Raw genomic sequence first — 144179 nt, forward strand, 5'->3', positions numbered from 1 at the left:
TCTTCATCTCCCTTTCCTGAGTGTTTACTCTAACAATCATCCATGTCTGGATCTTGTTTCTATGTGTGGTCCTGTAGTGTATAGTGTGCTCTGCACAGCCAGATTGTTTAACGTCTTCTCTGATGCTCTCAAATCATGTGGTGTGTCCATTGTTCAGACGACTTTCTCGTAGCACATCAACATCAACTCAACAACTAAACACCTGCCCTCATAACAGGAACATCTACACCCTTCCCGAATACACCATCAAACTGTACAACCACTCCTTCACGGGAGGCGCAACTCGGGTCTCGAACTCGACACCGATCGAGTTACGAAGCCTGACCTATGGCTCCTCGTTCAAAAACTAGCATGAGACGTATTTACTATGTGTTTAGTTGGGACAGTTATTACTGCTGAAATTACAGTAGAAATCGGTTTTAACGACAGCCAAGGGACCTGAAAAACTGTGTCGTTTTAAACGATTGTTTTAGTAACCGAGATTCTTATTATCAGTCTAGTGAGGTAGAAAAGAAAAAAAATACAGTAACATAGACTGAATTAGGCTTCATCCACGTTGCTCCGTTGAGGTTTTCGTAGCCACTCAATTTTCAAACCATTCTGTTCAAACGCCAACGATCGTAGCCGTGTTGAAACACCGGATCCAGTGAGATCTCCGAAGTTAAGCAGCATTGGGCGTGGTCAAGATTTGGATGGGTTGCCACGCGCTGTTGGTGGGGGAAGGGGAATGGAGTAGCAGAAAGGAACTGGCCAACCTATCGTACGTAAACCCCGGCTCAGGCACACCTCTGTGGAGGTTCGGACTTGCCTTCGGGCAGAATACAACCTTACCTTACCTGTTCAAATGCAACAACAATCTTATCCTTGCTCTTCCAAATCGTTTGGACTGTGGAATTAACAAGGCCAAACTCACGACACGCGTCAGCTTCTTTCAATCCCATTCTCAATATTGTCAATAAATTTTACTTCCAGCGTTAAAAAATTTCTTTTAGTAGTCATACTGCGTTAAAACGCGTGCACTTACAGGAATCTTCCAGTCGAAACTGACAACCCAAATTTATATAACGCACGAAAAGGAAAATTCTTGAAAATCCCCTTTAAATCGGTATGAGTAAGGTTTCTGTGTAAAAATCTATACAGTTTTAAGGAAAATAAGGAATCTAAAACATTGATTCAGTGATTCTAAATGAAATTCATCATCATCATCTGTTTACCCTCCAGGTTCGGTTTTTCCCTCGGACTTAGCGAGGGATCCTACCTCTACCGCCTCAAGGGCAGTGTCCTGGAGCTTCAGACTCTTGGTCGGGGGATACAACTGGGGAGTATGACCAGTATCTCGCCCAGGCGGCCTCACCTGCTATGCTGAACAGGGGCCTTGTGGAGGGATGGGAAGATTGGAAGGGATAGGCAAGGAAGAGGGAAGGAAGCGGCCGTGGCCTTAAATTAGGTACCATCCCGGCATTCGCCTGGAGGAGAAGTGGGAAACCACGGAAAACCACTTCCAGGATGGCTGAGGTGGGAATCGAACTCACCTCTACTCAGTTGACCTCCGGAGGCTGAGTGGAGTCCGTTCCAGCCCTCGTACCACTTTTCAAATTTCGTGGCAGAGCCGGGAATCGAACTCGGGCCTCCGGGGGTGGCAGCTAATCACGCTAACCACTACACCACAGAGGCGGACCTAAATGAAAGTATTGGGGAATAATACCTGCCTCTGTGGATCAGTAGTAGAGTGTCGGCCTCCGGATCCCAACATAACGGGTTCAAAACCGGCAGAGGTGGTCAGTTTTTTGAAGGGCAGGAAAAAGTCCATTCGACACTCCATGTCGTACGATATCGGCATGTAAAAGATTTCTGGTGACACATTTGGTGTTTCATCATCATCATCATCATCTGTTTACCCTCCAGGGTCGGCTTTTCCCTCGGACACAGCGAGGGATCCCACCTCTACCGCCTCAAGGGCAGTGTCCTGGAGCTTCAGACTCTTGGTCGGGGATACAACTGGGGAGAATGACCAGTACCTCGCCCAGGCGGCCTCACCTGCTATGTTGAACAGGGGCCTTGTGGAGGGATGGGAAGATTGGAAGGGATAGGCAAGGAAGAGGGAAGGAAGCGGCCGTGGCCTTATGTTAGGTACCATCCCGGCATTCGCCTGGAGGAGAAGTGGGAAACCACGGAAAACCACTTCCAGGATGGCTGAGGTGGGAATCGAACCCACCTCTACTCAGTTGACCTCCCGAGGCTGAGTGGACCCCGTTCCAGCCCTCATCCCACTTTTCAAATTTTCGTGGCAGAGCCGGGAATCGAACCCGGGCCTCCGGGGGTGGCAGCTAATCACGCTAACCACTACACCACAGAGGCGGGCCATTTGGTGTTTACCCGACAAAATTAATTAAATCTCAGCCATAGACGCCCAAGAGAGTTTCGGTTTACTCGGTCTGCCATCTAGTGGGCCTAGAGTAAAACGGAACGTCGAAATTGACGAACAGACAGCCAGATGGCGTCAAATTGGAATGTATACACACGGTAGCTGAGGCCGTACGATTATTATTATTATTATTATTATTATTATTATTATTATTATTATTATTATTATTATTATTATTATTATTATTGAGGAATAATTAGCAAACACACAGTCCCGCCCCACGGTGTAAGGGGCAACGCGTCCGCCTATCACCCGGTGGCACCGGGTTCGATTCCCGGCCTGATCGTTTTTTTTAAATGTAATGATTAATATCCCTGACCTGGGGACTGGGTGTTTGTGATGTCCTTAATCTTCCTTTCCTCACACACAACATTCCACAATACCGCCATTCCAATTACACCCAGCTGCGTACAATATGGTGCCAGTAGGGGCAAAAGATCCACATTGGTCGACGCCCCGAACAAATAGCATTAAACAAACTCACATAAAACCTGAAAGTTATGTACCCTTGGAAACTAAGGCAAATAGGGCACAGTTAGTAGTAGTAGTATCAAATTCTGATTGCAGTTGCAATTACAGTATGTACCAATTCTATTCGTACGGGCTGTTTGCTTTAGTACTTCAACGCACTGCCAGAAAATGATAAACTGAAAGGGATTTTATTCACTGAACACATATTCAACAAAGCCTTCATAAAACATATATCTACTGTATTTGTTTGCAACCATGTTAACAAAACATACAGTTTCTAATTAAGAATAGCGCGCCCATAATCTTGTATCTTTTCTATTCGTACAAGCAATTTGAACACTTGAAATAAACAAAAAATGAAAGGTTCCTGGAACATGTTAATATCTAGTAGAATGTCCCCTAGCATTTATAACTGCCTGACATCGTCGCCGCATAGAATACACTAATTTTTTGCACGTGTCCGGGCTGATTTTCTGCCATTCCTGAAGAATCACACTTTCAAGTTCCTCCTTCGTACGCACACGTTGCCTACGTAGATTCCTCTTCAACGTAGTCAAATGATGTTCGATAGGATTTAAATCCGGAGACTGGGGAGGTGTTCTAAGCTGCTTAGGAATGTTCCAGATCAACCATGTCTTCTTAATATCAGCAGTGTGTTTTGGGTCATTATCATGCTGGAACATGTAAGCAAGTGGCATCCCCATTTTTTCCGCACACATCTTCACGTTTTCCCCCAGGATTGCATTATAGCCCTCCTTGTTCATAATTCCGTCAATGAAATGTATGTTACCCACACCTCTGGCCGACATACAGCCCCAAAGCATTACATACAGGCCACTGTATTTTACAGTTGGGAGTGTATTCGCCACATCATTCTCCGTACCAATTTTTCTCCATATTCTGTGGGTGCCATCTGACTCAAATAGGTTTTTTTTTGTCTCATAAGACCAGATAACATCATTCCAGAATTCGTTTTCCTTATTTATATGCTCCTTTGCGAATGCCAGTCTAAGACGTCTGTTTTTTCTACTTACATATGGCCTTTTCCGAGGGATTCTTTCATAGTACCCATGCCGATACAGGATCCGATGGATAGTGGAGTTGTTGATATTCTTTCCAGTTCGTTCCTCCGTGAATTGTGGCATTAATAGTGCACTTAATTTGGAATCTGTCTTTATCAGCCGAACAACAAATCGTTCTTCCCTTTCGATTTAACACTTTCTCCTGGGTTTCCTTGGCTTGTTCTTAACAGTGCCTTTGTATGTAAGTTTATCAACCACATATTGCACCGTAGAATGTGTTCTATTGACTAGCTGCCTAATCTTTCGTAATGAAAAACCTTTAGGTGCCGGTTTATGTACTGTGTTCTTAAGCTCCGTACTTAACTCTGCACTCGTACCCATGTCCACCACAGATACACTAGGAAGGAGAGAAACGCACTTCAGCAGACGTATGCCGTCACTGAGACTTTTCCGTGCATCGCAAACAAACAGTGGGCATCATCCTCTCCATGTGTACGAATACAACTGGTACGCGCATTTGTCGATGCCGGCACATTCATATAAAATATTCTTGCCTGTATGGAAATAAGTATGGTTTTCACTAACGAATTATCATTGACAAACTATGTTTTTGCCCGTAAAGTACGTTTTATTTCAATTTTTCAGTCGATAATGTGAAAATACGAGTCTTCATAAGAAACTGAAGCCTGTACGAATAACAGAGACACATACTGTATTTTATACGATAGGTTTTTTAGCTGTAAATGTATTAGTTCCAGGTATTGTTTAAACCTTGGATTAATGTAAGAGCAGGCATCTTAGCCTTAACCCTTTACTGCATAGAGTTGCCATGAGGCAACATATCACCTTTCAACCTGTAAGTGAATACAGATTGTGGACATAGGTAGATTATGACATCAGTGTGGGGTTGTGCCTTCATACACAACCATCAACCAGGCTCAAGGGAAATAGGGTCAATTTTCGTATCCTCCACTTGAGCAATTGTTGTCATGCACGTCCTCTGTGCGGTAATGGGCATTCTCCACTCCAGTAGGTCGGAGTAACAGGCTGAGTTTGGGTAGAGACTCATCAATCCGACAGGGTATACAGCTGCTTTACGTTGCACCGACACAGATAGCTCTTATAGCGAGGATGGATTAAGAATAGGCTGGGAGTGGGAAGAAAGCGGCCGTGGCCTTAATTAAGGTGCAGTCCCAGCATTTGCCTGGCGTGAGAACTGGAAACCGCGGAAATCCATCTGCAAGACTGCTGACAGTGGGGATCGAACTCACTATCTCCCAAATGCAAGCTCACAACTCCATGTCCCTAACCGCATATGCAACTCGACTGGTACGTCAAAATTGACGCGCAGGCAGTCTAAATTGATATCTCTGCACACGTTAGCTCTGGTCATATTATTATTATTATTATTATTATTATTATTATTATTATTATTATTATTATTATTATTATTATTATTATTATTATTATACTTGTAATCCGTTTGACCTTCGGGATTGCCAACGGCCGTAGCCGTGTTGAAACACCGGATTACGTGAGATCTCCGAAGTTAAGCAACATTGGGCGTGGTCAAGATATGGAATGGGTGCCACGCGCTGTTGGTAGGGGGTAAGGGAATGGAGGAGCGGAAAGGAACTGGCTCCCCTACCGTACGTAAACTCCGGCTCAGGCACGCCTCTGCGGAGGCTCGGACCTGCTTCGGGCAGAATACACTCGTACCTTACCTTCGGGATTGTTTTTTCCCTCGGACCCAGCGAGAGATCCTACATCTACCGCCTCAAGGACAGTGTCCTGTAGCGTGAGACTATGGGTCGAGGGGGATACATGTGGAGAGAAAGACCAGGACCTCACCCAGGCGGCCTCAACTGCTATGCTGAGCATGGGCTTTGTGGGGGGGATGAGAAGAATGGAAGGGATAGAAATGCAAGAGGGAAGGAAGCAGCTGTGGCCTTAAGTTAGGATCCGTCCCGGCATTTGCCTGGAGGGGAAGTGGGAAAACACGGAAAACCACTTCGAGGATGGCTGAGGTGGCAATCAAACCCTCCTCTAATCAGTTCATCTCCCGTGGCTGAGTGGACTCCGTTCCAGCCCTCGTACCACTTTTCAAATTTCGTGGCAGAGCCGGGAATCGAACCCGGGCGTCCAGAAGCGGCAGCTAATCACACGGACCATTACACCACAGGGGCGGATATTATTAGCCTATCTAATGTGCGCAAATTAATAAATGCTATTATTATTATTATTATTATTATTATTATTATTATTATTATTATTATTATTATTATTATTATTATTATTATCCAATGTGCGAAAATTAATAAATGCCAGGATTTCATTTCGATTTAAGGACTTATGTTTAGGAACTGAGAGTAGTCTGCTAAAGTTATCTCACAACACATCGAAATGTAAGAATAAATTGAATTTCATTTGACACATTTTACATTCCATGTTCAGGTCTTGTAGATGCATAAGTGTGCATGCGTGAAAGGCATTGCCCCCTTGCTGAGAATGTCTATGAAGTTAGAAAGTTCTTCTCGCCGTTAATGCTCCGTTTAAGTGGGGATGATAGAGATTAATAGGCCTACATGATGCGGATATTGGGAATGTGGAGCTAGGGGAATTCCCGCGTCGGCGAGGGATCTGCACAAATGGGGGTAATATCTCACCCAGTGGAGCAGACGCCATCACAATCTGGTTCACAATTTGATAGTTGGGCTTTGCATCACCGTCTCTCCTGCTTTACTGATTGAATAATCTCAGGTGAGGAAGCTTCCTGAATTAACCGGCGTTCCAAGGGAGACGATTTCTAAGAGAGATTGGAAACGATTTCAGCATTATTTGTAAGGTGATCGTTTAATGAAGATATCGAGCGAAATTGAGAATATCTTCCCCAGAAGTGGATGCCAACAAGCAATATTGGGGACAATGATTCTTTTACACTGAGCTCGATAGCTGCAGTCGCTTAAGTGCGGCCAGTATCCAGTAATCGGGTGATAGTTGGTTCGAGCCACACTGTCGGCAGCCCTGAAAATGGTTTTCCGTGGTTTTCCATTTTCACACCAGGCAAATGCCGGGGCTGTACCTTAATTAAAGCCACGGCCGCTTCCTTCCAATTCCTAGGCCTTTCCTATCCCATCGTCGCCGTAAGACATATCTGTGTCGGTGCGACGTAAAGCAAATAACGATTCTTTTACATCTTTTTTGATAACTCCGAGAAAGAGTTGTCCAATATTCTGAATGCTTTGCCTTCATCGTTGTCCGTTCCACGCTTAAACATTAATGTTTAGAAGACCAAGGTTTTTGTTGCGAGTAAACATCCTGAACGAATTCACACCAACATGAAGTTCAAGCTTACTGACAAGAGAGTTGAACAAGACACCAGATTCTCTTATCTAGGAAGCCTGATCCACCAATGACAACAGATTTGACAAAGATAATAATAGGCGAAAAGCAATTGCCAAACAGGCGTTTAGTATTAAGAGAAATCTTTTAATCATTGCAAATTTAGATTTTGGAATTAGGAAGAAATGCGATTTCTTTTGTATGGAGTGTGCTATTGTATGGCTGTAAATCTTGGACAATCAGAGATCAGGATTGGAAACGGCTGGAAGCGTTTGAGATGTGGGTCTGGAGACGAATGCTACGGTTAAAATGGATTGAAAAGAACGGAAAAAGAAAGCGTTCTCCAGGAAATTCAAGGAAAGACAGAACTGATGCTAACGATAAAGGGGAGAAGAGCTAAATTCACTGACCACATCTTGGGAAATAATAGCTTTTTTTTACCAATCGGCTGGGAGGGAAAATCATGAGGAAGAAAGGCCCAGGACGACCGAGGACAAAATCCCTTCAAGACTTGGCACAAAGTCTTCATCATTGTTCCTATTATGAAGTGAAACGATGAGCTGAGGACAGAGAACACTGGTTACATGGACAAGGCATTGCCTTTAGACACTGATAATTACGATTAATGACAAGATTTTACCGGCGAATTCGTATGCGTGAAAATTTATTTTTCAGACATTTATTAAACTGGTGAACTCTGGAAACTAAACTTATATTTTTCATTGACCGGGCTGGATGGCTCAGACGCATGAAGCTGGTCCTCTGACTCCAACTTGCCAGGTTCGACCCTGGTTCAGTCTGGTGGTATTTGAAGGTGCTCAAATAAATCAGTCCCGTGTCGGTAGCTTTACTGGCTCATAAAAGAGCTCATGCGCTACCAAATTGCGGGACGTAGGCATCTTCAAAGTAGTCAATGGGACGTAAAGCCAATTAAATTATTATTATTATTATTATTATTATTATTATTATTATTATTATTATTATTATTATTATTATTATTATTATTATTATTATTATTATTATTATATTATTATTATTTCTTCGTTTTGGCCAACTAGGGACCACGTCAGTTCAACTGTTTCGTTTTTCGAGCTTTAACTGCCACCCAGTGCTCCTGCATTCTTCTCCGGTGTTCTTATTTTCTCTCTTGGGTCCACGCCTTCCCTGTCTTCAGCTTAGGCTTTTCCTGGAAACCTTTGTGTGTACGTAGTTTTTCCTTAAGCAGAATACGCTCCCGAATATCTGTAGGAGAAATTTCCATTTCTCTTAGATCTTTCTCAACTTCTGTGAACCATGCTCCTTTGGTTTCCTTATCTTGAAAGTACGTTAATATTCGTTTAGATATCCTACCCGTTGTCATTCTTGTCACGTGGCTATAAAAGGCAATCCTTCTTTTTCGAATTGTGTCACTTATCTTCCCCACGTGCTTGTATAATTCATGGTTGTGACGCCTTCTTTACTCGCTGTTTTCTTTGATGGGACCCAGGATTATTATTATTATTATTATTATTATTATTATTATTATTATTATTATTTTATTATTATTATTATTATTAATTTGTTGGGGTTTAAATGCAAAAGAAATCCTTAAGACAATTCCCCAAATTCGTGTCATCGTCCCGAGGTGGTGCAGCTTCCTTCAATCACACCCCGAATGGCGGTATTTCATTATTTCATGTCAGATTGTTGATACAACAAGAAAGTACAAATATGGGTTAGTTTGTGTTCCCCTCAATCAAAATGTTAGATCTGATTTCCTAACTACCGCCACATCTTGAGCTTGACCCTAGATCTTCCAGTAGCACCGCTCAAATGACTAAGTGACCTCCAAGTAGCCCAGCTGAGCTGATGTCCAGGAGGTGGAAATTCATGAGGTACCATCCACGCCGAAAGGTGTTGTGTTCTACTTCGCCACAGGTGTCGGCGCGCTGTTGCTGATGATTTGTTTAAAGTGGTAGAGACGATAGGGAAGCTCTTTCTTGATTTCAGTCTTCTAGGAGATGGTCATGCCTTTGCTGGCAGGACCTAGTGTTTACAGTGCACTGTGTCTTCTGGTATAGGCTAGAGCAATTTTGTTACTTTCATATATCTGTCTCTCTCTTATCCTTGGCTTTGACAATATGAAAGTGACTGAGGTATGAACGATGCTAGTAATGCCAATCCTTATGTAGCCAGTCCCTGCTATGAATGGTGTGAAAATGTTGCTGATAGGGTCGGTTGGTGTAAGCATTTCAGTGGGATTGGCAGACTGATATGAATTTTTTTTTTTTTTTTACAATTGGTTTTACGTCGCACCGACACAGATAGGTCTTACGGCGACAATGGGACAGGAAAGAGCTAGGAGTGGGTAGGAAGCGGCCGTGGCCTTAAGTAAGGTACAGCCCCAGCATTTGCCTGGTGTGAAAATGGGAAACCACGGAAAACCATCTTCAGGGCTGCCGACAGTGGGGTTCGAACCCACTATCTCCCGAATACTGGATACTGGCCGCAATTAAGCGACTGCAGCTATCGAGCTCTGTCTGATATGTAATAGCAACTCTGGCTCGGTGAGGAAAGCAACGGGAAACTACCTCACTCCTCATTTCCCTAGTACGCCTCTTCAGTGATGCCTAGGCCATCTATGGCAGCTGATGGCAGAGCTGTTGAGGATCCCACCAGCGGCATCATTGACGGACTGAACATACATACATAGGAGGTGGTCGAGGTCCAAATGGCGGGTGACTCCTGTTATTTTCCACCTATGTCCTCTCATATATTGTCACCACTTTCCTCCGTATATCAATGGAGTAAAGATGGGCGAAGTGTCACTGCTGACTGTTCGAAACATTCAATACGCCACAGTGAATTGCTTCGAAGCAGTGTGTCGACACACGGCGAATTCCCGCCTCGGACTGCAAGAGAAACGATGTTCCCCAGGACCTGGACTGTGTTTCGCGATGGCACGGTAAAGCATTGTGTTGAAACACAGCACACTTTCACCTCGGACTGGAAGAGAAGCAGTGTTAGGCGATGGTGTCGTGAAACATGAACCACTCTTCATAAATTAGTTCAATACACTGAACTGTTCGACGTTCGGATAACGATAAAATGTGAGGTTCATGAAATGTTTAATGAGCAAATGTACAAAGTACAGTATGATAAATAGATGATGTACAGTATCATCGTACCAGTATATAGAAATAAACTGCGTTTGCTTCTTAACTGAGCACTTAAAATGATACTAAAAGATAAATTTTGCCTTAAAAACACACTAAACAGTAATTAATTTGAATAATTATAAAATGGCTAGTGACATTTAAGAAGGTATTGTATGTAGAACAATAAACTTAACGTAATCCAGTTACAAATGCATACCTAGTAAATAAGAAATTGAACTAACTTTAGTAATTATGAAATGAGTAATGAAATCTAAGAAGAGTCCTAAACCAGAATTTTACGTACAGAGACATTTATTTTATCTATTCAGGGGATTGCCGCTCACCCGGTCACCTGCGCTGCGAGCCTATATCCCGCCAAGCATTCTGCCGCAATGCGGGCAACACTCGTCCGGCACTCAGTCAGAGAGTGTTTTCTCACGAGCTTTCCAATACTTTATGAAGGTATTGAGTTCAAAAAAATTAGGAGAACACGTTTTTTAACGTCTGATATGTGAACGTTAATTTGGTATATGGGGTTCCAATGGTCGTAAATCATACCTTGAGACTTTAGCTACTCGGGGTATGTCAAATCGAAGTTATACTCCATCTGTTGGCGTAGCCATGCATTAAAATGTTAGGTAAAACATGAAATGGCGTATGGCTTTTAATTCCGGGAGATCCCAGGACGTGTTTGACTCCCCAGGTACAGGTCATTTGATTTGACTCCGTAGGCGACCTGCGCGTCGTGATGAGGATGAAATGATAATGAAGACGACACATACATCCATCCCCCGTGATAGGCAGATTAACCAATGATGGTTAAAATTCCCGACACTGCCGGGAATCGAACCCGGGACCCCTGTGTCCAAAGGCCAGCACTCTAACCATTTAGCCAATGAGCCGGACTAAAATGTTAGGTGACCCCTTGAAACAAAGTCAATAGCGGTGCGTGCGTGTGTCGTTGTGAGGTACAGACTACTGCGGTCATTTGAGCACGTTGTACGTAAACCAGCACATCCCATGTGACATCGTAACGAGGTTCAAGTCGCAAGGGCCGTCACTTTGATCCAGGAAGGATGGACTTTTCGTCGTGTTGCTGTGGATTTCAATGTCTCTCCGTCAGTAATTCAGCGCTTGTGGAATCGCTACTATGAGACAGGCCAGTTCACAAGGAGGGTTGGATAATGTCGTGGACGCATGACAACCTCACAGGATAACCGATATCTGACCATCTATGCGTTGCAGCGTCGTTCAGCAACTGACAGAGAACTGCAACAAGAACTCAGAAAAGGTCACTGGTGTCACGATGTCTGATCAGACAGTAAGGAACAGGTTAAGAGAAGTGTCCTTTCAACCCAGACGTCCTGTTTGAGTGCCCCGTTTAACGCAGCAACATCGCGCAGCTCGCCTTCTGTTTGCCCGTACCCACGTCAACTGTCACAGATGAATCCAGATTTCCCCTGACACATCGTGTATGGATGTGGTCTATGGAGACGCCGTGGTGTGTAGTACATGCCAAATGTTGTCCAGGAAGACGACCGATTCGGACAAGGTTCTGTGATGCTGTGGGGTGTCATCAGTATTGATGGCCGTACGGATCTTGTCGTCGTTCGTGGTAATCGTACCGCTGCGGGGAGCATCGAGCAGATACTGCTACAGCAGGTGTTGGTTGCTGCATACGGTGTTTGCCCTAACTTCGTACTCATACACGACAATGCCAGAGCTCATGTAACGCGCATCACAAGTGCTGCCTTGCGAGAGCTGGACATTCTAAGATGGAATGGCCAGCAGTGAGTTCCGACCTTGATCCCCTCGAGCATATGTGGGATGGGCTTGACAGAAGTGTTCGCGGGCGTCCTGTTCCACCACAGGCTCTCATTGATGAATAGGACCTGATAACGCAACGTGACCTCCGTCGGCTTATACGGAGCATCCCACCTAGGTGCCAAGCTGTGATAAATACTCGTGGAGGACATAAAGCATGCTGAAGCTCTCCAACTGTGATAAAAATCCACTCTGGAGGGGAGTTATCACTTGGTTTTCGCCCCTATTTGGTAATTTCCTTATGTGTTCTGAACATGAACGCGAATCCTTCGATGTTCTTTTGTGTACTTCAACGGAAAATAATAAAGGTTTAGTTGGTCATATACTTGGGTGTGAGGTATTGCTTTGTGGAGCACGGCATACGTTCAAATAGATGTTCCCCTAATTTTTTTGAACTGTGTATTATGCATACACACACGCTAGCTTAATGAAAATGGCAATGGAACAACACACTGAGCAGTAAAGTGAACCTTACGCTGATAAAGCTCTCAGCATACTGCAAAGGAGTGGAACTTGTGGTGCCGAGAAACGCATTAAGGCAAAGTGTTTGACGGGAGACAGGCTCGCAGCGCGAGTGACCAGGCGAGCGACAATACCCTGAATAGATAAAAATGTCCCTGTTTTTTAACAAACAAAATAAACTAGTTCGGAAAGCATAGTAAAATAGATAACAGATTAAGTGAACTGATTTGAAAGAATCTTGAATGAATATAAAATGAGTAATTCAATCTAGGAAGAGTCCAAGATCTGTATTATATGTGCAGTAACAAATTTGACCTAACTCCGTTTAAAATATTCACTAATTTAAGTTCAAAACCATAATTTTCGAAACTTTTGCACTTGAGAAACGGGAGCCTCTTTCTCTTATAGTATGACCATGCTTTGAGAACAATAATGTCCTTTTAATGTGTAAAACAAAGACCTTTCATTGCGGACTACATTGTTCATTTACCAACTTGGTTCGTGATTCGAATAATGAAGCATCTATTAACGAATGTCGGCCTATCTTCAGAGCAATGTCACGCGAAGTGTTTTTGTTAATTCGAGGGAATAAACAAAGCAGTATCATTGTTTCAAAGCATTGCTGTTTCCAAGCATCGATGTAGCTGACATGTACTGAACGACTGGACTTCTTATTCACGGACGCGACACACGAAGCAATCTCACTGCTTCGAAACAGTGAACGTTGATGTGTCGAGATATCGAGACAGCTGATTGAGCTGGCTCATTGTATTGAAGCACACACACACTAGCCAACTCTACAATGAAGGCGAGCTATATGCAAAAATTTAACGATATACAAGTCCACCTGTCTTTTTTAATATTAATAGTACCTACCAGCAATCAAACCCAGACCTGCAAGGACGGCAGTCATAGCTGTGGACACTAAAAGTGTTCATATAACACCTGGATTGGCAAATATCTCTAGTACTGGCACCTCCAAATATTTTTTCTTTCTTTCTTTCTTTCTTAATCTATTTACCCTCCAGGGTTGGGTTTTTCCCTCGGACTCAGCGAGGGATACCACATCTACCGCCTCAAGGGCAGTGTCCTGGAGCGTGAGACATTGGGTCGGGGAATACAACTGGGGAGAATGACCAGTTACTCGTCCAGGTGGCTTCACCTGCTATGCTGAACAGGGGCCTTGGTGGGGGATGAGAAGATTGGAAGGGATAGACAAGGAAGAAGGAAGGAAGCGGCCGTAGCATTAAGTTAGGTACCATCCCGTCATTTGCCTGGAGGAGAGGTTGGAAACCACGGAAAACCACTTCCAGGATGACTGAGGGGGGAATCGAACACACCTCTACTCAGTTGACCTCCCAAGGCTGAGTGGGCCCCGTTCCAGCCCTCGTACCACTTAGCAAATTTCGTAGCAGAGCCGGGAATTGAACCCGGACCTCCGGGGGTGGCAGCTAACCACACTAACCACTGCCCCACAGAGGCGGACGCCTCCAAATATTACACGACTAAAATTGAAGATACAGAACAAGATGTACGTGCTAGAAGTAGATATTTCTGACGTCTTTGGTTTTAGAATTTTCTCAGTTTCTACTTAACGGATTGAGATAAAAATAACTGGAGGTAAATTCTGGATAAGTAGGTTCTGCGTTTACGCAATTTAATCAGAATGTCCGACAGACAAAACATTCATTAATGATAGGTATTGTATACCATCAACTCTTTCGAAAAGACAAAAAAAAAAATGAATGCACAGACACAACTTCCTTACTATATCAGTGAGATGATATCTGATTTGCGGCCTAATTTAAAATGGCTTAACAGACTCTCGAGTACTGGAATATTGTTAGCCATAGTCTTTTAACATGCTAGAATCGAACGATACAGAGTTGTCACACTTTCAAATAACACCAATATAGACAACGTCTGAAACAGAATGTCGATGACCAATCTCATGAGTACCGGGCGAGTTGGCCGTGCGGTTAGGGGCGCGCGGCTGTGAGCTTGCATCCGGGAGATAGTGGGCTCGAATCCCACTATCGGCAGCCCTGGAGATGGTTTACAGTGGTTTCTCATTTTGACACCAAGAAAATGCTGGGGCTGTACCTTAATTCCTAGGCCTTTCCTATCCCATCGTCGCCATAAGACCTATCTGTGTCGGTGCGACATAAAGCCACTAGCAAAAAAAAAGATCGCATGAGTGTCTGAACTGGTATTTTTTCTCGTCCACATTATTTTCGTTGGCATAACACACATTTAAAAAATACGGCCTTATTTATGGCAATTTAATATGTTCCAATAGAGTTCATTACGTTTACGTGGCTCTTGATATCAAAGGGAATTTTAACTGCAGTAAATGAATTATTTCCGTATAAACATTACTTTTATAATTGCGTTTATATGTGCAAGTGTATAGTATTGTTATTCATACCTCCTCCTCCTCCTTCTTCTTAATCTGGTTACCTTTTTTTTTTTTGTTACTTAATTTACGTCGCACCGACACGGATAGGTCTTATGGCGACGATGGGACAGGAAATGGTTAGGAGTGGGAAGGAAGCGGCCGTGGCCTTAATTAAGGTACAGCCCCAGCATTTGCCTGGTGTGGAAATGGGAAACCACGGAAAACCATTTTCAGGGCTGCCGACAGTGGGGTTCGAACCTACTATACCGGGTGAGTTGGCCGTGCGCGTAGAGGCGCGCGGCTGTGAGCTTGCATCCGGGAGATAGTAGGTTCGAATCCCACTATCGGCAGCCCTGGAGATGGTTTTCCGTGGTTTCCCATTTTCACACCAGGCAAATGCTGGGGCTGTACCTTAATTAAGGCCACGGCCGCTTCCTTCCAACTCCTAGGCCTTTCCTATCCCATCGTCGCCATAAGACCTATCTGTGTCGGTGCGACGTAAAGCCCCTAGCAAAAAAAAAAAGAACGAACCTACTATCTCCCGAATACTGGATACTGGCCGCACTTAAGCGACTGCATCTATCGAGCTCGGTTTTGATTACCTTCTAGTGTTGGTTTTTCCCTCGGACTCAGCGAGGGGTCCCACCTCTACCGCCCCAAGGGCATTGCCCTGGAGCGTGAAACATGGGGTCGGGCGTTACAACTGGGGAGAATGACCAGTACCTCGCCCATGCGGCCTCACCTGCTATGCTGAACAGGGGCCTTGGTGGGGGATGGGAAGATTGGAAGGGAGAGACAAGGAAAAGGGAAGGAAGCGTTCGTGATCGTAAGTTAGGTACCATCCCGGCATTTGCCTTGATGAGAAGTGGGAAACGACGGAAAACCACTTTCAGGACGGCTGAGGTGAGAATCGAACCCTTCTCTTCAGTTGACTTCCCGAGGCTGAGTGGACCACGTTCCAGCCCTCGTGCCACTTTTTAAATTTCGTGGCAGAGCCGGGAATCGAACCCAGCCTTCCGGGGGTGGCAGCTAATAACACTAACCACTACACCACAGAGGCGGACTCTTCATACCTTTGCATGTAAAAGTTAACAACTTTGTTTCGGCGCTCTGAGGTAAACAGACACATTCTTGAAGAATTGCTCTTGCGCATTATTGGTGGTAATAAAATCAATCAATCAATCAATCAATCAATCAATCAATCAATCAATCAATCAATCAATCAATCAATCAATCAATCAATCAATCAATCAATCAATCAATCAATCAATCAATCAATCAATCAGTTCGTCACCACTGATCTGCATTTAGGGAAGTCGACCAGGTGGCAGATTTCCTATCTGTTGTTTACTTCAAGGCTCCACACTGTTGGCTGCGCAGAAGCGTGTGGCTAAGGAATATATGTCCATGCACGTGCCGCCATGTTGTGGGCGCTCCTCAGCTTGACGAGGAGATCCTAGTATGGAATTCATGCATTGACTTACATGACCCACACGTGAAAACACCCCTCGACAGGTAATTTTTATTCCCACTACACGGGGTAACACAGTATGAAATAATAATAATAATAATAATAATGACGTGTGGCCTCCGTGCAGTCCTGGTGCAGGTCTTACGAGTTGACGTCGTAGAGGTGAGCGTGTCTACGAGGAAGGGGCACTACATAATTATGATGATTTCCCATCACGAAGAAAGCATTCACCCCTAGCTCCACAGCCGTCAGAACTAATCATTGAAAGTAAAAATCCTAGACCCGGCCGGTAATCGAACCCGGGGCCTCTGGACCAAACGCCTGCACGCGAATCATTTAGCTATGGAGCTGGATAGTAAGAACAGATGTTAATTAGGTACATCGAAAATAAAATTATAAAAAAAGGTGCGGCAATAGGAAGCAGAAAATCCGTACGGAAATTCTCGTCATTTCACAAACCGAAGCTACTGCGTGACTAATTTTTAATTAAATACTACGTAGAAGTCGTTCAGGATAATAATCCCGAGGCCTGAAGTGGTAAAAGTGGACCGTAAATTAATTCTCGGAAAGTGTCCAATAATGTCTCATGTCAAGCCTCAGGGCAACTTAGCTATTTCAAGAGCCTAGTAATTTAATGACAGCCTACTTCAATTAATGTGCACACACAATATCATACGCATATATCAAGACTGTGGTAATGTTAAAATATACTTATGTATAAAATTGAACACATTTTGCATCGTTGTTGGACAATGTAGCCAAATCCTTTGATAGCCTACAGTTGGCGCATATAAAAAATTAAGAAATACCTTTAGCAGAGTGAATAAGAAGACTGAAAAATACAATACTACTACTTATAAATAAACATATATTTGAGATTCAGTCTCCGAAAACGGAATAAAACAGTATATAGGCCTACTGTATGACTAGCGGTACCTTAAAAATTACTATTTCGCTCCCTTTAGTATAAGGGTCATATTTGTAACTGATTTGTTCGAACCTTCGGATCAGTTACATGAAATTGAAACCCAGGCTCCACGCTGGAAGAATTGGCATAGTCACCAAACACCAGAAAATTGGAGTAACTTCATAGAAATACAGAAGCGAACAGCCAAAACTATTAGACGAGTTAAACGTGCCTACCACCTCAATAGATTGTCGGAAATCGATTACGATTTCAAAAGGAACAACACTCGAAATTTCTATAGAACTTTTAGAGAAGAACTGACTAACTACAAACCCCCTAGTATTTGTTTTCGTCGCATCGATGGAACACTTGAGCCGAATACAAAAGCCAACTGTGACATCTTAAAGCAGTACTTTGAGGCGTTACATAACTGTGAACCTCCTGCCGAAAAACTGCAATTCAGCATATCCACCCCAAACCATGACTCACTTCCACCAACACATGACGAGATACAGAATATTGTATTAAATCTGAAAAACAACAAAGCACCAGGGGAAGATGGTGTAACTGCCGAGATGCTCAGGATCGGAGGTGAGGTCATCATTGACCGATTACAAGCCATCATTGCGGATATATGGGAGAGCGAAATCATACCTGCAGAGTGGACAGCTGCTTTGATTCATCCTCTACACAAAAAGGGTGACAAGACAGATCCGAACAATTACCGAGGTATCTCTCTCCTCTCAATTGCTTACAAAGTATTATCTCGTGCTCTCCGTACCAGATTAGAACAACAGATAGAATGGACGATTGGAGAATACCAGGTGGGCTTCAGACCTCACCGATCGTGTGCAGAACAGATCTGGAACCTCAAGATGATTCTCCAACATCGCCAATCAATTCGAACAGTGGTCACTTTTGTTGACTTTAAAAAAGCTTACGACTCGATTGGAAGAACAGGCGTGAGGAAGGGTGATGGATTATCTCCACTGCTGTTGAATCTTGTACTAGATAAGATCGTTAGAACATGGGAGAAAGAAGTACACGGGATAAATATGGGAACGAGAGATAAGCGAATCAATATTAAGTGTCTTGCCTTTGCTGACGACCTAGCAATAATCACCCGCACTCCCGAGGAAGCCAGAACCGCTCTTGAGAATCTGCATGAGATTGCTATTAAGACTGGCCTCGAAATATCATATGAGAAAACACAATACATGGACTCCAAGAACACCAGTGTGGAATCACTTGGGACCAAATATGGCAATATCACACGAGTTAAACATTTCAAGTACTTAGGTGAAATTATTGGAAGCACTGGTAACGACAGGATAGCCAACAAAACCCGTGCCGAAAAATTACGTAAAGCCTACACAGTCACCTGGAATATCTACAATAAGAAATCCCTTTCCATCCAAGCCAAGCTGCGTCACTACCACACAGTAGTTCTTCCTGAAGCACTCTACGCGATTGAAACATCAACACTGACCATCAATATCAATGACATCGAGAAAATGGAACGGCAAATACTTAGGAAAATATTTGGACCAAAGTTCCAAGATGGAATATGGATGCGAAAAAGCTCAGAACTCTACTCGCTTAGCGAAAGATTCACTTCAATCGCCCGGAAAAGACGTATGCAATTCTACGGACATCTAGCACGAATGGACGACTCGCGACTGACCAAGAAAATCTTCCTCATTATCAGCGGAACCCGACAAAATAAAGTACGGTGGCTTGCTGACACCCAAAAAGTTCTCGCAGGAGTCGGCGTTGACCCACTGACAACTACACGGGCTACATTTAGACACAAAGTTAACTTGCACAGCTTTGCAGCCAGACAATGTACAAGAAACTTGAAACTCCAGGAGGCATGGACTCAAGAAAGACGACAGACTCACAGTGCGAGGATGAAGAAGTTTTGAGAGGATAAGAGAAACAAGAAGAATAATGCTAACTAATGGTTCTACGTGCTCCTTAGAGGGCCTAACGCATATATATATAATAATGTTATTGTATTTACGTGTCAGTAAATCTACCGACACGAGGCTGACATACTTTAGCACTTTCAAATACCACCGGACTGAGCCAGCATTTAACGTGGCAAGCTAGGGTCAGAAAGCCAGAGCCTCAACCGTCTCAGCCACTTAGCCTGACACTTCGCACATTAGCTTTATTTGACATACGAAGACATGTTCAAATAACAGCAGTCTACAACTTACCTATGATAACAGATCGTGATGTAAAAGTACCTGTATCTCAGCGGACTGGACAGCACAATATTTACAAACTCCTGTACCGAGAGCAAGAATCTTCAATATAAAAAAAAATACAATAAAATGATTCTTTTTTTGGCTAGTTGCTTTACGTCGCACCGACACAGATGTCTTATGGCGACGATGGGAGAGGAAATGTCTAGGAATGGGAAGGAAGCGGCCGTGGCCTTAATTAAGGTACTGCCCCAGCACTTGCCTGGTGTGAAATTGGGAAACCACGGAAAACCATCTTCAGGGCAGCCGACAGTGGGGTTCGAACCCACTATCCCCCGATTACTGGATACTGGCCGCACTTAAGCGACTGCAGCTATCGAGCTCGGTAAAATGTTTCTATGAAAGGTACATAGCTTATCGTTCTTCACTAATAAGTAATTGCAGCAAGTTTTACTCAATTCTGTGAAAAGGTTGTTTAAAAGCTATATGACTGCAGAAATGTTCAGCTCCACGGCTAAATGGTTAGCATGCTGGCCTTTGGTCACAGGGGTCCCGCGTTCAATTCCTGGCAATGTCGGGAATGTTCACTCGCATTGGTTAATTTTGCTGGCACTGAGGTTGGGTGTGTCGTCTTCATAATAATTTCATCTTCATCATGACGCGCAGGTCGCCTACGGGAGTCAAATCGAAAGACCTGCACCTGGCAAGCCGAACCTGTCCTCGGACACTCCGGGCACTAAAAGCCATCCGCCATTTCATTTCGTTGCCGAAATCTTTCTACAAAACATCAGGTATACTTTTTATCATTTTCTGGATACGAAATGCCAGCCCCGCGGTGTAGGGGTATTGTGCCCGCCTCTTACCCAGAGGCCCCGGTTTCGATTTCTGGGCAGGTCAGGGAATTTTACCTAATCTGAGTGCTTGTTCGAGGTCCACCCAGCTTATGAGATTACAGTTGAGGAGCTATCTGACGGTGAGCTAGTGGCCCCGGTCTAGAAAGCCAAGAATAACGGCCGAGATGATTATCGTGCTGACTACACGACACCTTGCATAGCCTTTGTGATGAACAACAGTCGCCATGGACTTTCGTGGCTGTTGCGCTATGGAATAATGTAACTGGATGAGTAGAACTTAGAATCCTCCATGGATCAGGTGGCAGCGCTTCGGCCTCTCACCGCTGGGTTCCGTGGTTCAAATCCCGGTTACTTCATGTGAGATTTGTGCTGGACATAGCTGAGGCGGGACAGGATTTTCTACGGGTACTCAGGTTTTCCCTGTCATCTTTCATTCCAGCAACACTCTCCAATATCATTTCATTTCATTTCATCTGTCATTCATTAATCATTGTCCCAGAGGAGTGCGACAGGCTTCGGCAGCCGGCACAATTCTTATCCTCGCTGCTAGATGGGGGCTTCATTCACTCCATTCCTGACCCGGTCGAATGACTGGAAACAGGCTGTGTATTTTCATGAGTAGAACTTAAATGATCATTTCTGTATGATTTGGATTTATTGAAATGCTGCCTCACACTGGCGCTTGTCTGGCTCTAGTTTCTTAAAATGGAATGAATATCTAACTTTGTTTAATTTTCTCTTAAGTACGATTGGTATAAACTAAGATGTAATAACACTCCTCATAATATTATCTTCTTAAATACCAATATTACTGCTTTTAAAAACCTCACACTGAATTAACAATATCTGAGCACAAATAAGAATTGAAAGTGAGTTTCTATAATATGAGCGCCGTGATTTGAGTAAGAAATAAATTAAATGAAGTTGAATGTAAAGCACTTGCAAAAAATATGATCATTATAGTTAAACAGGTATTTTGATAAGCGTTTTCTATTGCAGAGTAGGATTCATAGGATTGTAATGAGCTTTATATAGACTGATCCTAGTCAGATTTTTCTTGGATAGCGTATTTACAATGGTATTTGATTATTATAAACCAAGTGTGAACAAAATGGTGAACGTAAGGCATACGGTACCAAAAAAATCATTTTTCAGATATTTGATAATAATTATAATATTAGAAGGGTTTTATCAAGCTTTATCAATAATATTTTACGGCTTCTAGGCATAAGTTTATCTAATTTGTCATACAGGTACACAGTCTGTGCGAACTTACCAAGGGAAATGTTCAATAATTTTCCAATTTCTTTGCAATCATTTAAGAAAAGGCTAGGAAAAAAACGGATAGGGAATCTGCCACCTGGGCGACTGCCCTAAATGCAGATCAGTAGTGACTGAAATTGTGAAAAATATGTAGGCCTATGCTTTTTCAGAACAGCTCTTTAGATTCAAAGAATTATCTCCGATGAATTGGAAGGCCAAGAAGTGGAATAAGAAGGATAAGAAGCATTAAAATTCTAAATCTTATGTCCACACGTTCTCTGATTCAACCACCCAATGACCTGTTTAGTTCTCGATTATTGTAATTGAATAGCACTTTATAACGGTTCAGTTTCTACTCACATGTGCAAAAAAGTACCGGATCCCTTCTTATAGCAATCTGTACAAATAAAGGCTGCACACGAATTCACCTTCTTGAATACACACGTAAGGACTAACTTCCCTTTAATACTGCCGAGCATTTTAACTACCGTTATGTATACGAGTATGGTTCCACATTTCTTGAAAATATTTGGCAATATGTTATCACTCCGCTACATGTAATACTATAACAGATCCAATAACAGACATGATTCAGTTTGGAAACATGCAAGGGACTGTAGACATTGCCACGTGCTAGCCATCCATTAGAAGCTGAAGCGCCCACAACATGGCGATGCGCGAAAGTGTTCAATATTCCGCGTAGCATCAGCGCGCTCTGTGAGTCTACATAAGTAATATTAACGTCTTTGGTTTACCTAGTCCTTTCTTAAACAATTGCAAATAATTTGGAATTTAATGAACATCTCCTTTGTTCAAACTCTAACTTCCCTTTCAAAGCAAAGTCAAAAGCAAAGTCATCTCCGTACAGGCCATGAAGGGCCTGGGAGTAACCTTCGCACTTGGTAGGTTAGGGTGTTTAAGCTCTACGACCGGCCGCCTTTGCCCCCAGTAGTACTCATTTTGGTGTAGGCTGAGTGAACCTCACGGCCATATGCATGTACGGAAGTGGAAATCTCATTTCTTAAATTTTACGACTTCCTGACGGTGATTCGAACCCGCGTCCTTCCGTGCGAACTGAGTACGTCTTTACCACCTCGGCCAGACAGCCCCTCCTAACTTCCCTTTGGATAAATTAATATTTTTCCCAATTCGTCCTCTTAAAATGAAACTTGATCTTCATATTGTGACCTTTTCTACTTTTAAAAACACCACTCATACTTATTCGTTTACTAATGTCATTCCACGCCATCTCTCCCCCCACCCCTGTCCCGTCGTCGCCATAAGACCTATCTGTGTCGGTGTGACGTAAAGCAACTTGTATATATGTAATCTGTTAGCATCAGGCATCGTCAATCGAGAGCAAAATGCCTTCGGAGCCAGTTTGCTTCCCGCTCTCGAGAGACGAGAGCAGTAGGGGAAGAAGTAGGAGAAGTGCATGACGTAGTATGTACTGAAGGCCAGTGGCGCAAGTACAGTATGGCCACGGTATGCAACCCGCCTGACTACTGCTCTCTTGTCACGTGACAAACACCCGTCCCGAGCGGAGCAAGTAACACCGGCTCCCTAGAGCAACTACGTGATGACGTCTGTGTTAGCTGACGAAAGGGTCAGTTTTATTTTTTTAAACACCAAATGTGTCACAAAATATCTTGTACAGGCTGATATTATATGACAAGGAGTACCAAATAAGCTATTTTTACCCTCGATACTGGGATCCGTAGACGAGCACACTACCACTGACCCAAACAGAGTTGTATTATTTGCCTTATAATTTATTCCTCGAGTTATATTTAGCGGCGAATCGAATGGCGGAAATTTATTTTTTACTGCCGATGATAGTGAGGGATCGTGTTGCGGGACAGGATCAATGTTTCATTACCTGGTGTGGTGTATGAACTGTGCGTGGTTATATGGAGTGTAAGTTAATGTATTATTCATCGTTCTGTAGCGAGTTTATTATTATAGCCAGTAGGGTGGGGAAATTGTTGTTGCTGATTTATTATAAGGTAAATTGTCTCATACACTTGGTGTGTACGCAGTCTGTCCGATATCTGTCTTGCTGAGTAGTTCTACTTAGCTGGGTTAAAGAACCGCACGTGCATATAAACTAGCTGCCCGAGACGTTAAGACTTGGCAAGATAAGTAGATATCCACGAAGTTAGTGTCTTGGCGGATATATTTGCTGATCATTTGTAAATAATGATGTTTATTGATTTTCACTCGGGTATACTCTTACTTTCCGGTCTAGAAAGCCAAGAATAACGGCCGAGAGGATTCGTCGTGCTGACCACACGACATCTCGTAATCTTCAGGCCTTCGGGTTGAGCAGCGGTCGCTTGGTAGGCCAAGGTCCTTCAAAGGCTGTAGTGCCATGGGGTAATACTCTTATTTTTGTTGGTAGTTAGGTGACCCTTGACATTGGTATGGGAGAATGGTGATATATACAGAGCCTTGAGACCATAAAGCCGTAAATCTAACCTAAACCTAACTGGCTTCTGTCCGCAATTAATGACATGGCGTATGGCTTTTAGCGCCGGGAGATCCCAGAACGGGTTCGGCTCGCCAGGTGCTGGTCTTTTGATTTGACTCCCATAGGCGACCTGCGCGTCGTGATGAGGATGAAATGATGATGAAGACAACACATACACCCAGCCCCCGTGCCAGTGAAAGTAACCAATGACGTTTAAAATTCCCGACGCTGCCGGGAATCGAACCTGGGACCCCTGTGACCAAAGGCCAGCATGCTAACCATTTAGCCGTTCAGCCGGACTCCGCAATTAATGGAAGGAAGGAACAAGTATCAATACGTCGGTAGTTGTCGCAAGAGAAAATCCGGCATAAGCCTGGTTATCCTCCCCAGTTGTATCCCCAGACCCAGAGTCTGAAGCTTCAAGACACTGCACTTGAGGCGGTGGAGGTGGGATCCCTCGCTGAGTCCGAAGGAAAAACCGATCTTGGAAGATAAACAGATAAAGAAGAAGAAGAATTCTCAATATGACGGAATTTGTTTCTCGAAATATCGCTGCTGGCTACGGTATGTCGGTATACCCTTCGTTGTTAACACATTCTCTGCTACCTGATGAATAATAAAATTTTCTAAGTGGCGCAGGACAGGCAACAGTGGAAGAGGTTCATCCCATGACAAGACCTGCCATTAGGCAGAACACCTAGATAGATAGATGGTAGAAGCACATGTGCTTCATCGGTGATTTGTCATGTGCATGATTAAAAACGTCACTTGTAATATTAAAACTACCATCTACTACATTCTAACTAATAGAAAGAAAACAAAAACTTACCGGCTCCCGGGGCATGTTATGATGTTCTAGATTCAGATCTTTCCAAGAACTGAGGGTTATTAGACTGCAGTGTTGAGTGGCAAGTTGAAACAATGCTGAGCTATCACTGCGCACACTGCAATTCATCATCTCTAGCCGCGTGCCAACTTTTGTCTCTGTAGGGTCATTCATTCTGGGTGTGGATTTTTTAAATGGCAAGGAGTGTATAATTGATTTATTACGCTGTTATCATTTTGTGAAATATTTCAAAGTTAATACTTGTTTAATCTCACAATAGAGCATGTCATGCCGGTAATCTAAGGTATGAAATTCCATTCTATATAGCTCATTGCAGTTTTGAAAGTTGGCAGTAAGATCAAGGTTTCGACTGATTTCTGAGCCCACCTTCTGTGTTAACTGCAGTGTCTCAATAGAAACACCTCCCGTGAATCATACTAGAGTCGCTATGCAGTGTAGAAGACAGCGTAGAACTATCAAAGAAAGAGAACACAATTTATTGTAAATGGCTATAAATTTAGAACTTAAAGGGAGACCTTCAACGATATAATTTCTGCTCTTTATCGTGTAAGTGTTTCAATTAAATCAATTCAAAGAAACGGAGAGTGGAAAATTTTCAAAAACATAATCATTAAGAAAACCTGACCCAAGGTTTAATGGGAAAAAATTCAGTAACTCATTGAAGAGAAAAGAAGAGAAGGACGTTTCTAACCGTCCATTATCCACGATCCAGTTCTAAGTCAGAAAGAAGTAGGAGGGAAGGTTTTGTCGTGGCGGATTTTAGCCGCAACCACCTCTGTGGTGTAGTGGTAAACGTGATTAGCTGCCACCCCCAGAGGCCCGGGTTCGATTCCCGGCTCTGCCACGAAATTTGAAAAGTGGCACGAGGACTGGAACGGGGTCAACTAAGCCTCAGGAGGTCAACTGAGTAGAGGAAGGTTCGTTTCTCACCTCAGCCATTCTCGAAGTGGTTTTCTGTGGTTTCCCACTTCTCCTCCAGGCAAATGCCGGGATGATACCTAATATAAGGCCACGGCCGCTTCCTTCCCTCTTCCTTGTTTACCCCTTCCAATCTTTGCACCCCCTGCTCCCGCCCCCCCCCCCACCAAGGCCCCTGTTTAGCACAGCAGATGAGGCCGCCTGGGCGAGGTACTGGTCATTCTACCCAGTTGTATCCCCTGACCGAAAGTCTCACGCTCCAGGATACTGCCCTTGAGGCGGTAAAGGTGGGTTCCCTGCCTGAGTTCGATGAAGAAACCAAATCTGGAGGGTAAAGAGATTAAGAAAGAATGAAGGAAAGATGGATTTTAGCCGTGACTCAGTTCATCGCTTTTCCACAATAGGAACCGAATTTACTAAAATCGATTATCGTTGCTTTTCCTCAAAAGTCCATAAGTCTGGATGTTGTCGATAATGAAGTTATGCGTTATTTGTTTTCATTATGGATGTATGATCCGAGAGACTGAAACTTTATGGATTTCTAAAAAATTGACGAAGATGAAGAAAGACTCGTGTTACTCGGGTTTACTAATCCTTTCCTAGGAACTCTCAAGTCTGTATGAAATGCTCGCTGGCAGACACTGTTGATTCTCGTATGTTTTGTTGTCGATAAATTTAAACTATATAGGTGAAGCTGAAAGTTGTACGTACTTGATATACGTACCAGCAGAGTATGCCGCCATATTCAGAACAGCAAGACTGTCCCCTAGACCGTATGATATGATGTGCATCAACCAGTCATTCTTTAAGGATTAACAGGATACAGTCCGGCTCCTTGGCTAAATGGTTAGAGTGCTAGCTTTTGGTCACACGGGTAACGGGTTCGATTCCCGGCAGGGTCGGGAATTTTAACCATAATTAGTTAAATCCACTGGCACGGGGGCTGGGTACATGTGTCGTCTTTACCATCGTCTCATCCTCATCATGATGCGCAGGTCACCTACGGGGGTCAAATCGGAAGACCGGCACTTGGCGAGCCGAACATGTCCTCGGACACTCCCGGCACTAAAAGTCATCCGCCATTTTATTTCAACAGCATACAGCCGCTTCTGAAGAATTGCTACGTCTATTTGACCATTAAACATTATTTATGGTTAATCATAAATTATACTTCCAGGTTAATGGCACGAACTAAGAGTGAGAAATACGAAGAAAGTACACATTTGTCCAAATGAAAAAGTGAAAACTCTATATCAGACAGGAGAGATATTTCTTTCATGACAATTTATCACATGTGTAAAGGCTTTTTTCTTTGTGTTCTGTTTAATATTGTTTATATGATCTAATCAATAACAGTGTTGTGAAGCCTTCATTCTTTATTCGTACTCCCAAATGAATTTGCATAAGAACTCGTGTGCCGGAATAAATTGGTAAGTATTGCAACATAATACGTTACAAGTTGCTCTACGTCGCACCGACAAAGGTAAGTAAATGTTTTGTTCATTTTTAATCTACACGTCAAACCCTGCCACGTAAACCACTACTTACTTGTAACGGGGACTGTAACTTACATTAACTCCCTCGTAAGTAACTGTATGGTAATTCCCTTTGTCCCTGTGCACAATTCCATAGCCTAAAGAGAGAATACAGAACAACACCGAACTTCATTGGAAAACCTCAGTACACGGTTTAAATTAAGGTTTAGTCTGGAAACTCATCTTGCACCTGAGGTAAATCAACTTGAATTTGAAGTGGATTTAAACTATTTACCAACTCGGAGTTTCCTGAAGTGAGAGTCATCACTATAAGTGGCTCGTAATTCATGTTCACCATTATAGTGGATTACCCACTACATAGTTCAGGCCCCAATCTAACTTAGTGAATGGATATAAATTGGAAGGCTTTAATTATTACCGGGCTACTAACTGCTGGCTGTGCGCTAGCTTTGTAATTATCACACTCATTCTGTATACAAACACGAATAATATACAGTGTCTTCCAACAAAGTGTAACTTGTGCATTACCGTTACTTGTGTGGCCAATCAGCGAAACATCTTAGAGAAATTCAAGACATGACCTAAACCTCACTAAGCAAGACCGTGGATTTGTCACTGACGGTTTAGCTTGTAAATAACCACAAATTGGGTGATAAACTACCGTACACGACGAAACTACTCCACTGCCGTTTCACTGTTATTAAAGGAACGTTTAAGATCTGAAACAGGACCAACATAATAATAATAATAACTGTTACCGTGTTTTTGCGGTAGTTATGCGTGAAAGAAGGTGCGGGGTGGTGAATAGGTCTCAAGCTACGAAAGTGAAATTAATTTAAAATTTAACAAGGTTATATTTTTCTTTCAAAATAAAGAAATAACAAGCATGGCAGGTACAGAGTAGCAAGTCAAAAGGTAGTTACAATATTTACAGGATTTGGGCTTCGAGCCCCGAATTCACATTTCTAGGGCAATTAGCCCAACCTTACTCCAAAATAAGTTTTACCAGAGGGGCCGAAAACCCCATTCATGTCCCAGAGCACTTGCTCCAAATTACACAGAAAAGCCTCCTCGAGGCATACAACACTCAATTTTCGAAAAGAGCCACTCGCTCTCAACTTTAAGCCTCTCAAAGGCCACACCAAACTCCACCTTCAAGTTGTCCTCTCGGGACATAGACACAGGTGTAAAATACTCAACCTACTGAGGTCTATTAAATGAAAAAGGGTAATTACATGACCTCTAAAATAACAATTTGAGAGGAGGCGATCTTGCGCTCCTAATACGCTTTGTTTAAAACCTACTTGGCACTAGGCCGTTAATACAAGGGCTAATCCCATACTAAAGAGGTGACTTAATAAGGAAATAATTTACATTAAGTCGAAGAAGAATAGGTTGAGAAAAATATAAGTTCACCTCAAAAAATATGAGTGGGAGCTCGAGAGGGTTAAGCACTCTCTATCCCAATATGTAGTTTAAAAGATAGAATAGATAGAAGTTTCTTTACATTTTAAGGAAAATTACATAATGGAAAAACTTCGGACCCGCCCCGAGAGTTAAACTGCTGAGCAAGCAAGAAAAGAAGTAATTAGTCGGCCATTACCTGGTTGTTGACTGTCGCCGAAGAAAGAGGCGCTTCCCGCCCCCTGCTATGTACTTTACACACTGAAAGATGGAACAGAAGTGGCCCGGAGACCCAAAAATCAGCAGTTTATATCCTCTCGCGGAAGGTTCGAGGCGTTAGGGGAATGAGAATACCCTCCCACAAAAACTTTTATTGGGTAGGATACCGTAACATATTCCAGTTGGGGGAAGCTACATTCAATTGGTCAGAAATAAATTAAAGAAATTCGGGATAGGCTAAATACAAAACAAGGGGAAAGAGAGGGGTATACAGCCAACTTAAGCAATAACAGAAATAAATTTAACAAGAAACAAACTTTTGAAATAAAAATTTCTCCAAAAAAACAAAAAAAAAACAGTTCTTTCACTCCGCACTAGGGTGCACTATTGTTGATCTTCAGTAGTGTCCTCTAGAAGAGAAAGTTCACACTTCTTACTACAAGCAAAACAAAAATACGTCGAAAATGACATAGTTCAAAAACTCCAAATTTTCCACGTAGTGACATCTTCTGAGAAACTTGAAAATTAATACCATCAATAAAGTTCAGACTTCCTCCAGCAGTGGAGTTTCAATTGGCGCACATTTTAAATTAGCGGCGTGGAGGTGTACCGCCCGGTACAGACCTCCCCCCCCCAAAAGTTCCTCCAGGGGTGACACATGAAATTTGTTTGCAAACAAGGTCCAAGTTTTGATGTAGATATGGAGATTAATTGCCGAAGAATTTATATGATTTTCTTAATGTGGTTCGATTCAGTTTCAAAATTTTTGTTGTAACAGGAGAAGTAAAGTTTTTATGGTTATAGAAGTTGAATTCAGAAGATAAACTTTTAATACTTGAAAGTGAAGAAAAATTTTGCAAGGTCCACCAAATATTGCTGTTGAATTCCCAAGTGCAGTAATTGCTGATAGTAATAGTTCATGTAGTTAATGTTGATTAAGTTGGATGGCCAGACCGGCCGTTGCAGCTTGCGTCCAGAGGAGGCCGCTCGGACCCCTCAAGTACCCTGAGATACCGCTCGCCCGCACTATGAGGGGAGCAGTGCTGTTGAAGCACGCCGCGCCCGCGGTGAACATATACAGGCTGCGGTCCAGTAGCAGGTCGTGCGCCGCACATCAGCCTTAGCCGGGAGGAGAGCTCCGGCTCGCCGTGCCCATGTGGTCCTCGCTGGGGAAGAGGGGGCCCTTCCTCTGACCCAGTCGCAGCACGGCGCCGCGCGGCTGCGGGGGCACTGAAACATTAAAGCTAGGCGGCAGAATTGTTGGACCATCATTTTTTTTTGAGGGCACAGGCTTGGTGGAGAGGTTGAGGGGCCAGCGGCGTGCAGAAATCCATGGCCTTAATTAAGCCACTGTGTAGAGTGGAGCAGGAGGCGGGAGCGTGGTAATGGCCGTGGCAAGGACAGGATGGCAGTTTAACCGTGCGGGAGGGGTTTACAAAAACTTACATATGAAACAAAATATTATAGAAGGGGCAGAATGCCTTAAAAGTGAAAACTCAAAAAAAAATATAACCTTCATATTCCTTTCACGATTATAGGAAGCAAGTTAACCCAGAAATTACACCGGTTTCACATGTGACAGGTGAACCCTAAATATCCTCTCGATAGCTGGATTACTTAATAATAACGTAACCGGCGTCAGGAAATCGAGAATGACACATGGCCCATGAAATCTGGGGGCAAGCTTGCCCGCGGGAACAAAATTCTTGACCATCACTTGGTCGCCTACCTTCAAATTGGTGGGTCTCCGTCCACGATCATACCTTTCCCTAACCTTTTCATGAGACACTATAAGATTGGCTTTAGCCTTCTTCCAAAGATCTTTAATGTTGTCCGGATCTATTGTCTCAGGTAGAATGTCACTCACAGACCAGAGGTTAGAGAGCGGGGTGTTGGGAACAAACTTGAACATCAAAGAGGCTGGAGTAAATTTATGTGATTCATGAACCGCCGAATTCAAAGCAAAAGCTAACCACTGCAGGGACGTGTCCCACCTGGAATGATCTTCATGGTGATAGGCAATAAGCGTGGACCTGAGATTACGGTTAACCCGTTCAGCCAGAGATGGTTGAGGGTAATAAGCAGAAGTTGTCACATGAGAGATAGACAGGTCAAAGCAGAACTTACGAAATAGATTAGATGTAAAAGCCTTAGCATTATCAGATACAATATATTGGCACGGACCGAAAGAAGCAAAAATAGAATTTAGGCAAGTAATGGTGGACTGAGCGGTAGCCAGCTTAGTCGGAAATAACCAGGAAAATCTAGTAAAGCCATCTACGCATACAAAGATGAACTTGTTGGCATTTCCCTTTGACTGGGGGAAGGGTCCTACATAATCGATATACAGGCGTTCCATGGGACGCGACGCTTGATGCGAAGACAAAAGGCCTACCTTGGTGGACATGGTGGGTTTACTGAGCAAACAAGATTTACAAGCTTTTACTTGTTCACGGATTTCACCGTCCATACCCTTCCAGATGAACATTTCACGAATCTTCTCACGAGTTTTAAAGATTCCAAGATGCCCTCCTAATGGGGTCTCATGATAGTATTTGAAGATCATAGGCACAAGAACAGCTGGAACGACAACCTTCATCATCTTATCATGCCTCGAAGGGCAACATAGAACACCATTCCTCAGAACATAAGGGACAACATGTTCCCCAGAAGAAAGGGTTTCCATTATCGGAGCCAGCGTCGGATCTTCACGTTGGTATTTCTCGATATCCCTAAAGAGCATGGGAGCATCAGTTAAGATGGCATTGACACCAGATAGTATGGACTCGGGAGGTGATGAACTGTCGGCCGGTTTGTGGGTCTCGACGTCGTTGGAAAACATACGGCTGAGTCCATCAGCGACAACATTTTCGGTACCTCTGATATGACGGACATCGAATTGGAAGGCAGAAATACGGATGGCCCAACGGGCTATACGACCAGTACGACGCGGCCTACCTAAGACCCAGCTTAAGGCTTGATTATCTGTCTCCAGGTCGAATTTGACATGTTCCAGATAGAGACGGAACTTCTCTAAGGCAAATAAGACTGCCAACCCTTCGAGCTCATAGATAGAATACTTGGCTTCTTGAGCCGATAGAGTCCTAGATGCATAGGCGATGGGTCGCCTCCCTAGTTCAGTCTCTTGAAGAAGGACTGCAGCTACTGCTGACGACGACGCATCGGTTTGGACGATGAATTTCTTCGAGAAATCAGGCATAGCAAGTACAGGGGCATTACAGAGAGCTAATTTAAGATCTTCAAAAGCGGCTCGTTGAGAAGGTCCCCACTCGAATTTGATGCCTTTCCTACGAAGAAGGTTCAAGGGCGCCGCTCTATTAGCAAAGTTAGGAATGAACTTCCTGAAGAAATTCACCATACCAATAAACCTGGCGATACCTTTAATGTCATTGGGAGGTTTAAAATCACGGATGGCCTGTGTTCTAGAATGATCGACCGCTACACCATCAGGTGACACAATATGCCCTAGGAACGACATAGAGGGCTTAGCAAAGGCAACCTTGGACAACTTGACAGTTAACCCAGCCTTACGAAGGCGATCGAGAACTTCTCGCAGATGATCTAGATGTTCTTCAAAAGTCTCTGAAAATACGACGACATCATCCAAGTAATGATATAAGTACTCAAATTTGATGTCGGAGAAGACCCTATCTAGTAGCCTAGTGAGTACAGCTGCTCCCGTGGGGAGCCCGAAAGGCACGCGGTTGTATTCGTATAAGTTCCAGTCCGTGGCAAACGCTGTAAGATGTTTAGACTCTTCGGCAAGGGGAATCTGATTATAGGCCTGATTCAAGTCCAAGATAGTTAAGAACTTGGCCTTACGGAACCATGAAAAACAAGAATGAAGGTCGGGAAGGGGCACAGATTGTAACACCACCTTCCGATTGAGAGCCCTATAATCAATGACAGGCCTGAAGCCTCCTTGGGGTTTCGGGATTAGAAAAATAGGTGACGAATACGCCGACTTAGAGGGCCTAATAATACCATCCTTCAACATCTGATCAATGATTTCTTTCAAAGCCTTCATTTTAGGTGGAGATAGCCTATATGGTGGAAAACGGACAGGAATCGAATCCGTGACCTCAATTTTGTATTCAATAAGGTCAGTAACACCAAGAGTATCAGAGAACACCTCTGGAAATGACTGACATAATTTACGAAAACTATCAGCCTGCTCCTCAGGTAGGTGTCTAAGGTCTAACAACATCTCATCCTGGGTAGGCGAAATAGATGAACATGATACAGAATTACACTTTAGCAAGGGAATTTTACAATTGGACGCAAATTTGAACGTGCACGACTTACTCTGAAGATCGAGCACAAGACCAGTGCGAGAAATGAAGTCCGCTCCCAGTATGATGGGGCAAGACAAGTGCTTAGCCACAAACAGTTTGGTTTTCCATGTGAATTTAAAAATACGAATTTTGACCTGTACAGAACCTAAAATTTCTAATGGAGATGAATTAGCCGAAACATATTGAACGGTAGATGAGCCATAGTCATGTAATTTACAAACAGACTTCAATTTTGAATACCATTGGTCCGAAATAATTGAACAAACACTGCCTGAATCTAATAGAGCTGTTATAGGCTCGTTATTTAACTCAATCTTAAGAAAAGGAACAGGTGCGGGGGTATCCGCCGCAATCCTAAGACACTCTTTGGGGCATTCGAAAGATGGATTTGCAAATTGAACGTTCCCTGAATTCACGACCTTTTTGCCAGGGGCTGAGCCTTGAGAAGCCGATTGAGTCGAATCAGCCGAAGCCGCTAGTCACATTTTATTATTGGTATTGGTGGAATTTGCACCAGAAGTTGAGCAGGAGGGGATGCTATTTGAGTTTGGGCAATTCTTGACGATATGTGAGAAAGCCCCACATTTAAAACAGCCTTGTGATGAACCAGCTCCATTATTTGCCCTACTAGACTTGATCAGTGGACACTTATTGCGAAGATGGTCAGGCGACCCGCAAGCATAACATTTATGAGGTGTGACTGATCGGCGAGGTGGAGGCCGAGTATTACTAAAAGAAGGCGGGGGTTCTTTCGCGACACGCAAGGAATCAGCGTATCTCACTCCTTCCGCTGAGACGGCCAACGCTTCAAGTTCGGAGAAAGTTTGCGGGCACGCCGCGAAACACAAATATGACCTATAGGGAGGTGAAATTCCTTCTACAATAGCCTGTACAATTTGATCTTCAGGAAAATGAAGGGCAAACACCCTAGTATAGAATTTAATATCTTGGATAAAGTCAGCCAAGTTTTCATCCAAACGCTGTACACGATAATAGTACTTTTGAATAAGGGAGGACCTGGCCCTAGCCGGGATGAAGTTAGCTAGCAAGTGGGCGTGGAAATCCTCAATAGATGATTGCTCGGCAATGGCTCTTACTATTTTATCAGAGAGAATACCAATTGCATAGGGATAGATAATTTGCAAAATTTGACATGGAGAAAGAGAAAACACAAGGGCATGATCATGAAATTCAACTAAAAATCTTAAAAAGGAAATTACTTCACTAGAGGTATTAACGGAAAACTTAGAAATACCTCTGAGCAACATTGCCAATGGATGAGGCAAACTGCTGAACCCGGGTGACATAGTAGGTAAAGGTTTCAATGGCAAGGAAGTTAATTCCGAACGTATATTATTCAACGATGCACGGCGTCCAGACTCGTTGTCTAATGGGGCAGAGATAGTTTGAGCAGCAACGGTTATCCTATTAACTTCTCCCTTAGGAGGCTCTTCCTCGGAACCTGCATTCATCGTGGTGGGTTGATCAATTTTGGGAGGAATTTCCCCAGTTAACAATTGAGTGACCTTGCTAGATAACTCAGAAATATTTTCAAGTAGCGTTCTAGCTTCCGTCTTCTGAACGTCATTCAACTTCAGAGACAACAGATCGTTAACTCTATTTGAAAAATGAAACAGCCTGGCTTGCCCACGCTTAATTTGATTAGGAGAAGGATCATTTTCATAAAAAAAACTAACTACAGAGGCTTACCCAGTAATATTCTCGACGATCGTGGAAAGAGAGTCGTCAATTTCTTTCTCTCCCAAGGTGGGGATGGAAATTGGTAATTCAAGGGACTCTCTAAGCTTGTTTGTGTCTACCGCAACCGTGCCTCCAGATTGCACATTTCTAATAGTCAATTCATAGATCAACTCCTCCTTGCGCAAGTAGTTAAGATGGAGAACATCGCGAGGGCCGGGCATGATGAGAGAACAATTTTGAAAAACTCAAAAAATTCCAGCAACTGAGAAAATGGTTAGAGTTCTGATCAAAACAATGTTTAGCCGTCAAAAGGGGCTAAAATGAGACCCATTCAACCACGCTCTGCTACCACTTGTTACCGTGTTTTTGCGGTAGTTATGCGTGAAAGAAGGTGCGGGGTGGTGAATAGGTCTCAAGCTACGAAAGTAAAATTAATTTAAAATTTAACAAGGTTATATTTTTCTTTCAAAATAACGAAATAACAAGCATGGCAGGTACAGAGTAGCAAGTCAAAAGGTAGTTACAATATTTACAGGATTTGGGCTTCGAGCCCCGAATTCACATTTCTAGGGCAATTAGCCCAACCTTACTCCAAAATAAGTTTTACCAGAGGGGCCGAAAACCCCATTCATGTCCCAGAGCACTTGCTCCAAATTACACAGAAAAGCCTCCTCGAGGCATACAACACTCAATTTTCGAAAAGAGCCACTCGCTCTCAACTTTAAGCCTCTCAAAGGCCACACCAAACTCCACCTTCAAGTTGTCCTCTCGGGACATAGACACAGGTGTAAAATACCCAACCTACTGAGGTCTATTAAATGAAAAAGGGTAATTACATGACCTCTAAAATAACAATTTGAGAGGAGGCGATCTTGCGCTCCTAATACGCTTTGTTTAAAACCTACTTGGCACTAGGCCGTTAATACAAGGGCTAATCCCATACTAAAGAGGTGACTTAATAAGGAAATAATTTACATTAAGTCGAAGAAGAATAGGTTGAGAAAAATATAAGTTCACCTCAAAAAATATGAGTGGGAGCTCGAGAGGGTTAAGCACTCTCTATCCCAATATGTAGTTTAAAAGATAGAATAGATAGAAGTTTCTTTACATTTTAAGGAAGGTTACATAATGGAAAAACTTCGGACCCGCCCCGAGAGTTAAACTGCTGAGCAAGCAAGAAAAGAAGTAATTAGTCGGCCATTACCTGGTTGTTGACTGTCGCCGAAGAAAGAGGCGCTTCCCGCCCCCTGCTATGTACTTTACACACTGAAAGATGGAACAGAAGTGGCCCGGAGACCCAAAAATCAGCAGTTTATATCCTCTCGCGGAAGGTTCGAGGCGTTAGGGGAATGAGAACACCCTCCCACAAAAACTTTTATTGGGTAGGATACCGCAACATATTCCAGTTGGGGGAAGCTACATTCAATTGGTCAGAAATAAATTAAAGAAATTCGGGATAGGCTAAATACAAAACAAGGGGAAAGAGAGGGGTATACAGCCAACTTAAGCAATAACAGAAAGAAATTTAACAAGAAACAAACTTTTGAAATAAAAATTTCTCCAAAAAAAAACAGTTCTTTCACTCCGCACTAGGGTGCACTATTGTTGATCTTCAGTAGGGTCCTCTAGAAGAGAAAGTTCACACTTCTTACTACAAGCAAAACAAAAATACGTCGAAAATGACATAGTTCAAAAACTCCAAATTTTCCACGTAGTGACATCTTCTGAGAAACTTGAAAATTAATACCATCAATAAAGTTCAGACTTCCTCCAGCAGAGGAGTTTCAATTGGCGCACATTTTAAATTAGCGGCGTGGAGGTGTACCGCCCGGTACAATAACAATAATATTATTAATAATAATAATAAATACAAGAATAATAATAGGCTAATAATAATAATGTTAATAATTAGGGGCCGACGACTTAGATGTTAGGCCCCTTTAAACAACAAGCATCATCATCATCATCATCAAACTCTTCAACAGTAGAGGCCCGGTGCAAATCTTTGTAGTTGACCCCCAAGATTGACCTACGCATTTGGATGTGTGATAATTATCATGATGTAGGGAGAGGTTCAAACCGGTGCCGGCATTTAGCTTACTCCTAAGGAATTGTCACCATACTACGGACGAATCACTTTTTTGTTTTTGTTTTGCTAGTTGCTTTACGTCGCATCGACACAGATAGGTCTTATGGCGACGATGTACAGGGAAGGGCTAGGAGTGGGAAGGAAGCGGACGTGGCCTTAATTAAGGCCCAGCCCCAGCATTTGCCTGGTGTGAAAATGGGAAACCTCGGAAAACCATTTTCAGGGCTGCCGACAGTGGGGTTCGAACCTACTATCTCCCGAATACTGCATACTGGCCGCACTTAAGCGACTGCAGCTATCGAGCTCGGTAAGACGAATCACTATCAACGGCGTGAAACGAATACAGGATTATGGAGTTCTTTCATTCAACCTCAGAACCCTGCAAGGCAAAAGAAAGCTATAACAAAGAATTGTCTCTTGTATTTATAATGTTTATTAGTGTTAACAAATTCAGGTTTTGATAATGTATGGCTTATAATGTGCTGTTTTAATAAATGTAAGGACATTTGCACTAATATTGGAAGTCGGAGTTGCCAGGCTATTTCTCCTCCACTATAAATATAGCAAATGAATTAATTTGCCAAGCATATCTTTCATGTTGCATCCGGAGTGTCCAGAAAAACACAGGCAGACCAAATATTTTCTGTCTCAGGAGTCTAAGTTCGAGGTCATTGGCTTCTGCAAAAATATAAAGCGTGATCAAAAAGTTTCCGTTTGAGGGTGTTGCTGCAGCGGACTTGCAACATAGCGCGACTCCGATGTGGGTATATAAGCACGGACATGTAAGCAAAGGGATTCGTGTGGCACTCGTGTAGTTCCGAGGTGCGTGCAATAAATGCGACCACGTGAACTATGGCGACGTTATTACCAAATGCGTCCAAACAGGACCAACGTGCTGTTATTCTGTTCTAGACTGCCGAAGAACAATCACCGGTGGACATCCATCGGAGAATAAAGACTGTGTATGGGGCAGGATGTCTGTCGATAACCACCGTTGTGGAATGGTGCACCAAGTTCTCTGCTGGTAGGGTTTCGACACAATACGCCGGTAGCTCTGGGAGGTCAGCCTCATCCATTACGGACAAGAACTCAAGTGGGAGACACTCGAGCAAACTCCCTATAGTCCTGATATCTCCCCATGCTATTATCTCGCCTTCGGTTCCCTCAGAAAAGTCTTGCAGTGTCGACGCATTGTATCGGGCGAGGATGTGCAGCAGGCGGTTGCGGACTTCCTCACGCAGCAGGACTCGGTGTTTTTCTACACGGGGATCTTCAACCTGGTGCTCTGGTGGGATGAGTGCCTCAATGCTCACGCCCACTTTTCCTGATTGGCCTCCCGATTCAGGACTGTACGGCCATTGAATAGAAACTTTTTGATCGCCCATTATACATTCAGCCAACTCCATTTTTGAAGCTGAACATTGTATTGCTTTTCGATGAGATAGGGTTTATTAACTGATGGACAGGCGGTGAAATGTGGTCGAAACTTGCTGGATTCTTTTATGAATTCAATTACGGGATTCATGCCTGACAGCTGGAGAGCTGGTAGCAGAGACTAAGCTCATATACTATTTATCAAACTCTGGAAGTCTGACACTCATTGGTCATATAAACTGGGAGGGTATTCATAAGAGATGGAGTCATTTAATCCCTGAGACTCCCTAAGGTGATGTTTGAGAAGGCACCACTTGAATTTCTGCCAAAGGTCCGTTGTACAGGTACTCAAATGCATGGTGGAACACACTTATGGCAAGCTGACTCTAACAGAACACATAACTTACAGTACAAGCCTGGAAGCTGAGGGCAGATGACTCAGCGAGTAGAGAGAAAATATGCCTGGCTGAAAGGCTCAGACGGTTGAGGCGCTGGCCTTCTGACTCCACCATGGTAGTTTCGATCCTGTCTCAGTCCGGTTGTATTTGAAGGTGTTCTAATATGTCAGCCTCGTGTCGGTATATTGATTGGCATGTAAAATACCTCCTGCGAGACAAAATTCCGATATCTCAGAGACTCCGAAAGCCGTCAAAGTAATTATTGGGGCGTAAAACCAATAACATTGATTAAGAGACGAAGTACCCTATGGCGAGTTATAGCCCTGATAGGCTTTGGCCTACTAAGCGAACGCTGCACACCCCGGAGGCCTGTAGAAGTGACGCATTGCCAGGTGAGACGAATCCTCCAGGCCATTATTCTTGGTTATCTAAACAACGGTCGCCATCTCACTGTCACATAGCTCATGAACTGTAATCACTTAGGCTGGAAGGATCTCGAATCAACCCTCAGATCAAGGTATAAATCCCTGACTTCGCCGGCAATAGAACCCCAGACCTCCAGAGGAGATGCTTGCACGGTGCCCTTAATTCATGGTGCCGGCAAGGGAATTGAAGGCAACGGCAAGTGTTTTTTCCCAAGAGGTCATCTATCCAAATGCTGATCGCGCCCAATGTTGCCTAAATGCGGTGATCAGACGAGAACAGGTGGATTCGACATAGTATGGCTGTTGGCATTACTATCTTTCTTTTTAATAAATGTAATCATAGGATAACGAGATGATGGACGAAAGCTAGCATATGACACGCCGTACTTAAACACATGCTGCATTTTTTCTTCTTTCGTTTTAGTGGACTATGGACCACGTTCATTCGAATTCAGCTTCATCTGTTTCTGGGCTTTAATCCTTGTCAAAAACTCCTTCATCCATTCACCCTGCAATCTCCTCCTTTCTTCTGTCTATGGGTACGGGATCTAACCTTTCCTTGAAACCTCTTGGTGGCCTTAATCCTCGACTTGTAAGCATCCCTGTTGCTGACTTCCGTTCCTGGCATTCCCTTGTCTTCCAGGTCATTCTTCACCTCCTGATACTAACGCACCGTAGTTTTCCTGATTTCAAAAAGTATTTTTTATCTGATTGATAAATCTTCCCGGTGTTCATTCTGTAGATATGTCCGAAGAACATGGCTCTCCTCTTCCGGATGGTATTTAAGATCTTTTCCACCTTGAGATATAATTCCTTGTTTCTTTTCTTTCTGTATGATCCATCCTCTGCTTTTTGAGTTCCCATAATCTTGTTCAGAATCTTTCTCTCCATTAGTTCCTACTTCTTGCCCAAGCCTGTTTTTTTTATCAAATTCAAACATTCAGCCACATATAAAGCCTCCGGGCGGATGACTGTCTGGTAGTATTTAAAGTTTTTATTGACCGAGATCTTCTTGTAATTGAAAGTGTTCATAGTTTATATGCCAGGCTCATCTTCTTGATTCTTAAGAGTGCCTCTCCTTCTGACGGGTTATTGTCTATCCACTCTGCAAATAATAATAATAATAATAATAATAATAATAATAATAATAATAATAATAATAATAATAATAATAATAATAATAATTTCACGTGTGTGTACCTAACCTGTTCGGTCCTTGCAAGAAGCGTGGGGGCATGAAGAGATTTGAGCCTATGGTATTGTATACTATTCGGTTACCACAATTTAGCCATTATTTTTTGTCTTTATTTATTCGTAAGTTATCAAATTTAATGGCTAGTGTTCTCAAAATTAGAAAATAAACAATATTAATAAATAATTACATCTTGCACTAGAAGTTGAAGTCGTCAATATATATATTTACAGGTTGCTCTACATCCTATCGACAAATATAAGTCTTATGTTGGCGACAGGACGCGAAAGGACTAGGTGCGCGAAGGAAGTGGCCGTGGCCTTAATTAAGGTACAGCCCCAGCATTGCCTGATGTGAAAATGGGAAACCACGAAACACCATCTTCAAGGCTGCTGACAGTGAGGCTAGAACCCACTATCTCCCGAATACTGGATACTGGCCGCACTTAAGCGACTGCAGCTACCGACCTCGGTCTCAATAATTCTTCTTGTTGTAATTTATCTGTTTACCCTCCAGGGTCTGATTTTCCCTCGGACTCAGCGAGGGATTCCACCTCTACCACATCTAGTGCAGTGTCCTGGAGCTTCAGACTCTGTGTCTACGGATACAACTGGGGAGGATGACCAGTACCTCGCCCAGGCGTCCTCACTTGCTATGTTGGACAGGGGCCTTGTGGAGGGATGGGAAGATTGGAAGGGGTAGACAAGGAAGAGGGAAGGAAGCGGCCGTGGCTTTAAGTTAGGTACCATCCCGGCATTTGCCTGGAGAACAAGTGGGAAACCACGGAAAACCACTTCCAGGATGGCTGAGGTGGGAATCGAACCCACCTCTACTCAGTTGACTTCCCGAGGCACATTTGACCCGGTTTCTGCCCTCGTATCACTTTTCAAATTTCGTGACAGAGCCGGTAATCGAACCCGGGCCTCCGGGGTTGACAGCTAATTACACTAACCACTACACCACTGAGGCGGACGGTCTCAATAATTTTAGAGCTTTAGATGAAAATTTTACTGCAACCTCGCTCTTCCTATCGCGTCAATGACTTTTTCAAATACCGGTAATTTAGAGCTTAATGAACTTTATGTTGAATTAGTCCATGAGTAATACGTGCTTAAAGTTTATTGTGAATAAATGATTGTAAAATCTTACATGAATTCATATGAATTGAAAACGAGGACTGTCAAATAATGTGTGAACTATTAGTTTCTTACTTAGGTTTTTTTAACAATAATATTTAATATGCTGTCAAATTTATTAAAATCTACACCCTGTTTCCAGTCACTTCAGTGAGTCAAGAATGGTATGAAGGAAGTCCACATCTAGCTGCGAGGATAGAAATTGTACCGGCTGCCGAAACCTGCCGCACTCCTCTGGGGCAATGATTAATGAATGACGGATGTAATGAAATGATACTGGAGAGCGTTGTTGGAATGAAAGATGACAGGGAAAACCGGAGTACCAGAAGAAAAACCTATCCCGCCTCCGCTTTGTCCAGAAAAAATCTCATGTGGAGTGACAGGAATTTGAAGCAAGGAACCTAGCGGTGAGAAGCCGGTGCGCTGCCACCTGAGCCACGGAGGCTCCAATATACTGCCAAATATTCACTGATACTTTCGGGGGGAATATCTCTGATTTCTTCTAAGGAACAAGGAGTTTAATATCCCTTCATACGCTCATGAATTTTAAGGGATGTCAGCGTTCCTGAATTTCGGAGATATGAGATTTTATGTTTCAGTTCTCTTGAAGGCCACCTAACTGCACCAGGATTCCATCTCGTAAAACTGAGTATAACAGGCCCTGCACAGTTAGTCTCCAACAATAGTTCACTGACAAGAAATATATGAATTCATCATCATCATCATCATCTGTTTACCCTCCAGGTTCGGCTTTTCCCTCGGACTCAGCGAGGGATCCCACCTCTACCACCTCAAGGGCAGTGTCCTGGAGCTTAAGACTCTTGGTCGGGGGATACAACTTGGGAGTATGACCAGTACCTCGCCCAGGCGGCCTCACCTGCTATGGTGAACAGGGGCCTTGTAGGGGGATGGGAAGATTGGAAGGGATAGGCAAGGATGAGGGAAGGAAGCGGCCGTGGCCTGAAGTTAGGTACCATCTCGGCATTCGCCTGGAGGAGAAGTGGGAAACCACGGAAAATCACTTCCAGGATGGCTGAGGTGGGAATCGAACCCACCTCTACTCAGTTGACCTCCCGAGGCTGAGTGGACCCCGTTCCAGCCCTCGTACCACTTTTCAAATTTTCGTGTCAGAGCCGGCAATCGAACCCGGACCTCCGAGGGTGGCAGCTAATCACGCTAACCACTACATCACAGAGGCGGACAATATATAAATTATGAAGTTAAAAGTATAGTGCTAGGTATTTGTAGTGATTTTAAGAATCTGAATGTCACGAAATACTGGTTATTCGCTTCTTAATAATACGTATAATTCCTCTTCTACATGTTCAAATTGCACTCTTACGGTATGACGTCAAACGACGGAATAATTCCTCACGAGAGTAATACGCCCAACTCCTCGAAATTCAGAATCAAGGTGATCAGTACAAAAGATCTGTTTGCACTCTAGCTCAAGATGTACGTACCGCATTTTCCCATCTGCATTGCCGTACAAGAGGAGTGTTGCGAACAAGAGAAAAGCATTTTCTAAAGAGGATTATGTACGCTTCGGCAGGTCAACAGTCGTAACCTCAGTGCGAAGATTTAGGGACAGTTGCTGTGACACAGGACATTGTAAGAGACAGGACTCAATATCTTTCAAACATCGCATTTAACGTCGAATTCAGGTGATTTCTCAAATTTGGTTGCACATAAGTGAAATTCATACTTGCGTTCCGTTGTAAATATGTGTATAATTGTTTATTATTTTGGAATCATAGTACATTACACGCGAAAAATTACGGTAATGCTGCTGTATTCGAGCCTTGTACTTTCTAAGACGGAATATGCTAATCTTTACTGAAACAGAAGATGTGGTAGGCATAACGAGATGAAAATCCGTCCAGAGACGAATTTGAATATTTTAAGATACATGGTAATTACCTATACAGAATTGTATTACTTCTAGATTTCACTACCGAGCTCGATAGCTGCAGTTGCTTAAGAGCGGCCAGTATCCAGTAATCGGGAGATAGTGAGTTCGAGCCACAGTGTCGGCAGCCATAAAGATGATTTTCCGTGGTTTCCCATTTTCACACCAGGCAAATGGTAGGGCTGTACATTAATTAAGGCCACGGCCGCTTCCTTCCACTTCCTAGACCTTTCGTATACCATCGTCGCCATAAGACATATCTGTGTCGGTGCGACGTAAGGCCAAATAGAAAAAAATTTTTGAAAAAATCTAGATTACACATTTAGCTCACTGGAAAACATACGATAAAGTAATGATATATATTTTAATAGTGGACGAGTCAAGGAACAATTTTCTTCTTCATAATCTGTTTATTCTCCAGGGTTGGTTTTTCCATTCGACTTAGCGAGGGATCCCACCTCTACCGCCTCAAGGGCAGTGTCCTGGAGCATGAGACATTGGGTAGGGGGATACAACTGGGGAGGATGACCAGTACCTCGCGCAGGCGGCCTCACCTGCTATACTGAACAGGGGCCTTGGTGGGGGACGGGAAGACTGGAAGTGGTAGGCAAGGAAGAGGGAAAGAAGCGACCGTGGCCTTAAGTTAGGTACCATCCAGGCTTATGCCTGGAGGAGAAGTGGGAAACCACGGAAAACCACTTCCAGGATGGCTGACGTGGGAATCGAACCCACCTGTACTCAGTTGACCTCCCGAGGCTGAGTGTACCCCGTTCCAGACCTCGTGCCACTTTTCAAATTTCGCGGCAGAGCCGGGAATTGAATCCGGGCCTCCAGAGGTGGCAGCTAATCACACTAACCACTACACCACAGAGGCGGACAAAGAATAATATTACTTGTTCTATTGTTCAGAAACAAAGGGATATATCCCATTCCGACTTACATTTCCTATCCTGCAGTTTGTAGTCACACTGACATATTTCGCATAGGTACACAAGTACCGAGCATATGGCCATGTGGTTAGGGTTACGCAGCTGTGAGCTTGATTCTGGAAGATAGTGGGTTCGAACCCCATTCTTGGCAGTCCTGAAGATAGTTTTCAGTGGTTTCCCATTTTCACACCAGGCAAATTCTGAGGCTGTACCTTAATTAAGGCCAGGGCCGTTTCCTTCCCACTCTGTCCTTTTCCTATCCCATCGTCGCCATAAGAATTATATGTGTCGGTGCGACGTAAATCAAGTTGCAAAAAAGAAAACCAGCGCACAATACTTTAAATAAGAATCTTGTCACAGAAGCAGTTACAAAGCAGTGAATTTATTGAACTAGTGGTCACTGGCGGAGCTCCCTCACTCTGATCCTCTTTGTGCGGGCAAAATTCATGGGATTTTGTTTATATATTGTTCCCTTATTCTACTATTAAACTAGTCAGAGGATCCCAGGCGTGCTCAATCCGAACTCCGCTAAAATATACCTATCATAAAATTACGCCCTGGATTTTTGATGTAGAACAAGACAAGGTACACTATCTCTATAAATGATATTGACAGTAGCATGACGCCAGTTTTGGGAACGATATTTATTCATAAAAGCAAAGGAATGAAATAGACCTTCAATAAAACAGGTGACAAAACTTTACAAATCCTTACGTTGACTCGATTTTGTAGAGTACGTCTTGGGGTAATCTTTACAATTAAACATAGCAATCGTACGCCGACACACGCACTTAGCGTTACACTGACCACAGAAAATATGTTAACACTTTAAAGAAATTGGGCTCATGTGCTCACACCACGCACCCGCTTGTTTCGTTAATTCATTCAGCTATAGATAAGTACTTTCCTTGTCTGCACATTTGGCAATGCAGTAGGGTCCCTGACTTTAGTTGTCATGTAATGCACTTTGGGGGTAAAATACCTAATGTAACTATACACATAAAATATCTGAGTCGTAAAGCACATCCTACTATAACAAAAGTCGCAACACAAATATATATATATCAAACCGTCGATCGGAACCACACACAAACAAATCACAAGAACAGAAACAAATATGTACAAAAATTACAGAGCATAACACGTTGTCATACTTTCCATTCCAAAATAATAAGTATGCTTCATTCAGGCTATTCCACATACACAATCAGGATGGAAAAGGTATCAAAATAAACAAATAACACTTTGTAGAATTCACTCCCTAATCAAAGTTGGTTCTTGGAAAAGATTACATAACACTAATTCTGATAAATACCGATATAACCACATCAGGATGACTTAGAAATGAAAACAACGCTCTATTTAAATATCTCATCTACAACAATCCAGAAATGTCATGGACAAAATACAAAGATTGGCCGCTTCCAAAAATCCTTCTCGGTAGACGCAAATAAATTACCCTCGCCTATCACACGGCGGAATAACACAAAATAACGGAGATTCAGACTTCCAAAAACAGCGAAATCCTCGCGGGATCTTAGCCTGAGCAAAATTTTGAAACAAATCTACCCGAGTTAAGTCACTCAATAATCATCAATAAATCAGGCCAAACTGAGGAACGCGTCCCTTTATATTCAACAAAATATACTCCCAAGTGAAAAAAGATTGATAAAATCTGACATCAGAAATAGATGATGCTGTACTATTCCTCAACTCTCTTCACAAGTCCGCGCTCGTTAAGGTAAATTCAAATAAATGACCAACTCTGCTCTAATCTAAATTTGAAAACTGAAATAATACCAAACTATAGGTAAATTTATTCCTACATTTTAAAAAAAAGGACACGCAGCACTGGTAATTTTTACCTCAAGATGACCGTAACTGCATTATTGGTTGATGTCATCCTGAGGGTTGTCTGTTCACTATTTCCGCCCTAAGAAAGTTGTGGAGAAACACAAGGTAATGCATAATAAAGGAACATGGAACGTCCTATGTTCGGGTGTGGTACTACTTTTAAAGAATTAGATCTTCCTGACTTGGACTTCTCATGGCAATCGTTATTATTCAAGTACTGCAATATCCGTCTCCATGGCTAAATGGTTAGCATGCTGGCCTTACTATCACTGGGGTACCGGCTTCGATTCCCAGCAGGGTCGAGAATTTTAACCATTATTGGTTCATTCCGCTCGCACGGGAGCTGGATGTATAGGTCGTCTTCATTATCATTTCATCCTCATCAGGACGCGCAGGATGCCTACGGGTGTCAATTCAAAAGACCTGCACCTGGAAAGGCGAACTTGTCCTCGGACACTCCCGGCAATAAAAGCTGTACGCCATTTCATTTAACTACTGCAATACATAAGAACGATAAAAAAAAATGAAAATAGTACATTTTGAACACACACTCCACATACTGAACACTGTCGTCGCCCGGTGATTTTATAACTTTCATGCCGTTTTTAACGCTCACCGGCCCAAGTACGGTTTCGAAACTGTCCAAAATTATGTGTGTCCAAAGTATCTCTTTCTAGAAAACGTGGAAATGGGTTCGTGAATTTGCAGAGGGTTTGACGACTGCAGAAGACTAAAGACAGGATGGTCATCGATCATCAGCAGATGCGCTTGTTAATTCCACTGATGAAATTATATCAAAGAACAGACGTGTAACACTGAGTCAGTTGGGGGTGTTGTACGAACAGAACACCACTTTCTATCGGCAAGCAAAGTACAATTCATTTTCCGCACGACCAATTTCCTAACGACTGTGGTGAACGTATCGAAATATACGGAGCGTTTCAGAAATGATCAGTGTTTTATATCTTGACCTGTATTAGCCTATTCATCTATAAACGGCTAGAGAATGGTACTCATAATTATCAACTTGGCAGATAATTCTGAGGCTCTAACCAAAGTTTCAGGTATAGTGAATTCTGTAAAAACTGTTTCGCATAGGCTGTATTAATTATCTGGCTATTTGGTTGAATAGTCAGCGCCAAGGTCATCGGGCCACAGGGTTCCCGGTTTGATTCCTGGATGGAGCAGATATTCTGAATGGGGCTGCTTCCTATGACTCGAAGACAGGGTATTTGAGTTTGCGTCAATACGCTCCTCTTCATATATACACAACAACCACATGCAATAGTGAGTAGATTCCTCCGCAAAGGGTCAAGTCCAAATGTGCGACACATATCGCAGCCGTGACCACCCCATCCCCTCAGGGTGTGCGAAAATCAGCCGAAGATGAAGAACGAGTCGAAACAGCAATTTACATCTTGTCGAAATACGTGAAAATTACAACAGACATAGAGAAAAAAATTCTTAGATATGTCACTACCTCCTAATGATCATTCGTTCACTAATAATACCTTACCCACAATTAAAATGAGTGAGTTTGTTCGTTGCTGCTCTGTCATGGGTTAAAAAAAATATATTTGTGTAATAAACTTGTATAGGTATCGTGCTATTGGGTCAAAAAATATTAATAAGGAAGTTTGAGGTGCAGAGGTTAGTGTGATTAGCTGTCACACCCGGAGGCCTCTGGAGGTCAATTGAGTAGAAGGGAGTTCGATTCCCACCTCAACCATCCTCGAAGTGGTCTTCCGTGGTTTCCCACTTCCATTCAAAGCAAATACCGGGATGGTACCTAACTTAAGGCCATGGGCGCTTCCTTCCCTCTTCCTTGTCTATCCCTTCTGTGCATCATAGGGGGTGAGGCTGTCTGGGTGAGGTACTGGCTCTCCTACCCACTTTCATCCCCAGACCAAAAGTCTCACGCTCCAGGATACTACCCTAGAGGCAGAGTTGTCATTCCCCGCTGAGTCCGAGGGAAAAACCAACCCTGGAGGGTAAACGGATTAAGAAAGGAAGTTTATGAGTTTGTTTGTGGAGAATAACTTTGAGAACCACTCAACCGATTTCGGTAATTCTTTAATGGAGATGAGACATCAGGTTCGCTTCAGTATCAATGTGCGGGCAGGAATTGTGGGTGACGGACTCATAGGGCCGTACACGTTACCAAACAGATAAACAGTTTGTCTGTATCACTGATTACTACGCGATGAATTACCAGTGCTACTAAGGAACGTTGCCCTTGCATATAGACAACGAAAGTAGTTTATGCTCACCGGGGAACCACCCCATTTACTACACCTCGTGCGACAGTACTTATCCCAAAAATTTCCTGGGCGATGGATTGGTCGAAGAGCTCCGGTAGCATGACCTCCCCATTCACCTGACTTCAATCCTATGGATTTCTAGCTATCGGGACATTTGAATGCATTAGTTTATGCCCAACCAATCGAAAATGTTCACACGTTACGAGTGTATGTGACCAAATCTGAGCACAGCCAGTGTGATCTCAAGAGTTCGTGATTCGTTCATCAATCAATCAATACTGATCTGCATTTAGGGCAGTCGCCCAGGTGGCAGATTCCCTATCTGTTGCTTTCCTAGCCTTTTCCGAAATGATTTCAAAGAAATTGGAAATTTATTGAACATCTCCCTTGGTAAGTTATTCCAATCCCTAACTCCCCTTCCTATAAATGAATATTTTCCCCAGTTTGTCCTCTTCAATTCCAACTTTATCTTCATACTAGCGAATGTACCCGTGCTTCGCTACGGTATTCTACATTGTATTCGAATATCGAAGTAAATAGTGTACATGCAGTAAATAAGATAGTTTTAAAATTGCATGTCTCTTAGCGTTATCCGAGAAAGAGCATGGGGAGGTCCCCGTACGTTTCCAATGTAAAGTGTTTGTTACGGATTTGTGATATAACGGCAGGCTCACTTGCCTACTGGCATTCACAATCAGGTTGGGAAGTTTACATTATAATTGCAGGCCCCATTGCCTACTATGCGGACAGAATCGATTTGGGGAGTTTTCGTTAAAATGGCAGCCCCCCTTTCCTACCTCCAGACAGATTACAGTTTTTATTATAATGGCAGGCAATTACCCTACTATCACTCGAAATTGAGTTGTGCAGTTATCATTATAATGACAGGCCCCTTTTCCTACTGCCAGCCAGCGTACTGCCAGTCACACCAAGTTGGTGAGTTTCCATCAAAATAGCAGGCCACTATGCCTAATGCCAGTCACATTTTAGATGAGTACATTTCTTTATAATGGCGGGCACCCTTGCCTACTGCCAAACACAATCGGGTAGGGGAGTTTTAAACAAAACTGCATGCTCACTTACCTTCTGCAAGTCAAATCGAGAAGGGAACTATTCATTACAATTGTAGGCCTTCCTTACTAATGACAGTTACACAGGAGTTGGAGAAGGAACCCTTTCCTACTGCCAGTCAAAGTCGGTGTGGGGAGTACTGATTACAATAGCAGACCGACCCTTTCTCGATCGCTAAATCGACATCAGTGAATATATATAGATCGACATACGAAAGTATATGCGTGTTTACAATATTGAAGACCTTCATTTACAGATTAACTGCTACTAAACGTACGTCATATCGACAAAGGATTATACCATAAGACACGCCGGATTTAGTGGCCTAAATGGCTGGTCCAATGATATGTCATCTATTCTTGGGTCAGATTTAGAAACGTGGAACAGGGTAAAGGTTTTGTAAGATCATCTCACATTACGCTACTTTTCGGATAATAATGTGACAGCTACATACGTAGCATTTGGCTCACATATGGCTACTGAGTGGGCCAATTTTCGTGAAGAGTTTGATGATTCTGTATTTCATATAAGTAATTGAAAGTATGAATAATGCATGTGAAAATTCCAAATTGACTTAACATCGATTAATAGAGAAAAATCAAACGTAAAAGGGATACAGATACGGCATAAAGTCATAAGACCAAGGTTGTAGATCATTCCAAATTGAACGGAGATTGTGCAATCCGTTACGTGATAGGAATTTCCGAAGGTCTGCACCATCATTAAAATTGCCTGCATATTTCGATATTCTTCGGGGATAAAAAATGAAAAATTTAATGATATAGGATTTTTCATTCGTTACAGGCTAAAACGTATAATTTTGTCAAATTTCAATTATCTTCTTATTCTTCTGGCAGATTATGCCACAATGTGGATTTTGGGCGAGGCGGGTAAAAATTAGGACTTTCAGGAAATCAAAAATTATGGAGATTGTTATTATTACCCCTTAAACGGAAAGCTGTACGAAAATTTCGCCAAAATAGTCAGTGTAGAGGTACACAGTCGTTACGATTTGATTTATATAGATAAGGAATCTGCTCCATGTAAAACACCTTTTGGGCTATGTCCGCTGGACTTAACCTGCAAAAGTGACCATTCATGATATCTCCCTTATTAATCCTCCTGACGAAAAAATGCACATGAAAAAAAAGGTTTAGAGGTGGAATTCCATCAGGTTTGGTCGATTTCCAGTCAGGTTGGTCTTGTTCTGTATATATTGTGGAAGAGTAAAATCACCATTTCGGTTCCTTATAAACCGCCAGTCCATTCCGGAACATGAAATGTGATTTACGTTTAAAACCTACCTTTGGACAGGTGGATGCTAAATATAAATTTTGTTTCGAATGTCTTCAGTAGTTTTCAAGTTGTAAGGAATACGCTTTACACGCACCCGCTCGTGAGTTAAGTCCGATGGGACTTGTACAGAAAAACGGTCCTTTAATGATATCTCCCTTATTGATCCTCGTATCGAAATGATGCACATGAGAAAAAAAGGTTTAGACATTAATTTCTACCAAGGTAGGTAGACTTCCATAAACTTTTGTTGTGTATATTTTTTGGAAGTGCAAAATCACTGTTTCGGTTTCGTATAAACCCCCAGTTAGTTCAGGGATTTAGAAACAATATTTGCCCTGAAACCTATCAAGGACAGGTGTATTCTAAATACGAATCTTGGTGGAAATGCATCCAATAGTTTCTAGCATTCACGTACATACGGCGTAATTAAGGAAGAAAATAATACAGTTAAGAATGTTGAAACTAATAGAAAATGGATTATAACTGAGGACAGCCGGATAACGACAAATAAATAAATGCCGTGAGTTATGGATATAATAAAGCGCTAACAGAGGAGAAATTTAGGTTCAGTGATTCTTAGGTAAACAAATATGAAGATGACTAATGGTGTTATTACTTAATCTATTCGAGGGCGGTTATAACCTCCAACGATATTCCGCCAATATCCCGCAGATGAGCCGATTGATGCCTCTCTTGCCATCTACCCAAGGAACAACCACGAATTTAAAAGCATGATGAGGAAAATGGCAATACGTTACTTCCCTACTGGCATGCAGTCAGAGACGTTGCCATGGTAACCTGTAGGTTCGTTGTCGGTCTGTCGGTCACTAAATGCAGAGCATGATACCAGCAGAAAATTGTAAATTTCTCCGTCATGTGAAGAGTAAGGTAAATTATGAACATAACGAAAGTTGTTTATAATGAAGAGACGTTTCACGTACGGTAAACGAAGTTTACAGAAAATCAATAGTATAAGAGAAAATAGAGGAAAACCACTGTGGTTTTCCTATAAACACCCCGTCTATTCAAAGATTTTAAAATTATATGCATATCGGAACCTTTCGTGGGATGAGTATACTCTAAATATGAAGTTTGGCTGAGATCTATCCAGCCGTTTCGACGTGATGGTGGGAAAACCACTCTGGTTTTCCTATAAACCCCCCGTCTATTCAAGGATTTTAAAATGATATGCATATCTAAACCTTCCCCGGGATTAGTATACTCTAAATACAATGTTTGGTTGAGATCCATCCAGCCGTTTCGACGTGATGGTGGAAAAACCATTCTGATTTTCCTATAAACCCCCCATATATTCAAATATTTTAAAATGATATGCATATTGAAAACTTCCCCGCGATGAGTATCCTCTAAATATGAAGTTTGGTTGAGATCTATCCAGCCGTTTCGACGTGATGGTGGAAAAACCATTCTGGTTTTCCTATAAACCCCCTGTCTATTCAAGGATTTTAAAATGATATGCATATCAAAACCTTCTCCGGGATGAGTATACCCTAAATATGAAGTTTGGTTGAGATCTATCCAGCCGTTTCGACGTGATGGTGGAACAGACAAACAGACAGACAAACAGAAACAATTTTATTTATATAGATTTTTACACTCGTTCTTCACCCCCTTTCCATCCCCGCCCAAAGGAGTCCTATGAGTCCCTTACACAACAGTATATTTTTTTCCCAGATATTAAGTCTTATTTGTACCTATTTTGGTTGACAGCTATGCCCAAACGTACATGCATAATCTCACTGCTCTAGAATCCTGGAGCTGACGTTGCCATGGTTACGGCAGTTCATTTCTTTATCCGATTCCTAGAGCAGGGGTAGTGTGGTGCCAATATCTCCGTAACGGTTGGTTTTAGGGCCTTAAAACATGGTTTTCGGGCCCGTAGGGCTTACCGAGTTTTGTTCTTTGCGTCAAGAGGATTAAATTGAGCTTTGTCTCGTCCTTATACGACAAATTCGATATTTTGCCTATAATAGTATAAGAGAAAATGGAGGAAAACTGTTTTTCCTATAAAACCCCCGTCTTTTCAAAGATTTTAAGATGATATGCATATCGAAACCTTCCCCGGGGTCAGTATACTCTAAATATGAAGTTTGGTTGAGATCTATCCAGCCGTTTCGACGTGATGGTGGAACAGACAAACAGACAGACAAACAGACAAACAGAAACAATTTTATTTATATAGATTGTGATCTTTCCTACTTTTATAGACGCCATTCAAACCTATTCGTCTACTAATGTCATTCCACGCCATCTCTTCGCTGACAGCTCGGAACATACCACTTAGTCGAGCAGCTCTTCTTCTTTCTCTCAATTCTTCCCAACCCAAACATTGCAACATTTTTGTAACGCTACTCTTTTGTCGGAAATCACCCAGAACAAATCGAGCTGCTTTTCTTTGGATTTTTTCAACTTCTTGAATCAGGTAATCCTGGTGAGGGCCCCATACACTGGAACCATACTCTAGTTGGGGTCTTACCAGAGACTTATATGCACTCTCCTTTACATCCTTACTACAACCCCTAAACACCCTCATAAGCATGTGCAGAGATCGGTACCCTTTATTTACAATCCCATTTATGTGATTACCCCAGTGAAGAGCTTTCCTTATATTAACACCTAGATACTTACAAAGATCCCCAAAAGGAACTTTCACCCCATCAACGCAGTAATTAAAACTGAGAGGACTTTTCCTATTTGTAAAACTCACAACCTGACTTTTAGCCCCGTTTATCAACATACCATTGCCTGCTGTCCATCTCACAATATTTTCGAGGTCACGTTGCAGTTGCTCACAATCTTGTAACTTATTTATCGCTCTATAGAGAATAACATCATCCGCAAAAAGCCTTACCTCCGATTCCACTCCTTTACTCATATCATTTATATATATAAGAAAACAAAAAGGTCCGATAACACTGCCCTGAGGAACTCCCCTCTCAACTATTACAGGGTCAGACAAAGCTTCACCTACTCTAACTCTCTGAGATCTATTTTCTAGAAATGGGAAGATATAAATAAGGCTGGAATGATGCATGGTAACCCCATCTAAAGTGTATACGTGTATGCAACGGACAGATGGGTATCAGAGGACGGATTGTCCCACATCTCAACAAGTATTGACATATTTATTGGAGTTTTGTTCAATCGACCTGTACAATTAAGGGACACGTTTTTAAACAACCTACATATATCATCATACTGATGGCCACCCCAAACAGGGGTTCCCAATTGATTGGCCCCCTAATCAATTCATCACAGCAATGCGTTGTTAGAAACACCTCTGGATTATACCTTTAAATATGTTCGGTTCGTGGTTACCAGTAGAAGAATATATATTTTTTTATTTTATCGCAAAAAGTTCATTATCGAGTGCAATATTAAATCAATCAATCAATCAATCAATCAATCAATCAATCAATCAATCAATCAATCAATCAATCAATCAATCAATCAATCAATCAATCAATCAATCAATCAATCAATCAATCAATCAATCAATCAGTCACTACTGATGTGCATTTAGGGCAGTCGCCCAGGTGGCAGACTCCCTATCTGTTGTTTTCCTAGCCTTTTCTTAAATGATTGCAAAGAAATTGGAAATTTATTGAACATCTCTCTTGGTAAGAACACTGACTGACAGAGCAAATGCAACACCAAGAAGGAGTGGTCAGAACTTTATGCCAATTGCAGGGTAGACTGACGTCACTGAGGTATGCTCATGATGTGAAATGCGCCGCTGTGCTGCGCACGTAGCGAACGATAAATGGGACAGGGCGTTGGCGACTTGCCCACTTCGTACCGTGATTTCTCAGCCGACAGTCATTGTAGAACGTGTTGTCGTGTGCCACTGGACACGTGTATAGCTAAGAATGCCAGGCCACCGTCAACGGAGGCATTTCCAGCAGACAGACGACTTTACGAGGGGTATGGTGATCGGGCTGAGAAGGGCAGGTTGGTCGCTTCGTCAAATCGCAGCCGATACCCATAGGGATGTGTCCACAGTGCAGCGCCTGTGGCGAAGATGGTTGGCGCAGGGACATGTGGCACGTGCGAGGGGTCCAGGCGCAGCCCGAGTGACGTCAGCACGCGAGGATTGGCGCATCCGCCGAAAAACGGTGGCAGCCCCGCACGCCACGTCAACCGCCATTCTTCAGCATGTGCAAGACACCCTGGCTGTTCCAATATCGACCAGAACAATTTCCCGTCGATTGGTTGAAGGAGGCCTGCACTCCCGGCGTCCGCTCAGAAGACTACCATTGACTTCACAGCATAGACGTGCACGCCTGGCATGGTGCCGGGCTAGAGCGACTTGGATGAGGGAATGGCGGAACGTCGTGTTCTCCGATGAGTCACGCTTCTGTTCTGTCAGTGATAGTCACCCCAGACGAGTGTGGCGTCGGCGTGGAGAAAGGTCAAATCCGGCAGTAACTGTGGAGCGCCCTACCGCTAGACATCGCGGCATCATGGTTTGGGGCGCTATTGCGTATGATTCCACGTCACCTCTAGTGCGTATTCAAGGCACGTTAAATGCCCACCGCTACGTGCAGCATGTGCTGCGGCCGGTGGCACTCCCGTACCTTCAGGGGCTGCCCAATGCTCTGTTTCAGCAGGATAATGCCCGCCCACACACTGCTCGCATCTCCCAACAGGCTCTACGAGGTGTACAGATGCTTCCGTGGCCAGCGTACTCTCCGGATCTCTCACCAATCGAACACGTGTGGGATCTCATTGGACGCCGTTTGCAAACTCTGCCCCAGCCTCGTACGGACGACCAATTGTGGCAAATGGTTGACAGAGAATGGAGAACCATCCCTCAGGACACCATCCGCACTCTTATTGACTCTGTACCTCGACGTGTTTCTGCGTGCATCGCCACTCGCGGTGGTCCTACATCCTACTGAGTCGATGCCGTGCGCATTGTGTAACCTGCATATCGGTTTGAAATAAACATCAATTATTCGTCCGTGCCGTCTCTGTTTTTCCCCAACTTTCATCCCTTTCGAACCACTCCTTCTTGGTGTTGCATTTGCTCTGTCTGTCAGTCAGTGTATTTACAATCCCTAATTCCCCTTCCGATAAACGAATACTTGCCCCAGTTTGTCCTCTTGAATTCCAGCTTTATCTTCAAACTAGCTGATGTACCCGTGCCTCGCTACGGAATTCTGCATTCTATGCAGCATTTTATTTTAAGTAATGTACACGTTGTGAGCAAGATTGTATTAAAATGCATAGCTCTTAACGTAACCTAGAAACGCGACGGGGAAGTCACCAAACGTCTTTTCTCATACGGGGACTGGGTTAGGGTATTGTCTTTGTAATGGTAGGCCCGCTTGCCTACCATCAGTCACAATCAGGTTGGGGAGTTTTCATTATATTGGTAGACACTCACTCTCCCCGTGCCGTTTTAGATCCTTAGAAAGACTCTCTTAGTGGTTTTTCCAACTGAAATGAACAGAGATCATTACAATGACGTCAGTAGGAGTGGCGCAATTAAAAGCAATGCTTTCATATGAAATACTCAATCAAATGAAAAACCAAACATTTCCTCACTTTTAACGAACAATACAACGCTGCCGATCTAACAGTCCAAAGTTCCAGAGCTGGAATGACCAGGCCGCAGACAGCCGTGATCCGTGAATACTCTTCGTTTTTTATCGGCGGGGGGTTAGGGGTGGGGGGTATGTGTTGAATAGTGGAGAGTCCCGGGGCAAAAACTATGCCAGTTCATTTATCTGTTTGCTGGGAGCATCCGATGAATCGGAAAATCTCAATTCACTACACTGGTGGGGGAAAACTATCTGACTTGGAGGCAATTTTTTCTCCAAGCCAGACAAGAAACGCCATCTTCGCTGGTAATTTGAAATAAAATGAATACAGATTTAATAAAAGTGAAGAGAAAGAAGCTTTTCTTAGGAAACGGCTCAGGGTTGAAATTTGAGTTATTTACTGAATTGTGGTGCTATGATTTGGAATAGGCCCAAACTGTAATTCTAGACCAATTCATACTACTACTACTACTACTACTACTACTACTACTACTACTACTACTACTACTACTACTACTACTACTACTACTAAGAGAGCTTCTACCTTAAGTGTGCACTCTGCTCATTCAAAACAGTGCTTCAGAGTAGGGATTAAATACGGTAGCTGGAATACTACGATGAACCAGTGTGTTACGTACCAGCACTATCAGAAAATGTATGAACCTGAGGAATGGCATGCTAAAGAAGAAAGTTATCTAGCTCCCCAGCTATTTCCCTCCAATATTCAGTCAGGCTGTTATAGGTCCTACTCGGTACGCAACAGTAATCGCATGTATCGGAGTTGAGTTGCAGCATACGAGACAAAGAACATCACAACAAACAATGGTCAATGTAATATTATTGTTGATCAATGTTATGCGCTTTCGATATTCTAGGCCTTTACATTTAAATTTCTTCCGACTCTGAAATACCACTCTTAGCATAGACGCAAATTTAAAATCGAATAATACATGAATGATCGAAAATTGTATTCTCTATAACTTTTATTATGTAGTACTTTTCGATATGACCAATAACAAAGGTGATTAAACATTAAATTTTAGGTGCCTACCCCTAAACTACCATTTCGTCCAGGGTGAATAAAATTGTTTACACCTTAAATGTAGTTTCTGAATCCCCGACTCTATATACCGATTTTCATTAAATTATGTTTATCCATTTTCTCGCGGCTCGGCACTTATATGGACTTAGCAACAAAAATACAAATTCATGAATATCTGTGTTCTCGTAGCCGGTACGGTAAAATGTATAAGACATAAATGATCGGAAATTTATTTCAATACAACTTTAGTTGCGTAGTATTTATCGACAGGACCACTAACGATTAAAATATTTAAGAATTAAATTTTAGGCCTTCCCCTAAACTACAATTTCAGTCAGCGTGAATAAAACGATTTATAGCCTAGATTGTAGTGGCTCATCACCCGACTTTATATACCGATTTTCATTAAATTCTCTTCAGCCGTTTCCTCGTGATGCGTGTACATACATACATACATAGCCTAAAGACAGACAGACAGACAGACAGACAGACAGACAGACAGACAGACAGACAGACAGACAGACAGACAGACAGACAGACAGACAGACAGACAGACAGACAGACAGACAGACAGACAGACAGACAGACAGACAGAAATTACGGAAAAGTAAAAAGTGCATTTTCTTGTTACTGTGGACGTGACTGAACAGAAATACCATTCTTTTCAAATTCTGAGCAATGTACAGACAAAACTCTTATTTTATGTATATATGTATATTGTGATATTTTCTACCTTTAAAGATACTACTCAAAACTTACTCGTCTACTGATGTAATTCCACTCCACCTCTCCGCTGATAGCTTGGAACATATCAGTTAGTCGAGCAGCTCGTCTCCTTTCTCCCAAATCTTCCCAGCCCAAACTTTGCAATATTTTTGGAACGCTTGTTTTCTATATGGACACTAATAAGAATACTGTGTTTATTTTTTAACAGTAAGTAATATAAAGGACCGCAATATTCTAGTGTAAATCCAACCTGCTACGCTCTTCATTATTTTATTTTAAACATATTATGTTACGTATGTATAAAGTGATTGTATTTGGTATTTAGACTTGTGTTAATAAATCCTTGTACATTTATTTTGTAACACCACATTGTGGTAGCCAAATGGAGGGATACGAGAAGGCTAATACAATAAATTAAAATTAAAATAATCTTTATACTCGATGATCTTATACAGACTGGTATTCAGATGTTTATACCGAGCTACTTGGCCTAGCTGTTCGTGTCACACAGCTGTGAGCTCTCCGTGGTTTTCCATTTTCACTCTAGGCAAATGCTGTCCCATCGTCACCAAAAGATCTGTGTATGTCGCTGCGACGTAAAGTGAATTGTCTGTTGCCTCGGGTGTTGCTCATGGCTGAAGACAAAAATTAATTTTAATCTATTTAAAGTCATCTTGATCCCGCCTGGTGTCCATGAAGGTTAAGTTGTCAAGTCTATATGGCATGACATCATGGTTAGCGGGTTCGAGTCCCGGTAGTTAAAAAATTCACCATCAGAAAGTTATCCAGCAGGCTAGCAGAAGTGGTGGTATACAATGTCTAATTGCGTGCCAAATGCCTGTATTCAATTACAATAACAATAATAATAATAATGATAATACTACTACTAATAATAATAATATTGAATTTACATCCAACTATTTTTACGTTTTTCGGTGACGTCGAGGTGCCGGAATTTAGTACCGCAGAAGTTCTTTTATGTGCCAATAATTTGACCAGCACGAGGCTGACGTATTTAAGCACTTTCAAATAGTCCCGGACTGTGCCAGGATCGAATCTTAAAAATTGGGGTCAGAAGGGCAGCACCTGAATCATCTGAGCCAATCCGCCCGGTGAATCAATTACAAACATCTCCGCAGTGTCCAGACGGTGAGGGCATATGATTCGTACGACGGATGGAGACGTTAAGCCTTGTGTAAATCCTTTGTCACTATTGTACAGGAGTTTTTTGCTAGTGGCTTTACTTCGCACCGACACAGGTAGGTCTTATGGCGATGATGCGATAGGAAAGGCCTAGGAGTTGGAAGGAAGCAGCCGTGGCCTTAATTAAGGTACAGCCCCAGCATTTGCCTGGTGTGCAAATGTGAAACCACGCAAAACCATCTTCAGGGTTGCCGAACCCACTATCTCCCGGATGCAAGCTCACAGCCGCGCGCCTCTACCCACACGGCCAACTCGCCCAGTATTCTACAGGAGTGTGCTATTTGCCGGGACATAGTTTCACCCTATCCCTTCCTACTACCAAATATCACGTAATTAATTTCACCTCATTAACTCCTCTGAGGATGCTGACGTCAGGAAGCGCGTCAGGTCAGGCTGCGAAGATTCATCTCACTTCATTCCCGGCTCCGTAGAGAATTGGGTCAAGGATTGGACACACAATGTTGAAAGACATTTTCGATTCTTTAACCTGAAATAATTTAAATCATTCTAACTTCTCTATGAGAGAATGTCACTGTGCGATAGTAACAACAGCAACATAAACGTAAGCCTATAAATAATTCTAAAGTCGTGGTATTCCCTGCGGACAGGATTCCTCTGAACTGTTGAAAACTCTGGAAGCCAAACTTGTTTGCAAGTTGTTCCACGCATCTTATCCGTTACGCTCCTTTGTGTGTGTGTGTGTATGTGTGGTTCCACTTCTAGTAATGTCTTCAAAAGTTTCAAAGAGAAAAAGACGAAAGAGGGAAGAGAGGAGGAGGAGGAGGAGGTCTGGTAGAAGTTTACACTTGACTTCTCACAGGAACTGCGGACGTACGGCGACCTACTTGCTTTAAATCCACTCACTCCTTTGCATTTCTGTCCCACACACACAGATATGTATTCTTTGTGAAGCTCTGGTTAAAAGACCTTTACGTCCAGCATTTGGTATAACGTTAAGAGTTCCTTAAATACTTCTTGCACGTTTTCTGAATTCTACCCACAGCAGTATCAGCAATATATTTTACCGAGCGAGTTGGCCGTGCGGACGGCTGTGAGTTTGCATCCGGGAGATAGTGGGTTCGAACCCCACTCTCGGCAGCCCTGAAGATGGTTTTCCGTCGTTTCCCATTTTCACACCAAGCAAATGCTGGGGCTGTACCTTAATTAAGGCCAAGGCTGCTTCCTTCCAACTCCTAGGTCCTCCCTATCCCATCGACGCCATCAGACCTATCTGTGTCGGTACGACGTAAAGCCACTAGCAATATTTTTACAAAAGGATATGTTCGTACTCTTAGTTTTGACGTGACAATGCCTGTACAATCAGGCGACAATCTTGAGAACCTTAATGTAAGGAAATCTTGAGCCCACATTCCGGCTTATAGTCAATAAATCAATACTGATCTGCATTTAGGGCAGTCGCCCAGGTGGCAGATTCCCTATCTGTTGCTTTCCTAGCCTTTTCCGAAATGATTTCAAAGAAATTGGAAATTTATTGAACATCTCCCTTGGTAAGTTATTCCAATCCCTAACTCCCCTTCCTATAAATGAATATTTGCCCCAGTTTGTCCTCTTGAATTCCAACTTTATCTTCATATTGTGATCTTTCCTACTTTTATAGACGCCATTCAAACCTATTCGTCTACTAATGTCATTCCACGCCATCTCTCCGCTGACAGCTCGGAACATACCACTTAGTCGAGCAGCTCTTCTTCTTTCTTTCAATTCTTCCCAACCCAAACATTGCAACATTTTTGTAACGCTACTCTTTTGTCGGAAATCACCCAGAACAAATCGAGCTGTTTTCTTTGGATTTTTTCCAGTTCTTGAATCAGATAATCCTGGTGAGGGTCCAATACACTGGAACCATACTCTAGTTGGGGTCTTACCAGAGACTTATATGCACTCTCCTTTACATCCTTACTACAACCCCTAAACACCCTCATAAGCATGTGCAGAGATCGGTACCCTTTATTTACAATCCCATTTATGTGATTACCCCAGTGAAGATCTTTCCTTATATTAACACCTAGATACTTACAATGATCCCCAAAAGGAACTTTCACCCCTTCAACGCAGTAATTAAAACTGAGAGGACTTTTCCTATTTGTAAAACTCACAACCCGACTTTTAGCCCCGTTTATCAACATACCATTGCCTGCTGTCCATCTCACAATATTTTCGAGGTCACGTTGCAGTTGCTCACAATCTTGTAACTTATTTATCACTCTATAGAGAATAACATCATCCGCAAAAAGCCTTACCTCCGATTCCACTCCTTTACTCATATCATTTATATATATAAAAAACATAAAGGTCCGATAACACTGCCCTGAGGAACTCCCCTCTCAACTATTACAGGGTCAGACAAAGCTTCACCTACTCTAACTCTCTGAGATCTATTTTCTAGAAATATAGCAACCCATTCAGTCACTCTTTTGTCTAGTCCAATTGCACTCATTTTTGCCAGTAGTCTCCCATGATCCACCCTAGCAAATGCTTTAGACATGTCAATCGCGATACAGTCCATTTGACCTCCAGAATCCAAGATATCTGCTATATCTTGCTGGAATCCTACAAGTTGAGCTTCAGTGGAATAACCTTTCCTAAAACCGAATTGCCTTCTATCGAACCAGTTATTAATTTCACAAACATGTCTAATATAATCAGAAAAAATGCCTTCCCAAAGCTTACATACAATGCATGTCAAACTTACTGGCCTGTGATTTTCAGCTTTATGTCTATCACCCTTTCCTTTATACACAGGGGCTACTATAGCAACTCTCCATTCATCTGGTATAGCTCCTTCGGCCAAACAATAATCAAATAAGTACTTCAAATATGGTACTATAGGCCTATCCCAACCCATTGTCTTTAGTATATCCCCAGAAATCTGATCAATTCCAGCCGCTTTTCTAGTTTTCAACTTTTGTATCTTATTGTAAATGTCATTGTTATCATACGTAAATTTTATTACTTCTTTGGCCTTAGTCTCTTCCTCTATCTCGACATTATCCTTGTAACCAACAATCTTTACATACTGCTGACTGAATACTTCTGCCTTTTGAAGATCCTCACATACACACTCCCCTTGTTCATTAATTATTCCTGGAATGTCCTTCTTGGAACCTGTTTCTGCCTTAAAATACCTATACATACCCTTCCATTTTTCACTAAAATTTGTATGACTGCCAATTATGCTTGCCATCATGTTATCCTTAGCTGCCTTCTTTGCTAGATTCAATTTTCTAGTAAGTTCCTTCAATTTCTCCTTACTTCCACAGCCATTTCTAACTCTATTTCTTTCCAGTCTGCACCTCCTTCTTAGTCTCTTTATTTCTCCATTATAATAAGGTGGGTCTTTACCATTCCTTACCACCCTTAAAGGTACAAACCTGTTTTCGCATTCCTCAACAATTTCCTTAAACCCATCCCAGAGTCTGTTTACATTTTTATTTACCGTTTTCCACCGATCATAGTTACTTTTTAGAAACTGCCTCATACCTGCTTTATCAGCCATATGGTACTGCCTAACAGTCCTACTTTTAAGACCTTCCTTTCTATCACATTTATTTTTAACTACCACAAAAACAGCTTCATGATCACTAACACCATCGATTACTTCAGTTTCCCTATAGAGCTCATCTGGTTTTATCAGCACCACATCCAGGATATTTTTCCCTCTGGTTGGCTCCATCACTTTCTGAATCAGTTGTCCTTCCCATATTAACTTATTTGCCATTTGTTGGTCATGCTTCCTGTCGTTCGCATTTCCTTCCCAATTGACATCTGGCAAATTCAGATCTCCCGCTACAATCACATTTCTTTCCATGTCGTTTCCCACATAGCTGACTATCCTATCAAATAATTCCGAATCCGCGTCAGTGCTACCCTTTCCCGATCTGTACACTCCAAATATATCAAGTTGCCTATTATCTTTAGAAATGCGCCTTACACCTAGAATTTCATGTGTCTCATCTTTAACTTTTTTCGTAGCTTACAAATTCTTCTTTCACCAGAATGAAAACTCCCCCTCCCACCTTTCCTATCCTATCTCTACGATACACACTCCAGTGCCGTGAGAAAATTTCTGCATCCATTATATCATTTCTCAGCCATGATTCAACTCCTATTACAATATCTTGTGAATATATATCTATTAAATTACTTAATTCTATTCCTTTCTTTACAATACTTCTACAGTTCAACACTAACAATTTTATGTCATCCCTACTTGATTTCCAGTTCCCTGTTCCCTTATCACCGCTCCCTAGGCCATCCCGTTTCCCTGAATGTACCTCCCTATTACCCTTCCAAACAAATTTCCTAACTTATACGTACCACTGCGGTTTAAATGAAGGCCATCCGAGCGCAGATCCCTTTCTCCTACCCACCCATTAGGATCTAGAAATTTCACTTCCATTTTCCCACATACCCACTCCATAGTCTCATTTAAATCCCCAATCACCCTCCAGTCAGTATCCCTCCTACACAGTATTCCACTAATAACAATCTCCGCTTTCTTAAACTTCACCCGTGCTGCATTTACCAGATCCCACACATCTCCAACTATGTTGGTACTTATATCAGCTTGCCTTGCGTTGTTGGTACCAACGTGAAACACTACCACCTTCTCCTTCCCATCCTCCCTCTCTTCTACTTTCCTCAACATCTGCCTCAACCTAATTCCTGGATAACATTCTACCCTGGTTCTCTTTCCTCCACACACTTTCCCCACGTGTCTAACGATGGAATCCCCCATGACCAGAGCCTCAACCCTACCCACCTCATCTGATCCCCTCCCCTCCTGGTCAGCCCTATCTTCTCTCACTGCTGCAGAAGCTACTTCCTCCTCCCTTTTCTCCTTCCCATGACCCTGTTCCACCTGTCTTTTCCTATCCTCTACTCTACATTTCCCTTTCCTACCTTTTCCCTTCCTCCTACTTCCACGCATCTCAGCAAAAGTTCCCTGTCCCTCATCTTCCCTCTGTTGTTCTACCTGGAGTGACTCGTACCGATTTCGCACAGACACCTGTCCTGAATTCTGATCCTGAATAGAGCCCTTGGCCTGCAATCTCCTTTCCCTTAGAGCATTAGACCACCTGTCTTCTACAACTCCTCCCTTTCCTTCCCCTCCCTCTTGTCCGGATTTAAAGATCCGGTCCGAAAGATTGAGGTACTTTTTAATTAATCAAGTCACACCTAGGGAAGAAGAGAGTGATAAGTGACGAAATGATAATTCTAACTGCAATGTAGGCATGAAAACGTTATTAAAAATATCAAAATATATAAATTATATAAATATATAAAATATATAAAAATCCATTAATAGACCTTTATAAATTGCAATTATCTCAGAGACATCATTTTTGTACTTGTCACCCTCTTATTCACAAGGTGCGATGTGAGACATGAAAGAAAATATGACTGTCAGCGAGGCTCTGCTAAATTTTAGGGACGGGAAGGTATGATTACGGAAATCGATTTCGAGATATGAGATTAGATTTGCGATTAATAATTTCTCACTTCTACAATTCGAACGCCTTTAACTCAAATTTTCTATATCCCGAAGTAACTATAATACGTATGTTATATGGTGCATTTTCAACAACTCAAAGTTCTATTACTGGAATCCTTCGATATCTCGACCGATATTCCAAGCCTAGGTGTATAATACTTTTCTGTAACTCGACGTACATCCAGAATATTACGCTCATGTGTATTTGATAATCCTCAGATACACTTAGTTCCTGTAGGAGAAAGCTAAAGTTAAATCGGCTCCTTATACAAAATTAAGCACTTTTTACATTTTAGTCAATAGTGTATTGTTTGATTAGCCACTAGGACTTCCAGTGATCCCCTTGAGATATACTTTCGCCCTATCAAGACAGATTGATTGATTGATTAATTGATAAAGCTTTCGACACTGTGGACAGAGACATACTTATATCCGAATTAAATAGTTAAAATTTCTTCGCGAATCCACTCCAGTGGATCCGTTCCTATTTCACCGGTCGCCGGCGGGGTGTACTTAATAACAACAATGCATATTCAAGTTGACGTACGGTTGACGTAGGAATACAACAAAGATCTGTACTGAAGCTAACACCCCCCATTTTTCTCTTTGTAATTAAATGGCATAGCGCTTCCAGATTAAAACCCTGTAAATACCACTTATACGCAGATTACTTCCAGATATATACACAACAAACCTGAAAACCTACACTCATAAACACTTTACCTAAATGAAGACCTGGTGATCATAGATATATCGGCCAGAAATCATGTATTAAAATTAAATCCATCAAAATCCCAGGCAATAATTATTGGTTTCCCTAAAGTACTTTGCAAACTCAATCGAACAGCGTTACCATAGTTGTCCATAAGTGGTACTCCCATACAGCATAGCCCAAATGTAAGATATATTGTTATAATATTTGACTAACATCTGTCGCTACACTGTCTCAGTAAATTCAAATTCACTTTCTCTTTAAATCTAACGAAAATTCTTGGTGAATCACTCGCAAAACCTCATTTCGATTATTGCGATATAGTTTATAACAACCTGGGAGTAGAATGGAGAAGGAAATTACAGTGTGCTCAGAATGCTTGTGTAAGATTTGTCTGTGGACTTCGTTACGCTGACAATTTCACACCGTCCTAAACACGGCTCGGGTGGCTTCGCCTACAAGAACGACGGACACTTCATACTCTTTGACTTTTGCATACCGTAACATTCTTAAAACTTCTCAACCAGCCTATCTCCGTGATCGCGTCAAACTCCTCTCCACAGACCATAAGAAAAATACCCGAACCTGCAGCACCATGTATTTATCCCTTCGTATACACAGAACAGCAATCTACACTGACTTAGCAAATGCCATGGGATAGTCACCTAATAGCGTGTTGGGCCTATTCTGGCCTTGCGAACTGCAGTGAGACGCCGTGAAAGTGAGTCGACAAGTCCCTGGTAGTCCTCTGGACCCAGCTGACACCAAATCTTTTGCAGAGCAGCCGCCAATGCTGGTCTGTTCGTGGGTGCAGGATCCATGGCACGCAGCCTGCGTTTCAGGACAACAAAGATATGCTCGATAGGGTTCATATCGGGGCTCCTGGGTGGCCATGGCAGTCGTTGGACCTCCGCTGCATGCTGCTGGAACCATTCCCGGGCGACGTGGGAGCGATGTGGCGGCGCATTATCATCTTGAAACACCGCAGAACCGTCTGGGCGCTGGAAGGCCTAAATTGGTTGGAGATGGTCTCTTCCAGAACAAGTAGGGGGCCCATTCCATACCAGGAAAATGAACCCCAGACCATAACACACTTTCGAGGCAGGCGGGATCCATCTCTTCACGTGGTCTGCGCCATACACGGCGCCTCCCATCGGCATGGTGCAGTTGAAATCGTGATTCGTCCGACCATATCACGTTACGCCATTGTTCCAGTGTCCATCCCTGGTGACTGGAGACAAATGCGCGTCGTTGTACCCGACGACGTTGGATTAACAGTGGCACCCGTGTGCGGCGCCGGCTCTCATACCCCATAGAACCCATGTTCCTACGGATTGTCCACTGGGAGACGTCTCTAGCACGGCCTGCGTTGAATTAAGCCATGATTTGTTGCACGGTAGCCCGTCTGTCACTATTGACAATCCGTCTCAGATGTCGCCGGTCACGGTCATCGAGGGTGGCTGGACGGCCGGAAGTTCGTCTGTTGTGGAAGGTGACACCCGCATTCAACCATTCACGATACACCCTGGACACTGTTGATCGTATGAAGCTGAATTCCCGCACCAGTTCCGAAATCGCACTTCCCATCCGTCGGGCACCGACCACCATACCCCGTTCGAACGGTGTCAGCTCACGACGACGTTCCATATTACACCTGTCAATACACAGCCACTGCTCACAAGGTCCCCTATACAACTGCCGCTGGCACAGGGGGCGTGAGGTGTGCAGACAACACATCTGCGCATCAGTGCTTCGCTATCCCATGACATTTGCTCAGTCAGTGTACAAGAAATCATTCACCGTTACCGCAGCCCGGCAACGGAATCCCTTACCAGTGGATGTCAGAAGAATATCCAGCAGCTCAGCTTTTAAACATGCCTGTCTCCAAATACTAGGCAAGCATGCGTGAATCATCAAGTTATGACCTGAAATAACTTCCTCCTGCCGCCTCTTCATCATTATTTTTCACTTCCTTTCACATATCTTCTTCTTCATACTAATCCTTCTCTTCTCCTCTCAATTGAAGGCGGTATCTCGGTATACTGTAGAAATGTATATTTCCTAAACTTTCACTTACAGTAATTAGTACTGTAGTTATAGCACTCATTATTCATATATTTTTATGTACTCTACGTTCGATGTGTATTATGTAGATCATATGATTTGTTTTTCTAAGTGCTATTACCTTTATTTTTACTATTACTGTTTTTGTTATTATTATTATTATTATTATTATTATTATTATTATTATTATTAATATTTTCGTCATAATATTGTCAACAGTAGTTATTATTAACAGTGTTCTAGGTTAAGACTGGTTAAGTGTAAGAAAGGGAGTAAATCCTTTCTTTGCCAGAATAAATAAAACATTTTATTATTTCTTGCTATTTGGTTTACGTCGCACCGACACAGATAGGTCTTATGGCGGCTATGGGATAGGAAAGGCCTAGGAACGGGAAAGATGCGGCCGTGTCCTTAATTAACGAACAGCCCCACCATTTGTCTGGTGTGAAAATGGGAAACCACGGAAAACCATCTTCAGTGGAGTTCGAACCCACTATCTCCCAGATGCAAGCTCACAGCTGCGCACCCCTTACCACACGGCCAACTCGCCCGGTCATATTATTATTAGTATTATTAGTATTATTATTATTATCATTACGTCTGAACAAAATACGCGCGCGAGTATTTCTTTTTCATTTATTTTTATTTTATTTTTACAAGTTGCTTTCTTCCGCTATTTTGCTTTACGTCCCACCGACACAGACAGGTCTCATGGCGACGATGGGATAGGAAAGGCCTAAGAGTAGGAAGAAAGCAGCAGTGACATTCTTTACGTTACAGCCCCAGCTTTTCTTTGGTGTGAAAATGGGAAATCACGGAAAAATCAGCTTCAGGGCTGGCGGCAGTGGGTTTCGAACCCATTATCTCTCGAATGCAAATTCACAATTGTGCGACCAAAACAGCAAGGCCAACTATAGCTCGGCGAGTATTTTGTTTTCACTCACGAAACTTGCAATGTTCAAATCAATCAATTCACTGTCAGATCACAACCTAACATGCAGTTTCCGATTAAATATTTCCCAGTCTGTGCTTGCTATAGGAGAGAGAAACAGAAATTCCAGAAAAGGATTACTACAATCATCCAAGCTGATCAGCCTGAACGTTATGACCACCTACCTAATAGCCGGTATGTCCTCTTTTGGCGCGGATAACAGCGGCGACGCGTCTTGGAATGGTAGCAATGTGGCCTTAGTAGGTCGCTGGAAAGAGTTGACACCACATCTGCACACACAAGTCACCTAATTCCTGTAAATTCCGGGGAGAGTTGCGATGAGCTCTGACGCCACGTTCAATCCCAGATCTGTTCTAACGGGTTACGATCTGGCGAGTTGGGGGCAAACACATCTATTGCAACTCGCCACTGTGTTCGTCGAACCACTCCGTCACACTCCTGATCTTGTGACTTTGCACATTACCTTGTTGAAAAATGCCACTGCCATGGGGAAACATGATCGTCATGTGGTCTGCAACCAGTGTGCGAAAATTCTCGGCCGTCATGGTGCCTTGCTCAAGCACCACTGGACCCATGGATGCCCACGTGAATGGTCCCCAGACCATAATTCAGCCGCTGCCAGCTTGTCTACGTCCCGCAGGACAGGTGTCAAGGATCTGTTCCCCTGGAAGACGACGGATTCACACTCTCCCATCGGCGTGATGAAGAAGGTATCGGGATTCATCAGACCATAGAACGCTCTGCCAGTGCGCCATCGTCCAGTGACGATGGTCACGTGCCCATTTCCGTCGTAGTTGCCGATGTCGTGGTGTTAACATTGGCACATGCACGGGTCGTCGGTTGCGGAGGTTCATCCTTGGGGGTGTGTTCAGAAACACTTGTACCCTGCCCAGTATTAAAGTCTGATGTTAGTTTCGCCACAGTTCGTCGCCTGTTCTGGTTTACCGGTCTGCTCAGCCTACGACGTCCGACATCTGTAGTGAAGGGTGGCCGTCCGACCCCTCGAGGTTTGGCCGTGGTTACCCCTTGGTTTCGCCACTTGGTGAAGACACTCACCACAGCCATTCCTCGAACACCCGACAAGTCGTGCGGCTTTCCAAAATGCTCTTGCCTAGCCTCTAGGCCATCACAATCTGCCCTCGGTCAAACTGAGGTAGATCGTGTGCCTTCCGCATTCTACACACAGACAGCACCCTCACTCATTGATGCACCGTGCGTGTGTCTGACTAGCAGACACTCCTCGTCAGGTGACGCTTTTATCACCCGGACGGGTTTATGTCGATAGCAGGTAGGTGGTCAGAATGTTCTGGCTGATCAGGTACATGCGTTGTACCAATGAGGTGCAGTCAAATTTTAAGTACACATTCCTCACACGTAGAAGAAGAAAATCTGTTATATGGACATGGATGCAGAAACGCTTTATTTCCATGTTACAACAGGAACAGCACGGAGCAGCATACTACATGAAACACTTTCTCATATCAAAATTAGAGGTGTGACAAGTGATTATTTTTGTGTAACTACTACATCTATCACAGTAACTGTGAAAAGTAACAGTTAAGAATATCTTCCAACGTTACTCACCTTTTATTGGCCACAGCCTGGTCACGGCTTCAAGCTTCTCTCCTTACAGCTGTGTTGCGAAATTCCATTCATTCACTCGCACATGCGCGCACGCACACTCTTGAAAGTCGGTGCGGCAAAACACGCATTCCCATTTGATATAAAGTTAACGAGAGACAGACAACGGATGAAATGAGAAGACAACGTAGCGTCCTTTCTGAAATGTAAAGGAGTGAGTTTGACAATGCCCCGATCAAGGATTGAAGACAAGGAAACATGATCTGTCCGCGAAACCTCGACACAAACCGGTACAAGGGGATCGAGTAACTAAAATGAAATGAAATGAAATGGCGTATGGCTTTCTTAGTGCCGGGAGTGTCCGAAGACAATTTCGGCTCGCCAGGTGTAGGTCTTTCTATTCGACACCCGTAGGTGACCTGCGCGTCGTGATGAGGATGAAATGATGATGAAGACAGCACATACACCCAGCCCCCGTGCCATTGGAATTAACCAATTAAGGTTAAAATCCCCGACCCGGCCTGGAATCGAACCCGGGACCCTCTGAACCGAAGGCCAGTACGCTGACCGTTCAGCCAACGAGTCGGACAGTAACTAAAATGAAGTACTGTTATGTTATCTATAATATCAATACGGAAAGTTAGCATACTAATTTATTTATGGTTCAAGAAAAATTATACGGGTGAAACGTATAATAATATTATAATTTAGGCAGCCCTGAGCATTGTCTGAGTCAACGATTACCCATGAGCAGTTGAATATGTCATAAGAGTTTACACTTTAGTTACCAGATGACAAAAGCAACTTAAACAAATACACTATAAAACATATTATACACTATAGTGCATTTGACTTAAAGCCATCTTGTACGAAAGCGCTCTCACTTGGCATACATGCGTACTATCTGAACTCTGAAGGTCACATTCTGTGTCTGTAACCTGCTGCTACTGACAGTTCCCACTTCCCAGTTACTGTTGTCACTAGTACGTTATTCTGCTGTCGTTACTCGGTAACCTGTTATTTTTGTCCCCGTTACATTTGTAACGGCGACAGTCATGTAACTGTGACAAATAACTGCTACGTTATTTTCAGCTATCTCTATATCAAATGTTCAAAATGCCCTCCGTTAAGACTGATACATGCGCCAACCCGCCATCTGTCATCAACCTTACTGTTACACACTTTATTATTTACATTATTTTACCTTATCTTGCCAAATAAATGAAATAATTACATGGACACAAGCTACTTTAAATTTCAATCCGGATATTTTTTCTATACTACTTTGTTTTCATAATAGCAAAGCACGAAATATTTATAACTTGTGAACAAATTTTGTAATTGGTATAGTTAAGGAAGAGAATGTCCAGAATATAAATTATATAATTACTCCAAGGCATGGTGTTATTTTACTCCATGAACTTCCCCTATCCGCACGTCCTTCTTCACCCTAATAAACATCACCCTGCATTTTACAAACTCCTCGAACAAGTCTACTGCGAGGAGGCCGAGTGGAGTGAGGTGACGTCCTGTGTTCTGGATCTATGCACAACTGCCTCCTTTGATATACAAACCCTTGAGGAACTTTGGATTATCAAGGCGATTGCTGCGCAACCAGATAGACTGCAAGATAGTGGAATATCCCGCAGTCTCTTTGACGATATCCTCAGCCATATTGTTTGGCTTTCATGTCCAGGATCACTGTCTCTCTTATAGAAAATCCTCTGTTAAGACTGACGAGGCTGAGGGAGCCATGTATCACCACAGTGTCAAGGATTGAAATGCTTGGACTGGTTGGGATCGAACGTGCGACCTCTGGGTAAGAGGCTGATACCTGCCCCTATACTAATGACTGACAACTAAAACCAGGCTGAGTAGTTCAGACAGTAGAACACAAGTTGTCGGGTTCGATCCTGGCTTATTCTGATGGTATTTCAAGGTGTCCAAATATGCCACTCTCACATCGATAGTTTTACTGGCTCGTTAAAAACTCCTGCGGAACATAATTCCGGCACGTCTGCAAAAATCGTAAATGCAGTTAAGAGGACGTAAGACCATTCTTTCTTTCTTTCTTTCTTTCTTTCTTTCTTTCTTTCTTTCTTAATCCATTTACCTTCCACGGATGGTTTTTCTCTCGGAATCTGCGAGTGATCCCACCTCTACCGCCTTAAGGGTAGTGTCCTGGAGCGCGAGATTTTGGGTCGGAGGTATACAACTGGGGACAACGACCAGTACCTCGCCCAGGCAGCCTCATCTGCTATGCTGTGGGAGAACGGGAAAATCGGAAGGGACAGACAAGGAAAAGGGAAGGAAGAGGTAGTTTCGTTAAGTTAGGTACTATCCCGGCATTTGCCTGGAGGAGAAGTAGGAAGCCACGGAAAACCACTTCGAAGACAGCTGACGTGGGAATTGATCCCGCTCTACTCAGCTGACTTCCCAAGGCTGAGTGGACCCTGTTCCATCCCACGTACCCCTTTTCAAATTTCGTGACAGAGTCGAGAATCGAACCCGGGCCTCCAGGGGTGGCAGGTAATTACACTAAATACTACACCACAGAGGTTGACCATTGATTTAATTTTTTTTGTTCTACATCTCACCAACACAGATAGGCCTTATAGCGATCTCTCTGCACTTCTTCGTCGACTACCCATCCCTGCCTTTCCTCAGTTACCTACGGACAGTATTTCGAATAGATTTAGCCTAGTTTTACGGTCAGATGACTTTCCTGGCACCAATCCTCTGTGGGGGATGTGTTCACTACTGCGCGCTCCTGTCGTGGGTTTTTCGTGTGATGTGTATGAAGATGTGTATTAAGACGAACGCTAACACTCAGCTAACGAGCTAAAGGAGACACTAATAAAATCCTTGAGCCTGACGGGAATCGAAATCGGGGTCCTTTAAACCGAAGGCCAGTATTCTGACCATTCAGCCAAAGCACTGGATGCAGTAAAGAGGAAGTGGTTTGTTTTTCATTACTTCTGTAATAATAATAATAATAATAATAATAATAATAATAATAATAATAATAATAATAATAATAGTCTTTCTTAATCCGTTTACCTTCCAGATTTGGTTTCTAGTTTTTCCCTTTTTCCCTCCCACTAAGTGAGGGATACCACCTCTTCCGCCTCAACGGCAGTATCCTGGAGTGTCAGACTTTGGTTCCGGTGGATACAACTGGGTAGAAGGACCAGTACCTTGTCCAGGAGGCCTCACCTGCTTTGTTGAATACGAGTTTGGTTTCTTAATGTTCTGATTCTGTATTCAACCCGCATGTGCCAAAGACATCTTCCGCTTGAATGTATTATCCTGGTTTAAATTAACCGTGTTACACATCTCTTTACTAGGAAACCTTCTAACCTGAAAATATATTTCTCTGAATGTGCTTCGATAAATGATGAAAGATACGCTGCATTACCCTGTGGGAGATAATATACTGATGTATTCCGGCTCAGCTGTACTTGGGTTTCCGATCATCGACCTTTGTAAATTTTGGTAGCATTTGTGCTTGCCGTAACTTGGGGGAATGCTCTAAAATTTTGAGATAGTTTTCAGATGACCGATGGTAAAATTGTACATGTAATGACCTTTAATTTTCACTGACCTACTATATCCCTCCACGTGCCATTCCAAACATTGAAATCGCTGTCATTGGCTCAAAAAAGAACAAGGATAATTTTAAACGCAGAAGGTGACGCGATACGGATGAACAAACGTTTTACACTTTATTGCTTTAATTTGGTGTTATGTTCTAAATCTGTTTACTTGAACTCTAAGCGAAAATAACGTCATTCTTATTTATTTATTTCGCACACTAGAGATCATTAGATACAAGACTGAATCGGAAATTCTGTCTCCTTCCTTTCTCCGCTTGAAACTTGGTAATTGGATCTGATAATTAAAGACAAGCTAGACGGTGACAGACCTTATAATTAAGAGCGCAACTCTGGGAATGGAGCAGGAACGAGAAACCCAGAACTTCTGTTATTATCGTTGATCTGTAAACTGTGTGGAGGTATCTTACGACTTTTCAATATTCCCCAGTAGAAACCCATTTGAAAACATCATCATCATCATCATCATCATCATCACCTGTTTACCCTCCAGGGTCGGCTTTTCCCTCGGACTCAGCGAGGGATCCCACCTCTACCGCCTCAAGGGCAGTGTCCTGGAGCTTCAGACTCTTGGTCGGGGATACAACTGGGGAGAATGACCAGTACCTCGCCCAGGCGGCCTCACCTGCTATGCTGAACAGGGGCCTTGTGGAGGGATGGGAAGATTGGAAGGGATAGGCAAGGAAGAGGGAAGGAAGCGGCCGTGGCCTTATGTCAGGTACCATCCCGGCATTCGCCTGGAGGAGAAGTGGGAAACCACGGTAAACCACTTCCAGGATGGCTGAGGTGGGAATCGAACCCACCTCTACTCAGTTGACCTCCCGAGGCTGAGTGGACCTCGTTCCAGCCCTCATGCCACTTTTCAAATTTCGTGGCAGAGCCGGGAATCGAACCCGGGCCTCCGGGGGTGGCAGCTAATCACACTAAACCACTACACCACAGAGGCGGACCTATTTGAAAACATTTTTTTAAAAATATGCTCCGCAGCATCGTCAAGAATATCAAGATATGAGGAAAGACGTGAATTCCGATTTCATATATAGCCTAATAATCTATTCTTTCTTAGAAGCTTATGATCATTAAGGTTTCCGCACGTCTAGTGATTGTACTGTCAGGGTTAATATAACTTTAACCGTGGGAACGCAGTGCGAAATAAATCCGGTAGCCTCGGGTTCCATTCCCGGCCGGGTCAGGAGATTTTAATTGCAAATGATTAATATCCCTGGCCTGAGGACTGTGTGTTTATGTTGTCCTTAACGTTTTTTTCCTCACATTCAACACTTTACACTTCCTCCATTTACAAAATACACGCAGGTTTATTACATATGGTGCAAGTAGAGGCAAAAGATCATTCTAGGTCGACGCCCCGAACAAATAACATATAGTTTATACGAAATAAACGCTGCAGGCGATAACATAAAAAACGTAAAGTTTTTGGAATTCTGGTTGCAAATCGCAAATTTGTGGAAAAAGCTAAAAAGACCACTGGGAAACAGTGACCAGAAGAAGGGTAAACACACCACGGCGTATTCATGAAGAGGTTTTGGGAGAGGAAGCAGGAGAAAAAGAAGAAGCAATCAGAAAACATCTAACAAATTCAAACGTGCTCTTTAATTGGACATAACGAAGGAATTTTACGAAGAAGAAGAAGAAGAAGAAGAAGAATGGGATAGAAGTGATGCCGAGGAAAAGAGAAGAAATTGCTGAACACAACGGTCCTTGGCCTTCGTCAACATTCTGAGATTAAATATCACCTGAGGTCTAACGCAGAGTTGTACTCAGAGTTTAAAATGTTCCCAATTTCTATGAGGAAGCACCGTATAGTATTTTATTCATCTATCGCAAATGTCGAATATAAAAATATCACGTTGAATTTCCTAACCTTCATACGACGTGGAATTGTACTTTAGTTTTACAATTTGCTTTGCGTCACACCGATATAGACACTGTGTTATGATGACGATGGTATAGGAAAGGGCCAGAAGTGGGAAGGAAGCAACCGTGACTTTAATCAAGGTCAAGCCACAATATTTGCCTGGTGTAAAAATGGAAAACCAAAGGAAAACATTTGCAGGGCGGCTGACAGTGTGATTCGAACGCACCATCTCCCAGTGCAAGCTGATCAGTTTTAGGTGACCTAGACCAAGGAGCCACTTTGGCGGTGGAAATGTACAACTCCGTGAGCAATTGCATTGAAGGAGAATCTGACCGGTGGTTCTGAGGCACTGTTTCATGAAAGAAGTAAGTTCAAAACCTGGGTACCTGGGATAAACGATCTTCTACGAAGAGTGAGGAGAAGGAAAACTGATGCAAAGTGGTTTGAAAAGCGAAGAACTGCAATTTCTACCGAGATGAAGGAGCACTAGAAGTCCTGAAAGACTGAAAAGTGTTTACCATGGCCATAAGTGGTCAAAACGTTATGTTAAATATTCGTATATATTCTTTTACTGACCAGGTCCCAGTTTTAATAATAATGCCCTAAGTGTAGGATTTGCTGGAAGCACTGAGAGATGATCCGTCATGGAATTGCTTGTTGTACTCTTGTTGTTGTTATTGTTGTTGTTGTTGTAAGACGCAGTGTACAATTTTGACATACTTAAGGTTCGTGTGAATTTGTATACGACGATGCTGGATTTAGAAGGTTGTATTATTTCTTGTAATATTTTCTTTCCATAGAATTACTTGTTCTACTCTTGTAGTAGTAGTAGTAGTAGTAGTAGTAGTAGTAGTAGTAGTTGGGTAATTATGTTTTAACTTTACTTTGTTATCACTCTACTGTAAGTGATCAATGCCACCGGTATATTTCCAAACTGCGATGTTTTGTTGTTGTTGTTGTTGTTAATGATAATAAAATTTTAAATAATAATAATAATAATGAAAATAATAAAAAAATAATAACGTAAAGCATTTGTCGAGTCCTAGTGGTTGTACCTAATCGGCATCGCAGTGACCCTCAAGGCTAAATTATGAGCCATTCATCCTCCTCAATTATCCAGGATGGAGACTGTCATTAAAAGGAACCGTGGTGACTTCTAAAAGTGAATTAGAACCCATAAATCCAAGCAGATAATCCAAAATTGAATATTTGTGTAGCCCTTCTAATCAGACAGGCGTAATACGACTAAAAAGGGAAATATCAATGAGTTAATATCGAAACTCGCCTTGAGTTTTTCAAAACATATAGGACGCTCAGTTGCCAAAGTTAGCAGCAAATTTTAGCTGAAAGGTTCCGAATTACTTTTTTATTGCTAGTGGCTTTACGTCTCATCTACTCAGATAGGTCTTTTTTTTTTGCTAGTTTCTTTACGTCGCACCGACACAGATAGGTCTTATGACTACGTTGGGATAGGAAAGGCCTAGGAGTTGGGAGGCAGCGGCCGTGACCCTAATTAATGTACAGCCACAGCATTTGCCTGGTGTGAAAATGGGAAACCACGGAAAACCAAATTCAGGGCTGCCGACAGTAAGATTCGAGCCCACTATCTCCCGGGTGCAAGCTCACAGCCGTGCTCCACTAACCGCACGGCCAACTTGCCCCATGGTTCCGAATTAGAACCTTGAGTATATCGCATGAAAGCTGTAAGTTAGCAGCAGTGGGACTTCCCCGAAGAGTTGTAGATACTCGAGCGAGTGGTGCTGTGGGCGCTTGACCGCAACATACGTTCATCTGTTCCGTCGGTAATTAATTAGGGCTTCAAAAACATAACTCCACCCCATCAATTATAATGCAATGATTCTCTGGATTCTTGTTTCGATTTAGGAACTTTCTAATTAAAACTCCGAACTAATTTTGGTAAGTGAGCTTTTTATATGATTTGGATGATTTTAGCAAATTTTCAAGGTAGGTTTCGCTATGAGCCCATTGATAAATAATTCCCTTGTATTTAAATGATAGATTGAAGAAAAATAAGCAGAAGAAGATACAATAAAGACCCGACTATCCGCGAGCGGATGCTCTGCTATGCTACAATATTTTAAAATCACGAACCACAAAAGGCCCTATTTTAATCCAACCCAACGACATGGAAAATGCAATAAGCGTAGAACAATCATTGACAGGTTTATCGTTCATCGTTATCCTGTAGGCCTTCTCGGAATTTGTGGAAGAGTGTTAGGCTCTGGCTTTTTTTTCTTTGCTACTTGCTTTACGTCGCACCGACACAGATAGGTCTTATAGCGACGATGGGACAGGAAAGGGCTAGGAGTTGGAAGGAAGCGGCCATGGCCCTAATTAATGTGCAGCCACAGCATTTGCCTGGTGTGAAAATGGGAAACCACGGGAAACCATTTTCAGGGCTGCCGGCAGTGAGGTTCGAACCTACTATCTCCCGAATACTGGATACTGGCCGCACTTAAGCGACTGCAGCTATCGAGCTCGGTCTCTTTTGTTTTGGTCACTGCACCACGTAGACGGATTACTTCAATATTTAGAGGAACGAGACGACGACGCACATCTGGCAGAAAAACTCATGTTACGGAAAGTTCAATCTAGAATAAGGAAGACGTGTATCCGAAACAAGAAGCAAAAAACGAGTGATTTTTAAGGAATAACGTAATACCTTTTGTTTTCTGTTTACTATTCTGTATTTTAGTGATTTAGACGTAGAGCGAAGGTTTCTGCTATAGGGTCTACTGTACATATTTTGAAAGTTTTACGTATCATGTTTTTGTACAATAAAAACAGTTTATGCTGAAATATTTTTTCGTGTTTACATATTATTTTTAGCCTTTTTCGGGTTATCCGCGATTTTCGCTATCCGTGGAGCCCATGCTAACCAATTCTCCGGATAATAGGGAATTTACTGTATAATGATAGCGTCCGGCTTCAAGGCTAAATGGTTAGTGTGCTGGCCTTTGGTCCAGGGTGTTCCGGATTAGATTCCCGGCCGGGTCGGAGATTTTAACCTTCATTGGTTAATTCCTATGGCTGGGGGCTGAGTGTGTGTAACCATTTCATCATTAGAATTTATCATAGATAAGGCCCCATTTTCGCAGACGCACAGGTCACCTATAGGGCGTCAACTCGAAAGATTTGCACCAGGCATCTTCCACAGCCACACGCCATTATTATTATTATTATTATTATTATTATTATTATTATTATTATTATTATTATTATTATTATTATTATTATTATTATTTTTACCTGCTATAGACATGGATAAATAGGTATTTCCACACGAAAGAGATTATAAATCTAGACCATCACAAGTAGGTGTTGAAAGAGGAAGCAGTGACAAGAGAAATTCGGATACTGAATTTGCTAATAAAAAATGTAATGCCTTAACGAGTACGAAACATATGGAGCGGAAGACACAGGCAAATAAGAAACTAAGGAATAAAACAGAAACGGAGGAAAAGTGCAGGCTTCGTGCTCAGTAATATTTACAGAAGAAATAACAGTGGCGTCTCGTGGCCTAAAATGTTACCGGAGCTACGTATTTTGCACATACAAGATTTGTGTTAATAAGAAAAAGCCTGGTAGATAATCTATATATAAGTTTAAAAAATCTGTAGGCCTAGAACATGTAAAAAGTAAACTAGTAAACTTTGTAACGAACCTGCTACAAATTATGGGAATTATTTGTACAAGAATTCTGCTCTCCTATTCTTCAGACCAGTGAACTTCGTTCTTACTTTTTCGTTAAATTAGTACTGTATTCTCTCTCTATTTTAAGCACATCTAAAACGCTGGGTCTGGCTTGTCCTGTTTTATTTCCGAAACATCGTTCGGACTTCTGAAAAGTATTCTCTAAAAATTTTCAACGAGAAAATAGTACAGTACACCGACAGAGTTAATGTTCTTTCATTCTTCATTAGAAAAAACAATAGAGAGTTCATTCCTGAACTTTCGTGTTTCTATGAAATGGTAATATTTGCTACAACTGTCGTACAAATCATCACTAAACATACACGTCACGTCACTGAATTTTTCTCACGGCAACAAAATTGAAGCACTCCGGACCTTCAGTTTTACCAAATCTTTCTTCGGATTGCTGAGTAATTACATCGCAGTGTTCAAAGCACATGCATTTTTATTAACACTTATTTTCTTCTTTTTCGAAAGATAACATGTAACGGAGTTCTAAGCTGGTGAATTGCTTATTTCATTTCTAATATTACTTATGTTGTCAACAAATTTACGAAGATGTTCATGCACGAGTACTACAGTCGTGACTTACTTCTGCAGAATGTTGTAATTCTGCTAACAAAGTTCAAAGGAAAAACTGAACTCCTCATATTCAAGAAAATTATTTAATCCAGTTGCTTCTCTCGTTGATGAAGACTCAAATGAGCCATTCTCTTGAATAATTTTGTAGCATGCTCTCAGGGTTTCCTTGCATTAAATATAGATTATTGTTTTAAGAGCAAATGCAATAAGGCAAGAATCCACATCAGACCGAGCGTGTGGCTACGCGGTTTGAGATCTCGTATCTGTCAAATTGAATTTGGAAGATATCGGACACCACTGTCGGCACCCCTGTAGATGTTTCTCCATGGTTTCCCATTTTCACACCTGTACCTTAATCAAGGCACAGGCCACTTAATTCCCACTCCTAGCCGTTTCCTATCCCATCGTCGTTATAAGACCTATGTGTCTCGGTGAGAGGTTAAGCAAATAGTAAAATAAAAGACAAATCAGAGGTAATAAAAAAGTGGGACCTTTCGAAAAACTAAGGGTATCGGCTAAAGAAAGGAAACGACTGAGGAAGTGTGGATAAACTATGAAGGCTCTCCAGGCCTCACAAATCCTAAAATCGTTGGGATTGTGAGAGAACAAGCGTTGACCAAGGAAGTTCAGATAAAAAATTTGAAAACGAGGAGGCGGGCACTAGGCAGTGGAAACAATCTTAGACTCAGCTAGGGGCCCTGGCTTCACAAACAGAAGATGAGAGCCCTAGGCGGTTACCCCTTCTACGACAGACAGGGGATACCGTGGGGTTATTCCAGCCACATGGAGGATTTTTCATTAGTAGTAGTAGTAGTTTAAGCCTCCTTGGCTCAGGCGGCAGCACGCCGGACTCTCACCGCTGGGTTCCGTGGTTCAAATCCCGGTCAATCTATGTGAGATTTGTGCTGGACAAAGCGGAGGTACGACAGGGTTTTCTCCGAGTTCTCCCGTTTTCTCTGTCATCTTTCATTCCAGCAACACTCTCCAATATTATTTCATTTCATCGGCCATTCATTAATCACTGTCCCAGAAGAGTGCGAGAGGTTTCGGCAGCCGGCATAATTCCTATCCTCGCCGCTGGGATTCATTCATTCCATTCCTGACCCGGTCGAATGACTGGAAACAGGCTGTGGATTTTCATTTTCAATCACAATCCAAGGAGAGGAAATCAAAACGCTGGGATTTGCCGATGGTATTGTTATTTTAGCTGAGACTGCAAAAGATCCAGAGAAGTTGCTGAATGGTATGGACTGAGTCTTGGATAAGAAGTACAAGATACAAGATGAAATGGCGTGTGGCTTTTAGTCCCGGGAGTGTCCAAGGACATGTTCGGCTCGCCAGGAGCAGGTCTTTTGATGAGGATGAAATGATGATGTAGACGACACATACATCCAGCCCTCGTGGAAGCGAAATTAACCAATCATGGTTAAAATTGCCGACCCAGTGACCAAAGGCTAGCACACTAAGCATTTAGCCATGGAGTCGGACAGAAGTACAAGATGATAATAAATAAGTCCAAAACAAACTAATGGAGTGCAGTCGAACGAAGTCAGGTGATGCAGGTAATAATAGATTATTAATGGTTATGAATTTCATGTTTTTGGTCCGTACTGAACTGAGAATAATATATAAGTAATAATAATAACAACGTCAACGTTTCCACCTTTTCAATACTAAAATATATTCACAAAATTTTAAATTACACGGTACTAGTTTCGACCCATCTAGGGGTCATCATCAGCCGTATTGGAGCAAAGATCACTTTTGGCGAAATCGTAAGAAAATGTTATTTTAAAGAATAACAAGTGAAATGAGATGTTATTATGGTAATAGTTAATAATACAAGGAATATACATACTAAGAGGTTTTTAACAAAGAATAAAGTATAAATGGGGTGTTGTAAAATTTATAATCATGGAAATCAGTAAATTCTTGTATTGAAATGAACAAGACATGGACATCCTCGTATTAGCAAACAAGGGCCCTTTACTCAACATAATGGAAAATTACTACATACACCTAGACCAATACTTTAATGCCAGTCACAATCTCAATGAAATCTCAGAGAAACCCATCATACTCTTCGATCTATTTATCACTTTCCTCAGAAACAATAATACAGCCAACCTAAACTCAATCCTAAATTTAATCAAAGGTACTCTTCCAAGACAATTACACTTTCTCCCGCACCCTTCAGCCCCACCTTAAGCCCTCTTCCTAAGCCATATATAATTTTATATATGTCATTTCAATACAAGAACTTACTGATTTCCATGACAATGGCAGCAGAGTTGGTTAGTTGTAGGTATGTTCCTTTCCAGGATCCAGAAACTGTATTATATTGTCTCCTCCCGTAACCGAGCCGAGCGGGGAAGATAAAGCGGACAGCTGTGTAAAGTGCAAGGAAGGATGACGGTATTTGGGTAGTGCTGACAAGAACGACCGTGGGGACTCTCCATACTGGTCCGTAAAGAAGGAAGCTGGTTTGCGGCAGCTGGATATATTGGCTAAGAGGGAAGTGAAGTGGAATTTCTTTCAACGGCACCCTTGTTCTAAGACGCTAGTAGGGGAATCATGCAGTTAATACATCCAGGCTTAAAGCGTTAAAGGGCATGATTAGCGGGGTGATACCGTCTTAGTTGGCTTTTCTCCAACTCGACCGTGGTTTGATCCTGAATGTGAGGATTAAAGAAAATCACATCACTACTGTGAGGAAGCCAACCACACTTTGGAGATTCCGTAGCTATGGACATGTTATCAGCTGTCACGCAAACCTACAAACTTAGTTTTGGCTTCAGGAATTCAGAAAGAAGAAATACCCCGACTCCACATGATAGAAAAGATGTAAAAGAAAGTAAGTAATAAATAATAATGATATTTGCTTTATGTCCCACTAACTACTTTTACGGTTTTCGGAGACGCCGAGGTGCCGGAATTTTGTCCCGTAGGAGTTCTTCTACGTGCCAGTAAATCTACCGACACGAGGCTGACGTATTTGAACGCCTTCAAATACCACTGGCCTGAGCCAGGATCGAACCTGCCAAGCTGGGGTCAGAAGGTCATTGCCTCCACCGTCTAATCCGCTCAGCACTGCAAGTAAGTACGAGTAAGTAAGTAAGCAAGTAATAATATATATATATATATTTATATATAGATTTTTTGCTATTTGCTTTACGTCGCACCGACACAGACATGTTTTTGAAGGAAGCGGCCGTGGCCTTAATTAAGGTACAGCCCCGGAATTTGCCCCGTGTGAAAATGGGAAACCACGGAAAACCATCTTCAGGGCTGCCGACAGTGGGGCTCAAACCCACTATCTCCCGATTACTGGATACTGGCCGCACTTAAGCGACTGCAGCTATCGAGCTCGGTAATAATATTCTTGGCTTGAAGACCCATTAACTACTTTTACGGTTTTCGGACACTTTGAGGTGCCAGAATTTAGTCCCGCAGGAGTTCATTTAGGCCTACGTGCCATTAAATTTACCGGCACTGGGATGACGCGTTTGAGCACCTTCAAATAGTAAGTAAGCAAATAATTAAGATTAAGATATCCGTCAGAAATGACAAAAACTTAAAAGCGAAATATTACATATGAGGTGGATCAATACCTGAACATTTTTGAAGTAGAGTTGTGGTGCGTACTCTCATTTTGTGTATCTATTGTATGGCTCGTTGTTCAATGTACAAAATTAATGAGAGGAATGACGAATGGTTTGTGACGCAATTTTGTATCGCTCAGAAGTTCAATTTTCAAGTGTTCAACCATTTTTCTTCCTTTAGTGCCTTGTACTTACAAAAGGTTGATAGTCATATTGGAGTATATTTTGTTCTTTAATTTTTCCTATTCTTTGCTTCCGTTATTAGGATTATTGTTGTTTTAAGGATGTCGACGCACTGTCGGAGGTCTTCTTCACCCATATCAATGTATACCTTGTACCTTGCCTTCTACAATGTTGTAGAAGGCTTCCTCGCGAACAGTCGAGATTTTCTTTAGAAGACGCAAAGCAAATTTCTCTGCGAAACGTAGAGTTTCGCCTTGATTTCTTGACACGACATCAGCTTGAAAGTCCATAGTGATGTCTACAAAATATCTTCTTGTTTGTAAACCCTTTAATCGATTTCAGGGGTCGCCTGCACAACGCATAGTAGCCCACATGACAGATTGGCCATGGAATTCAAAACCAATAATACCTCAATTTGTGTTCAAGAAATATTGACGGAGTATAGAAGTAACAAGTCCCTTCCTATATTACTAACGTTCAATTTCTGAAAATTTTCGTCATATATTGGAGGCACTATAAGCTCACTAAGGGTACGAACATACCGAAGATGCATCGCAGCGGTTTACATCGCGGTCGATGCCTCGCTGTCACCTCCTGGTAACACAAACACACAGTTTTAAATGGAACAGTTCATGTCAAAGATGCTCGCTTCCATTCACCATCGCGATTTACCAGGAGGTCTAGCGCGATGACAAGAAAGTTTGTGTTCCCATCGCTGTAGAACGGGAGGTATCGATGTAGCTTGCTCGTGATTTGCTTATCCGGATTGAGATCACGTGATATATCCCCCCGTTCTACTGTGCCGTTGATCCGGGTGTTCACAGAGCCCGCGTGTGTATTCGTGTGGTAGTTATTGTACTTTACAGTATCAATTTTTGATTCCACGTTGTTGTATATGTATTGGAACGTCTCAAGGGACATTCTCATGTATGAATGGAATCTGTCCGCGCGGTATTTCAGTTCTTCAAATAAGTTATAATATTCCCCCAGCGCCTGCCTTCTTTTATTTATAGGATGAGCATTCCACTGGCGGGTTTACTGATTTGAAAGTAGCTACCATCGTGTGCTTATGCACAATGAATCACTATCTCCACTGTCACTTGAATATGCACTCTATACTTGTAAAAGCTCACTAGTAGAGGATGAATTATCTTTAACTTGAACGCGGAGATATAAACATAACGTCCACTCACTGTAAACACATCTCAGAACACTGGAAAGGTAAACCTCCCCGGTATGTTCAGCCTCCATCGACCGCGACGTAAACCTCGACCGCGACCGCGAGCTGCGATGCATCTTCGGTATGTTCGTACCCTAAGGAATTAAAAACAACATATTAATTAGCATCATAATGCACCCATAAGCGAATTTACGTAATTAATTTACAAATTAAAAGTTGAATATTTCGCATATGGGATACTACAGTAGGCTGGCAATCTAGCAGTCACAAAGGAACTTTCTGGCGCCAGTCAGGCGGCGAGTAGAATCCACAAAACTCTCCTTAGAGCACGTCCAACTTGTAAGCCACCCTGAGTACTCCTTCCAATAAAATTTATGACACCGCCTAGGAGTGGCGACTTTCTTCTGGTTCTCACGAGAAAATCACGCGTTGAGGCCTGACCTACTTAGCTAGGACAAAAGGGACAACGACAATACCCGCCAATCCTTGGGAGGAAATGGAAGTATCCACTTTACGAAGAGCGCGAAAGTCTCAGCCAATCACAAAATTCTAAATTTGAATGAACTGTCATAAGCGGGAATCTACAATCAGTATTTCACGATCTGAAGCCCGGTGTGGTGGTGAAAAACAGTGTCCTGATTTCTTTATAATATATGGAAAATTATCAGTGCGAATCTGTGGTTAATTAGTGCCTAATTAATAAAATTTAACTTCACACGGAGGAGTAAGAGGACCCAGAAGAACGAACTGTCATGGCGGGATGGAGCCATTCACCGGAAGAAAATAACACCAGTGACGCGCGCCGTCGTGTGGATTATCCTGTGATCATTTCCCACGGCGCAATATTACATGTAAGTCAGACAAAAATTAGGGAGATTTGTACATAAATTTTGAAAACCTTAACCTACGGATGTACGATAAAGCGCTCCTGAGGGCTAGATCATTACGCCACATCCCTTCCACGGAACTATTTTCTAGGTGGGGGGAGAACCCTTTACAAAACCCAGCGACCAGGGGGTTGATTTCTCAGTGTTTCTTGAGTTTCTCAGTGTGTCTTGAGTTTTCGCAGTGGTTCTTGAGTATTCTCAGTGAAACTTCAGTTTGACAGTGCGAATCAGAGCGACAGTGAGACAGAGTGCGACAGCTAAGTTAGTTAGTCAGCTTTATTTTTTGCTGGTAAGAAAGTGATTAGAGACACTTGTAGGCATTTAGAGAAAGCCTTGTATTATTTCACTCGGGAGAGTAACATTTCAGAAATGAACACTTTAACAAACTTTTGCTATTTATGCAGAAACAACAGACAAGAGCTACACTTTCAACACTTGGCTTAAATAAACTCACATTACGAGTCGAGAGGAACAAATCCATGTTTGCAGCATAATTACATAAAACCTCTCTAACCCACGGGTAGTTTCACATTTGTTATAAGCATAAATTTCTCCACAACATTGGAACTGTATTTAGCTTGCTTTACCATTTAATAAACTGTTTGGCAAGCGAGATGTTTACGGGGAGAAACTTGTAAAGGCAGACGGGGAGGAGAATGACTTTTCTTTAATGAAGGCCGCAGTGGCAGACCTTGAACAAACAGTTATGTCCCGTTGGGGTTAATGTTCGATAAGCTGTGTGTGTAAACAAAAGCTGAGAGACCGGTGGCAGACCAACAGGTGATTTCCAGGCAGGTAGCAAGACGACCGTCTAACTTCAGGACAGGAGTCTGCAGGGGAGTGCGAGAAATACGAGTGTTTTCTGTCAACGTAAGCGTGTGTTACGCCATGGCAAATATGTGTCAAATTTGCGTGTGTAAAAATTTGGAATACCACATCAGCTTGAAGATGGAATTCTAAATTCACCATGACCGAGGCTGGAGGGTGAGCCAACATGCTGCCATCACACAGGTATGAGCATCAATAAATAATGTAAATAAATAATGTAGGACCGTGACTAATCGATGATCAATGTAGCTTAAAGTATTAGGTAGGATTGTAAATAGTTCACATCTTTTAAATAATCATAATTGTAACTATAATAATAATAATAATAATAATAATAATAATAATAATAATAATAATAATAATAATAATAATAATAATAATAATAATCGAGTTATGTGTGCACTTCGTTTAGGTAGATGTTGTTTGCGTGTTGTTATGGATTGTTTCTGTAGTATGTCACTTTGACAGTTTAGGCAGCTATGATATTTGATCTATGAGTGTAATGCCGATTTATAAGTAATTTTTATATTTCATCATGTTATTATATCGATGGTTTTGAGTCATATTTTTGTTGGAGTTTTGATCTTGTAGACGCCGCCTCGATGATTTTAATGTTTATTTTTGCTTTTATGCGCTTTCAGCTTGTTTTATGTTGTCGGATCATTCTTCAGATGACCGCGTCTGATAGTACTTATCCCGTGTCTTTTGCGACGATTTTTGGTAGACGCGAGTATTTATTTCTGTGTAGTTGCGGTTACACGTCTTTCAACATCTGTGTTTTGAGAGGCAATCTCGCCACCTTTTTTTTATATAGAAACAGTGAGTGCCAGGAAACCATTGATGAGTCAGCTCTGATTTTTTGTGAGATGCGAAGCAGAGAATGATCAAGAGATCGAGCTAGATGATTAATATCCCTGATGATCTACGTTGATAATGGAAATATGATATTTGGACCATGTCATGAACTGTCGTAAGAAGTCGTAATGTGCACGACAGGTATTTTGCCCGCCGGATACGAGCGAGGCCGTGTTGTGAGAATAATGAATAATAAAGACGTCGAGAATTAATGTGCAAAGAGAATTGTGAAATGAATAATTTAACCAAGAGTGTTAAATGTGTTACGACATGGGTTATGATTGTAGGCAGAAGCCTGTATTTGTTTAAATAATTCCTGGGAAAGTAGATGCTCGACAAATATGCTAGCCATTGTACAATGTGAGCAGAGCGACGAGTCAATGTGTTTTCTTTTTATAATCATGTAGAGTCATGGATGACATGAAATAACAGTCATTGTCCACAAAGGTTAAATAGTATCATGGCCAGACATTTATCGTCTGAGGTTAGAGATTGCCGTCAAAGTCACAATATTTATATTTATTACATTTGCTACTCGCAGCGGGGTATATTTTTATGGAGACTCCGAGATTATTTTGCGCATTCCATCCTTATTAATTTCCAGTAGGCCGCGATGGTGGGATCTAGTTTTGCTTATCTTATTTCTTTCTGAGTGTACTTTATTACCGTTTATTTGTAGGACGTAGGCGTATGTGAATTATTTATATTTGATTTGATGTAAATAGATAGGTGTAGATAGGCTAGTTTTGATTTTTGTATTTTCTTTGTCGGAGCAGTGTTTCTCCATTTAACAGATTTAATGATGTAAATGAGATTTCAGATGTTAGGTTAATGGATCGTCGATTAAGTCATAGTCGAAACGATAGTAGTGGTATGCTCATACCAGGCATTTAAGTAATTACCAAACTTTTAAAAAAATCCACTACATTTTATTTAGAAATGAAGCGATCTTTAATAAACCAATTGTATAAACTGCCGCAATGAATGAGGTAAACAAGATGGCATCTGCATCCATCTAGTGGTGGTACCACAAACAATGAGTTGATAATGAAATGCAGTTAGCGGCAAATTCAATAGAAAATTTAATGTACAAGGATCGCTGTCATTTGAAATGCTAACATCAGGCACTTGGCCTAATCTTTTGGATTATTTTTAAGCAGTCCAGTCTATCACAGATATGCAAGTGAAGTGTAAAAATTAGATGAGTGGTTGTAACACTCAGATTGATGTTTCAATAATTTATTTGTTTAATCATGAGGTGTTTGAATAAGACAATGGTTATGTAGGAAATGAAGGGTGATGTTCACGGCTGTTTTGTTGTCTTCGATTTATTCTTGATGTGATACACTTGGTTAGTGCAGTCCATGATTATTTTAAAGTTGGGTATTTTTACCAAATGAGCCACATGTGTGAAATATTTGATAACTCCTATGAGTCAGTGGATTGATGACGTAACTAATTATTTTATCGTGATTCAACTATTTTAATTTATTTTGAGAGATATTTTTCTACGTAATACCATTCTGTAGTTCAAGAAGGTGGTCTTTCTGACCAGAGTTTTAAATTGAGTCATGTTATTAACTTGAAGACAGTGTCAACATAGTCTGCAATATTTTAATTAATGTATTTGACCCTCAGTCAGTTTGTTAGGCAGATAACTTAATGGTGTTTTGTAAGGCAGATCTTCAATCTTTAATTTTTCTTAGTCTCATTTATTTCATTTGTTTACATTTTTTTCACCAGTCTAGTTCACTTACATTCCTTTTGGCATTTTGCATTTTTTCAATAAATTAGTCTTTTATTTAAATTTTAATTCAGTCTTTGGGTACCGTCAATTTTAGTTAGTTTACCCCTCTTTTCATTCCCTCACTCCTTGATCGTCGGGTGGCCTCTCTTCGGGGATAGCGGACGGTCACGACTGAGGAAGAAGAGTCTACATGCAGCGGTGAGTATGATTTACATGTCATTTATTACAGGAGCAGCCGGCGCACAGAAGAAGGAAGAGTTCACCGCAGTTGTTGCCTTGAAAAGGGCACAATAAATCATCAGTTGTTACTTTAAGAAATTAGATGCTTGACATCTAAGGTATATAAAACGCCCGTGTTTGAAGCGCAAGCCGCTTTACGGTCATGCTGAAAAGTAAGTACACTAAGGCTTTTAATTCTCTCCACAAACCACGAGGCATCACGTGTTTTGTACCTCTCGTATCACAATATATGTAAATACTATTAATTGACTTCAATCCTTGTTCAGACGTGATGCTTCATATACAGTACAGTATATAAAGAATTGGAAGGCAACAATAAATAATGTAATCATGTAGGATGCCTTTCAATAACAAATTTAGCAAAGAAGCCGCATGTTTCGTCTAAAGTTTCTAGTGATTAAATGTACGCAACATACTGCGCTTCCTTTGAACGTTTTTTATAAACCCAGACCCGGCTCACGATGTTTCTACTCTGCGCTACAGCCGCTGCCTCGGCCCATCTTTCGTCGCGCGCGGACGCCCTGCTTTAAGCGTGTATGCAGTCTTAATTTAATCTTACCTTATTAAAGATGCTGGAAGAGCCGTCCTTCATAATGAGGGACTGCAAGAAAACAATGAGGATTTTCTGCACAACAATAGCGGTAGTTATGACTATTCACACGACCATTAAGGTGAAACCGGGCCTTATCTGAAAAGAGCACAAGTTGTGCGTCGAATAAACGATATTCAATGACACAAGAAGATACTACGCACAATATCTAACTCTTGAGGCTGGATCAAAAGGTCTTAAACAATGGGCCCGTGTACTGACTGTACGGTTTGATGTGTAACAGCTTTGTAGCTCTGTGTGGAGAAAAACTGAAACCTCTACTTGTGTTAATTTTGTGAGTGAATTATCCGGTGACCGTTCAAGATTCGCATCCGGCTTTTCCTCTGTTAAAACTGCTCGTGTTTTTTTTTTTTTTTATTGAGCACTGAGCCAACAGATTCAAATGTACTTACAATTACGTGAATCTGTGCTCACGAAGACGGCACTTCACCAGGAAATTGCTGAACAAATGCATCGCGTACGCGTCGAGCCGACTCGTACTTAAAATAACTTTTACATACTAAAATACGGTGTTGCAAAGATGACTGTCTCACCGTGTTAACAGCTGAGATTCAGAGTGGCGACTGATGCTAGGTTAAACACGAGCCCGCTTCTTTCAAGGTCAAGCACTACGCGCGCGCCTCCCGTACAGCTGTTTAGGTCTCGGAGTGTAGAAACGCCGCTGGAAGGTCTGGGTTTATGAGAGAGAATACGTAGTTCCCACAAGCTTGTTTGACAGGTTGGGCACTTAGGTGTTTCTAAATACAATAGAGACAAAACGCGATACTTCCGGATTTAGCCTTGTTAAAATGGGAGACAAGTCGCAAGTGGCGCTCCTAGTGGCTTGACCTGAAAATTCGCGCTCAATTCAAATATCAATGGAAATGCATATACGGGAATGGATAAATAAATTACGTCTAGAAAGAAAGTGTTACTAAGATATTAACTTCAAAGTTGCACAAGCAATTCTACACTGACTGACAGTGACAATGCAACACCAAGGAGGAGTGGTTCGAAAGGGATGAAAGTTGGGGAAAAAACAGAGACGGCACGGATGAATAATTGATGTTTATTTCAAACCGATATCGACTCAGTAGGATGTAGGACCACCGCGAGCGGCGATGCACGCAGAAACACGTCGAGGTACAGAGTCAATAAGAGTGCGGATGGTGTCCTGAGGGATGGTTCTCCATTCTCTGTCAACCATTTGCCACAGTTGGTCGTCCGTACGAGGCTGGGGCAGAGTTTGAAAACGGCGTCCAATGAGATCCCACACGTGTTCGATTGGTGAGAGATCCGGAGAGTACGCTGACAACGGAAGCATCTGTACACCTCGTAGAGCCTGTTGGGAGATGCGTGCAGTGTGTGGGCGGGCATTATCCTGCTGAAACAGAGCACTGGGCAGCCCCTGAAGGTACGGGAGTGCCACCGGCCGCAGCACATGCTGCACGTAGCGGTGGGCATTTAACGTGCCTTGAATACGCACTAGAGGTGACGTGGAATCATACGCAATAGCGCCCCAAACCATGATGCCGCGTTGTCTAGCGGTAGGGCGCTCCACAGTTACTGCCGGATTTGACCTTTCTCCACGCCGACGCCACACTCGTCTGCGGTGACTATCAGTGACAGAACAGAAGCGTGACTCATCGGAGAACACGACGTTCCGCCATTCCCTCATCCAAGTCGCTCTAGCCCGGCACCATGCCAGGCGTGCACGTCTATGCTGTGGAGTCAATGGTAGTCTTCTCAGCGGACGCCGGGAGTGCAGGCCTCCTTCAACCAATCGACGGGAAATTGTTCTGGTCGATATTGGAACAGCCAGGGTGTCTTGCACATGCTGAAGAATGGCGGTTGACGTGGCGTGCGGGGCTGCCACCGCTTGGCGGCGGATGCGCCGATCCTCGCGTGCTGACGTCACTCGGGCTGCACCTGGACCCCTCGCACGTGCCACATGTCCCTGCGCCAACCATCTTCGCCACAGGCGCTGCACCGTGGACACATCCCTATGGGTATCGGCTCGATTTGACGAAGCGACCAACCTGCCCTTCTCAGCCCGATCACCATACCCCTCGTAAAGTCGTCTGTCTGCTGGAAATGCCTCCGTTGACGGCAGCCTGGCATTCTTAGCTATACACGTGTCCTGTGCCACACGACAACACGTTCTACAATGACTGTCGGCTGAGAAATCACGGTACGAAGTGGGCCATTCGCCAACGCCGTGTCCCATTTATCGTTCGCTACGTGCGCAGCACAGCGGCGCATTTCACATCATGAGCATACCTCAGTGACGTCAGTCTACCCTGCAATTGGCATAAAGTTATGACCACTGCTTCTTGGTGTTGCATTTGCTCTGTCAGTCAGTGTAGATAAATGAATGAAGAATTATTTAACAGGTTAGACTGAAGTTGGACATATAATCAAGATGTGAAATGGACTGCTGTGAAAGGACTTGATCTTTCATTTATGCATTACCTTTTTAGCTTTAGATTCCTGCCTGAACATTCACGACTAGATTTTTCTTTTTTCTCATTTAAAAGCATTGTATCATCATATTAAAATACTTGTCAATAAAAATATCGGCACATTCCTTACACGCATGATTCAATAAATTTGCATTTAAGAGGTGGTCAATTTTCCTTTTAACTTGAAGCCTACTAACAGAAAGAAAATCTATAATTTAGCCTCAAAAGCATTCAAACTTCCCTATAAGCAAACTTGCCATAATGGCATTACATTAGGGTAAAGCAAATTTGCATCATCATATTGTTTCAACAAAATATGAACATTTCTTAAATCACCCATAATTTTTTCAGTGCTCGACAACGCATTACGGCATTCCAAATGGGGTAATTTGGAACACAACCAGCGACACTCATATGCGTATGTATTTTCCTGAATTAAAACAAACCCACAGATCACACCTACAACAACACATCGGTATTGAAGGTTAACTACTGCACTATACAAATAAAATATGTGTATTATATTTTAAGCCAGTTAAAATATGGGTCGAGCAGATCAGAATATTATGAAGTACTATAAAAATCTCTTTGTCACTAGAAGAATATATATGCAAACACAATATTACTTACATTTTCTTGTCACGAGGGAAACTGAAGAAAGACCGCGCTTTCTTCTCTACTTCATAGTTACTGCAGCCAAGCACAGCACATACCTTTCCCCTCATGTTGAGAGGAGATATCAAGGAATGACACACGCTATTTAATTATGTCAACTCACTGAAAACGCATAAATACCGTAATAATAATAACCGTCATAAAAATACCAATTTTTTAAACGTTCTGGTCAAAGAACCAAAAAATATCTTATTTTATTTTATGTTGCATATTTCTCCCTGGTGTTCGCTCTATATTTTTTGTGTTTGAAATTTCACATTTGTGAGTCACATAATTTTTTACCAAGAAATGAAACAGAGTGCGAGGAGTTGAGATCGAGTCGCACAATTTTATACTTGTCTGTCTATAAATAGAGATTTAGTGATAGACAAACTGAATTACTGTCAGTGCATACTTCTCGTACATCCGTTGGTTGTGTTTTGTGACTTTTTGTCGGCTGAGAAGTTCCTCTGTTGTCCTCGTATGACAGCTGAACCAATTGCCGTCTTGTTCAATTGAGGTTCTAGTCTCGGTCTGTTTTATCGCTCGGCTACCACTCCGTGATTGCTTTCTTTCGATAAACCAATAAAGTAGATGTACTTTTTCTTCTTTCTCCTCAGCGACGCTTGCGGTTCCGAAGATCGATGGATGAGCTCTCTCGGCTATTCTAAGAAACCGAAACATTAATATTTTACTCCTACCAAGAACAGATCTCCATCATATCTAGATTATATACAAAGCAAACCTAAATTTTATCTCTAAACTAAAACATTTGTATTGTGGAGAAAAACGCTTGTCTTTTAATTTAAGTTCGTTAATATAGGATGATCATAGAATATAGACAGCCGCTTCTGATAAATTTTCAATTTGGTTTACTACACGAAGGAAATTAAACTACAATTTTCATAAAGAAAGCTAAGCAAAAATAATCGCTAACAGACATTTTTGACTGGCAACGGAAGAAATATAGGGAATATTCGATAGAAGATTTAATAAGGTCTAACCGTACCAGTCAACAATTTAGAGCTACGTATAAGAAAGCATGAAATGTCATCTAGTATCTAAAATTGTTCCACTATAGCTCTGTAATGTTTTCTCAGCTCTTATACCTAACAAGATATGTGTCGCTTGAGTTGAGTTAGGTCAAGTATTGTAGAAGTTATGCATTCTTTAACTGTTGGAAGTTCACACTAAAATCAATGTTTTTGGAAATATAGCGTACTGTATCTTAATGTGTTGAAAGTATTATCTCCAAGATATTTTTGCAAACTTAGCAATAGGTGCGCGTTATTTTAGAACAAATATAAATATTCCGAAAAAATGTGCCAACGTTTCTTGCGTGTTTATTATTTTTTCAAAGCAGCATCAAGATGGTCGATTTTTCCTTGTTCTTGTCATGTATGGCCAAAAGTCCCAGAGCAGCGTTTGTTTGATTTCTCTAATTTAGTTCAGGATGACCCAATACACACACACACACACACACACACACACACACATACATACACAATTCTAATAATAATATAAGAGAATTTATTGGACTCCAACCTATTCAATATATTACAGTGTAATGTACTGAATAAGGTTGGAGTCCAATAAATTATCTTATACAATTATTGAGATTCTTTCAATACGGAAAATAAAATGATTTTCATTACTTGTACACAATTCTATTCAGCTACGAATGACGACATTAATTTTTTAGTGGCACATTTATCACCTTCAAGATGTTGCTTTGAGTACATCAGTATTTACTATTTACTATCCTTCCGCGCTTTAATATAGAGACACTTTGGTAAGATTAACTTTAACAACGGTAGGATGCAGGAAATAAATATAAAATCTTAAATTCGTAGTGGGATACATTTATTCATTGCAAAAGAGTGCAAATGTTATTTTCTGCAGCATGTGTTATATGTTGTTATTCATCAATAAGAGATATTTAAGATTTAATTTTTTTACCTTCACCTAAACTACTATTACACCAATCAGGCCCTACAGCAGGCACGTGGGGGGCACGTGTCACCCACGTAGATTTTATATTAATTTGGATGCTAGTTCACTCACTCCAGGTTCGCGTGTCCTTCAGTATCTTCCAAGGATGTTGCCGCCAATAATATCTGATCATTATACTGTTCATTGTTCCATTCGTACCAGAACCAGGAATCATTGAACATTGCTGGGTGACGGGTGTCCCCCGTACGCCTATTCGTGTTACAAGTTTCCTTTTTAAGTTTTATTCTTATTTCACTTGATATTAGTGATTAGTTCAAGGGAATGCCTACATATCCACGGTAATCTTCTGAATATAAATGCTATGGTTGTTCATTCCGATTACGTAACCGTAATGAGTTGCGATGGCATCAGCACCTACCGCCTATCATGTTAACACCTAGGAAGACAACAATTCTGAGTACTGTGAATTCCTTGGTCAGACGTGGACGGTTAAATGAACCATTTGGTGGTCAGTAGGACATTTTCTTTGAAGATACAGAAATCAGGAGTAGAGAGGTAAATAATTAACTCTTAAACTTACCGTTCCATCGTTGGTCGTCTGCCTCGGCTGCTTCAGTAGAGCAATATCGTACTCTTAGATCTTGGGGTCGTTGCGAGTTCTTTTATTTTCTGTCACTTCATCGACCAAACGATAGGGTTCAGAAGAGAGCATAACTACGTCAAATAAGGAGCAAAAATGTGCTTGCTAAAATATTTATTCAATTAAATCACGATAAAAATATTTATTAAATTAGCCAGAAAAATCACTTAATAATTTTGCAACATGTTTTAACGCAGTCAAAATACATAACTTGAGTCTTATCTTTTTATCACTGTTTAACAGTACACTTCAAAGAAAGAAAAGGTATAAAATTTGTGGACAGCAAAAATCAGAAAATTGGGTGCCATTGATCCAAACGATAACTGAGAGTTAATCCACACGATCCGTGTAAAATCTGACCTTCAACAAGTAGAATTCCAGATTTACATTTCATTAATGTTATCTACCAGTCTACTACCCTATCGGATATTGCAACATCTCACGAATGGACCCTTAATCGTACCAAATCGACTATCAGTAGCTTTGGATAGGATGCGAAATATTACTAGAAAGCATGGTGTTCATTAAAAGTTAACAGCAATTGTCACAATAAAAAATAAAATTCCACCATGCAATCTTTTGACACCCTTAGGTTGCAGAAGAATCCCGAGGCTGAAACATGGATCACCCCAAACAGATGTTCAGAAGGAACCAACAACACTTAATCCGATGGGATCTTACGTTACGTGGTCCTGAAGGAACAAAACTGCAAACTGCAGAAAAACATTAATTCATTATGCATTTAGAAGAAATTCCAAACACATAAGTTAAAGAAAAGTGATAAGTCACATGAAAATGTTCTTACTAAACAAACTTTCATGCTATGAAATAATAACGTCGTTAAGTTTGTAAAAAAACAAGTCCACAATATAAAACACATAACAGGAAATCTTTCCAATTATTCTAAATAACTACGACTACCATTACAAAGCTGTCTACATACACTTGTCCAATTAAACTAAACTACAAGTGATCGGTATATCAACGTCTCACATAAAATAAAGTGAATAACGAAAAATGAAAATATATTATATATTAACAGCTGACGAATCGAAACCGCATTCGTAATGTAAATCCTGCATGAATCAACTAAGGGTCAACACACGGCATTATCACAATATACCGGATATCCGAACAATAAATCTAAAAATAAAGGAAATAAACACTAGATAAACGAAAGTTCATCGAACTTGAACACGCGCAGCTAAGCAGTAATGATCAGTCTCCTTTAGCTAAGTTTCCACGTGGGAAAAATCTTACATTCATGCCACTACTGATGCAGCGCTATTATGGGAGCACCTTCTGGCTAGAAAGAATTATGTCGAAACATGTCCTGAATAGTACCTGCTAATACCCTTCACATTCGTATCCACTACTGCAGACACTAACATCGTTCAAGTCGATTCGCAAAATTGACTAACCTATGACTTGACTATATACAGACGACGCCCTAATACTGTCGTTGATCGGGCGAGTTGGCCGTGCGTGTAGAGGCGCGCGGCTGTGAGCTTGCATCCGGGAGATAGTAGGTTCGAATCCCACTATCGGCAGCCCTGAAGATGGTTTTCCGTGGTTTCCCATTTTCACACCAGGCAAATGTTGGGGCTGTACCTTAATTAAGGCCACGGCCGCTTCCTTCCAACTCCTAGGCCTTTCCTATCCCATCGTCGCCATAAGACCTATCTGTGTCGGTGCGACGTAAAGCCCCTAGCAAAAAAAAGTACTGTCGTTGAGCCTTCGTTGCAGTATCTACACATCCTTAAATTATATAATACACGCAGCATCCTAAATCTATCGTTGAGCCAACGTTATGGTATCTACACATCATTTATACTGTCAGGCGAAATCGAAACTTTAAACACAATCCTGGATATTTAAATCTAATCCTGTATGAAGCCCTAACACAATGAAGTGAAATTCGCCATAGAATGAACTCGAACCTGGAAATATAACTGTGTCCATTTCTTACAATAAATCGTGAAATCGAAATTAAACAACATGTCCGAATAGTTTAATCCATTCCTCAATACAATCTCAACACATGCAGTGAAGTTCGCTAAATAAAAACAAACTCATCGCTCGTTTGATTTTACATAATATCACTGAAAACAGTAATCACTACCATCAAGATATCACGGCATAATCCGGATGTGAGGCTCCAACTGGCCTTTCATCTCAACGCTCCAAATATGTATCACCGTGAACTGTCCAGTGAAGTAACTTTTCATCAATCTACTCAAGCTAAACTATCATTGTAATAAAATTCATTTTCACACCCGCAATGTTTCTAGTCAGCGATAATTTCGTCTCGTAAAGATAAAGAATAGAATTCAATTTACAGTAATCAAATATTACCTTGACCGTGCGTCAGAATGTATTTTGTTTGTGAGGTCGGCTATCACAAAATGCACTTTGCTGGTACCAAATAGTAGACTTAATTGTTGAGACCTAAGCTCTCACATGAAATAGTAATCATGGGAGAACATCAACTTGTACTTAACATAGGCGTTACAATGCGCTCACTTGGATTTAACCACCTTTAAATTCGTCGACTGTCCTGGATTGCTTACAGGGCATCGTCATCTTACGCAGCCGGCCTCAGTAATATTGCATCTTAACATACACCCTGTCACAAAAGTCCTCTCTGTCGATAAACTGGGACTCTTATTCTAAGCCTCCTGTTCACTATACATTACTCATAAAATACAGGCTTACTCTGACTGTAATATCCTCCTAACTACGCTCATAATACTTCATTTGCGTTACAATCCATTTCTTCTTGTTTGAAACTTTTTCAAATACAAGCAATCCCATGACCAAACAAATTTATAATGATCTCACAATTAACTTCACTAAATTTTCCTGACCTCAAGAGAAAAACAACATACCTTGATTTTCTGTATCACAAATACACGGTGTCACAAAATTTAAGTTTCCCAAAAATAAATGCCAACTTTATCATACTTCACGGGATTTCGGTATAAATCGCAAATCTCGCTTGACATTACTGATGAACACATAATTTATCATATCAGTTTTATCCTGACGTGAATATTATTATTAGATAATTTGATGTTTTTTATTTATCACACCCACAAAGGCTATTTATCATTATTGTAACTTTTACCGGCTTAAACATTATTTCATTGATTTTCATCACGATATTTAAAACTTCACCTTTTACATTTTTCTGAAGAAATTTAAACACATTTTAAAATTTCGCGCACTATCATTACACGTGCCACATATTAATTTAACGGGACATGCATGTACATTTCTAACTACAAAACATGGCATTTAAATTAGACAGACCTCTAACCCCGTCGCGGGCAATGGCGTTATGTTGGCCTCATTTTTACGCCATCAGTCTCATATTTAGACAGTTATAATTGTAGAGCACATTCTTCTCTTATACATTACTTATAATTACACAGATTCTACAATTTAACTGATTCAACAAACGTAAATGGTAAATTATTCTAGGCACATATAACAATTACAACCACTCCGCTTCTTGCCGAGAATTTAACTCTCGTTTGTGGGAATCTCCAACTCCCCCTAGGCCAGGTGTTTTAAAGATATGACAAACCGTGAAACCCAAAGCTCATCTCTGCCAGTCTATAGTTCTCTTTACCGATTACAAAAATACACCGTGTCACAGTAATTCACAAATGCTATCTATGAATTCGCCGTTTCCATTTGAGAAGTTCGAGAGTCCTATAATAATTCAACTAATGATATTCTTTAATGATTATGATAGATGTCGTAACTTCACTGTATCAATTGCTAATTTAGTCCTCATTTGTCGTTTACCACTTGGTAAAAATATTCTATCTCGAGCTAACTAAATAAATTTCACAAGTTCATTGAACGGACACTTGAAGACCTCTTCTTAATGTTGCCCGACGCAGGTCCACATTCTCGGACCATGAAATAGTAAGTGAAACTGCTGTCTGATGTGGGGGTATAGCCTCTCTAGGGACGCGTACTTGTCGTGATCTATTGTGTTTCAGTCCTACTATTTGACAACCACTGGACCGATTTCTTCAACACTCACCCCCCAAAAAACACCTAATTATCAAGTCATGATGATGTCTGCTGATTTTTGCAGTTCCTTTAACAGGCATAATTAGTTAATTAATTAATTAATTTCGTGCGGACGATTTCACGCGCATTCCGATTGCATGCTCTTGAAACGTGTTTCCCTCACGGCCAATATAGATGCCAACTTCTTTCCAGGCTTAATTAAATACATTTCAACCCTGTGGACTTTAACTTCATTAAATATTTCTTACAATTTTTAGTTAGTTGTTTCTTTGTTAATGATAGTGCCTAAATCTCTCGCAATGAGGTTTATTATATAGAAGTTCATTATTCATTACCCAAGGTATGCCGAAGTGTTCCGACCACGTTCGAATGGATGGTTCGCTTTCCACTCCGACTTGTAACGCCCCGGAACGTGAGATGAGCTTGCAATAAAGAATTACGGTTGCACTTGTAGCTGCATCTTGCAGCTGCAATATCTAGCAAGGTAGTACTATTGGTTCAATATATTCGTACATTCATGACCTTGAAATGGAGTTTATAACGAATAGGCGGAGGGTAATGAAGAAGACGCACCTGATGGAAGTGTGAAGGATGAATCGCCAACGTTGTATATGAGAAATAATGGTGAGAATTGAAAAAATGATACACCTAACCTCATTATTAAAATAGGTGGATACTATACCACATTTACAAGGCGCAGGGGGCACAAAGTTCAAGTTCAGAATTTTGGGGCTAATATACGACATTAAGTAATACACTGACTGACAGAGCAAATGCAACATCAAGAAGGAGTGGTCAGAACTTTATGCCAATTGCAGGGTAGACTGACGTCACTGAGGTATGCTCATGATGTGAAATGCGCCGCTGTGCTGCGCACGTAGCGAACGATAAATGGGACACGGCGTTGGCGAATGGCCCACTTCGTACCGTGATTTCTCAGCCGACAGTCATTGTAGAACGTGTTGTCGTGTGCCACAGGATACGTGTATAGCTAAGAATGCCAGGCCGCCGTCAACGGAGGCATTTCCAGCAGACAGACGACTTTACGAGGGGTATGGTGATCGGGCTGAGAAGGGCAGGTTGGTCGCTTCGTCAAATCGCAGCCGATACCCATAGGGATGTGTCCACGGTGCAGCGCCTGTGGCGAAGATGGTTGGCGCAGGGACGTGTGGCACGTGCGAGGTGTCCAGGCGCAGCCCGAGTGACGTCAGCACGCGAGGATCGGCGCATCCGCCGCCAAGCGGTGGCAGCCCCGCACGCCACGTCAACCGCCATTCTTCAGCATGTGCAAGACACCCTGGCTGTTGCAATATCGACCAGAACAATTTCCCGTCGATTGGTTGAAGGAGGCCTGCACTCCCGGCGTCCGCTGAGAAGACTACCATTGACTCCACAGCATAGACGTGCACGCCTGGCATGGTGCCGGGCTAGAGCGACTTGGATGAGGGAATGGCGGAACGTCGTGTTCTCCGATGAGTCACGCTTCTGTTCTGTCACTGATAGTCACCGCAGACGAGTGTGGCGTCGGCGTGGAGAAAGGTCAAATCCGGCAGTAACTGTGGAGCGCCCTACCGCTAGACAACGCGGCATCATGGTTTGGGGCGCTATTGCGTATGATTCCACGTCACCTCTAGTGCGTATTCAAGGCACGTTAAATGCCCACCGCTACGTGCAGCATGTGCTGCGACCGGTGGCACTCCCGTACCTTCAGGGGCTGCCCAATGCTCTGTTTCAGCAGGATAATGCCCGCCCACACACTGCTCGCATCTCCCAACAGACTCTACGAGGTGTACAGATGCTTCCGTGGCCAGCGTACTCTCCGGATCTCTCACCAATCGAACACGTGTGGGATCTCATTGGACGCCGTTTGCAAACTCTGCCCCAGCTTCGTACGGACGACCAACTGTGGCAAATGGTTGACAGAGAATGGAGAACCATCCCTCAGGACACCATCCGCACTCTTATTGACTCTGTACCTCGACGTGTTTCTGCGTGCATCGCCGCTCGCGGTGGTCCTACATCCTACTGAGTCGATGCCGTGCGCATTGTGTAACCTGCATATCGGTTTGAAATAAACATCAATTATTCGTCCGTGCCGTCTCTGTTTCTTCCCCAACTTTCATCCCTTTCGAACCACTCCTCCTTGGTGTTGCATTTGCTCTGTCAGTCAGTGTATTTGTGTGTTACAGTCTACGTAAATATCGAATAAATCAGGTTATCCATGAAGGGGCATACACATGTAAGTATTTCGTTACGAAAAACCATGAATACTTTGAGTGACACCTATACTCCACGCGACCATTCTTGTTCCCAAATTGCACGAGTCTGCTCTAGGGTTAATCTGATCAGAACTCCTATTGACATTGACACCACGCCGGTCAGTTATACAAACAAATAACCGTATTCAGAGACATTTGACTTCCTGCTGTTTGCTGATCATCTTGAAACTCAGTGACGAGCAAACGAAAGTGTACTGGAGATACAGAAATGATTATTCCACGAATATGAGGCAGCTGTTTCCCTTCTCTTCCTTTCTGTTTTAATAGCGTCAGTAATTGCGATGCCATTAACTGTTGGTAATTAAAATATATTTTCTAGCCCATAATCAGAACCATCCCGGGGTATTTAATGATGTGGAAGTAAAAAGAGATAAAAATCAGACTTTCTGAACAAAGCCGCTCTTGATTATTCCCTCATCACAGAGCATTATAACATTCTACTGCACGCTTCACGCGGAGAATGGGCATTGCTGTGGGAATATTCAGCTTTTTCAGCATCCTCACTCGTTTATTTCTGTGGACTAGATCCTTTGCATTGGATATCATCGTCCCTGCCATGTAAGTTCAGACAAGGAATCGCTTTCGTTCTCAACCTATTACTTCGAACCGATAACATAATGGTAAATAAACATCGCGATTAGCCTCTGTGGCTTAGTGGTTAATGTGATTAGCTGCCACCCCCGGAGAAACGGGTTTAATTCCAGGATCTTTGACAATTTGAAAAAGTGGAAAGAGGTCCTCTTATCTTCGGGAGGTCAACTGAGTAGATGGGGTTCGATTCCCACCTCAGCAATCCTCGAAGTGATTTTCCGTGGTTTCCCACTTCTCTTCCAGGCAAATGCCGGAATGGTACCTAACTTAAGGCCACGGCCGCTTCCTTCCCACTTCCTTACCTATCCCTTCCAATCAACAGATTCCCCTATAAGGCCTCTGCTCAGCATAGCAGGTGAGAATGCTTGGGCGAGGTACTGATCCTCCTCTCCAGTTGAATCCCCGACCGAATGTCTCAGCCTCCAGGTCACTGCCCTCGAGGCGGTAGAGGTGGGATCCCTCGTTGAGTCCAAGAGAAAAACCAGCCCTGGACTGTGAATGGATATAATAGTAATAATAATAATAATAATAATAATAATAATAATAATAATAATAATAATAAAAACCTGCTAGTTATCAATCACATGGGCAGCAATTATTCTTCTGAGCGCCAAGTTCTTGCATCAGCTTCTACCGCTTGGAACGCTAGTAAAAGCTGTCGTTTGATTTCGCAGCGAGTGTCCGGTATTCATATTGTACAGTATTAGGTGATACCAATGCTATGTAGACGGATATGTTCGCTATTATGTGATTCTGTGTTTGTGCATTGAGACAGGCACAAAGGCCTAGTCCCCGAGCCAGATGAATTAATCAGGCATGGTAGAAATTTTAACCTAATCGAGAATGGAACCAAAGTCCGTCTGTTACTGCAGTATGAACTCTATTTTCTGCATAATGGCGAAAGATGACAACTTTTTAAAAGAGTCATGGCTATTTCACATATTTTTTATCAAGTTTTAATTCCTTCCCTGAAGGGGGAGGCGGGCCACATAGAGGGTAACGCCTTCTCTCAGGCCAGAAGATTCAGGCGAGTTAAAAAGGAGTTAGGTATTTAGGAGCTGAATAAGGAGTGAGGGGTGTGCAGAAATTAGGAGAGAAGGGGTCTGGCTTTTGGCTAATCTTCTTCTTCTTCTACTTCTTTGTAGTTTAGGCCTACTGAGAACCTCGGGGCTCGTATCTTCTCATCGGTAAAGTTGTTGCTTTCTTCATCTTCCAATGCCTATTGTCTAATCGTATTTGTTTTTTTATTCTGTATTTTGTATTCATAGTACACAGTTTGCGATATTTACAATTTAGGCCTAAGTTTTATCAAAATGTTGTACATAGTACATATTTTGGTGTAAGTGTCTATTTATATTATATATATACAATTGTATATATTATTTATATACAAGGTTTTTCATAACAATTGTTATTGTGTATCATATTGTCGAATTTCTTTTTTTATTTGCGTGTGAGATGGGAGTATAATAGGTTGGGGGTGTACTGTCACAGATCACAGTTAAGCATCATTTAAGGGTTTGGGGGAGGGGTCGGTAAAAATGCAGAGGAGTTTGGATAAAGTGTGGAGAAGTGAGATGTGGTTCACTTAGGTGTTTGTTAAGGGGTAACCTTGGTTTGGGGCTAAAAGGAAGGCACGTTCCATGTAGGTTCCATGTAGTGGGAGGTGGGCCTCCTAGATGGTAACACCGTCTCTCAGGCCAGGAGATTTGTATGGCAGAAGGAGATGTGCGTTGAAGGTGAGAGAGTTGACGGCCGTGGCCTATTCTAGGAACTGCCCCGCCATTCGCCTCAGTGCAGGAGAATGGAAAACAACAGAAAACCATGCTCAGGACACCCGACGGTGGGGTCAAGCAACTCTCCGTCTCCCGAATTCTAGAGCCTCCTCTGCTCGGCTGGCTGGTTGGAGTGCAGAGCTGTTGGACCACGGACCAGCCGTGGCCACCTGTGGGCCGTTACCCTCTCTGCATCCGCCGTCCGTCGAGTTTACGGGGAGTGTTTTCCCTTAGTTCCCAAAACGATTTGGCTATATTCGAATTAGAAGCACGTCTAAGAAATATTTGAAATATGGACTGCGCAAAGGGGCGTTGCACACTGATAGCTGCCAAATATGTTTTTTTTTTTTCTATCGCCATCAAACAGAACCATCTACGCACCGATGGGAGAACCTTTAGCGATCCAATGTTGGCTCCTAGCATTTCTTTGACATGTAACTTACTGTTTTCTAGCAGGTAAAATCTGCACTAGTGATGTAAAGAAACCTTTCGTTGAGAATGTAATTTATGAACCTTTACTTTCCTCTCCTTTACAGCAGTTGTGTTTTGTTTATGTAAATGACTGCCTGATGTAAGTTGTAGAAATTATATTGGCAATTGTTGAGAATATTGTGACAGTGAATGCGGAAGTAGTGCCAATTTGAATGGCTATGTGTCTTGTACTCGTAGGCCTATTCATTTTAATAAACTTCAGTTTTCCGTAATATTGTTTTTCTAAGTTCAATGCCAACTTCTTAATCCTAAATATTAACCAATCTCAATGAAATTTTGTAGAAAATAGTCATGAGGTATTTGCATTTTTCTATATATTATTATTCACGGAAATGTAGTTTGACTATTTTATTGTCACAGTTGTGTTCCAATAAGTAAAGATAATTTATGTTTGAAGTTTGAAAAATTTGAAAAATGAAAATACACAACCTTTTGTGAGTTTCAACCAGGTCAGGAATAGAATGAACGAATGAAGCCTATGCGATCTGTGCCGGTTGCCGAAGACTGCCGCACTCCTCTGGGGCGATGATTAATGACTGACTGACCTGTCCCACCTGCGCATTGTCCAGCACAAATCTCACATAGAGTGACTGGAATTTGAACCACTTAACCCAGCGATGAGAGGTCGGCGGGCTGCCGCCTGAGCCATGGAGGTTCCTTGAGAAAATAGGAAGTACATTTATAACATTTCTCATAAAGTGAATGCATAGAACTGTTGAATTATGTCTTGTGAATGTGCCAAAAAATCTGCAATGTGAAAATTGGCGTCTGAGTAACAACAGTTGGTCGTGAAAAATACGATTAAAAATCATGTTAAAAGTTCAAAACTCAGCAACCAATTAAGTTCTGGACTTCAAAACTATAGTATTGATCCATCTTTACATGGTAGACACGATTTTAAAATTTGGTTGCAATCGGCAAAGTAGAAAGAAAGTTAAATTTTTAGGAGGAGGTTCCCCTTAAGTATATGCACTATGAAATATTAAAATAATCGTTGGCACTTTACTATTCTAAGAAACTCATATCTGTTCTGTTGGAATGGCCCCTTCTTCCATGACAAAGTCTCACCACCAAATAAAAAGCTGATGTTTTGTGGCTTAATCTCGGTGGAGGAGTTATTTCGAGCAGCGTTCTTCACTCGGTATCTTTTAATTGCGATCGAGCGAAGAAGAGCGTAACTAGGACAGAAAAGTCGGGATTACAACTCTCTCCTTAATTAAAGTGCAAAAGAGAGAAGAGTTCAACGCACGTATAAAGGATAATCCGGCTTTAGATAATAGCTCACGCTACTTTATCACAATTACGTCGTGCTTAGAAATTACACAAGTCATTTCATCTTATTCATGGAAAGGGAAATCTCACGTTCATGCGATACGTAGTAACTATGGTTTAGGCATTCAAATGTAATCTTACTCTTGATTTCATCTTGGTCCCTGGGATATTTTGGAAAGATACCAAGGTATTGGAATCAGAGATAGGGATATTTGCGGACTGTGTTATAGAGTAGTAAATGAGTTGCGGGCTTATGAGCAACTGCAGGGGAACTTACACAATGTAGCGTGATGGACAGCAGACAATGGCATGAATGTAAATGGGATGAGAAGTCAAGTTGTAAGTTTTACCGAGAGTAAAATTCATCTCAGTTTTAATGATCGTGTTGATGGGGAACTATGCTAGTATCTAGGTGTTAATATAAGGAATGATCTTGATAGAGGTTATCATATTAAGTAGGTAGTTAAGAAAGGTTACAGATATTTTACATATATATATGAGATTATTTAGGGGTTGCAGTTAGGATGTAAAGTAGAGAGCATATAAGCCTCTGGTAATACCGCAGTTAGAGTAAGGTTCCTGTGTATAGAATCCTCACAGGACTTCTTGATACGAGAACTGGAAAAAATTCAAAGGAAAGCAGCACGGTTTGTTCTGGCTGATTTTCGACAAAGGAGTAACGTTACGAAAATATTTACAAACTTTGGACTGGGTAGACTCGGGAGTTAGGAGAGTAGATGCTCGACTATATGATATATTCCGAACTGTCATTGGTGAGTTGGCGTGGAATCACATAAGTAGAAGAATAAGCTTGAGTGGAGGTTTTAAAAGTAGAGAAGTTGTTTCAGAGGTTGTTTTACGTCGCACCGGCACAGGAAGGTCTTATGACGACGATGAGACAGGAAATGACTAGGAGTGGGAAGAAAGTGGCCGTGGCCTTAATTACGGTACAGCTCCAGAATTCGCCTGGTGTGAAAATAGGAAACCACGGAAAACCATCTTCAGGGCTGCCGACAGTGGGGTTCGAACCTACTATCTCCCGAATACTGGATACTAGCCGCACATAAACGACTGCAGCCATCGAGGTCGGTCTTTTAAAAGTAGGAAAGAACATAATATGAAGATACATTTGGAATTCAGGAGGACAGATTATGGCAAATATTCATTTATAGGACGAGGCGTAAGGGATAGGAATAAATTATCAACGGAAATGTTCGAAAAACTCCGAAGTTCATTGAAAATATTTAAGAAAAAATTTAGTAAACAATTGATAAGGTTAAAACCCCTCGAAAAATTCCGAAGTTCGTTGAAAATATTTAAGAAAAATTTAGTAAACAATTGATAGGGTTAAAACCCCCGATCTTGGCGGGATTCGACGCCAGGACCCCTGGGTCAAAGGGCAGAGCGCTAACCACACGGAACTGGACACAGGATGCTATGACGCCAATTTTGAAATTATATCGTATATCAATTTTACTTACGAAATATAGCTGCTAGGCCTATTTACCCTTGTGTTCTTCCTTTTTACAACTGCCTTTACGTCACACCGACACAGATACTTATGGCGACGATAGAATAGGAGAGGGGAAGGGGTGGAAAGGAAGCAGCCGCACAACCCCAACATTTTTCTTGTGCGAAAATGGGAACCACGGAAAACCGTCTTCAGGGCTGCTGACAGTGGAGTTCGAACCCACTATCTCCCGAATGCAAACTCACAGCTGCGTGACCCTAAACGCACGACCAACTCGCTTGGTATCCCTAAAATTCTTATTGTAGAGATGTTCTTCTTTTTAACTGTTTACCGCTCAGAATCGGTTTTTCCCTAGGCCTCAGTGAGGGATCCCACCTCTACCGCCTCAAGAGCAGTGTCCTGGAGCTTCAGACTCTGGGTTGGGGGATATAACTGGGAAGAATGACCAGTACTTCGCCCAGGTGGCCTCACCTGCTATGATGAACAGAGGCCTTGTGGAGGAATGGGAGGATTGGAAGGGACAGGCAAGGAAGAGGGAAGGAAGCGGCCGTGGCCTTAAGTTAGGTACCATCCCGGCATTTGCCTGGAGGAGAAGTGGGAAACCACGGAAAACCACTTCGAGGATGGCTGAGGTAGGAATCGAACCCACCTCTAATCAGTTGACCTCCCAAGGCTGAGTAGACCCCGTTCCAGCCCTCATACCACTTTTAAAATTTCTTGGCAGAGTCGGGAATCAAACCCGGGCCTCCGGGAGTAACATCTAATCACGCTAACCACTACACCACAGAAGCGGACAAAAGATGTTCTTTGATTCCTAAAAAATGTATTTTACTTTGCTATGGGCTACTTGTAAGTATATTGTCATTAAAACTATAGCTTATGCTTACACGTAACCGTATAGACAGATGAGATATTTATAATCCTTAGTGCGGTCTTTAAGGAGTTGTAGTCTATTCTGGAACTGAAGGATGATCGGGAGGGGTATTTTAATCAATTTTCATTGAGCCCATATTCACCCAAATCCAGTCCTTAAAGCAGGTCTGAAATTTGTAGCAGGATACAGGCTGTGGATTTTCATTCATTTTCATCCCCGAGATCGACACCATAAGTTTATTATAACTCACAAAAACCGTTGCGTATTACCAGTCAATGCCACTTTTCCAGGCAACTTTAACTCGCGGTCACTCGCGCTATGAGGTTCCATCTAACATTTTTACATATTTTGCTACAATTCTTTTGTCCTTAGCTTTGAATCCATGTCCATTTGAAATGCCTCATTCAGTCCTTTGAGCACGCCATGATGTATTTGTGTAGTAGCTGTTCTATTTGCGGGGGGAGGAAAGAGTGGGGGAAAGAGAGCGCACATCTTGTGTTAGTTGCTATCCTACAGCGAGAGCGGTCGGGTGTGTGTAACTAGTGAGTAGGGTTAGAGAAGACCCTAGGTACTTCTAACTACCTTGGAGGAGACCTAACAGCGCGAGTGATCAAGTGCGTGTGATTTTCTACAATTTGATTGATTTCTATTGTTATCGCCGGCAATAAGTGTGAAAGTCAAAGCCAGCAAATCATTAGCTGGTTGTTAGAAGAAGATTGTATCCAGGAACCATCTCCATTGTCTGACACAGATGATGTCAATGAACGCAGTGAACACGACACGGCTTCAGAACAGTCAGATGAAAGTGAAATTGAATTGTCTACTGAGAATATTCAGGATGGAGGTGAACGGGGCGGAGAATGACTAATGCTTTTTATACTGGCAAAGATGGAACCTGGTGGAAGATTCACAAATTTCCCCCAGCAAAACAGTGTGGAAAAACTTGGTAAAGAAATTGCCAAGTGTAGGTCGAGAATTTCTGGATCATAAAAAAGCATTATTTAGATTGCTGGAAGATTTTCTTCCCTGATAATTGATTGCGGACGTTGTTTTTACAAACCATCAGCTATATAGGTATCGATGGCCTAGAATGAATACCTCGTATCTCACAAAGTTCTTCCTACCTATTATTTCACTTAAGACTGGTCACGCCTTCCAGCCACATCTGGATATGCAGTCCATCAGAACAATGTTCGTTGGGTTTATTTTCCTATGCTTACTAGTAAAGAAAAATGAACCTTATAAAACTTATAGTCTAGGAGTTAGTAAATATGTCACACAAACATACTTTCCTATAGTACGGTAAGGTAAGGTTCATTTTCCTTCACACACCGGCATAGGAAAAAAGAACACAACGTACATTGTTCTGATGGACTGCATATCCATGTGTGGCTGGGAGGCGTGGCGAGTCTTAAGGGAAAAATTGGATAGGAAGAACTTTGTGAGATACGAGGTATTCATTCTAGGCCGTCGGTATCCGTTTACAATGATACTGACTTTCAAGAAATGAATGCTTTCTTAGGGCTTATACTGTATATTTAAGGGAGGCTGGGACTGAGTTTTTGGTGAAAAAAGTAACAACTATCGATTTTTCAATTTGTGCATATTATTCTACGCCGGACTCCTGCGGATCATTTGGCGGTGGTATTTTTCGGGTTCCGCCATTTTTAAAGTACTAGCGTGACATTTAAATGTCCGGTTGAGTCCCCATCCACTAGCTTTTACTTACAAAAATGTGTTTCTCTCATATATACATTTTCAGGTATTTAAAATGTTCCAGCTGAACCAATTTGCTTCCAAATTCCATGAGCATTTCATGGCTTGTTAACACCTGTACTGTCTTGATATTAACAGAAGGGATTTTTTATAATGTTGATACTTTAAAAGATAGTAGACTTCAAAGCGGAATTTTTTTATCATAATTTGAGAAAAACATAAACACATAAAACACATTTTTTCCTCACATTCATGGACAACATATGCAGACTTTATCTCTGTCAAAATTCTTTCCATACCTTGAAGTGCCTGTACAGCAGTTTTCAATGTGATATTTGAGGTAACTATTCAGCTGGAGCATTTTTTATGCTAATCGATTTTTAATAATTTTAAAATGTAAGTGTTAATTTCTCAGGAAGTTCTGTTGCTATTTTTCTGAAAATTGGTATGTGGCGTTCTTTCACCATTAGGAGACAACAAACCACATTTCATTCAATTCTATCAATAATTACTATTTTTTTACAAATTCAGTCCTAACTTCCCTTAATAGGTGTTAAAAAGGTCATCACCTGAACACAGATTAATTGTGGATCACAGATGGAACAGCTCCAGATATATTTGTTTCATAAGTTTCCATACTTTAGTGCAAGCAATCCGGTTTGATGACAAAGCTACAAGAAAGGAAAGAAGAAATGTCGATAACATTGCTCCTATTCGTGGCATATTCGAAACTTTTGTAAGCTTATGCAAAATGAGCTGCAACATTGCTGAATATGCAACGATTAATGAGATGCTTGAACCTTTTAGAGGTAAATGAAAATCCCGACAGTTCATTGCAAATAAACCTGCCAAGTACGGAATAGAAATATACACATTTGTTAACTCAAAGACATATTTCACTAATACCATGGAGATATATGCTGGGAAGCAACCCTATGGTCCATATAAGATACCTAATGACCCAAGTAGTGTTGTTAAAATATTGATAACAAGTGTTTAAAACAGTGGGCGAAATATAACAATGGACAATTACTACACTTGTGTTCCTCTTTCAAATGACTTGTACGCAAATTACAGACTGATAGTGGTGGGCACAATATAAAAGAAACAACCGACAAATCCCACCAGAGGTCCTAAATATAAAAGAGCAACCTCACTGCAGCAGCATGTTTGCATTTGGAGAGGAGCCTAACAAGTGTAATTTAGTATCGTTCGTACCAAGGAAGAAGTTCAAGTTGTTACTTGTAGCAACAATGCATGCAGATGACGAAATTGATCAGGAATCGGGAGAAAATAAGTGAATAATAGTACCTTTCTACAACATCACTAAAGGAGCAGTCGATGTTGTTGATAGGATTAAAAGCGAGTACAGTATCGCCCGAGTTAGTAATCGATGGCCAATTACTACTTTTTGTGGGTTACTGAATGTTGGAGCAATGAATGCCCAAATAATCTACAAAGCAAACACAAATGTAATGATGCTAAGAAGAAAATTCTTAACTAATCTAGCCAAGGAACTAACAAAGCCTCACATGATTCGTCGATTTCCCATTGAAACGCTACCTACAGCACTGCGGTTAAAAGGCAACTAACAGGACTTGTGGCTCATCGTCCAGAACAAAAGTATGACGAGAAAAGGAGGTGTGTTTCCTGTCCACTAAAGAAAAACCGATTCACCCCGGGTATGTGCAATGGCTGCAATAGGCATATCTGCAATGAACAGATTTAACCACTCGCATACAGCTGCTCGCATAAGTATTCGTCCACATACGCCATGTGAGGACAATGGCCAATAGCACCAATATCGTAAAGAAGTTAATGATAAACAAATAATAGTGTGTTTTATTTGCCATCTGAACATCTGTGAACATAATGTATAGCACTGTAAACACTGGCAATGCTTGCAGAAAAGTCACGTTGCAAAAGTATTCGTCCACAGTAAGAACTCGAGGAATGCACAGTCATTTTCTAAGAATTAGCAGCGAGTCGAACGTCCTTTGGAAGCAATTACGGCTTGAAGGCTTTTTGGCGTGGATGTCACCAGTTTTTCTATCACTTACGGGCCAATTTTGTGCCACTCGTCTATGAAGTATTGCTTCAAAGCTTTCTTATTTATACTACGCTGCTTGTTCAGTTTACATTTTAATTCCGCCCATAAATGCTCTATGTGGATTAAGTCTGGGGACTGGAGTGACGTGTGCAGCTCATGAGGTGTATTGTAGAGTAGCCATTACCTAACAACACGAGCAGTGTGCTTAGGGTCATGATCTTGCTGGAAGAAGTACCCACTATCAAGACCTAATTTTGCTACGCTGGGTGATCTGTGTTGCTTTAAATTATTCAAATACAGCATCTTATCAAACCGTTCAGGTATTATATGGCAGTTACCTATCTCAGCCGCCGACATACACCCCCATAACCATAATGGCACTCTCTCCATATCTTACGGTTGGTTGCAGACTTTGGTTTTCGAGCTCGGCGTTCCTTTTTTTTCATACACTTCGCTTTCCAGAGCAATCATATAAACAGAATTTGCTCTTCTCAGCAAACAACACGTGTTTCCAAAACGCCGGAGACTTTCTAACATACTCTTTGGCGAATGCCAGCCTCTTCTTACAGTTCACCTCACTCATCCAGGGGCTTCTTCTGTCTTTTAGAGCCTTGAAAAACAGCTCTGTCACACACGTCGTACGTTGTTTGTGCTGATGTTCTTCCCAGTGAAGGTTTGTACGTCTGTTCGAAGCACAGGTCCAGACACACGGGAAATTTGCTGGACGGTGCGTATAATGCTTCACTCTTCTCCTGCTGTCAGCTTCCTTGGTCGTCCAGTTCTTGTTCTGTAGAGTACAATTACACTGGTCTCAAATCGCTGAATGATACTTGCGACTGTATTCCTGTTTTCTCAGCAATTACTCTGTAATAATCATCAATTTGGATAATTCGTTTGTGCTCAGCAACAGTTCGTTTCCTTATCTTAACCATTGTACTCGGAGCATTCATTAGAAGTTCACTCACTGACATTGTCCTCATCACTAATTGGCTGAGCTTGGTGATGTGACTGACTTCCTCAATGCTGTGATCGTTATGCAAGACAGTGCACAATGTGGACGAATACTTTTGCGTTGCCAGTTCCTAGCCCAACCACACTAATTATTTTTATTAAAGAGTATTGAGCTGTAGGAGCGTATATTCTGCCGTTATTATTGTGAGTATATATTGCATATCCACTGCTTGCTTCTTTCTTAACGTACCTTAAGCTTTGTAATGTATTCTTCGTGTTCAATATTTTATGGAAAGGGCAGACGGACGAATATCTATGCGAGCGGCTGTATGCCAGACGTGCGCTGTACACTCGAACGAGGAGCTGAGGACAGGAAAAGATGGTTGGATAGGGCGTTGCCTTTAGATACTGGTGAATAATAATTCCATCACTTTTGCCACAAACCGATGGGGTCACGGATGCGAAATTTGTCACACATGCCAACGCGGTTCTGTTTTACGGCCGAATACCCATACTGATGCCAATCCTATGTGAAGGTATGTGTTCATTATTACGTGTTTTGTGGTGGTCTGTAGTGCGGTGAGTTGTTTGCGTATGTATGAAGCGGAGTTTACTGGGACAATACAAACACCCAGTTCTCGAGTAAGACGTGGTTAAAATCACCTATTCGGCTGAGAATCGAACTCAGGACTCTCTTAACCGAAGGTCTCCACGCTAACCATTCGGCCATAGGGTCGGACAAAGTAATAATAATAATAATAATAATAATAATAATAATAATAATAATAATAATAATAATAATAATAATAATAATATGGAAAGGCTACCATTTGCAGGTATTTATATATGATGCCATATGATGGATATAAGCAAACCAAAGTAAACCAGGTTAACCCGACCGTTGATATCACGCAGGATCAACAGCTGTGATGGTGGCCCCAAGGCCGTGCCTTGTATTCAAAGTGGTTCGGCAGTACGAACCGCGCAAAGTTATTCCTTCTGAGCCATCTCCGTAAAGGCCATGCCTGTTATAAGATCACGTTCAATAACACGAGCTTTCTATTCAATAGAACGAAAAGAAAGCTATTTGATTTCAATTTATCTGCCGAGAACACTCTTTGATGAAGTAATCATCCAAACCATTCCCGTATTTACTAACAATTTCATATCGCTACTCCTGGACAGTTTTATGAGGATAAAGTTTAATCAGCGCATTAACTGGTGCATTCATTTCCATCTGGCGATATGAGCTTTTGTTTTTATTCCGTCACTCAGGAAAATTAATTACGAGGAGAGATAGGTGGTAGCTGATAACTTCTGGAAATCATACTTCAGAACAGTGATGCTCAACTGGCGGCCCGTGAATTAATACATTACAACCCCAGCGAGTCTGTGGTTTACTTTCCAAAATCATAACTTAAGAGCAGCATTTTTCTTCACTGAAGCAGGTAAAATCTAAGAACAGAAATAGACTTGCAGATTGCGTGTTATAACGTATTCTTCGACTGGCAACCTCACAATTGGAAGTGGAATTTAAATAGTTGTCCGCCTCTGTGGTGTAGTGGTTAGCGTGATAAGCTGCCACCCCCGGCTCTGCCACGAAATTTGAAAAGTGGTGTGAGGGCTGGAACGGGGTCCATTCAGCCTCGGGAGATCAACTGAGTAGAGGTGGGTTCGATTCCCACCTCAGCCATCCTGGAAGTGGTTTTCCGTGGTTTCCCACTTCTCCTCCAGGTGAATGCCGGGATGGTACCTAACATAAGGCCACGGCCGCTTCCTTCCCTCTTCCTTGCCTATCCCTTCCAATCTTCCCATCCCTCCACAAGGCCCCTGTTCAGCATAGCAGGTGAGGCCGCCTGGGCGAGGTACTGGTCATTCTCCCCAGTTGTATCCCCGACCAAGTGTCTGAAGCTCCAGGACACTGCCCTTGAGACGGTAGAGGTGGGATCCCTCGCTGTGTCCGAGGGAAAAGCCGACCGTGGAGGGTAAACAGATGATGATGATGATGATGATTTAAATAGTTGCTTTCCTATATTCATAAACCAGAAATTCCCATTGTTCAGTGCGTACGGAAGGATGCCAGTAACTACTTATAAGGCTATGGCTCACAAGATCTTTGGGTTTGTTCCTAACGAAATATATTTTAATCTATTTCTATTTTTTTGGTGAGTTATACCTATCTTGTGCATGAATAAAACGCACCTACTGAGGGAGTTGACCGTGCAGTAAGGGGAGCGTAGCTGTAAGCTAGCATTCAGGAGGCAGTGCGTTCCAACCCCACTGTCGGCAACCCTGAAGATGATTTTCCGTGGTTTCCCATTTTCACACCAGGAAAATGCTGGGGTTGTAACTTAATTAGGGCCATGACCGCTTCCTTCGCACTCTTAGCCCTTTCCTATCCTATCGTCACCATAAACCTATGTGTGTCAATCAATCAATTAATCAATCAATCAATGATCTACATTTAGGGCCATCGCCCAGGTGGCAGATTCCCTATCAGTTTTTTTTTTACCCAGCTTTCTCTTAAATGTTTTCAAATGACTTGGAAGTTTATCAAACATTTCCCTTGATAGTTTATTCCAATCCCTTATTCCTCGTCCTATAAATGAATATTTGCCCCAATTGGTCCTCTTGAATTCCAACTTTATCTTCATATTACGATCATTATAACTTTTGAAAACTCCGGTCGAGCTTATTCATCTACCTGCGTCATTCCATGCCAGCTATCCACTGACAGTTCGGAACATACCACATAGTCGAGCATCTCGTCTCCCTACTCCCAAGTCTTCACAGCACAAAGTTTGCAGCACTACTCCTTTGTCGGAAATCACCCAGAAAAAATCGTGCTACTTTCCTTTGAATTTTTTCCAGTTTGCATATCAAGTACTTCTGGTGAGGGTCCCATACACAGGAACCATACCATAACTGCGGTCTTACCAGAGACTTATGCGCCCTCTCCTTTACATACATACTACAACCCCTAATACTCTCATAACCATGTGAAGATGTCTGCAACCTTTTTCAACAACCTCGTCAATATGATTACCCCAGTGAAGATCATTCCTAGGTACTTAGTGCTCCCCATTAGGTACTATCACCCCATTAACACAATAATTAAAACTGAGAAAATGTTTCCTCTTAGTGAAACTTACAAATTAACTTTTCATCCCATTTACTTTCATACCATTGTCTGCTGTTCATCTCACTATATTGTGTAAGTCCCTCCTGCATTCGCTCACAATCCTGCAACTCATTTACTGCTCTATACAGTGTAACATCATCCGCAAATAGCCTTTTCTGAGATTTCAGACATTTAATCATATCATTTATATATGTTACTGTTGTAGTTGTTTGAGTTATCAGTACATATACTAGTTTGATGCAGCTGTCCATTCCACCCTATCCTGTGCTAACATTTTCATTTCTACATAACTGCTGCATTCTACATCTACTCTAATCTGCTTGTCATATTCACACTTTGCTCTACTCCTACCGTTCTTACCCCCTACACTGCCCTCAAAAATCACGTGAACAAGTCCTGGGTGTCTTAAGATTTGTCCTATCATTCTATCTCTTCTTCCCTTCAAATTTAGCTACAACGATCTCCTCTCGCCGATTCGATTCAGTATCTCTTCATTCGTGATTCGATCTATCCATCTCACCTTCAGCATTCTTCTGCAAAGGCACATTTGAAAAGCTTCCATTCTCTTCCCTTCTGAACGAGTTTTTGTCCATGTTTCAGTTCCATACAATGCCATGCTCCATAGAAAGTCTTCAAAAACATTTTTTTCAATTCGCATATCAATTTTCGAAGTGATCAAATTCCTTTTCTTAAGAAAGCTCTTCCTTGCTTGTGCAAACCTGCGTTTTATGCCCTCCTTACTTCTGCCATAGTTAGTTATTTTAGTACCCAAGTGACAATATTCACCTAATTCCTTTGAGATTTAATTTTCTAATCTAATATTTCCTGCATCTCCTGACTTCACTTCATTACTTTGGTTTAGGATTTATTTATTTATTTATTTATTTATTTATTTATTTATTTATTTATTTATTTATTTACTTATTTATTTATTTATTTATTTATTTATTTATTTATTTATTTATTTATTTATTTATTTATTTATTTATTTATATGCGTAAGAAAGCATAAAGGTCCAATAATACTGCTATGCAGGGACCCCCTCTTGAACATTACGAGATCAGATAACGCTTCACCTGCTTTAATTCTCTGAGTATTTATGGCAATTGGGCCAACGCCCTATCAAATATTGCATGTCGCCATTCCGAAAATCGATCATCAAAACTAAAGCAAATAATTTCACAAGATCTAGGCAGACTGCTTGTTATGAAATGTGTAGCAAAAGGCATGAAAAAGGTCAGTGACCCACTAAATTAAAATCATGTGAGATGTATTACGTGTTAATAATAATATTTATGGAAGATATCCTAATAATATACTCTTGTTTTAGCTTCCGACCAATATGACCTTCTCTTCAAAATACACAGAAGTGTCAAATTTTACCGAAACAAATGTGCGGGCTAGAACTCAATGCATGATCTGGCTCGTAATGTGTTTTCTAAATTAAATTTGGCCCTTGACAGGTGTTAAGTTGACAAATCCTCCTTTAGATAATTTGTAAATATGACCATATTTTTTGCATGAAATAGAACGGCTTCAGATATAAACTGAAATGAAAGGAAAGGACGATAATATTTGGAAATCCTTCGAAAATAGTATTGATTTTATGTCAAGTGTCAAGTAAATTCTTGGAAGAATTACCATGGGAAAGTTTGCAAATGTATGGAAGGATAGAACAGTAACCAAAACCATAGAAGTCCAACTAGTGGAAAATGTGATATGAGACATGGACTTGCAAAGCACCCACTATGAAACGAATAAATGCATCTAGTATGTGTTGCTGGCGAAGAACGTCACGTATTCCATGGACTGAACGAAGAACAAACGCTTCGATCATAAAAACGCTGAACATTATTGAGCCTTTTTCACCTAGCGGGAAACACAGAATTCTGAGGTTCGGGGCACATTGCCAGGATGGATCCAGTGAACCCTGAAAAATGGAAAAGAGAAAGGGGAAGGGCACTCTAAATGTGGGATAACCAGATGAAAATAATCAGCGATTTGCATTTCCCGCAAACACTGAGGATGATTTAAGATCGGCATGAGCGGCTTATTTATGTCAAGGTAGCGACAAGAAATGCGTTAGGATCAATGCTGTATATGTGGCGATACGCAACGGTACGCACTACCGGCACCTGAGAAGAAAAATGCGATTTGGATTTCATTTGGAATATTTCTATCACATTTCACAATCAATCACTACTGATCTGCATTTAGAGCAGTCGTCCAAGTGGAAAATTTCCTATCTCTTGTTTTTCTAGTTTTTCTTAAATGATTTCGAAGAAATTGGAAATTTATTGAACATTTCCTTTTGTAAGTTATGTTTTGTAAGTTTTGTAAGTCCTAACTCCCCATCCTATAACGGAATAACTGCCCCAATTTCTCATCTTGAATTCCAAATTTATCTTCATATCGTGATCTTTCCTACTTTTAAAGGCGCCACTCAAATGTATTCGTCTACTAATGTCATTACACGCCATCTCTCCACTGACAGCTCGGAACGCACCATTTAATCGAGCAACTCGTCTCCTTTCTCTCAAGTTTTCCAAGCCCAAACTTTGCTACATTTTTGTAACGCTACTCCTTTGTCGGAAATCACCCAGAACAAATAGAGTTCATTTTCTTTGGATTTTTCCAGTTCTCGAATCAAGTAATCCTGGTGAGGGTCCCATACACTGGAATCATACTCTGTTTGGTGTCTTACCAGAGATATATATGTCCTCTTCTTTACATCTATACTACAACCCCTCATAACCAAGTGCAGAGATGTGTACCCTTTATTTACAATCATATTTATGTGATTACCTAAATAAAGGTCTTTCCTTATATTAACACCGAGGTACTTACAATGATTCCCATAAGGAACCTTCACCCCATCAGCGGAGTAATTAAAACTGAGAGGAATTTTCCTATTAGTGAAACTCACAACCTGAATTTTAACTCCGTTTATCATCATACCATTGCCTACTATCCATCTCACAACATTATAATCTTTTTAGAGTTGCTCACAATTGTGTAAGTTTTTTATTACTTTGTACAGAATAACATCATCTGCAAGAAGCCTTATCTCTGATTCCACTTCTTTACTCGTATCATTTAGGTATTTAAGAAAACATAAAGGTCCAATAATGCTGCCCTGAGGAATTTCCCCTCTATACAATATACAACAATGAAAACACTTAATATTGAAGAATCGGTACTGTTGTATATGTTAAGACGTTCTTATTTTTAATGAGTTCATACACTTAATAAGTTGTGGTGAAATCTTCAGTATGTCCAAATTAACCACTTGTCAAGATAGCAACTCTTGATATTTAAATAGCTAGAAGTTTTCTAACAGGTTTAGGCGATATCTGATTAATATTCATTGTTTCATGGTTAGGTTAGCTGCCAGTAAGGAGTTAAGTAGCTTACGAACGTCACGGTGATAAAATTGCCTCCCATTGCCTATTCGAATGATGTATTGATGTCCGTGGCCTTGTGCACAAGTGTATGAACTCATTCATAACAATAACGTTTTAGAAGATACAATAACACAGCTTGTTTAATTTTAAGTGTTTTAATTATTGTACGTGTCAATTTAAAATGGATAACATGAAATAGGTTAATGACCTTCTCTCCCCTCTGCAGTGTTGATAGGAGATTCCACAGCGCTCCACTCGCTCCGCCCTACTTTCCCCTCCCCTCTCCCCTGTACAGTATACTAGATTTTAACATCCAATAGGAGGGATCCACAACGCTCCACACAGCCCCATGAAACGAACGAAACATGTCATTCTTTGTATAATAGTGTGCATTTTACCAGTGTGTAATTTTACAGATATGTTATAGTATTATAAGTTATATTCTAATTGCAGTGTGTTTGACAGACTGAAAAGTTTCTGTTACATTTAACAAAGTCGACACTGAAAAGTATGGCTTCATTCTTAACAAATTTTTCCGACAAGTTGCGAAGCCAGAAAACTCAAATCACTTAAAATCAAAATCATGAACATTGACAAATCAATTACATTTAATAAGAAATGTCTAGAATTAGAGCTCGCTCCTAAGTACATACACATAAAAGCTAAACTCACAACAAGTTCGGGTAGAATATCAACATCTCATTCACAATTATTATGGATCAGAAACGAAATTAAATTCGCGTGCATAAAGAAAGAGGGAATCAACAAGCAAATTCTACGCGCCCATTTAAACCCAAGTATCTCTGGCACCACAAACAGTACAATGGACATCCTACACCAACTTTTTACACAATTACATTAAAAAAGAAGCAATCCGTAAACAGAATGTCATCGACAATAAAATACGTAAACGAATGATTAAACATGATCTCGCTAAATATCACCCTATATTAATTAACAGATCAGACACTACTTTTTCAAATGTTGAAATAAATCTGCTAGAGAAAGGACTCAAATTCAATTGCCAGGAACGTCATAACTAAAACAACACAAAACAGCTCCTCACCGACGTAGAAATTGCTTGCGACAAAATATCCTCTCAACAAGGAGAAATTATAAAAACGTAGCCATCAACGAAGCTCTAAAAATGATCACACAAATAAATTCCACCAAACAACTGAAATGTGCCACTCAGTACTCGCATTAAAACAGTTAAGAACAAAATTAAAAACGACAACCTTATCGTCATGAAAGCGGATAACGGAAACACAACAGTCATAATGAAGAATGACGACTACACAGAAAAAATACTTCGTTTAGCTGATACTTTGGACATTTAGTTGGAGGAGTCGAATGGTTGGTCCAGTGTTTCTTCTTAGGGAGCTGTTGTGACGTGTTTGATATGTCATTTCCAGGAGATCACAGTGAGAGACTGGCTGCCAAATATATTGTTGCTCGCTTAGTACCACCCAGGGTTCACATGTAGGGTATTTTGAGGTTAAACCTACGGACGTGAGCAGATGCAGAGACATGTCGTTTAAATGGAACAAGTTGCAGACACCCGCGTGTGACTGCGGAGCTGCACGACAAACCATACACCATATTGTCGGAGAGTGTGAAACGCGGGCATACACATGCAGCAAAGTGGATTTTCTGATGGCAACTCCAGAAGCAATACAGTGGATCGATGATCTTGACATTCAGTTGTAAGGAGTCTTTCCTTGTTCATTGTTTTATTGTATGTAAATATGTTTATAATTTATTTCTGTACTAAACTTGATTGTATGGGCCATGCGCTAAATAAATAAAATAGAAAAAGCAATAGAAATTATCAACAACAACGCTATTAAAAATTGGAACGCGACACTGCAAATATATTTCAAAACGGAATCAAACAAACTATCAAGGAAACAGGCTTTATTTGCACAAAACAAGAAAAACAAAGCCTAAATATCAAAAACTCCTAAATCCCCACAATAAGAGCACTCCCCAAAATACAAGAACAATCGTGTCCAATTAGAGCAATAGTGAATTTTAAAGATGCGCCAAGTTACAATTTAAGCGAACAACTCAACCTAATTCTAAAAGAGAAAATTTCACGTAAAGAAAACAGATCAATTTAAAAATCCTAGAACTATTTAAAGAATTAAATAAACTTAAAATAACATAGTGAACACGTATGATATCCTTTGACATCACTAACATGTACACCAACATACCAATAGATAAATCCACTAAAATATTTAAAATCTTCTTAAAGAAAGAACTTCTCTAAAAGAGACCAAATAAATTATTAGCCTTCTTAGAACAACACTACACCAGAATTGCTTTGAATTCAACGACAAAATGTATAGCCAAAAAGAAGGGTTAACCATGGGCTTACCATTATCAGTTATAATACCAAACATTTTTCTGAATAACTTCGAAAACATCTTCTTAATGGGCCAGCATTCAAAACGTATCTTACACTGGAGCAGATGCGTAGATAACGTCATATGCATTTATGATAATGACATCAGTAATGTACACCAGTTATCAAATACACTAAATTTTTACAAAAGTCAAGTCCACCAGGTTCACAATGGAGCCAAAATCTAACAAGAAAATAAACTATTTGGACATCACAATCAACAGGAATAATGACAACTTATCTTACAATGTATAGAGAGAGTCCACTCAGACGTCTCACATTATTGACTACGAGTACAACCACCCATACACATACAAAATAGCATGCTGAATACAATGATACCAATGAGCACAACGGACTTCAATGAAGAAATAAAAATTAAAGGAATCTCGAAAGATAACAACCACCCTCCAGGCACAGCAGATAAACTATTAAATAAACTTAAGAAAAATATGAACTCAAGTACCAAGAAACTAACTGCTATGCCACATATATAGGTCAGACGAAACGTTCTTTCCACACAAGATACAAAGAACACAAAAACGCGATCAGATATAAATGGCATTCAGCGTTCGGGGAGCACGTATACGACTGTTCACACCATTTCACAGACATCAACACCGATCTAAAAATTGTACACATCGAAAATAAAAGTAAATCTTTGAATATAAAGGAAGCAATCGAAATTTACATCGCAAAAAGCTAATGTAACCAACCTAAATGACCATACACACTTGAAAAATTCTCCCCTCTTCTCTCTACTCACATAACATCTGCACAACACTTACTCATTCAATTAGCTTTTATCATAATAATAATAACAACATATAATAGTCCTTAATTCAATTCCTTAATTTTTCACCTAAAATTATTAACTTGCATTCATCCATATTATATAAAAGTGCATTATAACATGAAGTAGGTTAATAACCTTCTCTTCCCTCTCCAATGTTGATAGAATGTTCCACAGCGCACCAGTCGCTCCGCCCTACTTCCCCCTCCCCTCTCCATGGTACAGTATACTAGATTTTAACATCCAATTCGGAGGGATACATAACGCTCAACACGGCCCCTCCCATCCTTTCCTTGCCCAATGAAAGCTGCTATACCCAAATATTTCCATTTGCCTCTACATGACCAAAGTCCTGAAATAGTGTTTGGTGACAACGGACTTAGCATCGGCAGTCTAGATAAGTACAGAAGTTTTTAATTATATTAATAGTTGTAAATTTATATGTTGTCATTACTGGTTCATATTATCATTAAACTCTCTATCAATGACAAGTTTATGCAACGTAATCAATACTGTACATATATAAGTATGTTTTAATTGATTCGATAGAATCTCAGGATGTTCTTTTAGAGCGAAACATGCCATTCTTTTTATAACAGTGTGTACTTTTACAGTGTGTACTTTTACAGATATGTTTATAGTGTTGTAATTTATATTATAATTGCAGTGTGTTTGTCAGACTGAAAAGTTTTTGTTACACATTCATCGATTTTGTTCAATTTTTGGACCACAATAAACAACTAACTTGCTGGTTAGTCCTTATTTTTTCACCCAGAACTTCTTCATAATTTCGCTGTGGTTCTTCCTCTCGTATGACCACATTTTCTTGGACTTTTCATTTTGTTTTCCCTGTAAACCCTTGATTTTATCACTTCTAACTCGAAACATATATTTATTAAATATTTCTTTTGGAGCGATGCCAACTTTCTCCATGTCCTTTCTAGTTTTCTTCTACCCATTTAGTAGTTGCTTTTAATTTGATTATGTATTTATAGATTTTCTTTATAAGTCGACTCTGGTTCATTTTAGTGAACTGTCCATAAAACTTCACTCTCCTCTTAAGTATGGTGTCTGTGATCTTCTCTCTCTGTCTATATAGATCTTTATTTCTCTTATTCCTCCCTGTACAATATTTTTTTTGGGTCCTAAGATCTTTCTCAAGATGTTTCTTTATTTCATCTCTAGCTCACATATTTCCCCTTTCTTATTCAGTATCAAACATTCTGAACTGTAAAGTCCCTCTGGCTTTACAATCGTGGTTTATTGTCTGATCTTTGCTCTGTAAGACATCGTTCTTTTATTGTATTCATCCTGTACTAATCTATAGGCTAATCCTTCTTTCTGGCCCTTCACTTATTTCCTTATTTATCGAGCCCATTCGAATAGATCCATTGACCAAAATATTTACACTTATCACCAGTTTTCCGCATTTTAGCTACTCTCCCATCTTCTCCAGGCACTTTACTCTTTTGGGGTTCATTGATGATTTTTTGTATGTCCACGAGACTCGGTAGTTTTGAATGTGGATTCATCTGCTTTGGCTTTTCGAAATTCAGCCTTTCCAGTGGTTCCTCGCAGTTAAAATGGGGTTTCGAATTAATTGGCCAAAAGGTGGCAATTCTCCTTGTTTCTCAATACTAATGTACCCTACTCTCTCTTAAAACAGAAACTTGGAGGTTGGTATTGTTGTAGCTATTCCTTAAAAGTTCTGTGGATTTCTCTAATGTTATTTTTCTTGAAGTTGTCTTCTATATTTTCTAACCGCTATTCATTGTCGCTTTTCTCTTCTGATGATCTTGGCAGTGATTTTTCTTTGTTGACTGAATACATCCCCATGTTCTGTCGTTTAGTTGGAGTACTATCTCTTCCATGTTTCTAGCCTCTCTTCAAGTGCGTCATCACATATCTTCTTTCTACGTCTGTGTTTTGTTTTCCTTTTCCTTTCACCCAATTATTATATGTTAAAAGCGTTAAAATATGTTAGTATATTATCTGACGTGCCACATAAGTCACGTTCACGTGTCACTTAATGGCACGCGTGTCATAGATTGGCCATCCCAGTATTAGGGATAGGAATGTTGGCACTGATAGGTTAGAATGCGAACATGTTTGAACAAGGAGCAACTATCATCTAGCCACTCTACACTTCTGTAGGAGAGTTGCATACATTTTAGGAGTTCTGATAGTTCAGCTCGCTAGTCAGTGAGGAACCGTTGTGCAGGCTAGAAGACACTTGATCGACCTTACAAGCTTCAGCATAAAGAGCGAGTTCACATTGTTTATTTTGCTCACTCACCGTGAACGGTGCGCAATACTGCTGGAAGTCACTCCATCATCTCCCAAACAAACAAATAAACAAAAAGGAAGCGATGAATTGGGTCGGCTCTTCTATACTTGTCAGATCAAACAACACTGACAGGAAACAGAAAGGAACCTAGAAAAAAGAGACTAGCCAATTTATCTTTGTGAACGCAAGAGGATACGTTGAGGAATTTATGACGTTATACATAACGGAATAATAAATCACAAAATAGCACTTAAGATAGTGCATGTTCATAATATATGGCTTTTTAGCAATTGTGACTATTAAAAGCAAAAGTAAAGTTAGTTCTGCCCAGGCCATAAAGGCCCTTGGAGGAATGGAACGTACAAGCTCCAACTATAAGTAGGCTGGACATCAAGTAGGCGTTAGCGCCTAGGAATTAACCTGGAACTAATTTTTTGTGTAGGCTGAGTAAACCCCAGGACAACCTGTCGAAATCTCGTTTAATATTTTGACCTCATGACGGGTATTGCCGGACAAAGGTAAGGTAAGGGTTGTTCTGCCCGAAGGCAGGTCCGAACCTCCGCAGAGGTGTTCCTGAGCCGGAGTTTACGTGCGGTAGGGTGGCCAGTTCCTTTCCGCTCCTCCATTCCCTTACCCCCACAAACAGCGCGTTGCAACCCATCCAACTCCTGACCACTCCCAATGTTGCTTAACTTCGGAGATCTCACGGGATTCGGTGTTTCTACACGGCTACGGCCGTTGGCTTGCCGGGCAAGAAAGAGGAGAATAACGGCCGAGGCAATTCGCCGCGCCTAACATACGACATTTTGTAATTTTCAGACCTTTGTCCTGAGCAGCGGCCGCTTGGTTGGCCATGGCCCTTCCGGGCTGTTGCGTCGTGGGGTTTGGATGGGAATCGAATACACGTCCTTCCATGCCAACTGCTTTACTGCCTCGACTGATCGTGATCATTGAGCCCCCGATTTAGGGGTACCCAGCTTGATAATTATCCGGATGTCCCGGGTTTGATTCTTGGCTAGAAGAGGGAGTTTTACCTCAATGAGTGCTTATTCATGTTTCATAACATGATTACAATTTATGAGATATTTGACGGTGAGATAGAGGTCTCGATCTGAAAAGCCAAGACAAATTGCCGAGAGGTTTCGTCCCGCTGAACACTCGTCACCGCGTAATTTGCAGGTCTTAGTACTGATCAGCGGTCGCTTGGTAGGCAAAGGCCCATAAGGTCTATTGAAACATAGGGAGGGATGTTTTTTTACAAGTTTCTTTACGGCGCACCGACACAGATAGGTCTTATGTCGACGATTGGCCAGGAAAGGGCTAGGAGTCGGAAGGAAGCGGCCGTGGCCTTAATTAAAGTACAGCCCCAGCATTTGCCTGGTGTGAAAATGGGAAACCACGGAAAACCATCTTCAGGGCTGCCGACAGTGCGAATCGAACCCTGTATCTCCCGGATGCGACCTCACAGCTGTGCGCCCCTAACCGCACGGCCAACTCGCCCGGTTAGCTAAAGAGAAAAATCTTCTTTGAACAACTAAAGCACCTACATTCAAATAATGTCGCAATAATATTGGATTTTGAGATGGATTCCGGGAGAAATGATTTATGCACTTTAGTTTTGGAATACATTATGTAGTTCAATAATTGTATCATCTTATGTCGCTGTTGCTCGCTTAGCACCACTCGGGGGACACGTGCAGGGCAATCAATAGGTACAAACCTGCGGATGTGAGAAAACCATGGTGTCGCATCAACAGACTGAGAACTGGGCATGGACGCTGCAATTTCTTACGCCATAAGTGAGGTTGGAAGGATTCTCCCATGTGTGAATGCAGTGAAGAGGAGCAGACCATGGACCATGTCATCCTACGCTGTCCTCTTCATGCCTACTCCGGAAGCCCCAGAAACCAGTTTCATCTTTAAGAAAGTGCTGTAGAGTGGCTGAAACACTTGGACCTGGACTTATAAATTTGTAGTTATAATCACCATAAGATTAGATAAATAAATAATAGTTTGGAATCTTTTTTAAATCGATATTTCGTTCCATTGTAATTTTATCTGCTTTTGAATTCAGCCAATGATATGTCTCCGCAGGTGAATTCAAATGGGCTTTGCGGGGTGGTGTTGCTAAATCTGGACGTGGCTTACGACCGGCTTTAGAGCTCCCATCGAAGAAGAAGAAGAAGAAGAAGAAGAAGAATGACTTCGCTAGGAGAGGGATATGTACGCGGATCTCCGGGCTGTCAGGATCGTGTCATAACAAGTGCGCTACGGTGACACTGGCTGAAACCCACGGTGTGTTTTTGATTGATGCTGACCTTTTGGTACGGATCACAAGGAGTTGGAACTACTTTGAAATTTAACAACACCGCTTCGCAAAGCCCATTTGAATTCTCCCGTGAAACAATTTGATTGGCTAACATTATCAGCTGATAAAATTACAAAGGCGCGAGATATCGCATTATTTATTTCAAATTGCATCTATTAGGAGTTTATAGGGCAACCGCAGGACTGAGAGTAAAATATTTGGAAAGGGAATAAAAAACAAAACTAGAAAGGGAGAGAAAGAGCATTCTATACAATTGCTAAAATATTAAATAAAAAGTGGATTAAACCGGGAAGAAAAGCAACTTTTTTTGTATTTTAAAAATATGTGGAAAACAGGAAATTAAAAACTTCAGAACAAATACAAACGGGAGTAATGAAAGATAAGTTGCATAAGCAGACTGCATACCCTAGAGTAATGAATGTGTCTACTAGTAGGTTAAAAATTAATGGCAAATATAGTAATACATTAATGGTTGTATGCTCGTGTCATTATCTTCTGTTCATAATTCAGCAGTTAAGTAAGGGATGTTAATAGCAAGATATTCCACAATGACTTGTGACAAAAAGGTAAGCATTAAATAAGCTAACATGCTGTATAACACGAGGTCCATGAAGCCATCCTGCCTCAAATCTCCCTCCTGACACCAAATGATTTCTCAGATGAAAATTCCAACCCAGGACGCACTGGGATTCAAAACTTGGCGATCCGTGCGGATAGTCAATGGCGCCACCTATTTATCTCTAAAGAGAAGTCATACTATTAACTCACATTACATTGAGTGACAACCTGTCAGGTTTCAACGATCAATTGCTCGTGACATTTCATTTTAATATCTAAATACATAAAGTTGTAGGGAGTCCGCTGTCTGTAATTTCGTTTGTTTTGTCCGTTTTTCAGATATTTATCCGCTTTAAGTCAATTCAATACCGAATCGATGGTTTTTGTTTTTCGTGTCTGTTTGTCTGTTTGTCCGTTTTTCTGTTTGTCTGTTCCACCATCACGACGAAACAGCTGGATAGATCACGACCAAACGTCACATTAGGTTTATACTCATCCTGGTGAAGGTTTTTATATGCATATCTATATATATAAAACTAGCAAGATACCCGTGCTTCGCTACGGTATTATACTGAAATTTATAATTGAATGCTTATTGTTTTAGATATATAATCCGCCGAAATTCGCGGTCTGACTCGTTTTCTGCGAGAACCCACCAAAATTCCCGATCTGACTCGTTTTTTATTAGATTACGGCATGTTTCCTCCCATTTTTCAATCTTCTTTTCCAGCAATCGATTTCGTACTTCCCGGGCTAGGCTCAGGTATTCCTCCCGGTCAGTTGGGTCCGTAAATCTTTGCCATCTTTTCCTATAATCATTTTTAATATGGATAAAATCCTTCAGGAGATCCGGCGTGGTGTCATATTGGGTGCCTAGAAGGCACTGAACCCGCGGCCGGACTGCATTCTTAGTCATTACCCGTCCAGGAGCCGTTTCCAGCGCGGTCCGCACATTTGACGGCGGTCCGGAACATTATTATTATTATTATTATTATTATTATTATTATTATTATTATGTGTTGCGGGAATGGATGATGACAAGAAAACCGGAGTATCCGGAGAAAAACCTGTCCCGCCTCCGTTTTGTCCAGCACGAATGTCACATGGAGTGAACGGGATTTGAACCACGGAACCCAGCTGTGAGAGGCCGGCGCGCTGCCGAGGATCCTTATAAGTACATTAAGAACAGTAAAATCAATTGGTCTCACCACCTTCTACACCCCACCGCCGTTAAGTTTATTTACCGCCAAACCCCCCCCCCCAAAAAAAAAAGATTAAAAGAAGGCTTGTTTCTTACGTTTAAAGAAGATTTCAAACACCAATGTTCACGTCTATTACCTTCAGTTTTGAGATATAAGTATCCCCATAAAAATAATTTACTTTTTTCACTTCATTTCACACTACTCCCCCCCTCCCCTAAGTGAATTTTCCCGCAAAAAATACTTGTTTCTTTAATAGTAAAGGATCTTCTAAATACCAATTATCACGACTCTAACTTCTTCAGTTTTTGATTTATGTGTCCTCATGAAAGGAATTCAACTCCTTTACACTCCCGCCCTCCAAGATGGTTTCCCCCCAAAACGCGTTTTTCTTTGTTTTTAAAGGAGATCCAAATACGAATTTTCACGTCTGTAACAACTTTAGTTTTTATTAGATGTATGTATTCTCATTCAATTAATTCAATTAATTTTTCAATTCTTTCACCCCCCCCCCCCCGCTTCATTGGATTTTCCGAGAATACGTGTTTCTTTATTTTTAAAGCAGATTGCAAATATCAAATTTCACGTCTGTAACATCTTCATTTTTGAGATATCAGTAGCCTAATTAAAAGAATTCAACACCATTTTCAGTCACTTTTACCCCCCCCCCCCTCTACCCAAGTGGTATTTCCGAAAGCTAAAAATACACGTTTCTTTATGTTTAATAGAGATAAAAAATACCATTTTTCACTTCTGTAACATGTTAAGTTTTTTAGATAAACTGTAAAAATTCATCCCTTTTGAGTTCCCCTTAAGTGGAGTTTCCAAGCACAAATCACCTATGTTTCTTTAGATTTACAGGAGATTACAAACACCCACTTTTTACGTCTGTAACATTTTACGTTTCCAAGATATTCTGTAGATATAGTCTTTCAAACATTCACCCAATTTGTCACTCCTGTTTAACCGCCATTAATTGGATTTTCCAAAACTAAAAACTACGTGTTTCTTTATTTTTAAAGGAGATCCCATATACAAATTTTCAGTTCTGTAATATCTTTCGTTTGTGAGATATATGTATCCTCATTAAAGGCATTCAACCCATTTTTCACCCTTTTACACCCCTCCTATTGGAATTTACAGGAAACAAAAAATACGTTTTCCTTTATTTTTAGAGGAGATTCTAACTACCAATTTTTACATCTGTAAATTTTAAAGTTTTAAGATGTATACACACTCATTTTAAAAATTTACCCTCCCCCCTTTTTACCCCCCAATATTTGGATTTTCCAAAAACGAAAAAATACGTGTGTTTATTTATTTTTAAAGGAGATTCTAAATACCAATTTTCACATATATAACCTTTAAAAATTTTGAGATACACTAATTTTAAAATGTTACTCCCTTTTAACCCCCCCTAAATTGAATTTTCCAGAAACAAAAAAATACGTGTTTCTTTAGTTTTAACGGAGATCCCAAACACCAATTTTCAGGTCTGTAATATCTTCAGTTTCTGATATATAAGTAGCCTCATTAAAGGCATTCAACCACTTTTTAGCCCCTTTTCACTCCTCCTATTGCGATTTTCCGAAAACAAAAAAATACGTGTTCCTTTATTTTTAATGGAGGTTCTAAATACCAATTTTTACATCTGCAAACTTTAAAAGTTTGGAGATATAGATTCACTCATTTTAAAAATTCACCCCCCTTTCACCCTCCCATTAATTGGATTTTCCAAAAACAAAAAATTACGTGTTTCTTTATTTTTAAAAGAGATCAAAAGTACCAATTTTCAGGTCTGTAATATTTTCAGTTTCTGAGATATAGGTACCGGTATCCTGATTAAAGGCATTCAACCCATTTTTCCCCATTTTCACCCTTTTTCACCCCTCCTATTGGGATTTTCTGAAAACAAAAAAATACGTATTTCCTTATTTTTAAAGAAAATTGGTATTTAGAATCTTCTTTTAAAATAAGGATACACGTATTTTTTTGTTTTCTGAAAACCCCAATAGGAGGGGTGAAAAAGGGTGAAAATGGGGAAAAATGGGTTGAATGCCTTTAATCAGGATACCGGTACCTATATCTCAGAAACTGAAAATATTACAGACCTGAAAATTGGTACTTTTGATCTCTTTTAAAAATAAAGAAACACGTAATTTTTTGTTTTTGGAAAATCCAATTAATGGGAGGGTGAAAGGGGGGTGAATTTTTAAAATGAGTGAATCTATATCTCCAAACTTTTAAAGTTTGCAGATGTAAAAATTGGTATTTAGAACCTCCATTAAAAATAAAGGAACACGTATTTTTTTGTTTTCGGAAAATCGCAATAGGAGGAGTGAAAAGGGGCTAAAAAGTGGTTGAATGCCTTTAATGAGGCTACTTATATATCAGAAACTGAAGATATTACAGACCTGAAAATTGGTGTTTGGGATCTCCGTTAAAACTAAAGAAACACGTATTTTTTTGTTTCTGGAAAATCCAATTTAGGGGGGGTTAAAAGGGAGTAACATTTTAAAATTAGTGTATCTCAAAATTTTTAAAGGTTATATATGTGAAAATTGGTATTTAGAATCTCCTTTAAAAATAAAGAAACACGTATATTTTGTTTTCGGAAAATCCAATTAATGGCGGTTAAACAGGAGTGACAAATTGGGGTGAATTTTTGAAAGACTATATCTACAGAATATCTTGGAAACGTAAAATGTTACAGACGTAAAAAGTGGGTGTTTGGAATCTCCTGTAAATGTAAAGAAACATAGGTGGTTTGTTTTTGGAAACTCCACTTAAGGGGAACTCAAAAGGGGTGAAATTTTGAAATGAGAATTTTTACAGTATATCTAAAAAGCTCAACATGTTACAGAAGTGAAAAATGGTATTTTTTTTATCTCTATTAAACATAAAGAAACGTGTATTTTTAGTTTTCGGAAATATCACCTGGGTGGAGGGGGGGGGGTTAAAGTGACTGAAAATGGTGTTGAATTCTTTTAATTAGGCTACTGATACATCAAAAATGAAGATTTTACAGACGTGAAATTTGATATTTTCAATCTGCTTTAAAAGTAAAAATACACGTATTCTCTTAAAATCCAATGAAGCGGGAGGGGGGGGGGTAAAAGAATTGAAAAATAAATTGGCTTAATAGTATGAGAATACATACATCTAATAAAAACTAAAGTTATTACAGATGTGAAAATTCGTATTTGGATCTCCTTTAAAAACAAAGAAAAACGCGATTTGGGCGGGAAACCATCTTGGAGGGCGGGAGTGTAAAGGAGTTGAATTCCTTTCATGAGGACACATAAATCAAAAACTGAAGAATTTAGAGTCGTGATAATTGGTATTTAGAAGATCCTTTACTATTAAAGAAACAAGTATTTTTTCGGGGAAGTTCATTTAGGGGGGGGGGGTAGTGTGAAATGAAGTGAAAAAAGTAAATTACTTTTATGGGGATACTTATATCTCAAAACTGAAGGTAAGAGACGTGAACATTGGTGTTTGGAATCTCCCTTAAACATAAAGAAACAAGCCTTCTTTTCATTTCTTTTTGTGGGGGGGGGGGTTGGCGGTAAATAAACTTAACGGCGGTGGGGTGTAGAAGGAGGTGAGACCAATTGATTTTACTGTTATTAATGTACTTACAAGGATCCTCCGTTGCTCACGCGGCACCGCGCCGGCCTCTCAAAGCTGGGTTCCGTGGTTCAAATCCCGGTCACTCCATGTGACATTCGTGCTGGACAAAACGGAGGCGGGACAGGTTTTTCTCCGGATACTCCGGTTTTCCCTGTCATCAGCCATTCCAGCAACACATAATAATAATAATAATAATAATAATAATGTTCCGGACCGTCGTCAAATGTGCGGACCGCGCTGGCAACGGCGCCTGGACGGGTAATGACTAAGAATGCAGTCCGGCCGCGGGTTCAGTGCCGCCATATCACCCAATATGACACCACGCCGGATCTCCTGAAGGATTTTATCCATATTAAAAATGATTAAAAGAAAAGATGGCAAAGATTTACGGACCCAACTGACCAGGAGGAATACCTGAGCCTAGCCCGGGAAGTACGAAATCGATTGCTGGAAAGGAATATTGAAAAATGGGAGGAAACGTGCTGTAAAATAATAGAAAACGAGTCAGATCGCGAATTTCGGCGGATTATATATCTAAAACAATAAGCATTCAATTATAAATTTCAGTATAATACCGTAGCGAAGCACGGGTATCTTGCTAGTCATTTTATAAAGTTTGAATTGGCGGGGGTTTATAGGAAAACCAAAGCAGTTTTCCTCCATTTTCTCTTATATTATTGATTTTCTGTAAAATTCCGTGGACTGTATATGAAACGGCTCACCATTATAAACAAGTAGGGGAGGTGGTGGTATACAATATCTAACCACTAGATTCCGTGCCAAAAGCCTGGATTGAATTTCAAACCTCTCCGCAGTATTCACATGGAGTGGGGGCATATGACGCTGTTGATGGTCAATCGTCCGTCGGTTGGGGATGTTAAGCCTTGAGCAGACCCCTTGGTGCTATTCAACAGGATTGGGCTATGTGCCGACACCGGGTTTCAACCTCAGCCTTCCTACTATCGCGTCATTCATTTCATATCTTTATTACATCTGGTGAGGTTGACGTCAGGAAGGGCATCCGGTCATTGCACTTCATACCTGACCCCGTATATATATATCGTATGGTTGTACAAGTACACAAAAGTTTGCAAATAATCAAATGGAAATATCCAAATTTGACAACCGTTCCAGAGCACATGGTGTCACTTGGTGTAGAGTCTTCAGACCATCGTCAAATGCACGAAGTGGGCACTCTTGAACAATGTGTTGTATGGTTTGGTCCTCCACTCCACAGTCACAGGCAGCAGATGTATGCAAGAGAACTTACCTGACCTCGTAGAGGAAGGAGACAAGAGTTGGACATACAAACAGAACGCCCTAGAATTATTGTTCCTGTATTTTTCTAATGTCCAACTTTAGGTGCACACAAGAGTTACTACAGGCAGCTGAGTGAAGAAGGACCGGTATCTAAAGTAGTGTTATATAGCTTACCAGTGCTTCAATTAACATGATACAGTTCCTTTAGAGTCCTGTGCGTGCCAGGCCATGCATTTACAGCGTTAGCAACTAGATCCCTCTCTGTAAACTTAGAGGTGATTTCAATTACGTAAACACGTGTTTGATACGGAGAGAATGTTCAAGCACGAAATTTGCTCATGCTTATGGACGCGAAGACCTACTCAAGCTTGTATAATAATGCCCTTGTATTGTCACTTGGAATTCAAGGATACTTGAAACGAAAATTCCTCGCTGTTGTGGCATCATATAAGGACCCCGGTATATCCTAATAATCCGACATATGTATTTAGTGTGAATTAATTATTATTAAATGAAATTCAGAGCCTGTTTGCAGTCATTCGACTGGGTTACGAATGGAATGAATGAAGCCCTCAGCTAGCGGCGAGGTTAGGAATTGTGCTGGCTGCCGCACTTTTCTGGATCAATGATTAATGACAGAGATGAAATGATATTGGAGAGTGTGATGATGATGATGATGATGGTGTTCTTTGTTTAAACGGGCCTAACAGCTAGGTCATCGGCCCCTAATGGTACGAGGTGAACGAAATGAAAATTAAAACTTTACTGACTAAAAACTAAAAGGCATGATGATAAAAAAAGTGATCGTGAAACAAAAATTATCAGTGGATCCAATTCACAATGCCTCAATTACTGGGATGATGCTTATTATCTAAAGGGGTGTCCGGCTATTTGGCTAAAAGGTTAGCGTGCTGGCCTTTGGTCAGAGGGGTCCCGGGTTTGAATTCCTGAAGGGTCGGGAATTTTCACCATCATTGGTTAATTTTGTTGGCATGGGGGCTGGGTGTATGTATCGTCTTCATCATCATTTCATCCTCATCGCGCAGGTCACCTACGGAAGTCAAATCAAAATACCTGCACCTGGCGAGCCGAACTTCTCCTCGGACACTCCAAGCACTAAAAACCATACGAAATTCCATTTCATTTCATTTCATTTCATTTCATTTCATTTCATCTAAAGGGGTCCAAAATCCAGGTCACCGGCCCCTAATAATGATGCCAATCACTGCTAAAGAAAAACCATGGTGTTCCTCCTATAGTGGTACTAATCACAGGTGACGTAGACTCATGATGTTTCTCTCATGGTGGTACCAATCGCAAGTAACATCGACCCACGGTGTTCCTCGCGTAATGGTACCAATCACAAGTAGTCTCATGGTTCTAAAATCATCATCCCTTGGTCGCCCCTTTTAGTCTCCTCATGCGAGAGGCAGGGAATACCGTGAGTGTATTTTCCATCTGGGCAAAAGACGACTTCACCAGGTTGACCGGAGTGCAGAACACTCCACTCCTAGTTTTTGAGCAATGGCTCGCCTTTCTCTTTCCCTACGCCTGTCACTCACACTCCGCCTGTTTTCCCCTTCCTCACTCGCTCTGCAGCGCTTCACCATCCGAGCCAATTGGAGCCGAGCTTAGCCGAGTCACCCCGAGCCATAAAGCTAGTCCGAACCGAGCCGAGAGGGACTGATTCACAGCGCTCTGAACCTCTGCGCCTTGTTTTGCACTCGTGAGATTTCGGGCGTGTGAGAGGACCTGCTCGACATGGACAGCAGTAAATGGAGAGCGCTTATTCACCGCACCCGGGAAACTGGAACTGGTTCAAGATGCTGATGATTCCCTGTTACTGACTTGCTTTATGAGAGCATGCGTTGTTCTTCCATATGTACCGTACTGGTAACATGGCTAATCCACCTTGTTGGTACTCTTTCTCGTGACGTATGTCCCTTGGTTTTCCTCTGAATGATCAGTTTTCGACGTTTACTGGACCTCTCTTCGCAACATGGCTAAAATAGGCATTTCAGCTGATGGAGCCAAACCTGGTGTTAGATCCTCCTGTCAATTTTAAACTCTTTTAGGATGGAGTTGTTTGTGGAGTGTCTGTTCATACGGCGCAATTTCTATCTTCAGAAAGTTGCGGGGGAAAATAAAACATAAAACGTCGAATAAATGGCACATGGAACGTACCATAATCGGGTACGGTAAAATTTTTAAGGAATTACATCCTTTTTGATCTGAATTGCTCATGACATTCGATAAAATTCAACTACTGTATTGCATACGGAAGAATACCAATTAATATTTTAAAGTATAAATAGCACCACTTGAAAAACTCCTCTTTTGTGCAGTGATCGGTCCACGGAATTCTTAATATTCTACTCCAGCAATACATTTCAGTTACGTCGAACTTCTTCTCCTTTTTCCTTCATCTCCATGACTCGTATTAGTGTGTGGGAAATACTAGACAGTTTACCATTTTTTAGGTTCTTAGAAATCTTTTGGTCCTTCCACAGTCTTGTTAAATTTTCATTCTCACCTTAGCCAGATATACTATACCCTTAGCCAAACTGGTGTCAGGCATTTATCTTTAAAGCACTACATATCTGGTTAACATTATATATAACTCTAGAACTAATCTATGTATTATTATTAACTCATTTCAGGCAGTCTCTGTGGTGTAGTAATTAGTGAGATTAGCTGCTACCCCCAGAGGCCTGGGTTCAATTCCCGGCTCAGCCACGAAATTTGAAAAATTTTAAGAGGCACTGGAACGGGGCCCACTCAGCTTGGGGAGCTCAAATGAGTAGAGTGGGGTTCAATTCTCACCTCAACCATCCTCGACGGAGTTTTCCGTGGTTTCCCATTTTCCCCCAGGCAAATACCGCAATGGTGTCTAACGTCAAGCCACGAATGTTTCCTTCCCTCTTCCTTGTCTATCCCTTCTGATCTTCCCATTCCCTACAAGGCCCCTGTTCAGCATAGCAGATGAGGGCTCCTGGGAGAGGTACTGGTCATCCTCCTCAGTTTTATCCCGATCAAATGTCTCACGCCCCAGGACACTGCCCTTGAAGTGATAGATGTAGGATCCTACACTGAGTCCGACGGAAAAACCAACCCTAGACGGTAAACCGCCAAAGGAAGAAAGAGAAATAACTAGTATAAAATCTATGACAAGCGTTACTAAGGAAACCTTTGAATTGCTATCTGCCGAGCTTGATAGTTGCAGTCGCTTAAGTGCGGCCATTTTCCCGTATTCGGGAGATAGAAGGTCCGAACCCCACTGTCTGCAGCCCGAAGATTGTTGCCCGTGGTTTCCCATTTTCACACCAGGCAAAGGCTGAGGCTGTACCTTCATAAAACCCCTGGCCGTTTCCTTCCCACTCTTAGCTCCTCCCTGTCTCATTGTCGCCATAATACCTATCTTTGTCGGAGCGACGTAAAGCAACTTGTAAAATAAAATAAAAATTCTTACATCTAACTCTCCTACAATTCTTCGATTTTAAATCTAGAAGAATGACGATTCTGAACCAGATAATAAGAGTATTGCTAATAGCTATGCAACAGCTGTGCTGCAGAATTATTTTATAATATCTTGAACAAAGTGGGGATAGGGGTTATCTTAAAGTAAAAACTATGTTATTAGATGACTTAAATACCAAATAGAGAAGGAACGAAGGTAAGTTTCGGGTCATCGGAGACTGAGTATAGGGTAAAACGGAAAAAGGAACAAACAAGCTCGAAAGTTGAATATCCTCTAGACGTCAGAAACCTATTACTCATTGAACAGCCTATGCTCAGACAATGTCGTGAAGTACATGAAGAGGTCGTCGTCCTTAGTGCAAACGACTCAACGCTTTGTGAGGACATAATTGCCTACTCGAAAAGTTCCAGATGTGGGCTAATAATGGACCCTACGATTCAGCCTGGGCAGGGCGTTGAACAAGTGGAGACTGTCAATGACGATATGAGGGCAATATATGAACCAGTTATCCCCCATACTTTAAACAGGAGTACACTTTGGGAAGTATAGGGATTAACACTCTTCTTACTGAAGCACTCCATTCGAGTTGTTTCGGCACGACCACGAACCACCTACGAACTTCACAGTTACTAATGTCCTCAGGAAGGCATTTCAGAACATTGCGCCTTGCTTCTTTTAAGTGACTTACCTTCTACTTCTTCTGAATTTTACAGTGCCTATACCCGTTATTTTATATTGCCTATTCAACTGTTTTTATGTAGACTTGATCTTTAATTTCTTTCTTACCTATGCATTGTTTTTTGCGTTTTATTCGGCTGACGATGACCCGGATTGGGGTCGAAACCGGTACCGCTTCCGCTTATAATTAAATAGGAATATAACTCTACATTTCGTATTTATTTGTATTGAATAAGTTGAACTACCCTATCTATTATTTCAATTTAATTGTAATACATTTCAATACGGAACATTATGAAATTTTTATCTTTAAATCATCATCTTTGCTCACTCACGAGCATCATGTAGGTTAGGTGGAATGAAAATCCTCAGGCTGTTTCCAGTCATTCGAACGGGTCAGGAATGGAAAGGACGAAGCGCCATCTAGCGGCGAGGATAGGAATAGTGCCCTCTGCCAAAGCCTGTCGCACTCCTCTGGGGCAATGTTTAATGACTGACAAATGAAATTAAATGATATAACTGCAATGAAAAATGACGGGGAAACCCACAGTACACGGAGAAAAACTTGTCCCGCCTCCGTTTTGTCCAGCACATATCTCACATGGAGTGACCGGGATTTGAACCACGCAAACCAGCGGTGAGAGGCCGGCGCATTGCCACTGAGGCACAAGTTACTTAGCTATGTGTGTTTAATTTATTTTATCTTTGTCATCATATCTACATCGGAGTTAAATTTATGGGTGAAAAGGTGAAGTCCTTAGGGTTTTTAGTCGAGATTGAGCGATGTAATAGAAATAATAGGTGTAACTTTTATCTACTGATGAAATGTGATACATTTGAAAATCCGGCTGCATGGCTACTGTTTCCAGTCATTCGACCGGGTCAGGAATGGAATGAATGAAGCCCCTATCTACTGGCGAGGAAAGGAATTGTGCCGGTTGCCGAAGCCTGTCGCACTCATTTGGAGCAATGATTAATGAATGACAGATGAAATGATATTGGAGAGTGTTACTGGAATAAAATATGACAGGGAAAACCGGAGTACCCGGACAAATTCCTGTCCTTTCTCCGCTTTGTCCAGCACAAATCTCACATGGAGTGACCGGGATTTGAACCAGGGAACCTGGCGGTGAGAGACCGGCGCGCTGCCGCTGAGCCACGGAGGCCCTTAGAATTATAATTTTGTTTATTTCTTGTCATCGTGTTGTTTATTGACAGTATTAATTCCAATTTATATATGTACATACATACATACATACATACATACATACATACATACATACATACATACATACATACATACATACATGCAAGATTCTGTGAATTTACTAAACGTCGCCACAATCCTATATTTGCAACTAGTGCCATGGCTACATTTAGTTCTATACCTCTCATCTTTAAATCGTTAGAAACCGAGTCTAACCATTGTCGCCTTAGTCTCCCTCTACTTTTCCTACCCTCCATAACAGTGTCCATTATACTCCTAGGTTACCTATTCTCCTCCATTCGCCTTACATTACCCCACCACCGAATCCGGTTTATGCGTACAGCTTCATCCATTGAGTTCAGTCCTAACTTAGCCTTTATCTCCTCATTCCGAGTACCCTCCTGCCATTGTTACCACCTGTTTGTACCAGAAATAATGTCCTGAGTCCACCCAGCTTTCGCTCCCGTAAAGCAAAGTTGGTCTGAGAACAGACCGATGTAAAGATAGTTTCGTCCGGGAGCTGACTTCCTTCTTACAGAATACTGTTGATCGCAATCATAATAATAATTGCTCAATAACGAAGTATAAGGACATACAAATGTAGGCGGGCTGAATGGTAGAACAACCGAAGGCAAACATTAAAAATCAAGAACCGATACAAAAAACGAAATCAAAGAAATTGGATTAGTTACGAGTATATGTATACCATTTCATCTAAAATGAATATGAACAAATTTTTTGAATAGTGTACTTAAAATTCTGGTTGAATCAGATATTCAGAGTACGCTTTGCGAATTATCATATTCTTCTAGTTTGAGACCCCGTGCGGCAATATAAGGGATCCCAGTTGCTTCATTTAACTCTTATTGGGATTTCCTTTGACATTTCCTATCCAGTGTCTTTTAGTTCATTCTTATGGATCCTCTTGAAATTAATGTTATCTAATAAAGAGGAAAATGTGAAAATGGGGCCATCTTCAGAGCTCATAGCTGAATCACTCACATATTAGGTGGGTTCGTTAACCGTTTCAAATAGTATTCTCCCAAGTATCGATCGAACTGTCATTGCCGAATCCCAAACATTACAGGCTTAACTTTCAGATAAGTTTATTATACAGTTTAGAGATAAGAACTGAAGGAAATTACACTAACTTCAATACTGTCTTTGGATGGTAAATTAGTTATCTGGTCGAGACGCTTTCAACCGTTTGGGATCGACCATCCTGAGAAAATTAAACTAGAATAGTAACACTTGGTTTCAAATGTCTGCAATGAGTTTAGAAAGTGATTTACAAACTCATTAGCGCATTTTTTCATTAAGGAATGTATATTTTATATTGTCAATATCAAAATGAAGATGGGGCTTTTCAATGAAATGTTCGACGAAATATGCAGTCTAGCAATGAACACATCTAACAATAGCCACATAATGACACATGTCATCTTCAGCACATTTGATCAAACGAGTAGCTTCAACTACTTGCGATTGGTGACAATATACTGTGCCACGTGGTCGCATATACACGTCTCGTTTTTATCTTGCGGCGAGGATAGGAATTGTGCCTGCTGCCGAAGCCTGTAGCACTCCTCTGGGGCAATGGTTAATGAATGACAGATGAAATGATATTGGAGAGTGTTGCTGGAATGAAAGATGACAGGGAAAACCGGAGTACCCGGAGAGAAACCTGACCCGCCTCTGCTTTGTCTAGCACAAATCTCACATGGAATGACCGGGATTTGAACCACGGAACCCAGCGGTTAGAGGCCGACGCGCAGCCGCCTGGGCCACGGAGGCTACTGACTACACGCTAGGTAAGCAATCAAATTTGATGTACTGTATGTATTACACTTTTATTGATAAGATAATTGATTTCTGTACGGTAATTTCCGGTCATTTTAAACGTCTGACCAAACGTAATGGCATAACTACAACGACTTATGCAATTTGTAGGGTTCGAAAACAAATACTTCCCTTGCTAGTGGCGAGGTTATGAAAAAATGAAGCCTTTCTAAGGACCTTTGTATCTTGTTTTAAGGTGAAAATTGCATAAATTTTTGCTTTGGGTTTTGATGCAACTCACACGCTTGAAAGACAACTAGAGTTAAGTCCTAGCGTATGTTTGGCAATTGTATCTAAGGTAAATATAAAAAGGAAATACTGACAACTACTTAACGTACGTTCCTCCTCACTATAAACTCATTGCTGGAAAGCTACAGAGGACTATCTTACATTAGTTGCAAGGACCACATTCCTGGCTTTCATGACAAGAGTTTTGGTTACGATTATGCAAACTACATTTACAAGAAAGAAATCCTTCACAAACTTCACATCAGGCAAATCAGGCTGTACTTCAATTAAGGCCACGGCCACTGCCTTCCCACTCGTAGGCCTTTCCTGTCCTATCGTCGCCATAAAACTATATGTGTCGGTGTGACGTAAAACGACTTGTAAAAGAACGAAAAAAGTACCTCCCCAAAGTAGATGAATTAACAAGTCGTGGATAAAATTCCTCGGCCTGCTGGGTAACGAACTCGGATCCTTCTGAACCGAAAGCCGGTATGTCCACCTTCCCTCCAGAGATGGTGATGATGATATTAGTACCTTAATCCGTTTACCATCTATGGTTGGTTTTTCCCACGGACTCAGCCGGACGAGACAAACTGTACTGAAAAACACATTTCAAGCAATTAAAAATTGTTTGTTCATTTCCAGAATGTTAAGGCAACGCGTTTATGATGCGATCTTGGTGTGAGAAACGGCTGTGTTTCTAGCACTGCATTGTAACAGTCCATTATCAAAATATGAAGTGATCATATTGTACACAGTTCAAAACAGTTAGGGGAACATATTTTCGAACGTATGCTATGCTCCACAAAACAATACCTCCCACCCAGCTATATTACCATCTAAGCCTTAATTCATTACCGTTGAAGTGTACAAAAGAATATCGATGGATTCGCGTTCATTTTCAGAACACAAACGGAAATTTCCAAATAGGGGCGAAAACAAAGTGATAACAGTCCTCCAGGGTGGATTTTTATCACAGTTGTAGAACTTCAGTATGGTGTATGTCCTCCACTAGCATTTATAACAGCTTGACACCTACGTGGCCTGCTCCGTATAAGTCGACGGAGGTCACGTTCCGGTATCAGGTTCCATTCTTTAATGAGAGCCTGTTCGAGGTCTTGGAGAGTCTGTGGTGGAACATTACGCCCACGAACACTTCTGTCAAGCCTATCCCACACATGCTCGATGGGATTAAGGTCGGGACTCACTGCTGGCCATTCCATCTCTTGAATATCCATTTCTCGCAAAACAGCTCTGGTGATGTGAGCTACATGAGCCCTGGCATTGTCGTGCATGGGTACGAATTAAGCAACAACCAACACATGCCATAGCAGTATCTGCTCGATGTACCCCGCATCGATAAGATTACCACGGACGACGACAAGATCCGTACGGCCAACAATACTGATGCCACCCCACACATGACAGAACCTCGTCCGAATCGGTCGCCTTCCTGGACGACATTTGGCATGTACTGCTCACCACGGCGTCTCCATACACGTTGACGTCCATCACGCTGTGTCAGGGGAAATCTGGACTCGTCTGTGAACAACACAGGTCTCCATTGGCGAAGTTGCCAGTTGACGTGGGTACGAGCAAACTGAAGGCGAGCTGCGCGATGTTGCTGCGTTAAACGGGGCACTCGAACAGGACGTCTGGGTCGTAAGGACACTTCTCTTAATCTGTTCCTTACTGTCTGGTCAGACACCGTGACTCCAGTAACCCTTCTGAGGTCTTGTTGCAGTTCTCTGGAGTTGCTGAACGACGCCGCAACGCACTGATGGTCAGATATCGGTCATCCTGTGGGGTTGCCATGCGTCCACGACCTTGGTGGAATTGTTTGTATTTGACGTCAATACTGGTGAAAGCACAGACTGGTTTCAAACATGTACGTTGGAGTAGTCGAAATGAGTTTAAAATAAGTCAAAATGGAGCCCTGTTGAGATCAACTGTAAAATAAGAAAAATAAAGAAAAGTATGAGAGCATGCAAACAATAATTGTAAACTTACAATGATTTTGAAGACAGACTCATGTGACGCAAATGTGGATTTTGCTCTGTTTCACGCCCGGATGCCCTTCCTGATATGGAGGGGTGTAATGAGTATTGAATATTTCTGTGCTGGTTGGTATTGTAGTGTGTTGTCTGAATATGAAGA

The sequence above is a fragment of the Anabrus simplex genome, chromosome 1 (assembly GCF_040414725.1).
Source record: "Anabrus simplex isolate iqAnaSimp1 chromosome 1, ASM4041472v1, whole genome shotgun sequence".
NCBI classification, from domain to species: Eukaryota; Metazoa; Arthropoda; class Insecta; order Orthoptera; family Tettigoniidae; genus Anabrus; species Anabrus simplex.